The 144179-nt window shown below is 40.6% G+C and overlaps 7 protein-coding genes across 11 annotated transcripts; 3 read left to right on the plus strand and 4 right to left on the minus strand.

Moving 5' to 3' along the window:
- Positions 1-18286: 18286 nt before the first annotated feature.
- On the minus strand, positions 18287-35933 carry ST6GALNAC1 (ST6 N-acetylgalactosaminide alpha-2,6-sialyltransferase 1). Its single transcript, XM_053453941.1, has 9 exons — positions 35193-35933; positions 31048-31564; positions 29176-29344; positions 27816-27987; positions 27024-27162; positions 26658-26761; positions 22630-22719; positions 20698-20797; positions 18287-18736 (listed from the first exon to the last, which is right to left on the minus strand). The coding sequence occupies exons 1-9, from the start codon at positions 35303-35305 to the stop codon at positions 18566-18568; spliced, it is 1575 nt and encodes a 524-aa protein (XP_053309916.1). The 5' UTR covers positions 35306-35933; the 3' UTR covers positions 18287-18565.
- A 2132-nt stretch (positions 35934-38065) lies between these two features.
- Positions 38066-55164, minus strand: MXRA7 (matrix remodeling associated 7). Its single transcript, XM_053453950.1, has 4 exons — positions 54684-55164; positions 48210-48270; positions 44753-44849; positions 38066-38316 (listed from the first exon to the last, which is right to left on the minus strand). Exons 1-4 carry the CDS (start codon positions 55050-55052, stop codon positions 38202-38204), a joined length of 642 nt encoding a protein of 213 aa, XP_053309925.1. The 5' UTR covers positions 55053-55164; the 3' UTR covers positions 38066-38201.
- Positions 55165-60484: 5320 nt separating this feature from the next.
- On the minus strand, positions 60485-65492 carry JMJD6 (jumonji domain containing 6, arginine demethylase and lysine hydroxylase). The gene is made up of 6 exons (XM_053453945.1): positions 65268-65492; positions 63897-64285; positions 63295-63581; positions 62551-62686; positions 62025-62163; positions 60485-61251 (listed from the first exon to the last, which is right to left on the minus strand). Exons 1-6 carry the CDS (start codon positions 65394-65396, stop codon positions 61120-61122), a joined length of 1212 nt encoding a protein of 403 aa, XP_053309920.1. The 5' UTR covers positions 65397-65492; the 3' UTR covers positions 60485-61119.
- A 12-nt stretch (positions 65493-65504) lies between these two features.
- On the plus strand, positions 65505-69564 carry METTL23 (methyltransferase like 23). Of its 2 annotated transcripts, none has more exons than XM_053453948.1 (5): positions 65505-65605; positions 66891-66995; positions 67509-67749; positions 67838-67922; positions 69335-69564. In XM_053453948.1, exons 2-5 carry the CDS (start codon positions 66912-66914, stop codon positions 69504-69506), a joined length of 582 nt encoding a protein of 193 aa, XP_053309923.1. In that variant the 5' UTR covers positions 65505-65605; positions 66891-66911; the 3' UTR covers positions 69507-69564. The 2 variants fall into 2 exon arrangements, with proteins under 2 accessions (XP_053309923.1, XP_053309922.1); XM_053453947.1 differs by lacking the exon at positions 65505-65605 and adding an exon at positions 65831-65982.
- Positions 69565-70821: 1257 nt separating this feature from the next.
- Positions 70822-73910, minus strand: SRSF2 (serine and arginine rich splicing factor 2). 2 transcript variants are annotated; one of them, XR_008346136.1, is made up of 4 exons: positions 73415-73910; positions 72677-72984; positions 71635-71739; positions 70822-71197 (listed from the first exon to the last, which is right to left on the minus strand). XR_008346136.1 is itself a non-coding variant. In XM_053453949.1 (3 exons), exons 1-2 carry the CDS (start codon positions 73774-73776, stop codon positions 72684-72686), a joined length of 663 nt encoding a protein of 220 aa, XP_053309924.1. In that variant the 5' UTR covers positions 73777-73910; the 3' UTR covers positions 70822-71739; positions 72677-72683. The 2 variants fall into 2 exon arrangements, 1 of the variants encoding a protein (XP_053309924.1); XM_053453949.1 differs by having other exon boundaries at positions 70822-71739.
- Positions 73911-75393: 1483 nt separating this feature from the next.
- Positions 75394-88545, plus strand: MFSD11 (major facilitator superfamily domain containing 11). 3 transcript variants are annotated; one of them, XM_053453942.1, is made up of 14 exons: positions 75394-75491; positions 77305-77464; positions 77785-77840; positions 79300-79407; positions 79976-80055; positions 81571-81667; positions 81753-81811; positions 81969-82122; positions 83260-83306; positions 83398-83463; positions 84909-85034; positions 85919-86093; positions 87056-87191; positions 87742-88545. In XM_053453942.1, exons 2-14 carry the CDS (start codon positions 77369-77371, stop codon positions 87904-87906), a joined length of 1365 nt encoding a protein of 454 aa, XP_053309917.1. In that variant the 5' UTR covers positions 75394-75491; positions 77305-77368; the 3' UTR covers positions 87907-88545. The 3 variants fall into 3 exon arrangements, with proteins under 3 accessions (XP_053309917.1, XP_053309919.1, XP_053309918.1); XM_053453944.1 differs by having other exon boundaries at positions 83266-83306; XM_053453943.1 differs by lacking the exon at positions 75394-75491 and adding an exon at positions 75896-75999.
- A 37489-nt stretch (positions 88546-126034) lies between these two features.
- On the plus strand, positions 126035-143679 carry MGAT5B (alpha-1,6-mannosylglycoprotein 6-beta-N-acetylglucosaminyltransferase B). Its single transcript, XM_053453951.1, has 18 exons — positions 126035-126386; positions 128310-128422; positions 129754-129901; positions 130337-130443; positions 130555-130628; positions 131057-131224; positions 131494-131658; positions 132393-132562; positions 132716-132847; positions 133159-133292; positions 133838-133968; positions 134762-134767; positions 134885-135040; positions 136337-136483; positions 139469-139585; positions 140691-140765; positions 142276-142538; positions 142669-143679. Exons 1-18 carry the CDS (start codon positions 126319-126321, stop codon positions 142865-142867), a joined length of 2373 nt encoding a protein of 790 aa, XP_053309926.1. The 5' UTR covers positions 126035-126318; the 3' UTR covers positions 142868-143679.
- The last annotated feature ends 500 nt before the right edge of the window (positions 143680-144179 follow it).

A 144179-nucleotide genomic window follows, 5' to 3' on the forward strand; every position in this document is an offset into this window, starting at 1 on the left:
CCCGCCCACTTTTTCCCGCTGCAGTTCCACTCGGGACTGGAAAGTCAGCGGTACTGTTAGAGAGTCATGTGATGGGTGCGATTTCTGCGCCTCTCACAACCAGTAAAGTCTTAGCTGGGAAGCTTAAACCGGGGCATCTACATATTAAGCTCTTGGGGTTTTTTTTATAAAGTTCCAGGTAAAAGCAAAATACTCAAAATACTACCTTTTATTTTTTTCTTGCTACAGAGCTGCTGCAGACAAGCGAGCAACAAAGTTAAAAGGGAACAGGGTGTTGTTAGAGACATTAGTAGCAGTGAAAGGGAAGTGGTTGTGTCACTTCACAGAAGTCTCCTTCAAATTCATTCATACAGGTTGGAGGATTGTGACCAGGGCAGCCATCAAAAATGTTGGGCTCTCGCCCTTACCAAATGGTCTCCGTCTGCAGATAACTCCCTTTACACCCCCAGGATTTTCTCTTCTACTTTTATGGCAAAGATGACAGAGCCAAGCTGTTTAGGGGCAAAGATGGCACAGGCAAGATTTTGGGGGGGCACTAACAAGCTGTTTGGGACAAAGATAGTACAGGCAAGCTGTTTGGGGGCACAGATAGCACGGACAAGCTGTTTGGAGGGGGGAATTTGGCACAGGCAAGCCTAATGTTTCAGAAATACTGTTTCCTCAAATACCGGATTTTGATGTCGGATTGTAGCAAAGTGTGTGGCATTGTTCACGTTTGGCTATCAAGAGTAGAGAAATAAAATGTACTGCAGTGAAAGGGCTAAACAGATTCTTTTTTGAAAGGGTCAAACATTCAATTTTTTGTAATATAATGTTTGGGGCCTTTGAAGGCACAGACAGTCTGTTTGGGGGCACTGACAAGCTGTTCTCGGGCAAAGATGACCCAGTCAAGCTGTTTGGAGACAAATAATGGCACTAAAAAGCTGTTTACCAGGCATTTCACACAAACAGACAAACATAGTCACATACACAGATAGTCACACACATATGTCACATACAGTGGGTTTCTTATCCGGTGCTGGCTGCAGCATCTACTGAGCTCAGTGTAAAGGAGAGACTCATCCAGTCGGGAGAGGCTTCTGAACTCTCAGCCAATGTTGGAGAGGATTCTGAACTCTCAACCAATCAGGAGAGTTGAGAAGTCTTTCATGATTAGTTGAGACCTTCTTCAATTAGAGCCCTTATGGTTGGCAAGCTTTTTTGGTGGAAAAAACGGAGTGAGACTTTGTCTCCCAGAGCAGCCCCCCCCAGGACAACCTGCTGACCTATGCCATCATCACCCCCAAACAACTTGTCTGTGTCTCCTTATCCCCTAGCCCCCTCCCTTCCAACATACACTCTGGCACACATATGTAAACACATTTACACAAATCACACACACTTACTCATACTAACACACATGTACATTTATTCCCTCTCACACCTTACATGCTAACACACACACTCCATCTCACCCTATTTACACATCCATGCTCACACACACACACAATTACACATCCATGCTCACACACACACACAATTACACATCCATGCTCACACACAATTACACATCCATGGTCACACACACAGTTACACATCCATGCACACACACACACACACACACAGTTACACATCCATGTTCACACACACACACACACACAATTACACATCCATGCTCACGCACACACACAATTATACATCCATGCACACACACACACACACACAGTTACACATCCATACACACACACACACACAATTACACATCCATGCTCACGCACACACACAATTACACATCCATGGTCGCACACACACACACACACACACAGTTACACATCCTCCATACTCACACACAGACACAGTTACACATCCATGCTCACACACACACACAATTACACATCCATGCTCACACACACACACAGTTACACATCCATGCTCACGCACACACACAATTACACATCCATGCTCACGCACACACACAATTACACATCCATGCTCACACACACACACAGTTACATATCCATGCTCACACACACACACAATTACACATCCATGCTCACACACACACACAGTTACACATCCATGCTCACACACACAGTTACACATCCATGCTCACACACACGCACAATTACACATCCATGCTCACACACACACACACACAGTTACACATCCATGCTCACACACAATTACACATCCTTGCTTCGTAAAGAGCAAAAGTCATAAAAATGGCATAAACTTTAAAAGCAGTTAAAAAAAACTGTTTTGCTAAAGAAAGTTTATTGTTACATTGTTTCTTTAACTTTCCACCATGCAGTGTTTGGATCATGTTGGTACTCTACAAATACATTCTAAAAATAATAATTATAATATCACTATGTACTACAATGTAAATATTACGGGCCCCACGTTTTCTGACATGCAAAATCCCAGCCGTGCTCTTTTGTATATGCTTTTATATTGAGTGATATAACCCCTGCTCATTCTCAGATCTCATGCCCTTCAGTTATTGGGTATAAGTTTTGTTTTCTTTCAGAGGCGTTAAGGAAACTGCTGAACCTTTTTCTTTCTTTGCTGACATTGGCGCCTCGCCTATCTGACAGGTGTCTTTGCCTATAACATGGACAGGGCTCTGCTGCATGGAGTCCTGAACCTGTGCCAAGAAAAACCCTTGTTAGTGTTTTTTTTCTATCTCTGTGGGCCGAGTATGGTTTGTTGCTTAGAGCCCATCGACTAGCACTGAAACACATCAAACTCTACCTCTTCATGTTCCACCAAGTTCCTTTTAATGCGTTTGAAATGAATGTGACCAACCACCAGCTTATGGAAACCAGGACTTTCACAAGTGAATTTGTTAGCCAATGTTTTTCTATATTTTTTTCATTAGCTAATAAAATAACTAGTGGGTGCATGAAATCCCCTTCCCACAGTCATAGTGGGTACTGCCATGGAGTCAGTGCTGGACTTGCCCCGACGTATGGGTATACATGGCCGAACGTTATGTTTTCATGCTAATGTAGCATGCTGGAGCAGCAGATCGGGTGAGTACAGGGCGTTGGAGAGCGGCCCACTTGGCATTTGCCCGGTGTGCCAGATGGCCAGTCTGGACCTCCATGGAGTTGAAGAGAAATTAGAAAATTATACTATGAAGAATGCTTTTTATATTTTCATGGGAATGTGTATTTTTTTTTTGAAATATTCTATATTTAGGAAACAAGGAAAATATTAAAATAAAATATATTTAAAGAAAACATAAAAATATACAAAAAAAATTAAATAGAAAAAAAACATCAGCGTACTGGTAACAGCAACTGCCACAGTAAAGCAGCTAGCAAACAAAAAGCGTGTGCAGGTAAGAGAAGAAAGGTAAAAACGGTATCCCTGCCGGTTAAAGGTTGTGCTGGGTTAAACTTTTTCCATAGATCAACACAGAAAGTAAATATTTCCAGATGTGTTCATGAAATACCATTGTATTCAGGAACTGACTGATCAGCCAAGGCAACTAAATATTGTAAAAGGACTAAATGGACTCACGGAGATGAGGTGTGGATGCACATCAAGGGTATATTGTTAATCCTAGATTTTTGAATAGAAGTAAGAGGTGTAAGAATAAAAATCGTTACCCTCAAAGATCTTTCCGGAAGTTTCTACTGAAGCTTCTTAAATATCACCCCACATCTCCCCTTCCAGAGAGGAGCCTACTTCCTGCTTAGAAGATTTCTTCTGGGTTGTTGGGTTGGAAGATGACCATAGATTATGTTAATAGACCATTTGGTGTGAAGTCCCATAGCACAAGTTTTTTTTTTTTCCTAGTCACAGAAAACTGTACACTACTATATATCTGAATAAACCTGAACGCAGATTTCAATGTAAGCTTGATATGAGCAGAGGTTTGCAGTGTTGGCACACTATGATCTTCTTGAAACATTTCCCTAAACCTACTTATGCCCAGTTGTTCCATATGAAAATATATTGGGGTCATACACAACTGGTAGCCACTTTCAATAGAGCCAGGGGAGGGAAGAGTTACTAGCCGTTGCCCCATTCTGAAAAAAGACTCAAGGACAGCTGGACAATGAATACGTAATATGAGCCATTTCTAATTTTCAGGATTAATCCCTTTTAAGTGCCTATCCCCATGTGACCATTCAATTCATTTGTGTCCGGTGGAAAGCATTATAGTACTATGGATACCTAGGGGGGCATAGACCCCCAATGGACATTTGAAAGTACAGTATATTTCTGGATATTTCATTTACAGCATATTTCATTTTTTACCTCTTCAAATAAATTTTGAAACCAATATATAAAGGTTTTTTTTTTAATAAAAGTAGTACTTTTCAAATTAAAAATAGCTTGAAGTTAAAAGAAAGTTAGAACTCTTGATTTAAACCAGACAGATCCCGGTCATACAGTTATATTCCCCTTAATGCAAAACAGAGACAACTCTAAGTTGTCAGCCTGGTCTATGGGGCCCAAAGAAGCAGTTCCCTGATCTGTCTTGACCCCTAATTGACCCTCATGATCCGCTACCATGGACTGAGCCCCGCCATCTGCTACCCAGAAATGAGTCCTTGTGGCACACTACCCATGTCTGAGTCCTTGTGGGCTTTGGGAGCCCCAATGACCCCTTTCCAAGGATTAGGGCCCAGTTGCCCTCTTTTTCAGGCTTTAAGGCCTAGTGACTCCATTGCAAGCATAGGGCATGGCAGTGGGAAGAGAATGGGGCAGGAGGAACACGGAGAGGAACAGTGGTAGGAGCATGGGTGAGATGGGGCAGGGTTTCTACTGGGCCTCATTGAGACATCCTGTCCTGCCTTTACCTTTATATAATTACATTAAAATGTCCCTGGATTATGGTCAGTTTAGTCTGTAGGTCAACTAGGCCACGTAGAGGTTGAAATGGTGGTGGGTGCTATTGGCTTGTACAGGGGGACCGGAGATGTAATTCACCTAGAGCGCTACAATGACTAGGTCAGACCACACTAATAAACTTTGTGCTCTTGTTATTCAATTAAATAAATCTGCTGGTGTCAGACTTTGGCACACAGGTGAAGCTTTAAATCGCAAAACAAGCAATTTGTACTTTGGCCATTGTAAAAAGATTAATATGTGATTCATATTCCCAAGGAAGGTGGAACAGCACTGAAATGGACAAACAGATCCTGATGAATCTTAAACAGACAATGTTCTTGGTGGTGTACAGTAAGTTATTATACTGTTGCTCCACTCATGACCAGGCAGTAGACTCAATAATAGCATTATTTGTATAATATTAAAGATTGTTTGGTGATGTGTTGTTAAGTTGTTAAACGGATCAGCATGCAAGCAGGACTGGTCATATAATGCACATGTTCTTTCTACATGAGCTGTCATAGCTGGTAACTTCCCAAAGCAGATCCCCATATAGGAAGCAAAAGGGATCATAGTCTTGATAAAGGGTCAGGGCTAGCCCACCATAGACATGAGGCTGTCCCCAAATAGGCTTGAAAGGGGTGTGGAGAAGGTATAACATGGGTGTAGACTAGTGTGGCCCAGTGATGTATCCTGGCTTAGGCTGACTAGGAACAGCATCCATAGACTGCAGTAACTGATTTCTGCCTTTGGCAGGTATGAGAGTGAACCCTTATAGCCATACCTGGGAACTCTCCGGGTTTGACTCGGAGATTGCCGGGTGAGCGCTGCTCCTCCGGTTCTCCGTGTCAAGACCCGAATCCTCCGAGTCACGAGAGCCCATTTTTTCATTAAATGGGGGTGTTTCCTGCTGCCGTCAGCGGGTCCGAGTTAGATAATACAACATCCTTATTGTTCTTAATGTGAAGAACCCTTTCCTATGCTGATGCTGAAATCTCCTTTCCTCAAGTCTCAACTGATGACCCCGTGTCTTTTGTAGAGAACTCTTGGTGAACAGATCACATACTGACCCTGTACGTATTTGTACAATGTGATCAGATCCCCTGTAAGACTTCTCTTTTCAAGTGAACTCTTTTCAAGTTCAGTTTTTCTTGTCTTTCTTCATAACTAAAATTCTCCATTTCTCTAATCAACTTTGTAATCCAAAATCCTTGTCAATATATCAATCCTGTCAGTTTCCACCAGTGATCAGGTATAACAACCCTGTCATTTCTCACCAGTGATCAGATATATCAATCCTGTCATTTCTCACCAGTGATCAGATATATCAATCCTGTCATTTCTCACCAGTGATCAGATATATAAATCCTGTCATTTCTCACCAGCTATATCAATCCCATCAGTTCCCACCTGTAGTAACAATACTATAATGTAATATGCAGATTATATTGGAAGATGAGGGAACCGAGAAATCTTTATAGAACTCAGAGTTTTGACGATCATATACCTTTGACAACCACAATCAAATATTTCTGGATAAAAAAGATTAATAATATTATGAAAACATATCAAGTGATTACATATTCATGATATGCACAACTATTTTATATATATAACACTTTTCTTTAAAAGGTTAAGAACACTGAGTTCTGAGTTTCTTACAAAGCTGTTTTATGCCACTGAAATTTACTGAGGGATCTTCAGGCTTCAAAGGAATTTTAAAATGGCTGCACCCCTATTCAGTTCTCTCAGCTTTGTTCGGCTTCCACAGTTTCTTGGCTGCTGCACGGGGATGGAAAGTTCTCAAAAAGAGACTCAAAGGATTGAGTTGCAATTGCATTTTAATCATTCTTTTCCTCCTCACTCATGCATTCTTCCACCACTGACAACGCAGCTATTGGAGTAACCTGGGACACCATTCACACTGGGCCTGTGATGTTTGCTACCAGACTGATGAAGTACTCAGTTAGTGTCTAATGTAGTTTGATCTGCAGAATATCTAGAAAGACTCAGACAGTGTAGCTGTTTTAGCCTCATAACACAAATCATGGGGCTTCCTGCAAGATGGCGAAACATTAGACCGTATACTGTTGTCCATTTAAGTCAGTGGAATATTCTCTCCTAGGCCGACTAGGCCCAGGGAGGCAGGAGCCAGGGCAGGAGCCTCTCTGCTACATAACACCCTACTGGACGATCAGACTCCCTGGCACCCCAGCTCCTTGGGTCAGTCCAGGGGGTCAATGATCTCCCTTTTAACCGGCCCATATTCACTGTGGAGCACTGTGCCTAGCCAACACGGTCTCCATGGTGACCTTACTACATGCCACATAACAACGCACTAGGATATGACATCATATCCCGGCACTCAGCATGGAGGAAGGCGGCTGCTGAGATAAAAGGCAAGGGTGTGGCTGAGTCTGGTGATAAAAACATTTTCATGGAGTTTGAGTTAACTTTGTCCATTGGCAAAACATCCAACTCCAACAAAAAAGTTAAGTCGGCTGAATTGGAACAGAAAGCTTTACACAATGTAATCACTGACATGAATGTTGTTACTAGGAACTATACTAAATGCAAAAACAATTGGAAGATGATGGCCTTGCTCTAAATAAAAAGGTGATATTTTAACATCCAGTTACTCCCATTTACCTGAAATTCACAAGTCTCTGCTCTAGTATATGAAGGAAGGAAAAAAAGAGTGATGCAAACACAGTAAACAGTTAAATAATTAAAATATATTAAATCCATCCAACACCTGCCCAACATTAACCTCACTAATTAGTACATTTTACTCTAATTTATAATTTAATAATCTTTGTATAATTACCGGTTTACAACAGAATTTTACCAGCATCTCAACATTTTTTTTGTTATAACAAAAGGAGAATCTCTGTGTGTTGTTACAGTTTATTTAACGTAATTGAACTTAATTTGTCAATTATGTTGGCTTTATTTGGAGGCACAGAGCTTTGCTTTGATCTTATTACACCCGCAATGACAAAGACTGGAAATCAGCTCATGCTGTGCTGTTATTATGAGATACACTCCCTAAATGTGTATGTGGCTCTGAGCTATTACTGAACTTTTTTTTTGTTTTTTTATTTATCCAATTTGTTTAGTAAGTTAGTATTTTTTTAGTGAGAATATTGAATAATCAGATTATTGTTATTATTGTTCATATTATTGTTCATTCACGGTTTAAAATGACCCCATGTTTGGTAATCTCTCATTTAGCTACCTTTATATTAAGATAATCCATAAACCTGGCTTTTTACTGTTGGATATATATATATATATATATATATATATATATATTTTATATAGGTGTAACCATGTAATTCTTACATTTTACAAATTTTTAGATTTCAAGTGTTCAACTAATCAAACTATCTACCCAAGGAACACGATGCTAGCGTGAAACTTACTCACATTGAGCATCATGTAATAATGTAATAAAGTTACAAATATAGTATTGAATGTCATAAGAGTATTAATAGATAATTGTATCATACAAACATTCCGACCATTTATTTATTACATTATCAAATAACTTATTTTGTGTTGTTTTTCAACATCATCTATGTTTCTCTATTTGGGAATTATTAATATATTATGTTGTTTGGAGTCTAAGGTTTAAGTTGAGTTATTACGCATGTTGATTGGCTCAATTCTCTGCTTATGATTACGTCCCGGTTGACGGTTGACCAACAGGAGCTGTTCTACTAATGGCTGGCATTATCTACGTTGTGATAAATTGAATTTGGCGTGTCCATGTTTTTATTGAGCAAATAAATATATTTCTTCAGATAACACTTATCTCTGAATAATTTAATCGAGTACCTTTGTACTGCCAAAGTGGGTGCTGTATTATGCTACAAATGTAGCACGTTCCCTCTGGTCTACTAAATAACATTCATTCGCTTTGTAATTGTCATTCATTCGCTAAACATCCTATAGAAGGATTGGGTAATATCTTCAATCAAGTTGTTCTTTGACTCTTGTATGAAACTCAACAAAACTTCAGATCATATGCAAACTCTTTATACAGAATATGTAAAATATGGATTTTCTTTGTAATATTCAGTTTTATTCCATCATTCATTCCACCCCCTTTGCTTTGTCTGTTCCTCTATTTGATCCTTTCCATTCCCTTCTATTTGTCCCCTTTAAGACTTCCTTTTAATTTTGTATTTAACCTCACCTTTCCCACGTTAGGAAGCGGAACCATTTGTTAGCCAGGCTTTGCCAGCTTAATCCACCTATGTGTTCCATGACATCAAGCCATTAGAAGTTAATGTCTATATTGACACCTGGCATATTTGGCAAACATTGGATTTACTATTTTGGGGACTGGCACAGTTTGCATAATACTTTGGATCTTTGGAGCCGGTAAATTAAATCAATATTCATTAGATGTCATCATTAAAATAGTGGCAGTAAATGCTGGATCTCAGACAGGTATCGAGCACAAACCTGAACCAATAATTGACCCAAGGTGAAAGTGCTGTTGGGATCATAATACATACTGAGTAGTGACTACATAGATGTGATGGTGAATTGCAAATCAATTTGACCTTTTTTGTCTTTTGTTTGTTTATGATGCAGTATGATGAAGATATGGCATCGACAATATTCAAAAAAGACTAATATAAGACATAGTAAACCAATGTTTGAAAACTGTATTATGTGCCCACGAACAGAACATGTGACTCCCACAGCAATATCTACGTACCTGGGAGCTCTCAGGGTTTGGCCCATAGTCTCAGGGTCTTTGCCCTAATGTTAGGGTGAAGGGGCATATTCTCACAGTTAGAAATTACAATAACTCCTTACTATTCTACACTGCTAGGATGATATGTAAGTGTCCCAACTGGTGCTTTTTCTACCAGAATTTAATGGCTGATATCCATAGCTGGTAACTTCTGGGCTCCGGCTACCCGGAGCCTTCCCTTGCGGGACGCCAGGACTGCCCATTGACGGCAGCGGGAAGCACTCCCATTTAAAGGGAAAATGGGTGGGGAGCGGGGCGTGTCAAGACCCCGCTCCCTCGACCGGAGGATTCGGGTCTTGAGCCAGAGAACCGGAGAAGCGGTGCTTTACCCAGCAATCTCTGGGTCAAACCCAGAAAGTTCCCAGGTCTGCTGATATCCTATTTTGACAACACATTTTGGCGAGTTACTACATAGAATTTTCACATAGGGTCAGCAAATTGAGTTCCCAGGTATAGATATATGGGATTGTGCAATTACCTGCGTTCTAAAGATTTGAACATTGACATATATATGTATTTCAGTATTTGATTTTGCTATGCAAAATGATTTACTTTAGTGCTTGTGTAAAATATTTCTTATACACAAGAGACAGTGTGATAAGTTTGAGTAAATATTCACTATGCCCTGAAAGATGTCCCATGAAGAAGTGAGCATTCTCACAAAATGCGTAGGGCATGTAGATCTAACAATTTGCAATTTAGTACCGTTGGGTGGGGAGCCTACAATTTACGTTACTAATTTCTGATTCACTATATTAATTTGTTAGTTTTGTTTCATTATTCAATATTTTTCAATGTCGCTTATTGTCACTGTCACTTTACCTTTATCGTATAGTTTCAAAACAGTCCATGCCATTTCAAATGACTATGCTTGAGTTTTAGTTAGTGTGGCTAAATACGGCCAACATAATACATGGGAAGATCAGTGCAGATCTAGCAGCAGCATACCAGGGTGCCTGATCACCCAAATAGTTAACCCCTCCCGGGTTTGTGGAAAAAGGACTGTCGTCCTTTGGACCTGCTACTCTTGGCCTATGCCAGAATTTGTCACTCCTACTATTATCATATTTTCCCTCCTGATCAACCCAAGAAAAAGGGAAACTAGATATCGATTTAGCAGTAACATTAGCTCGTGGAAAAAAATACCTTTGTGTGTAGAATAAGGGTGTGGAAACAAACATTAAAGTCCACTACTAATGCTTGTTTACTTTGCTTTAAATTGTATAAGCTAGGAAACTGATGCTTAGTATGTTCCATAGAACATAAAATATTTCCAGAGCACTTCTATCAAAGATAACAAAAAACTGTATTTTGTTCTTAGTTCATAACAGTAATATAATGAAAAAAAAATCTTAATATTTAATATTAATATTAAAAAAAACAGGACTTTTTCTCACTTTTGTTTGAAAAATCTTTTAGAAAATATACTTTATATATGAATTTACAGCTCCTGGTATATGCCACTGTCAAACAACAATTTAATATATGTTCAGCAACATCTCTTGAGTACATGGATACCACCCATGCATTGATTTGTTGTGTTATCTGGGAGGTAAAGGTCCACCTTTGCGGGGTGTGCACTTTTTGGAATTTTGACAGTCTGGTCAGTCTGTGCCCATGTCCTATTTTTGGGACATCTTTGAACATGGCCAATTCGATTTTCCTCAACAAATCATACACTTTTTAAAAATAGACACCCCATGAGCATTTAAATGGACAATGCATTCGTGACAAAGCCCATACATGCATGGGCTGCTTTTAAGTACCGGCAATCTACGGAAGCATCACAAGTGGGGCTAGCCGTGAATATTGGGAGGAAAGCCATCCCTCCCAATCAACAAAGATGTGAAGGGGTTAATACATATAGCTTTTAAGGCCATTAACTGTCCCCTATATAACAAGAAGCTGAAGTAGTGGGACTGCACTGCATTTAACCCAGTGGCGGAGTAAGGAATATATGGTCATATATTGTGACGGAATCCCTAATATTCATGCATTAGATTGGTGTTTTTTAAATAGTATCTGTTGGGATTTCACTGAATCCTTGCTTTATTTTGCGTATGTATTTGTTATTATTATTATTATTATAGCAACACTAAATGATGGACTATATGTGTAAACATTGCATCACAAGAAACTCTTGTCTGTCCTTGTTACACTAGCTAGGAAACAAAAAAAAAAAAGAAGGTTAAATAACCACATGGCTTAAATAGCAAAAAAAAAAACCCTGCTATCAGAAATTATCTTAAAATGTATGTTCTTCTTTTTTTTTGGGGGGGGGTGCTTTTTTGTGGAATGTATGAATGTTTTCCTGTATCGTTCAGGACTTTATTATCCATCTGCCGCTTGCAATTTATTTATTTATTTATTACTTTCCTTCGACTTTTAGGTTACATGTTTTTATACTTGCTTTATTATATGCTTTATTTTTTAATTGTTTTCTTCTTTTTGAAATTGCTCAGAGGCTTCAGAAGCTTTATCTGTCTCAGGTTTTGAGTTGTGCTCTTATTTTAATCCCTCTCTACTCTATAATTAACCTTAAGACTTGTACGTTTGCTCTAATCTAATCTAAGTTTAAGATAATGCATCAAGTTTGGCCCCTGTTCCTACCTTACTTAAAGCTGCTGTGTCACCTACTCTGCTGAATTTAACCCCCTCCACACATTCCAAATGGTAACGAGGCATGAATTTAGTGCCCCTATGGTGAGGTCCCTTATAGTCAGATACCAATGCTCTATGGCCTCCAAGCAGTGACCGGCTTCTCTGCCTCTTCTCACAATGCAGTCCCTGGCATTATTGGTTTGGTCAGACATTCTTCAAATGATGATAAAACATGTGTGTTACCAGCAGTCTCTAGTACAAAGGAACCAGAGAATGTAATCTTTTCAGTATCTTGAAATAAAATATAATATTATTAGAAATTTTGGAAGGTATGGAAATGTATCATAAAATTGCCATTCATTAACAGAGTATGCTATCAGTACAAATAGACTACATGAACAAAATTATTGGAACATACTTCATAATTACTAGATTCAGGTGTTTCAATCAGACCGATTTTCACGGGTTTATAAACTCCTAGCCATGCAGTCTGCATTTACAAACATTGGTGGAAAAAAATGGGTCATTCTGGAGAGCTCAGTGAATTCAAGTGTGGCACTGTTATAGGATGCCACCTTTACAATAAGTCAGTTTGTGAAGAGTTCCAAACTTCCACTGGCATTAATATCAGCACAAAAATTGTGCAGTGGGAGCTTCATGAAATGGGTTTTTATGGCCGAGCAGCTGCATGCAAGCTTCACATTAGAGGACTGCATTGGGAGGCAGGATAAAGAATATATATCCTTTAAACACTTTAGACACATTAATACACTAATCCTCCGCAAGTTAAAAGGAGGCCTTGCTCTTCCCTGTCCGCGTACTACAGAGCCTTCCACCTGCTTCAAGTCCTGGAGCCGTCCCATGGCCCATTACAGAAACAGTGGATCGCTTGTGACCTCGGAGCAGTCACAGCGCGTCCTGGGGTGGGTTCAGCAACAACGTTCTTCTAAGTTTAGGCGTCCGCTTCCATATTATATATGGCGGATGTTGACACCCCAGAGAGGGGCCAGACGGGGCCCCTGCTGCAGTTTATGGTCTTGCTGAAGCTTATTTAATGCCATGATGTGCCAGGCATGTCATTGATTGTTATCTGGCCGTTTTTCTGTGACGTGCCTGCCCTGTCATTGGTCATTGAGGGTGAATATGTGTACTACAAATTCAAATACAAAAAAATGTGTGTTAAAAAAACTGGAATGAGCTTTGACACATTGACACATTTAGTCAAACTACTTACAAGTTACCTTTGTTATTTAGAGATAATTTTTGCAGATTGACTTCAAGCATGAATAAACAGAGAAAAGTAAAGAAATTAAAAAATGAGGAATAAAAAAGAAAAAGCAGGAGAGGAAAGGGGAAGAACATAAAAGCAGGGGGTGAAAGCATGGCAGGCGTGTAAAATAGGGACAGCCAGTTAATCCTTAGTCCCAGCAGGGTTTATGGAATAAGAGATTCCTTTCAAACCGAGAGAATACTGATTTTTCAAGTATCACCTAGCAACTCCTATGCCACATTGCACTAGTTAAGTGACAAAGAGAGGAGGTGGGCTACAGACAATAACAGATGCAGCTATGGGGGAACTGTAATCTTCTTAGCTTGTAGATAAATACATATATCTAAACTGGCTATAGCTTGTGCTTTTTGCTTTGCAATCCATGATATTGTTTTAGAGGTATGTATGAAACATAATTACCTTAGTGTAGCAGAGATCTTGAGCACAATGTGACAAAACTAGCATACGCTATCAAGTGAACCGAAAAAAAATTGAGGATGAATTGTAATGTGAGACACTGTCTCTTTAAGAGGATATGTTATAAAAATATATAGATTCCTACATCTTCTGCTTGCCATGTTTAAATCCAGTGATGACAATTGACGTGCGAGGCATGTGGTTAAACGAGCATAGAAATCAATCAATGATTGCTTTCCTTTTTTCAGCTGGTATTGCTGCAATGCTTCGACATTGAGACATCCAACAACACCAAAAAAAAAAAGTAGCCCCCGTTCAATCGCTCCTAGGAACGGTCGTATTCACCATAAAGAAAGGCCATATGCTTTTCAATTATGGCGGCACCTGGCGGCTAAAAAAAGGTACTTATCGTTGTTCCCCTCCTAAGCTTAGCAGTTGTTGCTGAGGTGTCTCTATATAGAGGCGTACAGTGTCACACAAAAAAGTCAGGGGCCCTGTTTAGTCTCTCCTAGGAGTGTTTCACACAAGATGGGCCTTTTAAAATAAACAAATTCCCAGAGGGTCTTTCCCCCTGCAGGTTGGCTTCAGGTACTGCAGCCAGTCATGCAGGTCAATGGAGCCCAGCTCAGTGATCAGTGAAATAAATGTAAAAAAAAAAAAAAAAAAGTGTAAACATAGTTAAAAAAATATATAAAAATGTAATAAAATGTAAACATAAAAAAAGACCTCAGTGATGTCACATGACATCAAAAGGGAAATCATCCAGTCTAAAGAAAATATCTGAGCACATGGTAAAATTTAAGGGAAAAAAAATGTGCACCTCCCAAATGTGACCTTTTAGCCACAAAACAAACCTATGCATGGGTGGTATCACTGTACTCTATAAATACTATACCTAAACTACAATGTGTGTGGAAAAAAAAACAAAATAACAAAAGATTACTGCTACAAGTTTTGGCAAAGTCTGGTGGTAAAATTAGTACAAGGAAATAGTTAAAATACTAGCATATGAAATATCCTGGGGTGTCTAGCTTTAAAATATATATGGTTTGAAGGGGTAAACGTTCAAAGATGTACCTAATAGGGCATGGGCACAGAATCGTCCAAAGTCAAAGTTCACCACTGAAAAGTGCGCACTTCCCAAATGTAGCCCTTTGACCCCCAAACATCTAGGCAAAGCTATGCATGGGTGGTATCACTGTACTCTGGAGATGTAGCTGAACACATATTGTTGTTTGACAGTGACATAAACCAGGAGCTGTAAATTCATACCTAAAGTAGAATGTGAAAAACACACACAAAATACTACTGCAATACATGCTGAAGGCTTATATAGGCCAGAGCAAGGTGGAGCTTCAAAGAACCGCCCACAGTAAAAAGGCAGGAAGCTCACAACACTAGAGAAATCTCAAGTGTGGCTGTGAAACCATGACACAGGGTCATTTGAGGAATCTGATTAAGGTAACTGTCTGAAGATCGTATCAACAGACTTTCAATATCATTATTTGGACTAACAAGACTTTAGGTCTGATCTGTTTTATTTATTTTTTACTTTTTTCATTTGTGTGTTTATTTTACTCTGTCTCATTTTTGAGCAATTCCTTTTAATCAATTCCTTTCCAATTTGCACATGTGTTAAAAGATATATGGTTTGACAATTTATATCTTTAGATTATTTATTTATTCACTATTAATTAATTCCCTCTTGTAGAGTTTCTTTTGATTTATTCTATTGAAAGCGCCAGCTCATGTGTGAAGTGGTCGTTTTATACCATTTCATTTGCGTTTTTTTGTGGTGATATAATTACTGCATTCTGTTACCCGGGACAAATATGTGGCTACCGACCCAACACATTGTTCCTTTCTGCAAAGGAGGATTACCCTGTGGTGGGCTAATAGGATGGGAGCAGTGACCTGTGCCTCATAATGGGACACTCCAGCCATCATATGCACTTTAATGGGTGAATTCTGCAGAATCTTCCCAAATCCATTTGCCCCTTTCCTCACCCTCAGATAAATGCCCTGCAGGCGATGTATTTGGCCATGATGTACTCACCTCCAGTCAGCTCCAGCTCTGGCTCTGTTGAACGCTATGCACCATGGTCTGTTTAGGCCCCATATTCAATGATTTCCTTTGATATCCATTAATTTCAGTGAGAGCACCTTCCAGCCAATGGTGGCTCCTTAAGCAGTCATTCAATGGCCTTAAATGTCTGATCATGGAGGACGATACGTGGCTGAAAATTCTGTGCCAGGTAAGTGCTTTAATTTTTTTCTTTTTACGTTTTCAAAGATACATATTAACATACCCACAGATGTTTAGGGTTACTGACAAAGTGCTTTAATGTGCATTCTTCTATGAGTGTTAGGGACACCAGCCTGTCAAAACCACCCTAAACCACATCAAAACCACTTTTTGGCCATGTTTTATGTATTTATACTGGATGTCAATACTTTATCATATTGTTTTATTTATTTATGTTAAAACAGGTTGAATAGGGCTGTATTGTGGCATAAAATGGCTGAGGTATTCCTACCATTGAACCTGGTCCAAGAATGTTATGGTTACCTTCAGCTTTATACATTGGCTCACCAACTCTTAACTGAAAAGAACAGATATTAACACTCAACTACTCCATTTACACAGAGTTCAAAACATACAGGCTATCTTCCAGAATGTTGTCTCCAATGAAGCACTGCCTTACTTAAATGAGAACGTGCCACTTGGGTATTCATGACTCTCAGCTTTCTTGACAACATAACAAAAATCTCCAACTTTGTCATTCCAACTTGGAATCAAACTGAATACAGCTGTGAAGAAACAACTAGGGTTTTCCTGGATTCGCTGATCTGGCTTTCTCGCTGGTTTTGTTTTTGCAAGTTAATTCTGTTAACTTCTGTCTGGGGCTTGGTTACTTATGAACTCGAGTTGTCGGGGGTAAAATCATTAGGTTATTAGACACGTAATGGATTTTTCTTAAAATTTTAGCTGTAACATAACAATATTGTCTCACAAAATCTAAACACATTTTTTTGAAGGATTGTGATCCTTTTGTTCTGTGCATTTATAATATGTGTGTGTATTTTAACACAAAGCCAGTTGCACTTACCACAGAACTCTCATGGTTTGCCTCTGAGTATCTAGTTTTTTACCCCAGCGTAAAAAGTTAAGTTCTCAGGGTCACGGTCCTTGTTTTTCTACATATTATTAAATGCTATCTGAACACCCCAGTTGATGCTTTACTTATTGATATATTATGATTGAAATCCATGCTTGAACACAGGTGACTTAATTCACAATAGCTTTAATTCTGGTCCACTGATGGCTCTTATATGAACTGTTGGTAGAATCATTTGCTTGGCACCATAAGTGAGTCATGGCGTGACCACATTTTTATTTTTGCACTTCAGGGACACACTATGATGCGGATGAGATTAAAGCCACAGGCGTATATTATATTATATTATATATATAAATTGTTAGGAAGCCTTGGAAACCATGTTGATTTCAGATTTAATAATATACATACAATCATTACAGACATGAGTGGATTCAGAGTGTTAACCCCTCTATTACCAGGCATGAGCAGATTCAGAGAATCAACTCCTCTATTACTAGACATTACACACACAGTCACACAAACAACCACACAAACAACCACAGTGACAAACGGATAAACACAGTCACATACACACAATCAAACACACATACCTGGTGCAGGCTGCAGCTTACACTGAGCTTGGTGTGAAGGAAGGACTCAGCCTATCAGGAGAGGCTTGTGAACTCTGAGGCAATCAGGAAAGTTGAGAAGTCTCTCCTGATAGGCTGAGGACCTCCTTCACGCAGATTTCTCATTCCGAGACAACACACTGTCACAAATTGAGGCTGCCCGGGACTTAAAGTTGCATTGCTGGACTGTCCCGGGTAATCCGCGACATGTGGTTGCCCTAGTGAGTCATTATCTTTGTGATGGGCAGGTCCTAAAATTGCATTATATCTTCACAAAAACCCCGGCATGTAATGAGTTAAAATACTTGCACTTGATTTACCCATGTGGTGTCTAGTTTTCAAAAATGTATAACTTGATAAATCGAATTGGCTGGGTTCAAAGATGTCCCAAATAGGACATGGTTACAGACTATCAAAATTCCCCAAAAATGTGTACCTCCCAAATTTGGCTCCCAAACAAACCAATACATGGGTGGTATCACTGTGCTCAGGAGGTGTTCCTGAATACGTATTGGGTGGTGTTTGGCTGTGGCATATACTAGGGGCTGTAAATTCATACCTAAATTGAAATATGTGTAAAAAAAAACACAAAGAAAAATTCTACCACAAACCATTACAAAGGATTCTGGTAAAATTAGTTAAAAGCATAGATTTATTGAGAAATACTTTGATTCTCTCATTTACATGAATTAAAATGTGAGTCATTGTCTCTTTCAGAGGAAATGTCATAGCAATATGTAGATGTCTGCACTCCAGTTGATAAAATAAGAATGATTTTCCATATCTTCTGTTTGACATGTTTTAAACATGTCTTCGGTCATCCATAGACTGTTAATATCACATCCAATGTTTCAGATCCTCCCCTTAGGAACTTCTTCAGGTTCCACCCTAATAGAATCATCTCTGGATTTGTCCCTGAGAGCGCAACGGAAGACTGGTCTTATCATATTTATGTCCTTTGGTAGAGCTTAATTATGTTTTCTCGATGCAGGTTCCTCCACAAATCTCTTTCCAGAAGAAAGTCATGATTAATATAAAAAGTTATTGGAATCTTCATCTGGTCATAGTAATGATCAGAATAGTTCATGTAATCATCTGTCATGAAACCATAAGCACTGACCTTCAAGAAAAGTTAAACAAAAAGATGTTACATAGACCTTTGTGGTGTCGAAACAGGGGACAATTATATCATACAATGGGAGGTTTATGGAAATAAATTGGAGTGATGCATAACAAGGTATTAGGTACAGGGAGGTAATATATGGGGGCAGCTTGAATTCTTAAATTATGTACATTAGCTACATTGCATGCCATAAATCAAGTGTATTATACAGCCATAAGCAGCTCAATAAACCTGCAGGGAAACATGAAGAGAAACAAACATGAAGATCATAAGTGAAAATAGTAGACTGGGAAAAAATAGAAGTGTGTTGGGAAAAGCTATGAGCAATAGAAACATGTATTATTATTATTATTGGAAAAAGGAGTTTAAAACAAAGAAAAAGGATCAAAGATGTAACACAGTGGAACATACTATTCATGATTATACACCATCCTCTTGTGCTGTTCATACATGAAGTTCTTTTAATAGGTGACAGATTTGTGGGATCAGTAATAGTCACTATAAATCCTAGATACTTCAATGTGCTTTGGGTTAGGCACACACTTAGGCTACTTTATTCAATAAGGGGCATGCAATCCTTAAAGGGGGTCTAGTCTAGAATGTACACTATATGGACAAAATTATTGGGACCCCCTCTTAATTATTGAATTTGGGTGTTTCAATCAGACCTATTGCCAGTAGATATTCCATGGTTCTGTGGAATGACGAATCACGCACCGCTGTTAGGTAATCTGATGGGCAAGTGTGTGTTTGGCGGATACCAGGAGAACGTTCCCTGACTGCATTGTGCCAACTCTAAAGTTTAGTGGATGAGGGATATTTGTATGGAGCTGTTTTTCAGTGGCCCCTTAGTACCAGTAAAGAAATTCCAAATGCTTCAGCATACCAAGACATTTTGGGCAATCCTATGCTTCCAATTTTGTGGGAACCATTTGGGGAAGACCTTTTTCTATTCCATCATGACTGTGCCTCAGTGCACAAAGCAAGGTCCATAAGGACATGGTTGGATGAGTTTGGTGTGGAAGAACTTGACCGGCCGCACAGAGCCCTGACCTCAACCTCATCAAACACCTTTGGGTTGAACTGGAACGGAGGTTTTCGAGCCAGGCCTTCTCATCCAACATCAGTTCAACTTGAAATGGTAATTGTTGTTCTTAACTATATAACATAGAAATATATTATTTTATCAGTTAAAGGGCTGCTGTTCTGACATGCTACACGCCAAAACTTTTTGGTTGTTCAAACTCCACCGGTTTCTCACAATGTCTAATATCATGGTTCTGTCCCTGAAATCCAATAATCCATTGTTGTGTATTGCTTATGTTTATGGCGGTCTGTCTACAAGGATATGTAGACTACCTGGAGTTATCCCTCTTCTGTATGTAGCAGAGAATGACCCAATATAATATAGCTAACTGCTGCAGTGCCATTATGCTAGTGATACATGGGGGTAGTGTGGAAGGCATCATCAAGGCCATGGGGGGAAAAAAAACCTCTCAGGATTCACTTAATTGTAACTCGGGCTGAATTGTCTGATGAAAAATTCTGTCTCACTTAACTATGCAATATGAAGGGCCAACTTGGACTTTTTAGGCAGAAATTGTAAGTCCTCCCCGGTGAATATAGTAACATGCATGGGAAAGGCATATGGCTATTCTAAAGCTAAGACAAGGCATAGGTTTAATTAAGACTTTAGTCATCACATCAGGAAAAATGCCAGGCTAGATTAACCGAAGGGTTCTTATCTGCCTTCAAACTCTTTGTTTCTGGTAGAGTGACTTTGTGTACAGGCAGGGCTAATTTCATACAACCTTTAGTGCGAGAGACCTATGCGGGCGCAGAGGAAGGTAGATGAGGAGCGGGTTGAATGTGGACAGGGAGTCGACAGGACTTTACCTGGAGACTCCAGGTCAAACCCTGAAAGTTTCCATGTAAAGTCATTAGATGCGTCCTCTTACCGTATCACACAGATGCATTGCCGTCAGCAAAACTAAAGCACCTGTACTTGGCCTGTAGAGATTCCAGTTTTTTCCATCCAATACATCTGACCTTAAAAACCTGAAAAAAATGAAGTAGAAAACCATTCATGGTTCTCTTGTTAAAATGAATGTGTGTATATCAACGTATATGGTATTCTTGTCTTGTGAAAATATCAATGGCTTTGTATACATGTTTCCCCCAGTATTTAAAATGTCCAGAGGCATGCTTTGGTTTTAAGGCATTGGCTTTACCAATACTTTTTATATGATTTAGTCGAGGAAGACATTTAGAGGAGATATAATTTTATAATGCACAATTGAAAAATATTTTGTAACTATAGAACACTCAAGTTTTTTCCTAGAAGAGAGGGATATCAGGGGAGCCGTTGGCCTTTGTTCTGTGTGCCAGATGGCTAGTGAGCAGTGGCGGAACTACCGGGGTCGCAGGGGTCGCGACTGCGACCGGGCCCTGGAGTCATGCCAGTCAGGGGGGCCCAAGGGGTGCCGAGCGGTTGCTGAAAACGACTGCTCGGCAACTCTTGGGCCCCCCTGACTAACAGAAATCCAGGATGCCTCTGCTCCCCGCCGCTGCTGCCGCCGCTGCCGCCATCGCCTGCCTCAGCGCTGCCCAGAGTGCAGTGTTGGGAGCGTGAGGCGTTTTGTCTCGGGTGCCGTCGCTTCACGCTGAGTAGTGAAGCGCCGGCACCCGAGACAAACGCCTCACGATCCCAACACAGGAGTTGACGGTAAGTGACCTACAAAGGGGGGGTAGGGAGGGAGAGGGTAGATCGTGAGAAGGGGGGGTAGGGAGGGAGAGGGTAGATCGTGAGAAGGGGGGGTAGGGAGGGAGAGGGTAGATCGTGAGAAGGGGGGGTAGGGAGGTAGAGGGTAGATCGTGAGAAGGGGGGTAGGGAGGGAGAGGGTAGATCGTGAGAAGGGGGGGTAGGGAGGGGGTAGATCGTGAGAAGTGGGGTTAGGGTTGGAGAGGGTAGATCGTGAGAAGTGGGGTTAGGGTTGGAGAGGGTAGATCGTGAGAAAGGGGGGGTAGGGAGGGAGAGGGTAGATCGTGAGAAAGGGGGGGTAGGGAGGGAGAGGGTAGATCGTGAGAAGTGGGGTTTGGGTTGGAGAGGGTAGATCGTGAGAAAGGGGGTTAGTAGGGAGAGGGTAGATCGTGAGAAAGGGGGGGTAGGAGGGAGAGGGTAGATCGTGAGAAAGGGGGGTAGGGAGGGAGAGGGTAGATCGTGAGAAGGGGGGGTAGGGAGGGAGAGGGGAGATAGTGAGAAAGGGATAGATGGGTTGGGGGTGGGGGGGGGCCTTAACAGATTCTCGCACCGGGGCCCTGAGGTTTCTAGTTACGCCCCTGCTAGTGAGCAATATGTAAATCATATATTTTAGGTACTAAACCAAAGTAATGTACATGCAAAACATGGTCACTGTTGAATGTCATAATTATATATGTATTACCAAAAATTATTTCATGCCCTAATGTTGACTCTGTTACAGGAATAGCTTAGCTTTAGCAATTGAGCTTGGTAGCTAATAAGGAAACTTCAGGGAAGCAAGCAAAAAACATAAATAATAAAAAATATATATATAATATAAAGGCCATAGACTTACAGTTGTAAGACTATGGCCTTTGTATTTTATTTTTTTTCTACACCTGGTTTTACATAACTCATATGGGTCACTTAAGTCAACTTTTTATGTCCCTTTTTGCATATTATTACATTCAAAAAAGTATAAGGGTGATAGCAAGTCTAACAGGTTAAGAAGAAAGCATACATTGTGAATTTCTGTAAATTTTCAATGTACCATGATAAAAACAAAAACATAAAATATACGTACTGATAATAATAGTATTTAAAAAAAAATCTGTTGGCCTAAATATTCTAGATCGCATTGGTCTCTCACCTGTTTTTCAGATATCTTACAAAGTCCGGATGAGCGACTAATAGCTTCTTTGGATCAAAAGAATTCCCAAAATCATCTTGAGGACGCAGCCTCGGAACAGAGAAAAAGATAAATATGCATGTGAAAATAGGGATGAAAACAGCGTAGATATCGCATGTCTGTGAAATTATTTTGTTTATGTTTCTCAATTTATAAAGATTTATATAAAGAGTTCAGTAAAGAATTTCAGTAAACTTAAATTTCAGTGAAGGGTGAACAAAAAAAGACTTAAAGGTCATCTATAAAATTTTTAGGAATTGGAAATGAAAACCCTTGGCTCACACAGTTGATGCAGCTAGAGTGCGTATTCTTCATCACGTCACTCTATCTATGGGGAGTTACTCTCTCATATCCTATGTATTGGAAGATTGATTTCGACCTCCATAAAGCCTGCACTACAGCAGGGGCTTGTAAGCCGGCAGTGGCTCTTATGGCTACCGCTAATAGCCTTGAGTATCAGGTGTGAGGATATTGAAAAATGAATCTGCAGACATCATATTCTGGACACAGTCAGGAATATCACACAGGTTTCAGGACGAATATAATAGGCATCCACAGATTTATTGATGATTTCCTCTAAGCCTTTGGCCCTGTCCGCTGCAGCCTTTGAGCCTTTAATCATTGGGGCTTCAAACAGATCCTATATAACATTTCTTCCAAGGAAGATATGCTCTTCATCGAGGAATTAGTTGAGGCCACAAGGAAGACTGCAGGGGCCAACAAGGCGAATTCCTGATAATGATAGAAGAGGAAGATAAAAATGGATTATTAACATTTTAGATAATGCTGAAAGGGATAATATGACCCTATGGATTATTGCAGTAGATGCAGAAAAGGCCTTCAACCAGGTCTCATGGGACCTAATGTTTCAATATGTAGAGCTTTAGGAATCGGGGCTTTCTGAGATGCAATAAAAACTTTGTGCTCAGAGCCTGTGGCAAAAACAGTAGGGCAAAGTATTAAAGCAGAGTGGGAAACCAGACAAGGCAAGGTTGCCGCTTATCCCCTTAACTATATTTTACACACATAAACCATAAAACCAGCAGCTATTCCATTGCTAGAGAGGAGTTCAAATTAGTTTGTATGCAAAGGACGTATTATTGACTATAACAGATCCTCTGAACTCCATGCACAAACTGATGGCAACAATACAGGAATACTCTCTAATGTCAAATTATTAGTTGAACAATGAAAAAATGATGACCCTTTATAAGAATATAAGTGATACTAAATTTAAGAATCTGAAAGCAAAACTTTGCTTGGAATAATCAAGAATTCAAATAATAATTATTACTATCGACATTGAATTTAAGATGAATAGAAATTTTATGGCATTACTAAATTACTATAATTGAATCTGATATACAAGATTTACATTTTTCTGTATGGAAAAACACTGGTATCTCTGAAATTAGGAATTTACTGGACTTCCCAAGAGTAAAGACTTTAGCTCAGATTTGATCTGAATACGGGATTCCATCCAATTAAGGTTTTAAACTACTAAGGGTTAAATTTTTTTTACAATAAACCATATACAGTATATTGAAGACTATAAGATAGGAGAAGGTTTGAGAGAAATTTGTAATTATAAACGTATCCCCAAGGCCATGGCAAATGTCTTAATGTGTTGAGAATAAAAGAGCAGAAAATAATGGTCAAAAGATAATTACAAGCTGAATGGCTATACTCAATTAAAGTAGCTAACAGTATTATAGATTGAATATTAATGAAAAACAATTTAAAGTAATGAATCGTTGGTATTTGGTTCCAACAAGATGGGTACCCATGTTCCCACGTTAATCAAACATTTGTTGGAAATGCAATAAGGAAGTGTGAAATTTTGTCCATGTCTAGTGGAGTCGTGAGGGTATTAGTTCTTTGTGGGCTTTGACATTTGATGCCCTAAATAAAGTGGAGAATATAAGTTTAGTAAGTAGAAATCCACTAATATAGTTTTATTATAATTCTTTTTTTTGGCAACCACGCTCCTTGTTGCCCATAATTGGAAGGAAATAAGACCTATTCCTTATCTGTCTTTAAAAAATTTAATTATTTTCCAATTATAAAGGGAAAGTGGATTAAGATGGATGAATAAGGACATGAATAAAATCTGCTGCAAAATTCGGGTTGTTCCAAACTGAAAGCATTAAGCAAATAACTTTTTGTATGTGATGGCTTGTGAGGTCTTGGGCTACTGTACAAAAGTTTTGAAATTAATAAAGATGTAATAAAAACAAGTTAAGGAGAGGAAGGATGAGGTGAACAAAAAAATATGAAAAAATGCATAACGAATAGTTGAAGGGTTTTTTTTTTTTCTTCATGGGGTCCTTCCCTTTGTTTCAGATCAATCAATTTGAATCAATGCACGAATTAGTTCAAAATGAAGCTCTTTCTAAATGGAAAATTTTCAAACTTGACCAAGGTATTAAGTGGAGTACCTCGGAGGCCTGTCTTCAATCCGCTTGTTTTTAATTTGTTTATAAATGATCTCCCATATTGCATTGAGAGACACTTTTTGGTAGAGTAATACAGTCTAACTTTCATCTTGCTTCTCTGCAGGAAGATTAAGACAGAGTGGGAGACCAGGCAAGCAAGTGGCACATTAGGTTAAACAAATGAAAAGCTATGTGTTATAAAGAAAATAATGCAACATATACTTTAAATGCTATCTCGCTGGGGAAAAAAGATTTATGAATAATTGTAGACAATAAACTTAGCCACAGTGCACAATGCCAGTCAGCAGCTGCAAAGGCCGTTAAGATATTGGCATGTATAAAAGAGGGTATTGAATCACGGGAGGAGGATATCATCTTGCCTCTTTATAAGCCAATGGCAAGACCTCACTTTGAATATGTTGTGCAGTTCAGGACATAAGGATCGGTATCCTTAATAAAGGACATTATGGAAATAGAAAAGTTGCAAAGTAGAGCTACAAAATTAATAAGGCGATTGGAAGATCTTATTTAAGAAAAATGGCATCTTAGATAAAAAGACCTCTCCAGTGACCTGTTCATTAAGAGCGGTGATTTCATACACAATAAAGGTATGGAATTCACCGATAAGGTGATTAAATAAAATGGATGCAATCAAAATGGTCTGGATATTTTTTTGAAAAGTAGAACATACTGGGCTATAAATGATAAAATAAATATAAATATTTTAGACCTTCTTGATCCAAGGAAAAATCTGATTGCCTTTTGGAGTCCAAAAGGATTTTTTCCCCTAAGTGACAAAATCCAAAATAATAATTCAGGTTTTCTTGCCTTCCTTTGGATTAAAAGCAGGAAGGGTAGATAAAAGGTTTGAACTTGATGGACTTAGGCCTTTTTCTAACTAAATTACTATGTTACTCTTACAAAGTCTAAGGGCATTTATTTTTTCATTTAGCAGTAATAATGTAAATAAATGGGGTACAATAGCATCAGTCATATAATAAGTATAATAGTCATGCTAACAGTATTATTGGGGCCCAATAGAGCTGACACTCTAGAATGTTACAGCTATTGGCTATATCGGTAACATTCTAGACTGTAAATTCTCACAGGCAGAGACCTCCTTTCCTAATGTTCCCCAATCATAATATCAGCATGACTACTATACTTTATATACATATACATATACATATATTACTATTTTAGTAATAGGTGTAACCGTTTTCAAATGGAGAACTGGCATGGAAACCCAGCACTTATGGAATTCAATATTTTGCATGAACAGTATCCTAGTTGGTTGGAAAATAAGCCAAGGTATTTATCTTCTGAGATTAAATGATATGATATAAGTGAGCAGAATCTGCCCCCTGTATTGGATAACGAATTCGATGGTATGAAGAGATCAGACCATATATTGAACAAGATCACCTTGACGGCAGTCATAGACCACACTGTGAGAGGCCTCATGGCGAGTATTGCGTCATATGGGGAGAAGGAGGAGCATTAAATGGTTGGGTAGCTCCAAAGAAAGCATTTTACAGATAACATGTGTTTTACCTGTAATTCTCCAGAATCCCTCTGCTGATCTCTTTGTTCTGTTGTAAAGCCTTTAACCACTCGTAGTCTCTGCTGCCCTCAGTGTAAAGGATGTACTTTGTCTCCTGGGAAACTCACAAAGAGAAGTATCATTACTTTACTAGCCCTAATTATCTGCATTAAATATGGATAAGTCCAGGTAGCATTTACAAGGACGCTTTTATTCAAATGTTCAGCCTGCAAGCCTATATATAACCTGTCCAAGCTATAACAACCAGAAAAATAACTTTTGAGCCACTTGATGTGGGATGGAGTACCAAAAAAATATTATTTAATGACAGCTGTGCTTATGGCATCTCGATCTCTCTGTGTATTAATTTGACCTACCTTGTCCTTTGGGATACTGGAAAACCCTTTTTCAGTAAGGAGGTAGAGGGAGGATAGCATGGTGAAAGCTGTGAACCCATAAAATGAGGTCCTTGTTCCTACATCTTTTTCAAATCCTTGGATCACCGCCCCATTGACACTAAAAGAAAGCATTAAATAACTTCGAATATGATAATAAACAATTACAGAAGTGAGAAAATGTTATTTGTGCCAGCTTCAAAGGGCTTGCTTGTGTTATAAGAAACCTTAAGTCTTTCTAAGACCCGGAGAATCCCTTGTCCTGCAGGAGTTGCAAGGGCCAACCTTACAAGGCCAGATAGTAAATATCTGTTTTATTATCACTATAATAAGACAGACTTGGGTAACTAAGTGAGTAACACAGTATGCCATCACACAGATCAGTAACGGCGTTAAGGGCTTTTTAAAGCTAAATTAATGGCAAAACACCCACTTACTTCCAAAGTAAAAATACACTGTTGAATATAATTGATTGATAGCCAGTGTTATGCCCTAGAGACATTTTTACTGTCATTTTGCCCTTATGTCCTTGGGCCAACTTTACTGGCATTATACCGTGGTTAGACCTTGAAGTTAAAAAATGTTTGGTTATACATATCCTACATTGTTGCAAGTGCTATGTAATCTAAATGATATGAACCTGTGGTCTGCCACCATGGTAGCATGGATACCATTTTGATTTGGCGCCCTCATATTTCCTTTGATTTTGAAACAAAGGCAATTTCCAGCATGTTTATTTCTTATAGACAGATTTATTAGAATTTTTAAACTTACCGAAAGACATAGTCATGTGAGTCGATCTCCTTACCAAGTCGTGACCCATTCAGAATCCCCCCATTACCCACTACTGCACAGCTAATACAGCGTGGACTCTCACTTTTCTGGGCAGAAAGAAGGATTTGCTGATCAGGCAGATGAGGGAGTACAGAGACCACCTCTTTGACCACTAGACATGGGACAAAAGCAAATAATAACAAAACTAGAGGACATAGCTCAAACCTTAGTCTAAGAAAGAAAAAAAACTTCTATACAATTAGGTCACTAATTATGCTTTTTTTGGTAGATCTGATTTCCTCTTTCACAACAGGCACTGACCCCTGCTGGTGCTAAATCAGCCTGACATCTCATGATAAAGTGTGTTTTTTAGTTTTTGACATTATTTTTTTCTTTTAAGAACTAGACCTGTGTTTTCGGATTTGTACAACCTTTTATTTAAAAACAACATTTCCATTAATTTGTAGGAATGTCCAAAAACAAGGAGGGGGCCCAATGAAACAAACCAAAATGAAGCAGATAGCTCAAAGCTTTTGTTCAGCTCCATTCATTATGCCTCCAGAGCATTTCCTCAAATGGGCAAACACATACCCTCTCCACCAATTAAAGGAACAAGAGAGGGAGGCTGTCCCAGTGACTCCGCCCATTTTTGGAAGTACTCCGAGAGGCCAGAACAATGCAGACAAACTTGTGGAGAAAGAGAGGTGCAGAAACTCTTATCTTTCTTCACTGATCCATCCTCACTATTCTGGCCTCTTGAATTACTTCCATAAAAGGGCAGCCTCTTCCCCATTCCTCCTATCAGGGAGAGGGTGTCCTTTTTGCAGAAGAACACCCGGAGGCCTGATTTAAGGAGCTGATACCTGGAAGAAGCGGACCTGTGTAAAAGGACACAGGTATACGGAAGTTGTAGTCAGAGACGGTAGGAAGACTATGAGAGAGTGAATGACAGTGTGAGTGAGGGTGAGTGAGAGTGTGAGAGAGTTTGAGTAAGATGGAGTGAAAAAGCAACAAAATGCAAATGAAAATTTGGAGCTCTCTGCTTCATTTTCGTTGAGCCCCACACTTCGTTTTCAGACATTCATATGAATTCATGGAATTGGCAGATTTTCTTAAAATAAAAATTTGCACAAATCCGAATGCACAAGTCTAGCATTGAAAAAGCCCTCCTTAATTTCATCTGACCTGAAAAGGGCAGGAAACAAAATTAATTGTCTGAAACCGAATGGACCAAAAACAATAATTTTTTTGTCCATTTGTCTTTAAAAAAGCTGTACCCATTTCTGTGGCAGATATAAGGAATAAAACGTAAACACACAGGCATAGACTGATGGGTATGTATCTGGTATAGCATTTCAACCTGTATAATTTAATTCCATCCAACCAAAAGGTGGAATGAAGTGTCCGAGTCTGTCCCATTCCTGCTTGTCGAAATGATGTTTTTCCATGAAAATCACAACTTGAGGAAGAAATAGTTCCTTCAGCCAAGATGAGTTGAGAGCCTTGATTTTCACAGATATTGGGCAGCTCTAAAATATGATTGAAAAAAAATCAATATGCATAAAAACAGGGAGGTTAAATAGAATGGCTTCTTTGAAAGAAAAAGGAATATTACCGTATTTGCCCGAATATAGGCCGCACTTTCCCCCCCAAGTTTTTAAACTTTTTCATTTAGCCCTGCTGCGGTCAAGCAGCAGGGATAGGATACAGATCCCCCGCAGTGCTGCAGGGGACCTGGATCCTACTCTCTGGCAGCTGGTGGATGTCTGCGCAATGACAACCCCCGCTGCCGGCAATTCTGCTGGGGCTTCAATGCTGGAGCTGAAGGTTATTTCAAGATGGTGCTCCACCATATAAGCCCCGGTGGAAGACTGGCATTTCTGGGGGGCAGAAAGCATATCTGGGGGGCAGAGTGGCATTTTTAGGGGGCAGAGTGGCATGTCAGGGGAGCAGAGGGGAATATCTATAAGTAAGGTGCGTTATGAATTAAGGGGAGAGGACCTTAAAATCGGTATTGTTTTTACAAATTTCTGTTTATATATAATATATGCTGACTAACAGCATATTAGCTACCAAAAATGTCAAAATACATGTATCCTGGTAATTGGATAAAATACTGTTTTACCTTTCCACTATGTATTTTTCTTTAAAAATGAATTTTTCTTTCAAATGGCACCAAACTTTTAGGGTGCGGCCTATAATCGGGTGCGGCCTATAATCGAGCCAATACAGTATATAATTTATTACATAGATTTGGTAGCTACTCTGCACAATTCGGCATACTTTACAAGTAAAACATTTAGGTTGATTTCATACAAGGGGCTTTCCATGGCCAAATCCTTTTTCTAATATTTGGAGTATCTAGTCTAGTTGATACATTTTATTGGGCCAACAGAAAAAGATGTAGAATCACATAACCTTTTCAGGACCTCAGGCGTCTTTTACTACATGTGAAAAAGAGATGGATGAGGTGCAGAATGCGTATATGACTACATCGTTTTCTATGCTGACTCAATGAAAGGTATCAGCATCAACTTAAGACTATATCTTCTCTTTGACCAGAGACAGTTTACTTACTTGACATTTCAGAAAGACACAATGTAAAACAAGTCCAATGTGCAAATATGTTTTTTGTGCAATAAAATCCAATTTGTTTCTCTTCACATTAAAATTCTATGTACATGTCTGATTATAGACATTAGTTATGTGTACCCTTCTATGGAAATAAAGGAAGTGGGAGGTGCAACAACTATGGAAGGCCTGAAATAAGAAAGGCTCCCAAAACAATGAATTTCAACAGTGAATTTGGAATTTACCCAATTTGAGATCTGAAACCTAACATCAATTTTCAAATCTCCAGTATACATTAGAGATTAGCTTTGCTACGTCTATTCGTGCTTTCAACAAATACTTAATATAGACTGAGAAATTACATGATGCCAGATTGGCTGGGACACAAGTGGGTCACATATCGTGTGTATTGACATAACAACAAGTCTATAGCAAGATACAACTGACTGATTCATTGACTGAAAAAAAGTTTCAGTGATATCATCATACAGCTTTGCTATAATCATTAATTCCCTACATCAGAATAAAACAGATCATGTGTGCATTTATTTGTGCACATATACAGTACATATGATATATATGTCCACACACATAATGGCTAGATGGCGTGCCCAGTTAGTTGCGCGTAGGGTTTGTTCTTTTACACTTTATTGATACTTACTGTTTGCATAGAAGAAGTGTCTAGAGTGTAATCATCACCAAAAATCCAGTGGGGCTCAGCAGTAAAGTACTCAATCTTCAGAGGTTTCCTTTGAGTGTGGACCATAATGGCTGATGAATTTCTAATTTTAGCTGTAAACACTTTAGATTGAACTCCAGTAGAAGATATCTTGAGCAAAATTCCACGTTCCTGGACAGTTCTAGAATATTTGACCGAGGGACCTCTTCTTGTTGTGGCATTTGTAGTACTCGTTTGGGTTCTGTGTGATTGTGAAGAAGGCCGTAGTTTTAGTTTAAAGTTTGGCTTAAGGGCAGACTTGGCTGTGGGTATTGTTTTTTTATTAGCAGATGTTTTACTGAGGATCTGTTTGAAGACCATTGGAGGATTCTGGGGTCTGAACACATCTTGTGGATTGTTCTCAACCTCAAAGTCATCTTTCTGTGTTGAGTATCTATTTGCAACATCTTGGCTCTCTATGTTCAGATCTTTTATGGTTAAGCTTGTGTCTTCTTGATGCCTGGGAAACCAATATATGCTGTTAGTATGAGCATGTAAGCCTTATTTTAATATATATATATATATATATATATATATATATATATATATATATATATATATAATCTGTTGTCAGTGTTTAGCCCTGCCACAAAAAAAAAAAAAAAAAAAAGGCCTAGTCAGTCAGGGCTGGACTGGCCCACCAGGAAACCGGCAAATTTCCTGGTGGGCCCGCCGGTCCGAAGCTGTGTGACACCACCACCTCCGACAGCCACCTAATCTTAAAGCGGCTGGCTTGTGGACGCTATGCGGCCTAATGCTTCAGTGAGGCTCCTTGTCCCTCTCCCTTGAAGATGCGCCATGACACTCTAGGGGACGGGCTCACACAGTCACCGGGTTCCTCGTGTGGCAGTCAGTCTCGTGGAGGAGTAATCGGAGGAGATCAGTTATTTATTGAAATGGTTGTTGCATTATTATGTTATTAAGGACATAACAGGAGGGCTTTGGGGTTTTAGAGCACTAGGCTTATTATGATTTGGGGTACAATCTCTATTGCCATGATGGATTGCATCTGAATGGAAGAGGGTCCGATGTGTTGGGCAGAGGATGGCTAGACAGCTGGAGGGGATTTTAAAATAGGAAGGGGGGGCAATAAATATTGGGCTAGACGGTATAGAAATAGAAATTGGGGGCTTGGTTATTACAGATAATAGGGAAATATATCATGGTGGGAATTAGGGATTTAGGGGGAGGAGTTGGGTGGTGTAGGTTATTTAAGGTGTTGGTTTCCCGGGCCAACTTAGTATACTTAGGTTGCGTGTCCCTCTCTCCTCTTTAAGATTCTGGGAAGCTGTGTGTGGAGTTTGTCACAGTCTAAGGGGAAGCAGCTTGTCAGCTAACCAGGGGGTTAATGCGGTGGTAAGATAAGTGTTGGTAACAACTGGTGGGAGGTTCTTGGCTGGTGGTGCTTGGAACCTCAGGTCCGGGTGGGGACATCGGGGTATGTCAGTTCCCTAATTGGTATTTGGCTTTGGTGCCTGAATTACTTGGCAAGCTTAGTGGGTCTTCTTTATTGCCCCAAGGGGGTCGCTTAGTTTATCCCCCTTGTAAATATTATAGTACCATTAGTTACTGTGTTTGGGCAGCAGCTACTCCAAAAGTCTAAATATATTTGCACATGTGCAATTATTCCATTACATGTTTTGCTCTGAAGTATAATTCGCTATGAACCATATCATGTTAATACCTCTGTAATGCTTTAAAGCCTTGTGTACATATTATTTTTCCAGTTTTGGGTTCAAATTGTACCTCTTTGTTTCAGAAAGGAAATATCATTCTTATTCCATATCTTGCTGAGTGTTTTGGAAATATATCAAATTCTTTGCAGAGAAATGATTTATTATGTGTTGTTGTATTACTGTAGCTGTAATTTCACAGCGCTGGGACATTTATTGCACCTCCATTTTTTTTTTGCATTTTTTGGAACTTGAAGGTTCCCCTGATTGTAACATCAGTGGGAAATTATTTTTACATGTTACTATTTTTTTCACATTTATTTTACTAATCACATTGTGATTAGAAAGCTGGGTTCCATTGACTTGCAAGGTTGAATGCAGTACCTGTATTCAACCTGCAAGTGGAGCCAGAGTTCTCAAGAGGGTCTGGAAAGAACGCACCACCATCTTGCGAGTGGCAAAATCACTTGCAGTGGCGGTTGTGACCGTTTTGCGGAGGCATTTCAGCGACACTATTGAAGTAAACGCTTTTAAACTGGTGTCTCCCCCCGGGAGGAGCCAGGCATGGCCCCTAATGCCGATCCTGGTGTTGCTGAATGCCTCAACATCAAGACATTACAGCCTCGACAACACTGTTTGGGTACAAAAAGCGAAAGCAGATCACTTCCTGCACCTGTTTAAAGCCATGACGGTCCTGGCATGTCAATTGTCACTAACTGTATGTGCCTGGACCATCAATTGTCATTAAGGGCTTAATGGTTTCGGCAATTCTTAGAAGTTCAGACATACTTTTCCATCATGCAATACCATAAGGGAGGCATCTGAGAGAAGCAACTGAGGCTGCCGTAATCCACACAAGAACTGTGGTTAGTTCTCCAAAATCTTTGGAACAACCTACCTGCCGATTTCCTTAAAAAAAAACTCTGTGCAAGTGTATCTAGAAGAATTGATGCTGTTTTGAAGGCAAAGGGTGGTCACATCAAATGTTGATTTGATTTAGATTTTTCTTCTGTTAACTCAAAAGGTAGGTATAGAGATTGTTGGCCATGTGCCTCTTATCTGTCATCTTATTCTGCATCTGACCTGCGCCAAGGGTGTATAAATGTTTTATTTGGGAAGGGCTGGTCCTTTCCTTTTCTTTGTCTTGGCAGAAGCAAAAAGAAACCTAGTAAAGATAATCCTGGGGGTTTTATTTTGTTCAGAATGGCAATATCTCCACTCACAAACTATGAATTACAGACTTAAGATAAAGAAACTGACAGTAATAGCTCAACTTTAAAAAAGCATTGTGAGCAGTAGCGCGACTACAGGGGTCGCAGAGGTTGCAACTGCGACGGGGCCTATGCCTCTAGGGGGTCCGGACGACACCTGCGACCGCTTCTTCCTGTAATTGTGTGTGTGAGCAGGGATGTGGCACTGTTGGACATGTTGCTTGGTGAAGTTGGGGGGCAATTTACGCCCCTGATTATGAGCCAATGCATTTTATTTTTAGATGTTGATCCACAAAAAGAAGTAATGGGTTGCAGACACGGATTAAGTCAAACCTCTCCATCTTGGAGCAAAAAAGGGAAACTGGTATAAAGCGGCATGAAATATAATTTTTTACCCATCAATTGTTTGCAGTCATATTTTATCTGATATTGAAATATTATTTTTTTTCTTTTATAAACATTATTTTGCTGTTTGGGGGGGGGTTGTGCTGGATTTTTTTTGTTACTGTTTAATTTTTTTATTAGTGGTTATCGAATGTTGCCACATATGAATAGATTTACCCAACAATACATACATGAAATACATAGTCACATAGATTGAAAACATTTCCAAATACCCATATCTATCGATCCAGAAGAAAGGAAATAACAAATCATAGTGCCACTTTTATTCAATATTGTCCCTAGCGGTAAAATCTTTATTGACTACAGAGATAATGGGATTAGCATTACCTATGCTAATGCTAGCTTGTTATAACCCTGAGTGCCTTTTTTAAGTATTGACTGAATAAGCCAAAACCACAACAGTTGGTAGTGTATTCCACATCTTAACTGCTCTGACTGTGAAAAGAAACCCTTCGTTTGTTCAATAATCTTAGAGCATACCCGTGTGCTGTAAGGTTCTATGAGCGAAAACTAGCCCCAGACAGGGCTTTGCTTTGTCCTTGAATATTAATTTTAGTATTCATAACTAAGAACATCTTTGCAAATTCAACGCAGGGTTTATGGAATAGTCACTTTAAAATAAAAAAAAGGCAAATTTATATACTTTACATTTTTTAAACAATCTTAAAATATTCTTAAACCCTACATTCACAACCCAACCACAGAGAGGAGGAGAAATGTTTTGGTATCTAAACCTTATTTAGAGAACCACCATCTGCAAGACCAACAAAGACTCCCTGTTTCAATGTCAGAGACTTACCTTCTGGGGTACACCTGTTCTTGTCTGGGGTTCCGAAACAGGAGGATCAAGAACAGAATTATCACAACCTGAGCAGAGAGGCAAAGGTATGTTTTAAGACGACAGAACTTCATTGTTTCATGAGACAACGGGTCATCTTATGTTAAAGGGTGAGGTTTCAGTCTCTTTCTAGCTCTTTGTTGAATCCAACCCACCAGCCTTCTTTACAAACCTGCACACAGTTTGCCTGCGGTTCTATCTGACAGGAGATTACACATGGATAACGTCTGTGTAATTCCCACCAAGTGAACCGGTGTTTGCACTGCTAATACACCCACAAATTAAACAAAACGTGGTTCTTTTCTTTAGGAGAAACTTTGATTTGAGAAAGCATAGCCAATTAGCAGCCAGAGCAAAAAGACAAATTGGTTCTTTTATTTAACCAATGGAAGAGTTATGTAGATCTATTTTATATTACAATACAGTTACTTATAAGATACTAACTTATCCGGAAACTTGCTCTGTGGGCTGAACTAAGGACTCCTAAGCTAAGTATGATGTAAAGCCAACATCTAGTGTCGTATATAGGTATGTATGTTGACATTGACAAATAGCTGGGTTTATCTAGTTTTCTTCCCATGAACATCCTTTATCTGCGGAGCTGGAGGCTGCCGTTGTTATCAGTCATGTGATATTTTGAGGGACTTTCCCTGCACAGTCGCCACACCAAGCTGATCATTTATGGCAATGCCATGAAGTCCCTTTATTTCATAGATTTCCATTAGTCTGAATGTCTGGCTGGGTGATTAACAATGAGCCATTCTGTTTTTTACCACATGCGGCATGATAAGGAGTCAGTGTGTTTGTCTAGTAGATTGGGCTGGAGCTAGAACACAAATGGCAAATATGAAGCTGCCTAAAAACATTATTATCTATAACCAGCATCATTCCATCCTCTTCATGCCCCCTATTCACTTCATGTCTCGCGACCAGTACCGGTATTTCCCATAGACCAAGCGTCCTCTGGATGTGGATCTTTTTATAAAACCATGCAAATATTGCAAGTGTGTGACTGGGTGTTTTAGTGTGTCTGTGTTGGTATGTTAGTGTTTTTGGGTATGGCATCCATGTGAGCATGTATAAGTGTGTGAGTACGGATTGTGTATGTGTGCGAATCGATCTGTATGTGTGTGTGAGAGCATATATGTGTTTGTGTAAGTCTGTGTGAGCATTGATGTCTATATGTTAGTGTGTGCATGTGTGTTGGTGTGGGTGTGTAAGTCTGTGCAAATGTGAGAGTGTGTGTAAAAGTGTAACTTTTATTTGCCTGTGCAACACTACATAGACTTCAATGATTTTCTTTTTAGGCCACTCAAATGTGTATTCCGGCTTCACGACTAGTTGTGTCGCTTATCAAGGATTGGCCAAAGACACCCCTTTGTGAATCCGCTTTTCCATAAATAAGGCCATAATTTGCAGCCTTTTTAGAAATCTGCCACCCCTATATTTATGCAATGCCGTTGCACACTACATTGTATGCAACACTACCACTGCATTGCTCCAAGTTCCAGAAGGCTTCAGGCCTCAAGGTAAGACGCAAAAAGTGCCAGAGGATCATGGGTAGGTGAATATATCTGTTAAAGCTCCAAGTAACAAAATAAAAGATTTCATCAGAAACTTAAAATAAAACATTAAATACGTATAACTTACATAAGGTTTGCAAAATATTTTTTATTAGAAATTATATGAAATGTTAAAACAAAAGTCAAATGTTATCTGCAAAAGGCCTGAACATCTAGAACACCCAGCATAAGGGATTATACATCATCTTCTATGTGTTCTTGTTTAGCAAAATGAGAAACAGCATATATAAGGCAGAACTAGCCACGGCAAGCCAGGACATATGTACAAGTAATGTCCTACTCTGTGACATCTGAGTCTAACCGAACTAAACAATTAGTCAACGAGTTCCACATTTGGGAAGAATGAACCCATGTTGTGGAGTTAGACCAAGACCCATAGGTAAGATCGTGAGGATCATTGGCTTCTGGTTTGCCTTAAAGCATTGTAGCGTGTAAGCACACAAGCAATGTTGCCCACCTTATTACAAAGCTTGGTGCCATCTTAAAGTCAACACCTCGGTTTTCTTTAACAATGCATTTTTTTTTAGAATCTTTACATTTGTACAAAAGGATCATGCAGTTCTTTTTTGAAGATATCTTGTACCATTTTTGAAGGGGCTGAACACCAAAGGCTTTTATTGACCTCGGACATGCGTAATAAGCAGTGCTTGCAAATTCCATTCAAATTAATTAGGCAAACATTCCTATTTAGCATCAGGTTATATCCAAAATCAAACTCTTATCAATAATATAAAACACATCTAGAAAAGATATTGCCATTTTAATCAGTTTGACTCCTTGAGGACCCACATGGGATTAGCATAGTCCCTGAAGAGATGGGCCAAAGCTTCCATTTTGATGCAGGTTGCTACTTTAAGGCATTGTATGACAGCACAGGTTGATTTTATAAAATTGCCATTTCCACAGTTTTACCAGAACCAGACTTTTTTTGCTGGAGGAACCTCAGGAGGTGTGTGATGTGGCAAAGTGCTCTGATCAACAACGTTTTGTCAAAACTACATATTGTTTTAGACAGGCTCCTGTCTGTCCTACCCATGCCATGCCCAAAAGGTATTTTTCTCAATATTATTTAGAAAGTAGAGGGCTTCTGTAGTATTTCTTCCAAGGGATGATTCGGGTGTAAATTAAGCCCTGTTAGTGGATTTTCATCTCTTTTAACTTCCTATATGAGAAAATGAGGAGGAAGCATTATAAACTTGGGTCACCGGGAGATAAGGAGATTGGCAAACCAGCAATAGACATAGAATAATGTTTTGTAACCTGAAATTCCCAGTAATAATAATCTTGCTAAAAATAGAGCATTATTATATTTCCTGCAACATCAAATCATGCCAGCAACATTGCAATTTACCAGTAGAGCCTGCCCTGCTTTGTAACTTTTTTCCGGCTACATATTGTAGAGCTTCAGCTGGTCCTTGACATCATGGTCAGACATCTTCCCAAAAGTCTCCTGGTTTTGCTCCATCATTTGGAAAATGGCACCCAGCTGTTCTCTCTGTACCCTGGCAAGGAGAGCATACATTGTATCGGACTTTTGCCTGGTCCTGTCATTGTAAAATAAATCCCCATTGTACCTTGCAGAGCTTGCAATCTACTTTTGGTGGTTTGGAACGAAGTCAAAACAAATGCTGGTCTTTCCTACTTTGAGGACTATTATGTGACTCTTCACCTTTAACATTTATAATAAATAGAGAAAGATTTTGGATTGAAACATGCTTTGGTCCAATAATATTATGAAAATATATGTGTATAAAACCTACACAATTACATGCAAGTTACTTGAAAACATATGGTTTGTTATATGGAGCAGTCTAGGAAGCAGTTACAGACAGGAGTTAAATTTGGTGTTATATGCAAAAGTAATGATTTGTTGGGGGGGCTATAAGGAATTTATGACAGGAAGGTAGTGTTAAAAAAAGAAAGGGGATACCTGGGAACTACGGGCTAAAAAGCCAGCCGGTGGGGATGCACAATCCAAGCACGGCTGATCCAGAACCCAGGCTTGGTTTATTGAGCAGGCCGAGCCAGACTTGCGGCAACAAGTTCAAGGACCTAAACGCTTAGGTAGTTGAGGCATTTTTAGCCAGCTTTTCACGTGTCAGACCTATACCAGTTTCCCATAAATGTCGCCCAAAAGGTCTCCTCCTCACTCTGCATAAGGCGAGTGTGAGGGGGCGAAGCATGCCATGGCAAGGGGAGCACACCAAATTCACATCATGGCTACCTGCAGGCCAGTGGTAGAACACAACAGGAAGTGGAGCCTTACACCTTCTCCCCACACTCAGAAATCAGAATGACTCCACCATAGCTTATGGCGCGCATTCTTTAATTTCCAGAGGATGGTATTAGCATCTTCGTTCACACAAAATGATTACAGAGGGTCTCGAAAAACCACGATCAAGGCCCTCCAATCTAAAGAAAATTTGTTAGGAGGGAAGTCCTACAGAGCACTGAAAATGGAAGACATAGGAAGCATGGAGGCTCTGACGTGAACCTGATTATTATGTAGCTCAGTATCTATTTGTATAAAACATATCCATATGTATTCCCCACATGCGTCATATCATCACACCTCCTCTTTGTATGTGATCAATCAACTCACAGGCATTAGAGCTGCTAACAACAAATGAAAACCATGCTAGCATCAAAAATAGTTATTTAACTATGCCATGCAGATTTCTTGATTTACGCTTCTACTATATATCTTAACCTCGGAATAAAGCCAGTGTTATTTTTGTAACCATATAAGGCATCATTGCACAGGCAAGGACTAAATATTGCATATATATATAATATATAATATATATATATATATATATTCAGACTGACAGGTCAAGGGCGCAGTGTCTCCAAGAGCCTTCCAATACATGGATGTCATTACCCATTTTTAATACACTTTGTGTACACGCAATGCTGGTGGGGGGGCCCCTGTCAAGTTGTCAAGTTCTCTCCAATGTTAGCAAACATGTGCAGGCTGGGGGGGGGGGGGTGCCAGAGACATTGTCCACCTTGGGGGCTCTAGTGTAGCCCGGTATAGGTGGGTTACAGTCCTTGCCTCCCTATCTGTGTCAATCTTCCAATGCCATTGGAAATAATACTACCTGCATCACATGCTATGCTTTCTACATACTTTCAGTGACTATATTTTTGACACTTTTTTTTTAAGTTTTCCTTTTTTAAATTATTTATAAAATGTTGGTGAATACGTTTGATTTTTTTGTTTTTGGGTGAAGAAAGATATTTTGGTGTTTTCAGCAATTCTCTTTAGCTGGATTATGAGGATAACTTCTCAACATCTTCAGTTCTGTAAAGAAAGAAAAACAAAATGGAATAACTAACTTCACATGAGTATTAAGACTCAGTGCGATCATTACTTTGTGATGTAAGTAGTTTTACTTTCTTCTGGAAAAGCTGGGCATAGTGATAGAATACAAAATTTCAAGCTGCTTTGAACTAAATGTTACAGCAGACATGTCACATGATACAGAACTAGAACGAATGTGTTAAAGGGAAAAACCCCATGGAAACATTAATATTTTTCTTTAAACAGGGCGTTGTTTCTATGGTGTGTTGTAACGTATCATCACAGTAAAGAAAAGCAAATTTTGTTTCATATTGTTCCAATAAAGTTATGTTATATTCATCCGCTAGTCAAAAAAATAGCTCAAGGTAGAGAAGGATGAGTCGGCTGTAACACTCGAAAAGCTGAATTGTGGGCGACCCAAACCCCAAGCCAAAAACAAAGCTGGTCAGCCCCATAGACATGCCCAGGGATGGAGGTTGTGGGAGCACTTAAATCAGATTGAACTCCAACTTGGCAATGGCTGGCTGGATTATACCGTTCTTGCCAAGCAGCGCTGAGCCAGGCATTGGGTTCAAGCCCAACTTGAAGCTACCCCAGCCTCTCAGTGCAAATGAATGCTATGTTGTACGTGCTATGTTAGAATGTATTGGGGGCATGTGAAGATATCAGGGTCCCTGCCAGAGACCCCAACGGAGCCTTATTGAGCTCCTTGACTGCTTGAAGTTTGTGTTCTGATTTATTTATTGCTGACCCCAGCTATCCTTCTTTGACCTTGCTGATCTCCGTGAACCTGACCCCGGGTATCCTTCTTTGACCTCGCTGTCTAGTGTTTCCTGCATTCCGGACCCCTCCTCATTATAATCTCACAGAAGGTGAGGCTATAAGAAAATAAATATACTGCGCAGGTAGTTTTAGTAAACTAATTCAGTGATGCTATTTCTTATAAAGTAATTTACTTCTATAGACAGCCATTGGCGATCCAGGTCCTGTGTACCACATGGTAAAATGTAAGGCCCAGCACAGAGCAGCAGACAGAGAATCTTTATAATAGAGAATATTGCCTCGATGCCCACCGATACCTAAGAGATAGGGATACCATATTGGAATTTTTCTTGATTAACAAATTGATTTCATTGTGAGCTTGAATCCCACAAACTGCAGGTTAACATTCACAATAACTACAAATGTTGTTTGTTGGGAAAGCAGGGAACAATGGACGTTTAGGTTGATGATATGTATCTGATAGTTGCCACCAGTGTTGATTGACCAGGACAGTTCTAACTTGATTCTAACTTGATTCAAGGACACATCAGCCAAAAATAGAGCAATTCAACTCTTAAGGCACAAACCCAAAAAACAACTAATGCGAACTTTTAAAATGCACCTACACATTTAGAGAGTGCATCTCATAATAACAACCTAGGGTGGGCTGATTACAAGCCTAAATTACTTTGGGTCTGACAAGATCGTCAAAAAACCTTTAAATTGATGTTATAAAAAGTATCTGCCACGGCAGAAGCCCATTACAAACCAATGTGCTCTTACCAATAGCATAAGTACTTTTATATTTACTGATGTTTCTTTTGATGTACCTCTCTATTAAATGAGTATATTTGCTTTGCTTTCCAGTTAATATGTATCAACCAATCCAGCCAAAATAAATAAAAAACATAATCACACGTATGTGCCAAGTGTGAGAATCGTAGTAGACAAGGTTTTTTAATAAACAAAAACTGTCTGAGCTTCTCACCCTAATAAAGTTTTAATAATCTCAAAGGCACAAGTAGAAATGTGTCCGTTTACGTTGCTTCAATAGTCTGCAGACTGAAGTGAATTGCTTTAGTAGTTTGATTTTTATTGATATTACTGCTGCAGTCTGGAACCCACAGGTGCAATTAGGAGTTGCGGCAGGGAGCTGAATCACACACCATGCATTTTCTACCACCATCAATACCAATTACGGTGTAGAGGGGTCATTAAATCAAGCCCAGGAAAAATACTTTAAACATCAAATGGGCCGAAACTTAAGGGAAAGACTGTCATTAGTTTGGGAAATAAAAAAGTCTGATCTACAGATAAACACAATAATGGTTGCTATTTCCTCCATGGTAACAGGAACTGCAATAAAATGCTATGAGAATGCATCGTTATCTACCAGAAAAATATTATTTATGGAGTATTTATGGCACAGTCCCACCGACTGAATAAAGGGGTCCGACAGCAGGATTTTGCTTCCCTAACTCTTAAAGAATGCTCCAGGCAGCGGCCATCTTTTTTCTCGCATGGACAGCTTCACGCCAAAACATTTCGACATGAAAATATACAATATACCGCACTTCTATAATAAAGAGTGCATAATTATCCACATATACAGTAAAAACACTAAACTAAACCAAAAATTAGTTCATGCAAGGTCGATTAAAATAGTATTAATAATATCTCTCTTGAGAGTCACCATGCTTTATGGGTAATGGTCTAAACGTGGATGAGGCATTAGGGTGTTCTAAAAACGGTGATATAACATTAATTTAAAATGTCACATAATTGTTACTGCGAATGAATGATTGCAATCATTGTAAGTCATAGAAGTGTGTCCCTGAATAGGTTGCGTTACAGGGAGGTTTCTGGCAGCGAATGGGTAAAGGTCAAATGGTATGTCCAACAATGAAAATCCAAGTGTCACCGTTACATGGTGTCCCTTAAAGTTACCAGGAGAGGGAGGCAGAGCTCCACTTGAAATAAAGTCCTTTCTGCGCATGTAATGGAATGGAATGTCTCTTCCTGTGACATGCATTGAACAGTAAAGACGGAAGGAAAGTTATGGTAATCTCTAGTACCAGGGCAAAAGGTCCTAGTACTCTGTATACGGTTCCTTATCATTTTTACAAATATACTACTGATCACTGGAAAAAAAATATCCCCCATATGCGGATCAATTAAAGAGCATGCATGAATAATTCTTTACATATAATCAGAGCTGAACCTTTAACCCTTTCAGTGCTAGAGTTACCATAGTGATGGAATTCACACATGGGTGGGATTCGGGATTCTCTAAAGGGTGTTAAAAAGGATTACTGATGTAGTCTAATTACTAACGGTGGGTAGAATGCCTTACCACATAGTAACAGTGTATGTTACAAGGATGTGAGATCAGAAGTCAACTCAATCCTGCAAGGCAAATGTACGTTTCTTATCACAGAGTTGAGCGTCACGCGGGAAATTTAAGTAACATGTATGATGATATAGAATAGTACATATGGAATGAAAGCTATGCTTACCTGAAGTTCACTTCTTCTGCCGGTGAGTGGGCTACATGTGCATCCTCACGCACCTATAATGCACTCACTGGCAGATAAGGCAAACTGTATTTATATCTGTAGGCTGATACATACAGATATAAAAGTTTCACCCAAACCTAGTCATTATATAGTTTGGTGTCACGTGTAGTATATAGGAAATTCCCCCTCTATAAAGTGCAACCAATACATGTTTTTGGGTCCTATTGGTGATTTTTATTAAATTACTTCCAGTATCTCAAAGGAGGACCTTTACCCGTAAATCTTACAAGTGTGAGAGGTGAACAAGCCCAGAATAAGTCTCCTTTGTACACACTTTCTTTTATTCTTTTAATAAATTCCCTTCCACCACCAAAAGCCGATTGCAAGCTCTTTGATATAAGGGCCCAGCGTCTGTGTAGTGCTTCTGCTTATTATCAGGAACGTTCGAAGCTGTGCTATAGTAAGGGTGCTGTGTTTATTTTATGCTTTTCTTTTGCGTAACTGAATGGAATGAAGATTTTTCCGTGACTTTTATTCACACATTAAGCTGTATTGCTCCAGAGATATTGCAGGGATTATTCTGCAACTCTTTTATGGTGCAGAGTTCATAGAGCTGGGTGGAAGTTGAGAAAAAGTGTTGAAGATCCTGAGGACAAGACACTTATTCCCATCTAAAACCTACGGGGGGCATCGATGAGCATGGAAGATGGCAGAGACCACCGGTTTCCTACTGATGACATCTCACGGAGATGAAACCTCCAGTGCTTCATGATGTCATAGGCGCTCACATGATGTATACGCCATGATGCATATAGGAAAGAAATATCAGGAAAAACCAAAGGATCTTAATATATTCCTTTGAGAATGAACTGTGTGACAACTGGAGGCCCAAATGCTTAGATATAAAGTGACAAAATATTACTTTGAAAGAGTGATGGATGCATGAAATAACCTTCCACCAGAAGGAGCATAGGTTGGCGAAAAGTCAATCCGAGGGAATAGGAACCAAGTTATGAAATGTGTGGCTTAGATAAATGAAGCCGGAAGGCAGAGTTGGACAGCATCGAAAACTAAACACATCATTAAAAAGAAGAGGTACAAAAAATCTGTAATATCTGTGGAGCAATGAAGCCATAAATTGTAAGTCCCATCTTAAAGGCTTAATGTAACATTTCCAACATTAAAATTATTGCAGCGACTATTAAGATATATTATAAGATATGTGAGTTGTAGGAAAGGAGAATGGTGCCCAACTTCAATCTATGTTAAGATGTATCTTTGAATGCAGTTCTAAATTAGTCTGGCCCTACTCCCTAGGAGCTACTACTACATGAAACTACAGCAGGTATATATTACCTCTGTTCTTCCTCCAACTCGTCCTTGGTCAGCATTTTCTCATACTCACTCCCACGCAGTTTTCCTGGGCAGTATTTAAAGGAGAAATCTTCATCATCTGGAAAAAAAAAAGTGTACGAAAATGCACCTGAATTGTTGGATAGAATACAACGGAGAAACAGAAGGCTTTGGCTAAGTCAGCCCATGAATCATTCATTACAACTTGGCAGATCTCTCTGGAGAACCTAGAGAGATGAATAAAGCCTGAACTTGTAGTGATTGTCCCACTGACTTGGAAACCATCTTCACCTTTGCAGCACCGATATATTCAAGAGACATGAGGGCCCCAAGCATACAATTGTTGCAGACAAATTATGATAGCCGTTGGACGGTTTTTACCTAGAAAATGTGTCAGGTAGACATGGTCTGCATAACATTAAGAACGTTAAGGCTGTTTCCCAAGATATAAAGCAATTTAAACCGACAGTGAAAATCTTGAGACCACAAAATGCTACATGTACGTAAAAAATGGATAATAAGCAGACAATACACTAACTATAACATGCATGCTTATAAAAGGTAGAGTATGTTGATGCTAAGAAATCAGGTGGACAATATAGAGCGAGAAGGGGTTTCCAACTTTCCATACATCATGACAGTATGAAGCCCATACAGCTGAAGGATCTATTATAAGAGTAATTTATAAATTAATGACGTAAGGCAGTAGGATACAGGGAAAGATTTCCATAATACTACTTTTTTCATGCAGGTACTCGCGCTTCTTATCTGTCATGTGAAAAATTGCGGGTTGGTGCTGCAAAAGTGGTAAGGCCACGGTGGACACCAGGTCTCCAGACTTCCTCTGCTGGGGCCCACGGGGGATATGTAGCCCCTTAATTCCCTTCCCACACCAGAGCCAGCGTTGTGAGTTTTCAATCATTTATTGTGGATTCACACTATTGTACCATCTTTTTTTTCTTCCCGTTTCGTGGAGCCATTAACCCTAGGAGGGAAACATCAAGTGAATCCCCCTTTGAACTTTCGTTAATTTATTTGGATGATTTTCATGAACTGAGTATTATTAGATTGGATTTTGCTGAACGGGTTACCTATTTATTAATTATTTATGGCTAGAGCATCTACAAAACTGCAGCTCTTGTGAGGTGTTCAGTACCTCGTAAAAGCAGTCCATGAAAGAAAAAGCTGTGAAGGGGCGACAGGGTCTTGGGCGGCCATTTTTTTTATCTATCTATCTATATATATATATGTATATATATATATATATATGTATATATATATTGATATATTAGCACAGATTCCTTTGCACATATTTATAACGCATTTATTTGCACATACTTATTGTTTATTTATTGCATACTGCACTTTAAAGATAGCACAGAACTTATCCCTTTTTATTGCTAACACATATCTTTAGGAGTTAAAGTTACGTAGGATCTTTTTTTCCCTAAGGAGGGCTGGATCTCTAAGGTTTCCTGGAAGATAAGACCCAATGAAGTCTTACAGGGGGTGGCAGCCAAATGGCTACCAGTGTGTGTCCATTGCTAAGCCATGAAAGAGAGAGAGAAGCAAATTAAAAGGCTTTTCTTTGGCGGCGGGTATTTAGATTGCAACATCAGACAATCAAGGGTTTAATTGGCAGTAAAGAACTCAGGTCAGGAGATGCACATTTCATCTCTGGGTCTTCCTCTTTGTTAGATAATATGTAAAAAGCATTCCATTCTAAATAGGGAGATTCACAAATGCCTTATTGTTTCGGGAAAAATGATTCTGTTTATAGGGTCAATGATTCAGCACAAACACCTACAGATAAAATTATCCGACCAACAAAGCGTCCTTTGAGTTTGGTCTCATTAGAGTAGCTCGTTAGAAGACAGACTTGGAAGCTCACTAGCAAGCTGATATTTTGCAGGAGTCTCTGATATCCTCACTGGTTGAGGTTTAGAACTGTACCGTATTAGCAAAAGGAGCAAATTTGGTAAAGATGATGCCTTTATTGCCGAATTTCATTAGATTGAAAACCTTCAAGATTACTTATGTCTCTTTTTCAGGCTTATCATACATTTAAAGATGGAATTACTCATATATTACTCCAGTAGGCTGCCCCAAGGCAGATGGGAGATTGTGATCTCCCCAACCGGCCCTGCTAATGTATGCAGTGCATACCCAGGCACCTTGAGTGCTGGTCTGGGTAGCAGGTGGCCATGGGGGCGCCTGCTGACCAAGGCCGGTTGTGGAGTTCGCAATCTCCCTCTGACCAACACAACTACAATTAAGGGAGCATGAGTTCTATTACTTAGGACTTGAGGATATCAGGGATATGATGTCGCTCTGCATCAGTTGCCTGACCATAGTGCTTAGGAAGCATCAAAGCAGAGGTCTGGAGTGACAGACCTTGCACTCCCACCACAGACAGAAGATGGAAGAAAGAAGATGGAAGAGGAGAAAGATAAGAGATAAGGAGAAAGGGGCTGAGAAATGGAGAGAAAGAGGTGCTGTAAGGACAAGCGTGAGCCAGTATGTTGGTGTGTATGGGTAATCATCCATGTGTATGTACACATGTATGTGTATGGACAGACCTGTGTAAGGGCAGTGTATGTGTATATGTGTTAATATAAGCGGGCATGCGTAAGGGCAGTCTATGCCTCTCCAACCAACTATAGGGTGGGGTTTCTTTAGCGAGGGCTATTTTGGGACTCAGTAGCTGTTCACTCCTTGCCGGCTAAAGACTTGTTTAGCTGTTCTCTGGGCCTATTGTGATTAGTCTGTGTGTCTCTGTGTATAGAACCCTGGCTTGTCTTTGACCTTTCTGCTTGCTCCTGACCTTGACCTCAGCTTCAAAATTGACCTCAGTTTTGTCTATTGTGTTTGTCCTGGCGTGTCTACCAGGCTTTGCTACCTGACCCTTCAGTAATGCTTACCTGGGTTCTGCCCTGTGGATTCGTTTCTCCTGTTCTACTATCAGTTACATATGTGTGTAAGGGCAGTGTATGTGTAAATGTGTGTGTATGGGCAGGCATGTGTATGTGCGTGTCTGCTTTGCCCAGGTCCTACAACGTTGTTAAGACAACCCTGGTCTGCGAAGTTAGGGAGATTCAGCTGGCGCAGACATCACCCCTCGCCCTGCACTCCCTGTCTAATGCATCCCTGCTATTTAGAGCGAATTCAAGGCTGAATGGTGCCAGACTTAGGTCATGAGGTGACATGTTTCACGTCACATTGACTTATACACAATTCTTAGTTTAGAGACAAACACATAAACCCCTATATCTTTGAAATATACAATATAAAAAAGGTCTTAAAAACAGATAACATAACTGGGATAACGTAAACAGCAATTCCAGTGCAAACCTGTAAAGCTTGAGAAATCAGCAGGAAGATCACATCTGTACTTAAGATGATTGGACAGGTTTTATCAAAATTACCGTACACTTTATATTTCAATTAAGTTTCAACTCACCTGCATCATCAGCCTCACTGATCTTCAATATTTTATCACTTTCTACTTCAAAGTCCTCGTCCTGTAAAAGTCACATGAAGGTCCATAATTTAAGGGTGCACATTTGCCCTTTTAAACCATAGCTATTAATTAGTTAATAATTTACCTTTTGATTACTTTTCCCGATTTTACAGCATGTAATACAATACATGTTCAGTAACAAAATAATATTTTGTACAATTAACACATCTCATGGGCTGACAGCTTGGTTATGTGCAGAGAGTCTTAACGATTATTTTAATCATTACCTCTATTTATATACAAATAAAAAGAAGCCCATTCTCTAGATTTACCCCGAATAAACAAAATATTAACACTGGCACACAAATTAAGAGTATGGATGGTCTGTTCTTCTCTCCGTCATCTTGTTCTTTGCCAGGTCGCGTTAGAATACTCATGGATACCAGTTGGTTAACTGTGCTAAATAAAACCTTCCTTTCCCAGAATGGCCCTGTAGATGTTACTCGTGATTGTTCTCTGTATGTACTGGAATATGTGACCTTGTCCTTCCCAATACCAGAACTTATTCTCTGCCGCAACCTATAAATGGCCTCACTTAACAAAATGCACTCTGTATTTAAGGTAAAGGTTTGTCAAGGAAAAATGAACTCAACACGGCATGGTAAGGAGACTTAAATCCAGCAACTGGCAGGTGTAGTCCCGAAATACTACATTCTAAGCACCGAATGTGTATTTATGTTAAATATTGCTCAACCATTTATAAATTTTGACAAAAACACAAAGCAACGTAAATGTAGTGATGCGACCACCTAAACACAAGTTGTCTCTGGACTGAGATATATGCTAAGGACATTAGTGAATGGAATGAAAATGGGCCAGAGAGCATCTAATTCTAAACTATCTTTATACCGTGATAGACATTTACAAATTTCGTTGAGCCAGCGCATGGCAGGAGATGTTTTCAGCCGGCACGGAAAAAAGCAGGGGGTTAGGTAAAGGGGCAAATGGGGGATTCTGCAGGGACTGCCATGATAATTTAAAGAGACCTCTCAGCTATGATTGCATTAAAGTGCACTTGATGGCTGGAGGGAAAATAATTACGTAAATTATATTTATATTAAAAGTAAGGTTTATATAGTTCTTCTCCAAAAACAAAGAAGAGTAGTTTATCTTCTCTACTCTGTTTGGCTTTGTTAAATCTCTTTTTCATAATGACTGTGAAAATTTTTTTTTATAGAAGTAAAAAAACTTTGTTTCATTAAGAAGAAATAAAGTCTCATCAATAAATGGAACTGATCTTTTAAAGAATAAAGAGCAATGTTTTCAGGTTGGAGAAGTCTTAGTGTATTGAGTTCAGAAGAGGAGGTACATTATATGGACAAAAGTATTGGGACACCCCTCTTAATTATTGAATTCAGGTGTTTCAATCAGACCCATTGCCACAGGTGTATAAAATCAACCTCCTCGCCATGCAGTCTGCATTCACAAACATTTGTGAAAAATGGGTTGTACAGTGCTGCGGAAGATTTCTGGCACCTAATAAAACAATTAGATAATGTTAGCTTGTTGGTTCGTATTTTGAGCAAAATGAGAATGGGAGAGGACCCTCAACACATTTTGCAGAGAGGGGGCAGGATTTTGTGTTTCACCACTGATCCTATGCATTAAGGTAAGATATTTCGTACTTTAATCCCTGGTGGCTGATTTGTCAAGTTATTCCAAGGTGCATCCCCATTTCAATTGAAAATGGGGCTTAAAGTATGCATTAAGTACTCTGTGAGTAACCTGTGAGTAACCTGTGAGTAGATGAAAGATGAAGAGAGAGAGAGAAAAAGAGGGATGAATACAGATAGGAAACAGAGACCTCTTTATAGGAAACAGTGAGAATAGTCTTATGACATTGTTTTCTGTACTCATTTACATGTAAAATCATTTCATAAATAAACCCAAAATGAAAATGCAGATTCCCTGAAGGCGTAGCGTCTGATACCCAGCAGCAGAGCCACTCATGGTGATGAAATTCTATGGTGGACCTCGTAGCTGAAAGGTTAATTATATAAATGGTATAAATGTTTAATAAACTATGGCGTACTGTTCTACTTGTAACATCCTGGTTCTCACTGAAACAAATGAAACAATTATATAATTGTATAACCAGAATGGCATCCTTATAAAGAGGGAACACTAACCAAACGTATCAGATAAAATATGTCTTTGAAAATAGTATGCTGTACAGAAAAACTGTTCTGGTATTTGCATAATAGAATGTTTTCAGTGAGCTGAATTAAAATTAGTCATTTAGCTCTATTATCTTAGCCCAGGGTCATTAACAAGCATTGCCGTAAATAATCAGTTCAGTGTGATGATTGTGCACCCTTAATATCACATGACTGACAACAATGGCAGTCTCCAGGCCTACAGATAAAGGAAGTTTATTGGAACAATAGGAGATAAAGATTATGCAGTGTACTAGATGATACCAGAGGAGTACGCCATGGCTTTGGTCCATAAGTTACATTGCTGGCTCCCTGCCGACTGATTGTGTGTAACCGTGCTCGCCATGAGCGCCAGTACACTGTCATTAAAGGAATGCCTGATCACACGATCACACACCTGGTAGGTGTCAGTTTAATTTGAGGACAGAAGAACCTCAGCAATGTCTATCTAGACCCTGCTTGACTGTCCCATTACTCCCTCTGTTGGCTGATTGCAATTAGTGCAATCTGCAATGCAGGGATATGGGGCCCTGCTTGCTGATCACATCGAGACGGAGGAAAATAGTATCTTCCCTCCCAAAAAAATTAAAAAATAAATATAAAAAAGGGGAAACAATATAAATGAAATAAATAATAAAATAAAAAATATTTGGAGCCAAGTGATGTCACCATGACATCATTGGCATAAAAATGTATGAGAGATCCCCAAAGGGATCTCAAGCCATACTGCACTGGAACCATGGAAAGTGAAAACAAAATCATAACATAAATAAATAATCAGGGTCACGTTGAACCCGAGGCTGCTCACACAGTGTAAGGAGGTGGCGGGGGGGGGGTGCGGGAGGGGATATGTATCTTTGAATGCATGTATGTTAAAATGCATGTGAGCATTAATGTGTTTGTAAGCATGAATGTCTCTGTGTAAGTGTGTGTGAGCATGAATGTCTCTGTATAAGTGCATGTGAGCATGAATGTCGGAGGAAGAGGAGGCTGGAGGAGAGGAGACAGAGAGACTGGAATGGTAATGAAACATTGTGAGAGTGTTAGAAAGCATGAAGCATGTGTATAACAAACAATAACTTCCATCAGTGGTGTACAGTGCACCTTAACTCTTATCACTATATACTAAGCCAGGCACTGATTGTGGAATCTCTGGCAAAGTATATAGTGATGGCAGTTATGCTGTACCACCGTTAATGTCTGGGTCAGTATATAATGATGGCAGTTATGCTGTACCACCGTCAATGTCTAGGTCAGTATATAGTGATGGCAGTTATGCCGTACCACCGTCAATGTCTAGGTCAGTATATAGTGATGGCAGTTATGCTGTATCACTGTCAATGTCTGGGTCAGTATATAGTGATGGCAGTTATGCTGTACCATCGTCAACATCTGGCGCAGTATACAGTAATGGCAGTTATGTCATAGTAAATATATTTATGATTAGAATTACTTGTATTTTTGCTGCCTATATTATTTAATATTAATTATATTTATATTGGAATTGGTTTACACCATTTAAAAGTACCAATCTTTTTTTTTTATTTCTACAAAAATCAAAAAAATAGATCTGAGGGGGTGTAACCACAAGGGAGGGCTTAACCAAGAAGAGGTGTGGTCATGATTGGGTGTGGGTAAGGGAGGGGCATCACCACAGGGGGGGCCATGACTTTTTGTTTCTCGGGGCCTTGGATGGTCCCCCGTTTCTTGCCTTGTAGACATTTTAACGCGGGTTGGCTTTGTTGTGAGTCAAACAATGTTTATTCTATCAATAAAAGGGGCTGGGCCAATTATTGTAGAATTAGGAGCCGTCCTGCTGTAACTAGTAGTCAAAAAGTGAAAAGAGGTGATTACGTATGGGGGAACCAAACAGACCACTCAACTATCATATAGGTTAAAGTGTGTGTGATGGCTGAGTGGCAATGTTAACATCAGAGTGTCAGCCAATAGTTATTCTATTCTTACAGAAAGTATTAGATGATCTTGTCTAAGATTAGATGGTTTAATCTTTTACAGACTATAATCTTCTTATTTCCTCTGACAGGTCCCAATTACCCTCGCCACTGCACACTATACAGATAAACCCACTGCATACCTGACAACCAACGCTAATTAAAGAATTATAGTCCTGGCAACACAAATCTAGAATTTGCACAATCGGTGTCATTAGTGATCAGAAACACAAGACTAGAAATGACACGAATGGCGAGAGGGGGCAGATTCTGGGACAATGAAATGATGGAAAAGATGAAGTGTGGCAAAGAGAAGAGGGAAAAAAAGAGGAACTGGGAAAGAGGAACATAGCAATATGATGGGGAAATAGTCTCGGCTTTGGGTGCAACATCAAAAAAAGTTCTATAATCCCGGAGAAGGCAGACAGAGTGAGTCAGGATCTGAACGTGAAGAACCTTTGCCTTGTAAGGCTGGATCTCAGGATTTCAGCTGGAGTGACTCACTGTGGAATGAGATGCATTAACCCCTCATCTCCAATAATTCACAAGGCAAAATCTTGTATTAACCCCTCTATGAACTGTTTGGAAATGGGTTATGCCTAGTACAATAATATATAATATTTTGCCTCACTTGTCGTATTTGTTGGGAACACTTAATGGTCATATGACACAAAAACAGGCCCTAATAGGTTGTTTTTGAAAAAAGTTTTTTTATGTGATTAAACCTTTAAGAGTAAAGAATAGAACGAGAGATCTGCCAAGGTATATTTGTTTGGCATACTAGAACGTGCAACTAATATTTTAAGTAGATCAGAACTTTTAAAATATTAATACTATTCCACAAAAAAATGCAATTATAATACATATATGGAGCATATTTAATCTGTAAAGACCCTTATGTAGGTATATAACCTCTAAAATGTATACATCTGGAAAAGTGAGCAACATTAAGCCATCCCAATGAAATGTCCCATTAAACCTATGATAAATGCAGGTTACTCCAACTCTTGGTCTGCTTTGGGCCACTCTGGTACTTGGCCATTTGGTGACCTAAATGTTCCCAGCCCCCCCTTGGTTAGAAGTAACTTGATAGTACTGTGAAAAGTTTGAGCTGAGGTCTACAACGTTAATTTGACATGGTAGCTATTGGTTATCAGCAGCATAATGCTAATTACAGATCAGTCGGAAGGGACGTGCTTTTGGTGGCCACTCCACATTGAGCACATTTCTCTTTTATAAGTCTGAGCTGGCAGGGAAGAGTTACGAGCCTGGAATGTGGGGAGGAAATTAGGCAGCTTCTGGATATTCCATTCAAATTCCAGAGCCAGAGGGCAGAAACCAAAACAAACAAGGACGGACAGATTGACACAAGGCTCACAGCACACAGACGGACTCGCAGGCCAACAAACTAAAACGTTGAGCAGTAGCATATACACTCTCACGATACAATTAAACAGGTTTCTGTATACAAAGTGATCTGTATACACACCGACATATGCACAGACACCTATACGGGAGACATACAGATATACAGAGACTGCCGAAATGTGGCACAATCCTAACAGTGGTATACATGCCTTCAGAGGGGAGACAGATACACATAGGGGTAAGAACTAGAGACAGAAATACAGACATTTCCCTAGGCAGACATACAACTAAAACAGCTTATATTAGCGATAAAACAGTATTTAAAGGTAAAGTGAAAATGATATATTCTGCGTTGTACCCAATGGTTAATCACTGTAGAGTAGAATAAGATGGCGTATTAATTATATTATTATTATAATTATTATAGTAGTTAATATAGTGTTAATACATCCGCTCATCCTCTTTCAAGTGAACATCACCCGCATACTTAAAACATATTGAGAGTATAGTGTAGTAGTGTCGGCTCGGAGTGCTATGAACTCACTGGCGTGACATCATTCTTCCTTTGAACAATGCACACTAAATATTCACAGTCTGGATGCCAGTTACACGCTGGCACCAGGATCTCGCCTGCAGCCATTTTACTTAACAAAACTTTTGAAGGTGTTCTGCTACGCAACATACAAAGTAAATAAAGTATTCATATTTATTATAGGACGTCATATAAGCCACACTCCAAAAGCATTTACATTTACTTCTTACGATGCTGAGATAAATGTCGAGGTAAGGTGACCCTTGACGTTGGAGGTCCGTGTGAAGTGTAAGCTCTTGGGTCAAGGTGATTAAGTTGCAATGTAAGGAATATGAAAATACTGTAGCTTCATTTAGAGACACCCTGGAGGAGACATCACCTCCATGCCTTGTATAAACCGCCTTACCTTACTGTCCTCTTCTTCTTGGCTGGAATGGTTGGATGCCCTCCTCTCCTGGACAATACATTGTTCGTCTTCTGTCTCGTTATCTTTTATGCTTTCTTGAGGAAGCTCCTCACTTGCCCCAACTTCTTCCACTGGGACTCCCTCTGTTTGTGGTCTCACACCCCCTTCACGATCATCTCCCTTTTCCTCCTTTTGTATCTCCTCTTCTTCTATGTGCTCAGTCACTTTGGACTTCTCCTCTTCTTGGGGCGCCTCCGCTTGCTGCTTTTCCCCTCCAGATCGTAGTTTGATGAGGACTGCGGCTACTATGACAGCTAACACAGTAAAAATCAGCGGTACTGCCAAGGAGTAGTCATCTTCGTATTCCATACTGACTTGCGATGAGAAGGCTTTTGTTCTCAGTCCTGGCAGGAGCTGAGCAGATGGGAGAATGATGGAGCTGCTAAGGGAAATGATCCTTTTCCTCCTCCCAGCTACCCTTCCATAACACAGCTGTCATAGACCTAGCCCTGCCTCTCGCTCCAGATTCCCTCTCCCCGGCACAGCTCTCCACCCTGCTCAGGATAACTCACACAGTGTCAGCGACCACAATAACTGGTGGGCTCACCCACTGCGTCCTTTAAACCTCATTTAAAACCGTTTCCTCTCATCCCAGCTGATACGTATTTAGTTAGCCACTTTCTGTATTAACCCTAATCACATTTTACAAGATAGTCACACAAAAAGTCCATGAAACCCGATTAACACCCGCATTGCCAAACCATGATCCTGGGTACTAGAAGTGTAAGCTTGCGAGCAGGGCCCTCTTTATCTCATGTATCGGTTCGTCTTAAGCCTGTCTGTTTTGAACGTATGTATCGTAAGAAGCGCTGCGTAAATTGTTGGCGCTATATAATAAAAGATAATAGTAGAACTGGGGGTCCTGAAGAATTTCACGATTCCCAAGTTAACTAAACCATTAACGCTGTGTATTACTGAACGCTTTAGCATGAAAACAAGGTGTGTCTGTAGTCATCGTACGCAGGAGTTTGTTGTCCTGGATTTCGATCACAAGGACCCAGAACTGTGTTATTACTGCGCTATTATAATTATTGTGCCTCGTGCAAGGATTGCGTAATAACACGCATGCAACTCCCGGCAACATAGAAATAGAAACCAAATATAGTACTTAAAAAGCCCGAATACCCCTGTAAAATGTTATCGTGCAATATTACATAAAGAGACATATAGTATATATAATATAAAGTCTGCTGCTGGTGATTTTTATTATGATACAGTCTATCAATCGATGTTTTTTTAACTTTGAGGTACTTTGGAAGTACGTTCAGGGGTGGGCAAAGCCCTACAAGGGTACTGGTGTCTACGATAAGGCGTTTTAAAGGGATTAGTGCCTAGGGGCATGAGTTATTGGTAGGCCTGCCACAAAGCATGTTGCTGCCTGCCCCTGATTCTTCAAAACTAATGCTTATCATCCAGTAGCAATACTAGGGATGAAGGGTCTAGGCCCCCGACTGGCCATCTGACACATTGGGGAAATGCCCCGTGTGGGCCAATGGCCAACAGAGCCGCACACTCCCCCAATACGCTCCAGATCCGGTGCTGCAGCCAGTGGCTGGATGTGCCCGGCTACATGCTACATGCTACACACTACACGGGCATAAAAGTGGAGCACGCAACTGCACATATACAGACGTCAGCTGCACTTATGTCATCAGACCTTAAAGCGCCAGGGCCGACAGTCTAACACTGCAAGGGTTGCACATTTATAATCACAAAAAGCAACCGGAAGAACACATTTGGTAAAAATGACACTTTTATAGGCTAAGGCTAACGCGGTACAACTCTAAATGTATAACCTTTGGAAAGCGAGCAGAGAGTTAATGTGTTTTTTTTTTTTTTTTAATCGGCTGTCACATTGTGTTTATGTTCATTTCAGCGTTGCGTTCTAGCGGGAGTAGACAGGGCGTCACCGGGCGCCGGCCCATAACCGGGGAGGGTGCGAAATTCACATTTTGTTTGTTTGGAGGAAAACAGCATCGTTCCAGCTCCAGCACCTACGGGCTACTTCGAGGAGGAGCCCAGGATTTAATCTTACGGCCCAGCTGTTTTATTTAGAAATGAGCAGCTATTTGCAGTTAGAGCTCCATCCACTTCTCTTAATCATCCGCAGCACGTGGGACAATAGATTAACGGGGGGGGTTTGATGAGAAGCCGGTGGCTTTGTGGAATGTCCCAGGCTTTTAATCATCGAATATATCGCAGATTTATTCTGGGAGAATATCGTTCATGTGGTTCCTTTGTTATATTGCCACAATTTTATTTGCATAAATGTGTTTTTTAGTTGCAATGCTTTCTTATACAATTCACAACTAAGCACATCATCCAATCTATCCGTCAGCGATCTTACAGCACATCCCTTCTGTAATAACCATCTCCCAGAATTTCTGGTCACCCCAGGGGAGGCGAGTCTGATGCAGTGACGAATCGTGCACATTGCCAGTTAATTGTATTATTTTGTGGCCCCCCCCGTAAAGTGACGCTGTACCCATTCCTTGGAATTCCCTAACCCCTTCTTATCAGACCAGTGATAGATCCGGAGCCTGGTCTCGGGAGGGGCACTCACACTAACATAACCCGACACAGACACCAAGACATTCACACATACTCACGCACAACCAGACACACACACTAACAAATCCAGACACTCACACCAACACACACAGACACCGAGACACTCACACATACTCAAACACAGCCACTCACTGTAACAACCATACACTAACAAATCCAAACACTTACAGACACCGAGACACACACACATACTCAAACACCGCCACTCACACTTACTGCAACACAACCATACACTGAAAAATCCAAACACTTACAGACACCCACACATACTGAAGCACAACCAGACACACACACACTAACAAATCCAGAAACTCACACCAACACACAGACACCAAGACACACATACTCAAACACAGCCACTCACACTCACTGTAACACAACCAGATATACACATTAACAAATCCACTTACACCAACAGCAAGACATTCACACATACTCAAACACAACCACTCACTGTAACAATCCGACACACTAATAAATCCAGACACAATGTGACTTCATTGATGCCTGCCTCCTCCTGGAAATTAGGGACATAGGAGGTAAGTTAAGTACCCAGGACTTATCCCTTTATTCTGATATCGTCCTGAATTTCGGAGGGGACAATTGCCCCATTGCCCCATTGCCCCTCCCCTGCATCAGACTTCCTACAACTTTCAAAATTCAAAAACACCCAAGAAACATGTAATATGTCCCCCTTAACAACCATCCCCTGCATTCTAGAAGAAGCCATACATTCTTCCATGCTTGAGGCCGCTAGGTTACTTACATCATCAGCAGTCCCTCGGCTTCTGCCTCATTCCTCTTTAACCTCCTATTAGATTTAAAGTGAGCTTCCATTTACATTATCCTGTTTAAAGGCCACCACCCTTAAAAGAAATAACCAAGTCTTGATATACTTGCCATGTTTCAGATTTGTTAATTATCTTTGAAGAACAGAGCTAGAAATCTTGTGTTAAATTCCATAAAAACTAACACTTTATTACAAAAGTACCGTTGATTGCTATCCATTCTCTTGGCTAACACTGTACTAATTGGCTTTTAGGATTCATCATAGAGGGAGCTAAATAGGTTCAGGGTAGAGGAGACTAGGCATGTAAGGCTGAGGGCCAAGACAGAGTAGCAGCTCATGGACCTGGTACATAAGCCAAGACACGTGTCACTATACATATACTGAGGGCCCATGGGGACCAACAACAAGTGGAGCTTGTTTATGGCGATTTAAACTCTTGGCCCTGCCTATGGGATAGGGGCCCATACATCGCATCTGGCTCAGCCTTTCCAACTGAGCTCAATGCACAATCCAGTTCTGTCAGCGCTTGGCTGCATAAACAGGGATACAGAAAGCAGCCATTGTTGGAAGAAATTCAACCTAAATACCAGACCGCATGTTATTCTCGTAGCCATTTATGGAACTGAAAATGGTGGCAGCCTTGGGACAAAATCCCCCTATCAACATGGCAGCACATGCTATCAACGGTCTTCCTTCGGCCGAACTACAGAAAGAAAATATAGAGCACCAAAAACTATAGAGTTTTGTCTTGCCTGTGAATTCCCATGATAGCATACAAATTGTGCCTGCTGGCAGGGACGGCAAGGAATACACTGGTCCCTTAAGCGGTGCTCCTATTTTAGTTTTTATACATATCAGTTTTGTATTATACAGTTCTATGCTTCTTGGCAAGCATCCTTGTGCTTAAATGGATACACATACAGCCTACAAAGTTGCTTCACGATAATAAAACATTCAACTCTGGATCAATTAATCAATTTATTTTTTGTTAGAAAAAATATATTAAGAAATACAATTAAAACAAATGGCGGAAAGCACATTTTAAATAAACACTTTATCACAAAAGCATTATTTTTGCTAATTTGGTAAAGGAACGTAGTAATCTGTAAACGTGGTTCATGGAAAGATAGCGTCTGAACAGTTCAGATTCTCAATGACATCACAAAAATGCATTTATAGAGCATGAGCACCTACGCTAAATTATTAACGGTCTGACGTAGAGCTCCTAACTATATATTTATTATTCATTAATTGTGGGGCAGTGGGTATCGGCGAGCCGTCACATTATATAATTATAAGTGCAAGAGTCGGACTGCATTTAGTTTCTTAGGATTAAAAAACACAACTCTACTAGTGTCAATAGGCAAAGATCATTAGGATGCCGTTATGTAGATGCTGGTAAAACAATTTGGGGGAAAACACACTGTATTACGACATTACGTAGCAGTTTAGCTGTTACATTGTACTCATTGTTTTTGTGTATTTATAAACATAGCATAAAAAAATGTGAATTATGTCAACCATCTGGATTTAAGCAAAACAGTCGACCCAATGATGTTTCCTTCACGTATTAAAAAAAAAACAAACAAAACAACAAATACTTAAAAGACCTGTAAGAAATAAGCTAACCGGCAAAGATCTGCTATGTAATGTAAATTAGCGCTACATGGATAATACATAGCACACAGCTAATGGGCACAGTAATGCATCACCGCCAGTCCAGGAGCACAGAGCTGGGGGAGACGTAGATGCATGTTGTGCGAGTAACACGCGGGTGTTGCACATACGGCTTTGCTGGTACCCATGCTACAGTAATTCCTGGACTGGCAATAATAAAGCGTTTGACCGCTAGAATATTGCATGATTCAGTGTCTGGAAAGCAAACTGTTTCATTCAAGGAAGGAATCAAGCAGAGTGCATGGCCTCTGGAATATGTCTGTGCAAGCCAGTGATGGCCACTGGCCTAGTGACACCCGGGCGAGCATAATTTACATCACGTCCTCCCTCAGGACCTGCAATCATGCAATAATGAAGCATGGTTTATTACGCATCATAAGGGTTGCCGACGTATGCCGGTTATCCATTGAAATGTTTAGGTTTATGGAGCCTGATGGGTTGTTAAAGCTTTCACCCCATTATGTCGGGGTATATCAATGCAACATCTGCCCTCCCAAGATTTACAAAAGGTGATATGTTGGTCAGGCACATGGGCACCATTACTGGGGCATGGACCATGCATTTTATTTTAATGCAGGATTGGTTGCTTGCTTATACAGGTTGTATTAGTTATATGGTAAACAGCCCCCACTGCAAGAGACGTTACTATAAAATACACTAAATGATTTGATAGAATAACGGTTCTGGTGATAAAGAATAAAAAGCTAAAGGACGCCTCTGTATGGCTAATACAGTTTGTACTTAATGCCAATGGTCGCAGAACCGGTGTCCTATGTCACAATGCACAGTTTTTACCGACATACAAGAATCTGCCAGGAGATCGTCAAACTGAGGTTTATACCAAGAAAAAAAATGTAACGCATAAAGACACTGGGCGTGAAGGTCATCAATCATCTGAAATCTGTTCTACAAAAGTTAGGTAATCACGATGTCATTTACAAATTTGCAGGGATTTTCCAGTTCTATTCTTATCAGAGGGTAAGGATCAAGGACCCCAAGTGACTACCTGCACATAGCATCCGATATTTGCCTTCATTTTTAGGTGGCTGTCGAGTTTCTAATTTTGACCAACGTTCATAAGCATTCAAATCAATCTGAAGCCAGAGGAGCTTCCACAGGTGAAAGAGACAGGATAAAAACAAACCACATGCCGAACTAAAAATATATACCTTTTTAAGTCTCTGCATGTGCAAATTATTGTACAATACATTGGCATTGAAATTGTTCTGCAGGTACGCGGCAGCAGAGGGCTGGAGGGGTTATCAAGACTCGGCCCCCTTTTGCATTTGGGGGAATAGGCGTTGTGACAATTCTATCCCCGGCTCTGGTGGGGCCGTGTCACCTGGAGGAGCTACGTTCTTTGCTGACGCAGTCATCCTGGGTGGACGTGTCCCCGTTCCCCATCCCACCACACGTTCTCCTCTTCTTTTTGCGGTGCGATATTGCTTCTGTTCCAGAGCTTGAGTCATCCTGTACAGAGAATCGAGAGTCGATATTGTAATAATAAAAAAAACAAACAAAAAAAACCAGTCACATACAAATTAAAATACCCACAATGTCCCTTTTCTGTTTCTCTCTAATGGCTCTTGGAGTAGGACAGGGGAAAGGAAACCTTTGAAGGTTATTGCTGAACTATACTATTATACTAGGAGGTGAAGTATGATGTCAGACAGTTACTACTCACCTGTGGGACACTTTTAGATGACAAAATATCACCATTTTTATATATTAAAACTAAAGATTGTAAGGACAGCTGCAGACTTCAAGTCCTCGCAGGGCTGTAACTCTCTTTGTTTTATGGTTACACTCACTATATTCTTTTTGCATCTGCAGCTTGTTTTCTGCCTGGCATTTTTTTGACCTCTACAGAGGTTATGGTCCGTTGAAAGATCGCACTTTGCAGCATTGTATTAAATTCTGGTCGAGTCCTACTTGCATATTTGTACAAAAACAGCTGTTAAGAAGCTTATTGAGGAGTTTTGAGAGATGTTTTGGAAGCGGTTAATCAGGTGACTTCTGCTTGGTGTCACCGAGCCAGCAATAGGATTTGGACGCACCACTGATCCGTCAGACTAAATCAGACTCCCAGCTGAAATGGGCATCGCCTTACAGTGATGGCATCACCTATTATCTCTGCGTGTCAGGCGGGATTACCACTCAACTCCACAATCTGCTGCAGGGAGAGAAGTACGTTTTTCACCCATGTCTCCTTTTCGTTCTGGTTTTAGTTTTTCAGACCTTACCTCAGAACCAGACTCTGAAGAACTGGAGGATGAGGAGCTGGAAGAATCACTGGACGAGTCTGAGGCGATGCCAGTGGATTCCTGTAGATCCACAGAATCCGCCAGCGCTGCGAGATCCGGGAGCTCCTGCTTCAGGATTCTAAGAGAGCGAGCAGGCACAAGAAAGAACATTACGTCATTTCCCCCAACCCACGGCAGGTTCTGACACTTCTTTATAAATGGTAAAGTATGGGTTCAATGACAACTCCAAATATTTAAATAATTAATTGGGAACAAAAAGTGATCGATATTTGAGGATGCTGTGTAAGCGACATCTTCATGATGTGGATGTTATTTGAAAGAACAAGCACCTTATTGCCATTTAAAAATGAAAAAGCATCTGACTGCTTACATCTCAACTTTGTACTGTCCTAATGGATTCAAATAAAAATACTATTTTGGGGAAAAGACCATTAATTTACTTCTGCTGCATGGAACGGGGGTGTATTTGATACATGCAACCGTCTCGTTAAAACTCCCATCTCACCTGTACCATTTTCTTGAAAGTTTTGGTCTGCCTCTAACAGTCTTGTGCCAAACCACAGGAAAGTTGGTACAGCTGGCAAAATTTTGGGTAACGGCAATAGCAGTGTCCAGGTTCAGAACAACATGCCACCAGCCACCTGAAGACAGAGAGTCTTAGTCACTTTAAGAGCAATGAATCAATCCCGGACTCGCGCGTTCCTTGGATCATCCTATCCAGAGATTGGAGGAACCATCGCAAACAACACAAATGTACATATTGCAAACAAAGTGGACAAAGTCTGGAAGCAAAAATGTCAGAAATCCAAGTGAGTGATGGGTTTAAGCTTGTGAGTTTTAACATGCATGTGTGTGTGATTTTGCTGCTCTCACTGCATGACTTTCACATACTTTGAGTCTGTTTTCTGTGTGGTGTTTGTTCACCAAACAGATGGAATATTTCTTCTCACCATAAAATATGCACTTGGAGTATCTGGCTGGCCACTGACAACGCAGGGTTAAAGATCAGAAATATTTGAATGACATCCCAGGGAATCCACCCAACCACTCACCTTTCTTTCTCTGAACCAACAGCGGGCTGGGGAAATGGGGGCACATGTGCCGCACCTCCCCTTGGAACCTATATCATTAAAAAGAAGAGGTTCATGCTGCTGCCCCCAGGATAGCTGGGCAATTAAACATGGGGTTCAATGTAAAGCAAAAAAAAACAAAAACAAAAACACAGATTCTAGCGGAGATGCCCATTTACCTGGCACAAACACGGTCTCTCCCGGCTTCTGTAAAATCTCCAGTGGTTTGAATTCAGCCGGCCAGGTTGGAAGCAGCGTGCGTGGATAGATGACATTAAACCAGGTGATGGCCTCATCCTGTTGGTTGCCCCCCTCCTCCCGTGTCACTTTGATCAATTCACGGGGTGTGCTGGTAGGAAAGAGGCACCAACGCTTGTGCCCATGAACTAAGGAGTTCCAGGCGCTGGTGCCTAGCGGGTCAATGTGAATTCCAGTTCCAGAGCGCTGAGGACCCATCACAAACCACCTAAAGAAAAGAAACATACATGAAGTTTAGCTATTGCATTTTGTTAATCCAGTACAATATGCATAAATAAAAATACTACTATACAGCATGGTATATAGGAATAATTATTTTCCGAAGGCTGCAGCAAGAGCCATTTATACTGGAATAAACAAAGGGAGGCAAAAGTGTAATTCCAAGGGACCACAGCAAATTCTACTTTTGACAACTTTTAGGTAAACCGTCACAACCACAGCTTTTAGCTTGGTAACTATTTGTGTTACTTTGTAACAAGCTGATATATATATATATATATATATAATGAAAACAGAACTGTACCTGTATGGAGGACGTCGTTTCTCACCCGCATACTGGAAGAGATCATCCCGAAAATACTTTGGCACCACATAATCGTCCAGCAGCTTTTTCCTCTTTGGATGCTCTCCATAGCTGCTGTCAAATATGTACAAAGGACTGTCATCTCGCGTTCCCTCCATGTAGTCTATGTAATATTTCATCTTCATTTTAACAGAGTAACCATCATTGTCCTCCCCGCACTTAAACTTCTGGTTGCGGTACTTGCGTTTAAGCCTTTCCAGCGTCCATTTTTCATGGGCTGGCCAGCCAGCTTGGGCATTTAGGATCACTACCGGTTTATATGGCTTCTCGTATCGCTCGATGAATTCCTCCAGCGTGAGCTGGGCGGCATCCGCACGCTCAACATTATCCTGTACAGAGAAGAAACGTACGGACCATGTATTCATAAGTTCAACGGTCAACAACTAAGGCCGATACGTAGCCAAAAGCAAACCCTTAAAAGTTTAATTTAGGATCAATACTTCCTACGGAAACAATAAACATGGGTAGGATCTTTTTTGTAGAGAGTGTTGAGTGCCTTCTGTCATCCGTTACTCTCTTCTACAAGGATCCCAAGCATCTTTAAATGGTGTCGCACCACTGCTTGGGTCACTTTTCATCTTTAAGGCTCTATATCCTCATCGAGGTGTTAACTTACTATTGTAAGAGTCCCCCATAAACCAAAATTAAGCTTTCAGGCAAAGCGTATACATTTTCCTATTATTACCATTAAATGGACTTACTATAATGATTTGGGGGGGGGAATGCTTATTTGATGCACTTATATACATGCATTAACAGTGTTTCTGGATTTATTTGGGGGAAAACTGATGTTTCCAACAGGTGGTACTTTATTTCCTGACATTCTCACCAGTCTAATATTCACGCTATCAAAACTTTACTTTCGTTCCACGTATACTGTAATCTTGAAACCATTTCCTAGCCATCTTTCTGCCCATGGCCAGCAAAGCCCCCAGCGCCAGGTGGCCCCGATCCCGCCAGCTCCCCACGCACTCAAATTAAATGATTTAGTTCAGGATATAAACTATAGGCCTCTAACAAAGAACAAAAAAAAAGCTGGCTTCCAAAACCCTCTGCATGGCTAGTAAATCCTGATGGGACATGCCGTCCCTGTCTTGTCAATGGGGACTTATTACAGCCTCCCTCACATACATGTATGTATGTATGTATGTGTGTATATATATATATATATACTGTGGGATTTCGCCTCCTCTGGTGTCAGCCTGCACTCCATCCCAAACTGTGGTACCCGGACAGGAAGCCAGCATCCATCTTCTTTTATCTCCCTCCTCCCCCTCCATGTAGCCCCCCGCACACAGGCATGCGTCTCACCCGTACGCTGCTTGGGCTCAGGCGGTAAACCTCTGCGTAGTTGTGCCGGCACCAGTCTTGGGAGTCCTTGAGCTCAGGCCTAGCAGAGCGCTTCGCCTCCTTGATTCTTTTCTTACTCTTGTGGTTCATCCCTGAATTTCTCCGTTCCGGTCACTTCTTAGTTCCGGTAACCGAGCACACCGCTCTTCTCCAGAAGCTTCACGGTAACTCCTCCCCGCCGCTCTCTATTGGTGGAATGAACCCAGGAAGCTCAAAGATGTCCGCTGTGGAGCGACCGGGCGTCCATCTTAGAAAGGGCAGACTATTATACGCGCTGAAGGACTGACATACTAAACAAGGTCAAGTGTTTTTTTATATTTATACTAGAAGGCATTTTCACTGCTGTATTTATGAGCCAGAAGTTGTATTCTCCGTCTAATATCGCACCCAATATTGAGTTTGCAATTTTTTCCCAATTATTTACTACTGATGCGTAACAAGTTAGTGTGCCTCTAGCAACATGGCGTCGGTCATTCCACCCTCCCCTTTTACGTAATTAGAATGCGACTTCACGGTATCCCACGTGTTTAGATAACGGGATACAATGTCTTTCTCCCCGTTAATAATGAGTCAAAACGATAACCAACGGGTTGTGGTCCGAGAATATATATTCCGAGAGGAAGAGGAGGAGGGTCTGGAAGAAGAGAAAGGAGAACTTCGAGTGTCCATCCCTGAGGTGCCTCATCACATCGGCCGTGCCATGGTCTACGTGCAGATCGGCAGGCGCAGCTTTAACCATGACATTGCCGTTAAGGAGTTGTACCAGTAGGGATAGAATAGCAAATTAACCAGCAACCCGAACAAAATAAGGGTGGATTTCATTTTAAAGATAAGCGCAGATACTATCAAGGCCTGACCCAAGTCCGTGCTGCCCCTCCTGGCACTGCCATCCTTACTAAAGGAGCGCCAGGAAATGACGTCATAACCCAGCGTTCTGTGTCTTATGGGGCTTCAGGTTAATCGGTGCCCCTACATTCCTGCCTTTTAATATATATATATATATATATATATATATATATATATATATATATAGTGATTTATAGGTACAATGAAATTCACATAAAAAAAATAACCTTGCATATTGTTTTTGAGAGTTGCAATTAGTGCATCATTTAATGCTGCCTTCAAAAAGAAATCATTAGATGGCTGACCCTTAAAATAATTGCCAGTGATGCGTTACTATACCATTCTATGCGGATCTGTGATAAATAAGACAGTATTGAATAAGTTAGGATTTCTGTCAGTCAGCACATACATTTGGATGGCTTCCTTTGAGATTGATCCATGTTGGCAGGAGAGTCTTTTATTTCAACTCGCTTGGTTTGCAGTTCATTGCAAGAAGAGCTGAGATTGCCCTGCATACTGTATAGTTCAATAGGTTAGGAGAATTGTGAAGACATTTCACTCGTTTAACGCTACATGATAGAGGGCAAACAGATTCTTGGTGCCAAAGGATAACCCTCGTAATGTATAGTGAAGTCAGGGAATTGAAACCACAGCTCTCCAATCTTGGATCTTGTGACCTAAATTTGTCCTTTATATTGGTTATGCTCCGTAATAAATATTCTGTTTTTGTTTTTTCAGGTACTGGATTCCCAGCATGGGATGCATGTTTGGCCTTGTGCTTTGGTGCTTGCGCAGTACGCGTGGTTTCACCGCCAAATTCTTAGAGGCAAGATGATTTTGGAGGTAATCCAGGCGTATATGTCCAAATATTCTCCTCTGGCCATTTCAAGATTTATTTCTTTTTTTGGCCTGAAAGCAGGTTAAAAAGTAAAAAGTTGGGGGGGGGTCAGGATTTACTTACTTGTCTTGAACCCTTCCTTATTCTAAGGTTTTCACCAAGAGAGTCGGCAGCTAAAATAGGTGTTTGGCTTCAGCGGCCTCATGGATTTGGTGGCAATTTCTGCTGCCTTACCTCACACATACACTCATGATTAGCTGCCATATCATCCAAAAACAAATTTGTTTAAATTTGGCTCCAAATTGGGTGGATGTTTTTAATGTGTATTAAGTACTATTCATTAAAAGTAATGGATGTATTTGGGGGGGGGGGGCAGGCAAACCTTTGAAGACATGTTGAAGACCTGTTTAGGTAAATGATTATTTTCTGTATCAAACGCTGTCGCGCACGTCCGTTGCGATAGCCTAAATTCCCATATTATTATTTTGATTGTTTGCGTTTGTACCATTTTGTCCCAGATCGGAGCTGGCGTTAGTCTTCCTGGTGTTCTGGCAGCAAAGTGTGGGGCTGCGAAGGTGGTTTTATCAGATTCAGCCGAGATGCCCCGGTGTTTGGAGAACTGTCGCCGGAGCTGCGAACAAAATGATATTGTTGGAGTCCCGGTTATTGGACTGACATGGGGAGAAATATCGCCCGATCTGCTCGATCTACCGCCTGTTGATGTTATTCTGGGATCTGACGTCTTTTATGAACCAAAAGGTAACAGATAGAGCGTGTACGTTTTGAAGAAGCCTGTAGCAATCAAGCAATGTCTTTATGGTGTGTTTTAATCCCAATGCTTCATTAGATTTTGAAGATATCTTGATGACTGTGCGTTTTCTAATGGAAAGAAATCCACTCGCCCAATTTTGGACAACCTATCAAGTCAGAAGGTACTTTTGTTATTTTTCTTTGTTTCTTTTTTGGAGGGGGTTATAAGATACATGCTCCAAGAAATGCAAAAGGTGGGTAAACTGAACCTGGCCTGGTTTGTAGAGCTGATGAATGAGCCAAGTTGGCTCAACCTAAGCAAACACGGGTTATTGTCCATGTTCAGGACACCGTGACGACCCATTGCCGGATAGGAAGGGAATGGGTTGGCCAGACTGAACCCAGCCATTATCTTTATAGAAAAGTAATCATATAAATGATATTAGCTAAAGAATATTAATGTAATCGACATGTTAATCAACAATTTAAAATATAATTAACCATATTAAGAACACTTGTCAAGAAACATCCACAGGAAGCAGTAAAATACACTTCTAGTCCTGTACAATTCTAGCATTATATCATAATAAAATAGAAAACAAACACGTATATATCAGTTTTTGAAAACTCTGATGGTTACTTATTGTGTTTATGTTTAAGAGTTTACGAGTATTGATGCTGCCCTGCAGGATGGAGTCTGCACATCACTTACAGCCTCCCTGTGCCATGCGCCAGCCCCCCACTTACACATCACTGCTATCACACACACACACATTCATTCATTCTCATATACTGATTCACAGATGCTCATTCATCCCCTCATTCACAGATGCTCATTCATCCCCTCATTCACAGATGCTCATTCATCCCCTCATTCACAGATGCTCATTCATCCCCTCATTCACAGATGCTCATTCATCCCCTCATTCACAGATACTAATCATTCACACTCATTCATTCCCTCAATCATGCATAGTCATTCATACATCCTCCCTCACCCCCTTACCTGAACTGCAGATTTCCCTGTGCCGCTCACAGACATCCGCAGGGGCCGCTGTTTCCCTTTGCGTTGCTTGCACTCTGTGAGAACAACTTCTCTTGTCCCTCCCGGGGAGTCATGTGATGTGAATTCACGTCACTCCGCTGGCTTCCTGCTTCCCCCGGGCGGCACAAGAGACGGCAGAGGTAAGCAGCAGCAATTGCCACCCCGCCCAGGATTTTTGGCCATTTTCTGTTTTTGGGAAATTTGCCCATCACGCCATTTTTGGCCGATATGTGCAGAGCCTTTGTGCACACCATAGGAACAATCTCATGCTCCAGTATAATGCATAGTTACGTCGGTGAGATTTCTTTAGTCTTCCCATCCTTTAAATTATGTTATAGAGGGCCAGCTGCCCTTCATAATTTATAGTAAAGTAACGGGGAAAGCACAACTCTACTGCCAACTCTCCCTTTAGTGAATAATGTATTTTAGTGGTAGTCAGTGGAGTGGAAATGACCAAAAACCTTTTAGGAATTTTTTTTGGCAGCACGTGATATTGCGTACCATTAACTTGTAACGTGTTCATATGATTTTGGGAATATTTTTCCCCAGTGCCGACTGGTCTATCGAGTCTCTGCTCTACAAATGGAACCTAAAGTGTACCCATGTTCCTCTCAACACGTTTAATGCCGATAAACAAGGTCTTGCTGGATCTGATCTTCCTGGAAGGCACACCGTGCAAATGTTAATTATCATGTTAGATGAAGAGGCTGCCAGAGGATAAATTTGTTTTGCTGCATGTTTATACCTCGTTATTTACCCTCATAAATACTTGCATCTGTATTTTAAATGCCTATGAAATCTGGTTATCACCTTTAATATTTCACTAGAATCCGCTTTGTGTTTACACAGAGCCTATCCCTTTCACCCCCCACTGCATTGCAAGACACATTAGATTTATTCCCCCTCATTAAAGGCAGCAGCGGAGTATTTTCATAAACATTTTCAGGACGTTAACCTGTTTAAAGATATAGAGGTGAAAGGTGTTCACCTTATTTCCCTGGGCCTACCCAGAATCCCTTGCGGTTATGGCAGCACCACAAGCCTTCTTGTGTGTCTATTTGCTTTACGTGGAAGGGTTTTCCATCACCATAATTCTTATTGGTATTTAAAGAATAGCTGTATGGATTATGCAGGGAGCTTATATTTGCACCCATATCCTTTTTGCCAGTACCTTCCTAAACGCCATTTTCAAGGTTATATTTTTAAGTTATTGTATATAGGATATTTTACATTTTGGAGTATTTTGTATATAAAACAGTTTTTGTGCATATTTGGTCATTCTCTTGAATAAAATTTTTGGCATACAGCTAGCCTGTGAGGTCCAAGGTTACATTCACATCCCTGGGCAAATATTGGATGTTTCATTTTGTATATCATATAGATGTGTGGACACAAGAGAAGTTGTTTGCACAGTACGAGCAACACAGGGAAGCAGTAGGGCCCCTGCAGAATTCTGCGAGGTAGGGGATGGCAGAGGTTGTACTAGTGAGAATGCAGGATTAAGGGAATGAATATGAATAGCAGAGCATAGGGAGGCTCCAATGTTAACAATTATATATATATTTTGTCCAATTTTGGCATGTTACTTTCATTAAGTGTTTCTTTTGTAAAGGTGGTGTGTGTGGGGGTCATTTTCAGCCAAGCAAATGGTGAATTTTTGGTTCAGGTCCAGAATTTTAGTGCATCCCTAGCTTATTCACTAAATAGAGTTGGCAAACATGAATTCCCTATACATTAAGGGCCACCTCCAAGTGTCTTTGCAAGAACAGCTGAGCCAATTTAGACATACTTTACACAGCACCATGTAACCAGGGCAGACACTTTATAGTAAAATCAACAAAACTACTGTTAACTCCCACCTTTACTGAATAAACTCCCATGTGCTAATCAGCAGTTTAATAGAGCACTTGCTCTTAGAGTAGAATAGTTAGCGAACAGGTCATCTTTAGTTGGCTTGTATGCGACCCCAGTACAGTGTAAAGGGCTGTATGAATAAGCGATAGATCAGACTGTGCTTGCAGACCGGAGACCACAGATTTTGTAAAGAAAATTTTATTAACTACAGAAACAGTGGTTATAGTACAGAATGTTAGAGCCAGAAGATCAGTACATACATAGGAATGACACCTGCTTTTAACATTATAAATGCTTACATTTACCATGTTTAAGAGGTTGTTTCTCATCAGCTAGATGTGCTCACTGTATGCTCCATTATTTATATGCAAGGCCCGGGCGACTGGAAGTGCAGTTGTCAGGCATTCTAACAAACTGGACAGCCATTTGTTTTTCTGCACGACAAGGCAGCGTTACACAGGAGCAATCAGGAGAAAACAGGAAACAGCCAAGCACTCTGCACTGCAACACGCCACCTTAACAGCTAACCAGCATAACTCAACTGCTACACAACTGCGCCTAGTGCACAAAAATACACAAGAGAAGAGATTAGAGTTGTAGTCAAATAAAAACACTCCCTTGCAACATTGTCACATTAACATCCCATACAAGACTTGGGTGATCTGATAGCAGTTAAAATATTACATAGAAGAAAATTGACATTTTAAGAACAGATCAATGGTTGACCAATCCTTGGTAAGGCTATCAGTCCAGGTACAGTTCAGCGAAGCCTCTAATATACCTTTTCCCCACCCGCTTTATAAACACTTTATGAACTGAAAAGAATTACCTCAAAATATCCAAGCCAATAATGAAATCTGTAGTCGCTCACATCACTAAATTACAAGAAATTTTTAACAGCAACATAATGGCACAGAGAATGTAAAGTCTGCCACAGGGTTCAAATTATACAATAAAAAAATTTATTCAACAAAAGAAATCATACAAATAACCACCTTTTCGGTAGCTGTTGCTTGCTCCATTTTTTTCCGTGGGCCGAAGGATTACTGAACGATTATCACCACAGTGATGTCCAGTGTGTTGGTTTCTTTATGAGGAATCTGGTGATGTGAGAAGAAAAAGACAATGAGAACGGGAAAACGTTGTAACGAGTGGCTGCTGCCTTCAGGTTAAAGACAGCGAGGCAAGTTCTGAGTGTTTTAAGCGGCACAGATGGTAAATTACCGTCCATTACACTTGAAACATACTGGAGATTTTTTGCTACAACATGTTTCAGAGTCAAGGTAGAGAATGACCTTCAAATACATGTATTGGGGCAGAACTAGATGTGGTGCTTTGATTGTGTGAAGGAATTGAACCATTGCTGAAAGAAACAGTTAAATTAAAGACACACTATCCTTTATAAAAGTGAATTTCCATAGAGACTGGTGAACGTTATTTGCTGCTCACACAATTCGCAAGTCTTTAGTTTTAATGTACACAGGACGCTATAGACATGAATTATGTAGACCCGCCAAATAGTGTCTGCAGTTGTGATAAGCTACACATTCCAGGACTGTGTCATCTATACAATAGTAAACTTAGTCCAGAAGATCCAGGATAGTGCATCTTTAACATCAGACACAAACCTGCTCCAATACACACCCACAGAAACTGGTCCCTGGAGGATCAGGAAAAACCACTTAATATCTGCAATACAGCCCAATACTCCTTAAGCAACTGGAGCCCGCAGCTTTGAGGGGAAAATGCAGATATTGGTTTAAACAGTCATTGAAAGGACACCCCAATATACAGCACAGCATCAGAACCCATCATTTAAAAACTAGATAGCTTTGCATTAACCAGAAGTCCACTTAACATGTTTCCCCCAGTAACTCTGCTTTAAAAAGGCCATGTTTGAAGAACCCCACAAGTAACATCCTTTACGTGGTTTAGAACTTCAAATATGGCCTCTCCGCAGATTAGCCAATTTGGTCACATCACTTTCAGCTAAAAACAAACAAACCCCCAACAAATACCACTAGGAAAAGATTTTACCTCTATCCTATGAAGACACTGCTCCTTCCTCTTCTGGAGACTTTGGGGGACTCGGGGACCTTGATTTGGATTTTGAGTGTTTTGGTGGGGGCGGAGTGGTCCTGGATCTGGACCTGGACCGGGACCGAGATCGTGATCTAGACACAGACGACGACTTGGACTTCGACCTCCGAGCAGAACGAGACTTTGAGCTGGAACGGGTCCTGGACCTGGTGCGAGAGCGTGATTTGGACCGGCTGTAACGTGACCGACTGCGAGATCTTGATCGGCTCTTGCTTCTGGACCGGCTGCGACGTCTTCTCCTTGGGCTAAAACAGAGTAACGTTAGTCCATGCTGCACATTATCTCACAGCGCAGTAGTTTTCCAGCATGTAACATATCCATAAAGGAAGTATGATTACCTAGTTACACAAGCTACTATAAATAAACCCGTATTCACACACAACATGCTGCTCAGAAGCCGTTTAAAATACCCCCAAGGGTTTCTCTTCAAGCAAAGTGTAAATGAACAGCATAATGAAGGCGGCCATTTTGGAAGGCCCACGTGGTCAGAAAAAAACCGAACTGAGACTCTCGCCACCAGTTTACACAGGGCCACGGCGAAAATTCCTTCGAAACGATCTGATCTCGCCCCCACACCGAATTACAACGTTATCGTTCAGCAAACTGTTAACAGACAATTAGCACTAACCCATCAGGTAAATCTCCCGCGACAACCGACTCATACACTTAAATTACCTTCGACTCCGACGACCGTAATCTCCGTATCTCCGTGGAGGTGGACCGCGTCGCCCATGGTGGGAGTCTGGGGGCCGCCCGTACCGGGCCATCTGCACACGCAGCTCTCTACCGTCTAACACGGCACCGTCCATGGCGTCCATCGCATCTTCAGCGTCCCGCTTGTCGTGGAAGCGAACGAAAGCGAAGCCTCGGCTTTCTTTTGTGTAGCGGTCCCGGGGAATGTAGACATCGCCGACCCGCCCGTATTTCTCGAACACTCGGCGCAGGGTCTCCGGAGAAGTTCGGTAAGTGAGATTATCCACTTTCAAAGACGTCATACCTTCGACGTCTGGAGGTGGACGGAAGTAGCTCATACTCATGAAACCGCTAAAAATTGCGATCACACGACATCAACACCAGTTAACGGAGAAAGGCCTTTACGTGGAGATGTTGGCGCAGCACACGTACACTGCTCGCCCGTTCCTCTCTTAAAGCCGTTTCACAATGCTACAAAATGGCGCCTGCGAGAAGATGGGCTTCCCGCTCTCCCCGCCCACTCTTATTTGGACCAGTTATAGTCCCGGAATAGTTAACGCACCTTGATTCGATTGGTCAAAGTCTTCCTAGTCCCCTCCTTGCCTCACCCTTTCTTCTTTGCAACATGGCGGATTACCTATCACGTATTATGATGTTGAATGTTACAAAATTGTATATATTATAAATATTATATATATATATTTATATATAATGTCAAAAAATCTCTGAAGCAATAGACCTGATGAAGAGAGTTTAACTCTTGAAAGCTTGTCTTTTAAATATTGTTAGTTAAATAAAAAAGGTATCACCGCATACTCTGCAATACTCTGATTTTTTAACATCGTGTCTACTGGACTAATAATATATATTTACATATATGTATAGATATATTTTATACACGGTAACCTACATACATACAATGCACATGTATGTATATAGGAACTCTTAAAAGCTCTGTGCCATTATCGTGTCACGGTCTGTTCAGAAGGGTCATATCTCCCAAGTGTCTGGTTAGGAGGGACAGTCCCTCTTTGGAAGGGTGACCAGATGTCCCCATGGAAGACATTTTCCCTGAACCCCTCAAAATCAGAGTTTTATGAGAAAGGCCTGGATAAGACGCTTTGGGCCCTGAAGGTATCGCACAGGAAGGGTCCCTTCTCTGGATTTCCTGCTTTAGTAACCCCTTTTTTTCTCTGTTCGCTGCCTCTTTTGTTTCTGTTCTTTTAATCTCTCTCTCTCTGTTTGCCAATTTCTTTTGGCCTATCTCTTTATTGCCCCTCACTTGCTGACATCTTTACCTCACTTTTGTTTCTTCCTTTTTTATCTTGCTTGTCTGCCATTTGTAATCCTTCTATTCTGCACATACACATATACACATATGTTCATATACATGCATGCACATCTATTCACAGTACTGTTCTTACCGCAACCTCCACTTCCCTCCCAAACTTGTGAAAAGAAGCCTGTGGCGCAGAAATCCCGCTGTCAGGACTGTCGTCTCAGATCAGAACTTCAGACGCTTTCAGCTACGCTACGGTGACACATTCTTATAACCAGGAATACTCCGCTGTCATTAAGTTCAACATACATAAAAATATTAGGTTCCTTAGTTTGATTATTGTTTCGATTTATATAGCGCCATTCTATTCCGCAGCAATGTACAATAGGCATAACACATAGTTCATAAACATGGCAATTTGGATTTAAAGTAACAAAAGGTAAGGAAGGCCTGCCCAAAGATAAACAGGCTTTAGAAAACATGCAAGGCCTGCAGTCAGGAAGCTCTTGAGTGTAGTTATAGGCTACAGTTTTAATCTAATTATTAATACACTGAAATCGATCAGTGGTAATATAATTTAATATATGTCTGGAAGTTTTTGGAAACAGGAAGTGCCCGCACGCAGGGTGCCCTTACAGCAGTAAGGGAGTTAATCGCTGTTGGCCAGCCTATGATGATGTGGCATACACCCGAAGGCTTCTGGGATATGTAGTTTACAAGGTTAACTTGCTATACACATGTGACCGAGGGGAAAGAGAGAGACTGTGGCTACCGGTAAAGGTACGTTAAAATGTTTATTGTTTAGGACTCTAAGCGGATATTTCTTAATTAGCTGAGGTGGTAGAAGCAACTTTTAATTGTTCGAATCCATATAAAACGTAAGTCTGACAATACACTCTTATTCGTTCCACAACAGAATCATTCCCGGGGTGAATGCATTTATTTCCTGTTACTCATTTGCTCGGTAAATGAACAATTTCCTTTACCGGCCGTAACAACGAGTTAAAGGGGGAAAGCGTTTGCTAAACTACGTATAAATATCACAGTAAACAGCCTCTTGGTAGCTCCCTTAGTCTGGCAATGTGTGACAATAAGAATCCACTTCCCATAATGCACCGGGGGCCTCCTTCTGGGTCACCTGACTCCTGGAAGAGGTCTGCAAATGTTCTGTCCCAGTAGATCAGCTGACTGCAGATCACCAGCTCTCCCTAGACCGGCAAACTTAGTAATTTAAGAAGGGGTAGCAGCCAGACATTTGATGACAGAGTCAGATCTAACTAAAAACGGGGTAAGTTAAGATCAGGGTGATATCATTTATATCGGTTATTCTAGATTTTGGGAGCTCGGTAGAGAAAGGTTTAATTGTAAGTCATGCCTTGGGGGTTATTAATAAATTATGGTTTTGGTGCCCAGTGGTCTTATCACCATGGCAACCAGTACACTGTTAGGAATGGGATTATGTGTAAGAAGTTTCATTGTTCTTTAATTTTTCATTACCATTCCCATGTGACTGTTCATAAATCAGGGTAAATGTTCAAGGCGTATAATACAGGATCCATGGTCATTTGCGCATATCCCGATCCTAAATTCAGCCATAAGAAATGACATTTTAATGGTAGAGGTCCAGCGGGTTCCATAGCCCTATGACAATAACATTAACTGTACACAAAACCGACAATAACATGCAAACACATTTAGCTTACAGTCCAGTAGAAATGATCTCGGTTACAGGATGGCATCACATCATTAGCGAGGGCTTAATTAGTAAAATAAGTCTCTGAAAGAAGCTCTGGTTTTCTTTCTTTATCACATAGCCTTTTCTAAAAAAAAAAACCTAGAGCTTCTCAAGGTCACTTCTCAATTACCCCAAAAGCTAACATAGTAAATTGTGGTAATGTGAGGGGATCCCAACGAAACTGCCCTGTTTATAGTGTCGCCACCTTTTCTGACAGGTAGAAACAAGTTTTACCTCTTACATGTGCGACGTGACAATAATGGAGTGTGGTAGCAGCTGATTAAATTATCATAACACAAACCTTTTCCCGAATGTATACTAGTAGGGATTGATTTCCATCCAAGCCAAAGTTAAAATGGTTCCAAAATCCCCCAAGAACGTTAAGTGCAATGGTTTTAGACTTGAGGACCTGCTTGACTCATTGTCAGCCTACTTATACTAATACAGAAATACAAGAATAATGAAGCTTCATCCAAACATTAAAGTTGTAACATAAAGGGGATAAACATCTCTTGTGCATTGCTTAATGTAGGTCGGCAAACTTCCTTTATCCGCAGACCCGGAGGCCGCCATTGTTGTCAGTCATGTGATATTTTGGGTGACGTTCCCTGTTCAGACACCACACTGAGCTAATATTTTTGCAATGTTAATGAAGTCCGTTCCTCCATAGACTTTCCTAAATCCGAATGTCTGGCCGGGTGATTGCCTTTGTATGGTTCCCCACAGTCCGTGCGACGAGGAGTCGGGGTGTTTGTCTTGTATTTGTTGAGAGCGACAGTAACATTTCGTGCTTAGATCATTGAAAGAAAAAAACGACGTTCAAAGTACTAAACCAACATCTTTTGTTTGTTCTTCTAGGATCGTGTGTAAAGGATCAGCTTGTCCATATCTTCCGGCTCAAAACAACCACCGACGAACAATCATGTCTCCCGAAAAAAAGAAACTATTAAACATTTTTATTCTGGGCTTTTCTTTCATGTTCTTATTTACTGCCTTCCAGACCTGCGGGAATGTAGCGGTACGTGTCAAAAGCTCCTATCTATTCCCTACTAAAGTCTTTTTAAAGGGGTGAATGTATTCATTATGCAGGCATTATTCCCTTCTAATTCATAATATCACAAATAGATATTGCGCTTTCAATTTTTGGTAAATTCCCGTTAATCGGGTTTTTAGTACTTTCCCTTGTTAATGTTTCACCTGCCCGAAAATCTGTGTTCGCCGTTGCTGATAAGTATAGGTTGTAGTGCAGTTGAAGCTGTTATATCTTATAAAAAAATATATATATTTCCACGGATACCATTAAGCTGCTGATTAACAATTTTGTTTCTCTCTCTTCAGCAAACGGTTATCTCAAACCTAAACAACACTGACTTTCATGGAAGTGGCTATACAAGGTAACTTTAGGTTTATAACTGTTGTTATTATATGATTCTACCGGGGCGTCCCTGGCCATCGTTGCTGCCTTCTTTGTATAAAGCCTACTACAAGTAAAGGTGCTCCTCTGGGGGGGGGTGTCCCAAAGAACCCATACCCCCCACACCACACACCAGTCGAGATGAAAGAGAACGCTATTTTAGGACTTAGACAGGAAAAAAGGACTGACATAATTAACACATAACATACTAGCGAGACAACACAGACGCCAGACTAATCTCCCGATGCATACAACAATGGCAAATACACAACAGAGGCGAAGGGACTGGGGAAGTAACGCTTAAACGTAGGCGAGACAGGGAGTCAATCTGAATACACATAGAAATGGGGGGAAAAAGAGGCTGAATGTATGAAAAAGCCTAAACAATCCGAAAGCATGGGTCCAAGATTAAAACTATTACCAAGTAAAAAAAACACAGTATCTTATACATTAAAACCATATGAATATACGAAATAAAACAGAGAAAATATAATAGATGGGATATAACCCAGATAATCGCGCATAAACAGGACCGTGTCCTGTTACATTGATTAATAAAGCGCCTTAGCGCTGTACACGACATAAATAGCGCATCACGTAACGAACTGGACTTACGGAAAAAGAATAGTTTGAGGGGCCTAAACTTTTACTATTCTATGTATGTATTTTTATTGGAGCTCTAATTTACTTTACAGTATAACAAAGAGGACGTACAATAAGTGGGTCGAGTAATAAGTAATGTAGTCTCCAGTCCTTTTATTGTGGTATCGTAGGTATAAATAAATTAGGAAAGGAGGTCCATGGCCTGTGGAGCTTACAGTCTAAGTAGTATTGGGTAGACGTACAAAAACCATCTCGGTGTGGAAGTAAGTGCAATAAAAGGTATGCTGGGGGGGGGCACATGATTATGCTACAAAAATATATTAGGCTGCCATTCTTAACTCCCTTCCTGACATTGATAGGGTGAGAGGATTTAAACGTGCAGAGCAGAGGAATAAAGTTATCCGGAATCTAAGACGAGACCGAGGACTGATAAAAGGTCTCAAGTTTCTACTGCAGGAGAAAATGGGCAGACCGGCCACGTTAGATATTGAAAGCCAGGCAGGTTAAACGGGTGACCGGTCAGCTAAACGGGGCGTAATAAGTCAATGGCCTTTCTGCGCCCTTTCGTTACTTTTGTTTTCTTCTCACCGAAAATGTCACAGTGTCTCCGAGTCACAGGTTGTGTGCGTATATATTTGTGTGTATATATATGTGTGTGTTTCTGCGATCTCCTATTTATCAGCCTGTTTTATAAACAATGTTGAAAAGTGAGAATGTTTTTGTATACAAATCCTTTCTTTCTCATAGAAGCAGTATTTATTTTTTATTCTTTATTAATTATTATATATTTTTTTTTTTAGTATTTATCATTATTGATCTCTCTTTCTTCGTTTCAGCCTGGCCATTATATATAGTGTGTTTTCTGCCTCAAACCTTATCGCTCCTTCTGTTGTGGCTATTATCGGCAGTCAGTTTTCCATGTTCCTGAGCGGCTTATTTTACAGGTAAGCGACATCTATCGTTTTCTTACTTTCTTTCAGAACTCTGCATGGCTGGACTGGGGATGGCTAAGCGGCCCAGGCACTTCCAGTAGCCGTCACATCCTATACATCCGCCGGCTGGATATGCGTAGCCGCGCATTAGGATTTCTGTACCCGATCTGCTGCCAGACTATATATATATATATATATATATATGCGGCCCTATTAGCCGCTGGGCATTTGCCCGTGTGCCAGATGGTTCTGGCCGTCACTGTATGTTTTTGGAATTCCGTTTGAAAGAATGTATCTCCAAATGTAAACATGCAGCGCGGCTGAATAATATAAGCAGTTGCTCAATGTATTGTGGTGCTTTTATATGCGCATTTTGTAAATGTCCCCTGCTTTGTCATTTCCCACTAATCTGAAATCGTGTATTCTTAACAAACATGTAAGGAACTTAATCATAACCATGGTGTGAATAATGCTGTCCTGCAGAATAAATGTTTGATTGGTAATAAAGTACGCTGGCGTAATATGAACATTTGCTTTAATCGTTCACTCGTCTTCCCCCTTTGTTTTTTCTTTCTTCTAGTGCCTATATCGCCATGTTTATCCAGCCCTTCACGTGGTCCTTTTACACCTTGTCGGTTTTTATTGGGATTGCCGCTGCAGGTGACTATTTTGTTTTCCGGCCCCCGATGTGCTGTTTTCTTGTTTCTATTCAGAAACGCGCTATCCCAGTGCCAGCCATCACTGAAAATATGCAAACAAAGGGCATACGTCGTCGTTATAGATTTATAGCGATTATTATAGATGGTTCTTTTCCTGCTGCTAAATGCACATTTACAGATCAGAGACATAATCAAAGATTATTTCTAACACAACAGGTTGTATTGCCTCTTTGTATTGAGATAAGCTACAAAACGTGCACCTCTGGCATGTATTCACTAAACTGGCCCTCTGTAGGACAGGTGGACATTAAAGGGACGGTCTGATGCCCCAAGCAGCTTTGTTAATGATGAATGCATGTTAAAAGTACTTAGTAAGCAGTAAAACAGCAGCATAACCCCCTCTTCGCTCGTTAAAAACAGTGGCGGTGCCAAATACGCAGGCTGGAGGACGTCATTAGACCCCTTGGAAATCTTTTGCGAGCTAGAACTTCGGAATCAAGTTGTTGACCTGAAATGTTTTTTTTTCAAAGTTTGAGTTTACTGAATAAATGACTTTATATATCCAGCTGCCCAACCTCCATCTTTTATACATTAAGCTGTATTCACCGGAGAGCTGTAGCTCCATCTCCCTGGATTAACTTCATGTTACCAAGGGCCGACCGCAGCATAAAACATATTAAAGCCGGTGAGGTTTCTTCAGTCACCCCCACTGATTAAACTGTATATATTATACAGGCTTATATATTATACAGGACCAGCTCAGATCAGCTATTCTTGCGAAGATGTTTGCCACGTATGACTCTTTATAATGCGAATTTATAATAGTGAATAAAGGGAGATAAAACCACAACTCTCCCGCCATCTCTTTATTTAGTACGTTGTTTGTTTCTGAATACCGAAGATAAATAAATAAACGGGCCGAGCCATTTCTTGTGATTAAGCTGAACCGGTGACTCCATCGCCCGTTATTTAATACCCGTTCGGCGTGTCTAGCAGTTCATTCACAAAGCCTTAAAGCGCCATCGCGATCCCGCGGTGCACAGGCGCAGTCCACTTTTGTTGCTTTTTTTGTAATGCGACACGTCTTTTGGTTTACTAATTTCAATTTAAATGGGCAAATCACAACAAGCACACGTTTTTGTGTTGAAAACAAATGCTTTGTGTTCTGCCGGGGCTTTGTCCATCATCGGTCTGTGTGATGCTAATTATCACGTTAGATGGTGAATATCCAGCAAACGAAATGCTGAGCAGGAAAGACCAAGGAGCCATGGAATAACAGAAGACCGATTCACGCGTTACGTTGTACCGCATAAGGCCTTTTAATATTCTAAATAGATATACAATACAAATCTTTCACAACCTAACTGGCAATTTTAGAGAAAGAAACATTTCATTGTTATTCTGCAGACAAAGCTCCCTTTTTTTTATTTTTATTTTTTTTTTACAATATGTCTTTCAATGGCAATTTGGTAATTAGGTAAGGTGTTAAAAATGACCCAAAAACAATCTCTTTCAGTGCTCTGGACTGCTCAAGGAGCCTGCTTGACCGTTAATTCTGACGAAGACACTATTGGGAGAAATAGCGGCATATTCTGGGCGCTTCTGCAGTTCAGGTTCGTTTTAACGCTTTTGGCAGGTTTGATTACTCTCAAAGTAAATTTAGTAAGTTAACTTTGTTTGCTTTGGTTTCTTCTTCAGCATGCTGTTTGGAAACCTCTACATCTATGTGGCATGGAAAGGAGAAGTTAACATATCGGGTAGGTTTCATTGCGGTAGGAGTATTTATCCCTGGTAACACACATCTTCCCCCTAAAAACATCTTTAAGGAGGGTCGCTTCTGATCTCCCACGAGATATCTTGGCGTCTGTATGCTGAGTACACGGCTAAAGAAAGTTCTCTTTCTCTCCGTATCAGAAAGGGATCGCCGGACGGTATTCATAGCTCTGACCGTCATCAGCTTGGTAGGCACCGTCCTTTTCTTTCTCATCAGGACGCCAAATGCTTCCGGGTCAGAATCGCTGGAGGATGACGGAGGATCAGACAGTAGCCTCAGTGGAGAGGGAAACATGTGAGTGACTCCTACCAAAGCACACAAATGCACTACTGCGCCACTAAAGCCATGTCAGAAATAAGCAACATGATAAACCCATTGAGATGCAGATAAGAACCATTCGCTGTAAAGCCCTTAAAGGAGAATGCCCACCATTTTTTTATTAGTAGATTAAAATAATGTTTTAAAAGCATTGTGCCGTCTTTCCTGGGATGGCAGGCAGTCAGTTCTCACAGGCTTTTATCCTTGTAATGTTTCAACCAAACACTTGGGGGCGCCATAAGCAACGTGTTAGCTTTTTATTTCTCTTTTTTTCTTCTTTCTTTGTGGCAGTGAATATCATTACAATGCTTTGGTGAACAAATTTAAAATTGCTCACATAATATTTTATTAAGTGTTTTTGCCTTTTTCACAGTCTATGTGGTTTTATTTGCCAGTCATCTATCATCCATTCTGGAGTCAAACAAAGGCTATTATACTCGGTGCTCATTCCCTTTGCATCTGGATCAACCGGTGCTCTAACATTAAAGTCAAGTAACTGTAATTGCCTTGTGATACAAACAGGCCAGGTTTTAAAGCTACATAATGAATAAACACAGAGCATACATCAGTCTTGATGGCCGATACATTGAACAACCGTTACCGAAAAATACATTCTTACAATGCCATATGATCGAGCTCCAAAACTAGCACTGGACATGTAAAATGCAGTCTAGGCTTGTGCCTGCGAAGCCTTATTCCTTCTTTCAGTTAATTCAGGTCCCTGATGAATCTTTAAATTATTTGTGATCATTCAAACTCTGCAAGCTAATACTAGCACAATTTCTGAGGACCTGCAGCAGGACCGATATATTGTTCTAAAAGCGCTCCCTTCAAACCACATCAATACACCTCTGTCTTTCCCCTTCTTTAACCCCTTAAGGACAATGGGCGGTCCCTAAACCCATTGAAAACAATGCATTTTGAGCCTGTACCTGTATGGGCTTTGTCATTAAGGGGTTAATTTAGTTTGTTGGTCTCGTCTGCCTGCACTGGGGGGGGGTGTTATGTGCTTTAGATCCACTAACCTTACAAAGCATTGATATAAACATATTCCATGTGTTTGCTCTGAAAGCATCTCCTGTACCCCATAACTTATGTGTTGATTCTTTTCAGCCACAGGTCTTCGCAAAGCAACATGTCAAAGGCCGTGAATGCTTTCAGTAAGTGTCCGCTTAAGGTGATTGTGTTTGAAAGGTAGACTTCTCCCCCAGGAAACCTTCTAACCGTCTCTATTCACACGATGTTTTGCAGCCAGATCTATGAAGCTGTGTGTCACAAAAGAAATGCTACTGCTAAGCATATCGATGGCGTACACAGGTACGTGTGTTATTATATCGGATTATCGGAGTGTCGATGCAGCGCCGCACCTATACCGGTTTGTCAGTCAAGTATAAATATTTTGGAGATTACTTGAAACGTTAACCTGATGGAAACTGAGATCTGTGGCTCACGGCGGCACAGCCGGTATATCGTTATTTTAACTTTGCTTTGCATTAGCACCCTCCCAAAGTATATCTGATCCAATCAAGAGCAGAGAGATAAGTTATTGATACCTGGGGGTGACAAGACTGCCCTGGCACTAGCGGCCAAATAAATTAACCCCGGCTGATGGCTGGATATGAGAGGCCACACGTTATGCTTTTATGATCATGCAGCCAGGCATTTCCAGCCGGTTTATGGAATGGTGTTGGCCAGTGGCCCACCGGGCATTTGCATTGTTTTTCAGATGGCCGGTCTAGGCCTGGTTGCCATTTTTTTGCAGCCCCTGTCTGGGAATTCTTTCAAAGCTGAATCTTTGAATGCTAAGAAAATGATCCCATGATAGACGCAATAGTATTATTAATAAATAAAAAAAAAGGCAATTACGGCAAATTTTAATATCTGAACACCGTTTTAATGAGAAACGCTACTTGGCCAGGGATGCCTCTTGGCGTTGCATGCTTCGTGAAGGAGCCTACATTCATGGCACGAGTGCATTAGGCCACGGCACACAGGCAATACAAATGTTGTTTTTTTTCTTTGTGGCTGGGTTACCACTGGACCCAGTGACTCCCTCTTTGTCATCGGCACAGAAGCTCAAAGTGCTACTCATAGAAGCCGGCTTAAAGATTAGTCATCCGGGGAAACGACGGCAGATGCGGATACCAGATGAGACTGAAATGCCCCCTTTCTCGAAGCCAAAATCTATAATGCGTTTCTACATTGTGTGTCACCGGACTGCCCTTTATTTATGTGTTAGCAAGACGTTTAGTTTGACACCGAAATAGGCCAATAGGCTAATAGAACCACATTTGTCATCCAATGGGATAGGGGGCCGCATCACATGTATCAAATGGCCCTCTTCAGAATCCATTATCCAGAAGGTGACAGATTGCCGGACGTTTCTAGCCCTGGAATAGAAAAACGTTATTAATTTATATGCTCGTTTTTTATTCTCTCAGCTGCCTTTTGCCAATATTGTTGTCTATAGAAGACGTTTGTGAGATGATATGATATGGTTTGTGAGACGATATGATATGGTTTGTGAGATGATATGGTTGTGCATTTGTGTTACTGATGTGAAATCCTGATGAATTGGCTTCTGTTCTTCACATCAGGATTGAACATAACGCATTAAAGATGACTGCGGACTGGCAATGACTGCTGTATTAGTGATTGTATACCATAACAAAAGGTTTTGGCACCTATGTGTTCATATGCTATATATTCATGTTAAACCCTGATGTCTAAATGCCCAATTTATTTTTATTTTTCCCCCTAAGGGTTGGAACTCACATTTTATTCTGGCGTGTATGGAACCTGCATCGGTTCTATTAACTGGTTTGGAGCTGAAGCCAAGAGCCTTATCGGGCTGTCTGGAATATTTGTCGGCCTTGGAGAAATTTTAGGTTGGTATCTATGGGTTTTTTCTAAACATGTTTATGTTTAAGTATGCATTGGACTGGCGCATGGTCTGTGGTCATCTTGTATAAGACGGTCTGTAGTCTTTCCCTTTTCTGTTAAGACCAAACGGGTGACCTCACTTTCTGTGTGTGTATATACACACACACACACACACACACACACACACACACACACACACACACACACACACACACTGTAGACACTGTAGACAAATGTATTGGGACACCTGACCATTACACCAACAAGGACTTTTATGACATTGCATTCTAAATACATAGACATTAATATGAAGTTGGTCCCCATTTGCAGCTAAAATGGCTTCCACTCTTCTGGGAAGACTTTACATAAGATCTTGGAGAGTTTCTATAGGATTTTTTTGCCCATTAATCCAGTAGAGCGTTTGTGAGGTCAGGTACTGATGTTGGACGAGAAGGCCCGGCTCGCAATCTCTGTTCCAGTTCATCTCAAAAGCATTCGATGGGTTGAGGTCAGGGCTCTGTGCAGACGGTCAAGTTCTTTCACTCCAAACTCATCCACACACCGAACTTATGGAGCCTGCTTTGTGCGCCGGGACGCAGTCATGCCGGAATAGAACAGGGCCTTCCCCAAACTGTTCCCACAAAGTAGGTGGCACAGCATTGCGTTAAGATTTTCCTTCACTGGGCCTAGCCCAAAAGCCTGATTTCAATAATTTTGATTAGTGTCCCAATAATTTTGTCCATATAGTGGTGCACAAAGCAAGGTCCGTAAAGACATAGGCGGATGAGCACTACGTTTCCCCTGAGCTTGTGATACTCTTGAATAGGACGTTGTCTTTTTCTCATCTTGTCTGATTCACGGCTCTGTAATATCCGTGTCTATTTTGCAGGTGGTGGTGTTTTTGGGTTGCTCAGCAAGAACAGCCGTTTTGGTCGGAACCCTGTGTTCCTACTCGGTTTGGTGGTTCACTTCCTGGCATTCTACTTAATCTTCCTCAACGTGCCCAACGATGCCCCCATCGCCTCTCGTGATGGAACGTTCAGCCGTGCGTTTGTAGATCCAAGGTACCAAACTCTTACTTTAATCTATTCCATCAAGGCTCCTCAAGCTTCCCAGTAATTTCTCCCTGTTCAAGTCAGGTAGCCATTGCTCCAAACTATTTTCTGCTGGCACCCCCATTCTGTTGTTGCTCTATATTGGTGTCGATGTATGCGCTCTTTCCTGGATCATTTGGTTCTGTGTTTGCTTTCTTTATAATCACGTCAGTGTTTTATAGCTCATCAGCTAATGTGTGTTTTCTGAAAGAGGCTTTTACGGCCTCAGTTCCTATATAGTCACAATGTAAATAATACAGTAATGTATCCGATACATTAGAAAACAAGGTACATCTTTGCTATTGGTGTAAAATGTTAGGAGAAGTGCCTGGAACGATACAGATAAACACAGAAAAGAGATAAGCGCAATACAATTAATAATAATAATTCACCTATGGATCCGCTAAACGATCCCCCAACACTCCATGTCTGTGTGTTGCTATGGTGACACATGCTAATGCACTAACTGCAATCATGAAGCAGGGGTTATGCCATCTACATCACTGTTTACTTTGAACTTGTATGTTTTATATATATATATATATATATATATATATATATATATATATATATATAAGGTTTTGTAGCAAAAATTGGGCTGAATTGTTTATTCCATAAAAGTCACTTCAGCCATGTTTATTGGGTCATCTGGAATCATGGGTTAACATGGTGTGTGTGTGTGTGTGTGTGTGTGTGTATATGTGTATAGATATAGATATATATATATATCCTAGTGTTATGATTAATTTATCCTCTTTGGTATCATCATCTACCCGGGCTCCATGGGAGTAATCATGTAGTAACTGCAAGCCATCAATTTTCATTTTGAGACTTTTCAGGATGTTCATGTGTCCGCACCACAGCGTATCACAATACAAGATCTGTAGAATGCTTGTGATAAATTAACACTCACATTCTGTTGTCTTTTGCAGCAAGTTCCTGGCCCTGTTCAGCAGCTTTTTGCTGGGACTGGGAGACAGTTGCTTTAACACTCAGCTTCTCAGTATTCTGGGGTCTTTGTATGCGGAGGACAGCGCTCCTGCGTTCGCCATTTTCAAGTTTGTTCAGGTATACAACAAAAATCTTCAGACTGTGTTTTCCATGACTATACCACGTGTCTTTGTGGGCTTGGACACATAATCAGAAATGCAGACAAAATCTCATACTGTTCGTGGCTTGTTAAATGTAAATGGAACGTTACGGGGAACGTGGGAAGCATGAATTGTTACAGAAAACATTTTTGCTTGCATTGATGGAAATGCAAGCAAATGTATAGGTCAAGAGGAAGCAGTATTTCATTTTGCTGTGCGCAAAAAATGCAAATTAATCTTTTGTGTTGTTAATTTGCAAGTTGTGAACTTTATTAACGTTCAAACCTTTCTATTATAAAATGTGATTGCCTTAATGCTGTGTGTGGTAACAAAACATGTTTCGTTCCGGTGGGAAGGTGATATAGCTGTGAAATGAAGGATACAGTTGTATTCCGTGCGCTGTATAGGAAACTCATAGTGAAGATTCCACTTTTCTGCGAATGACTTCTAAGTGCACTTATTTACTTGCTGTCTTACTCGAGGCATACAGTCAGCAGTCACTAATCCGCACTTTCCTTCTCTTTCAGTCCATAAGCACGGCTGTGGCTTTCTTCTATAGTAACTACCTCCTCCTGCAGTGGCAGCTGCTTATCATGGTGATATTTGGCTTCTTTGGAACCATTGCGTTTTTCTTTGTGGAGCTGGGGGCCGTCCATCAGGGTCCTCAGGACACTCGCTACGGAAGTATATGAGCGGACACGCTGTTACCCACACACCGACTATGAATCGTCTGCTTGCCAATATACTGGGCTAGGAATGGATAACCAAATCTTACCTTTGAGTTTAGAGAGACTGAGAACCAACTGGCTGTGATAAACCCCGTGTCCCAACATCCTATAGTTTTGCTTCTTACCATCATATGCCTATAAAAGAAATTGGCTGGTATCTACTGTAAAGAAAGCGGCATACAATCTACTCAGGCTTGCAAACTTGGAACTGTATTAACTACTACACAATTGGCGCAGAGATATTCTGGATCCTGTTTTCAGGAGTTTCTAGACCTGTTCTCAAGTAACACTTTCCAAAGCATCCTTGCTTGACCACAATTGGAAGAATTCACTCCGCAGTCCTGCTGGCAGACTGTTTTGTGCTTGCGGAGTGGTTTGTGGCACTACCTTCACACTGGTATGGGAATTCTGTGCACCGTGTAATGGAATCTGGCATCACTATTTTATACTATATTTTACAGACTATGCTCGGGTTTGTTTTATTATTATTAGTGTTTTTTAAGTTTGTGTAAAAGGGATAAACCAGGGTTGTGTTTGCACCATCCTTGAGGATTTGATGACTGATATCCGTTATTGGATGATATACTTGAGATCTAAAGTTAATTATTATATTGTGGAGACGGGGAAAAAAAGCCAGAGGTTTGTGTGATTTAATTTAACCAATTTCTTACAGGCAATGTGTGAATATAAGGCTGTTTATTGCCCAGATGAGCTTTTGAATTCACCGCTACTATCTACTACAAAGGATCAACTCGGCCCTTTTTACAGAAGTCAGATGTTAGGGTTGGTCCTACGTAAAACAAAGTAAATTTGTCTTTTGAGTTTGCCGAAACCCTGTTTTATTTGAGATTTTTGTCTGCTTTGCCTAGGCATTTTATACGGTGTCTTAACATGCTTAGGCAAGCTAGGATTTAAAAAAGACAAATGTTCTTAAAAAAAAAAAAAAAAAAAAAAAAAAAAAAAAAAAGAAACTTGATTAAATCTACCAGTATATTAATTTAAAGGAAAAAAGGGTTATTTTAAGCGGTGCTTATAGATTACATTTTGATTGGCGACTTATTTAGTATTGCAATATGAGGGCACTGTTGGAAGAAAAAGATCTTGATTTAAAGGGGAAGGCTCAACTTTTTTTTTTTTTTTTTTTTAATCAATATCAGAAATTAAAAATGTTTTAAAAAATATTATGCTGCTTTTTTGTTTTAAACATTCTACTTCTTTGATTTTATAATGTGTTTAGGACAGCTACATATTAGCCATTTATAACATATGCACTGGGTGATATGTTAGCACTAGACAATTGTCCGGGCCCCTTATCATACTGCCTATGGCAAACAATAGTGCGGCTCATTGTTAATCACCCAGTCAGAGACTCAGCCTGACGATGAAGGAACGTACTTTATTAGAATAACCATAAATAATCGGCTCATTGTGTTGTTTTGAGCAGGGAAAGTCACCAAAGTATCTCTTGACAAATATGACAGCCTCCGGGTCTGCGGATAAAGCACGTTCATAACATCAAACCAAGGTTGTGTCCATGCTTAACCTACATTATTGTATACAGTACTGTATTCTATGAAGAAGGGGCAAAGTATTTTTTTATTGGATTTCCCCTTTAAATACTGGTTTCCCTGTGTAGTAATAAGTGTTGTACACCTTACATGCGCATACATAAAGCTGGATGCACAGGGTGAACACTAAGCCATCAGAGTTCCCTAGCTATTTAACCCCTTAAGGACAATGGGCGGTCCCTAAACCCATTGAAAACAATGCATTTTTGTCATTAAGGGGTTAAAGTCTTTGCCAAAATGTAATTCTTACATTGATCACGCTCAGGACTATGACTGCAAATTTTTTTTTCTTTTTTCCCCTTGTTTAATGAAGAGAGAAATAAACAACTAAACTGTACAGTCTCTGTATCCCACATGACCATTTACATCCTTTTTTGTGGTTATTTCCTATCAATATTAGTAATGACAATGTTTGCTGTTCAAATGCCACATTCCAGTGAAAATATGCAATTTGATCTCGTTGGTGTCATAGATACTCGTTTTTGATTAAAAAGCATGCACTTTTTTTTATTTTGCATTAAAGGCATCAGATTGTCAGTAATTACACTTTTTTCAGTGGTGCTTAAAACCAGAGTGAAATATTTTAGAACAATAAACTGTTCAGTATATACACAAGTGTTCGGTATTTATTTATGAAGTGTCAAATGGCTACAAATCTGTGTGCAGTATGTAAAATATAGGCATGTGTAACAGATTAGGGAAAAGATGTCCGTTGTCCTCCTTCCCTTGGTTAATAGGGGGTCCTGCAGTCCCCTGTTAATTTTTGTAATGTATTGAGGGGCATTATTTGTGTGAGTTTTAGGTGAGAACATGCAAGTTTAAATTGGCTTGCCCTCGCCTGTAATTCACAAAATTTTAAATCTTATGTCCTCACAAGGCCTTGACTTAACCCCTAACTCAACCGTCCATAAAACTTCTCAGCAAATAGCCCCAAGAGTATAATATCTTAATATCGGGTTAATATGTGTATAAGCAGTCTGTATAAAAGTTTATTTACAAGGTATCCTTGGGCAATCTCTGTCTCGTAATAGGATAGAAAAATAAAAAACAAATGGTGTAACAGAGTAATACGCCAAACTCTGAACTCTCTGTGCGGGTGAAGTGGTGCAAGAAGTACTGGCAAGGACCCTCGATAATCATTAATTTTAAAACATTTTACATAACATGCATCTGCTATAGTATCCAACAGGGCCGTAGGAAGGGTGAGACGAGAGGGGTACTCGCCTCGGTGTGAGGGGGGGGGGGCGCACAGCCACCCCGATCAGCAGCTGCAGTCTCCAGGACTGGTTGAGGAGATCACGGATCTCTCTAACCAGCTCAACAGGACCCCATGGTGTTTTTTTAGGGGATTCATGTTAAATCACATTGTGTGTGTTTGTAAACTGGTGTGTGCAAGGGCAGTGTGTTTGTAAGCTTGTGTGTATAAGAGCAGTGTAGGCATTTGTGTGTTTGTAAGCAGATGTGTGTATGTGTGTAAAGGAAGGGTTGTGAGGGCAGTGTATGTGTATACATGTGTGTATGTACATGCTTGTGTAAGGGCAGTATATGTGTTTATGGGCACGTGTGTGTAAGGGCAAAAATTGAGCAGTGCCGACTCAGCTTACACAAATTATTCAGCAGGCAGGCTCTACTGGCAAGCGGAGCTGGATTTTTAAGCAATGTTACAGAAAAAACTGTCTGCAGTTCTGAAGATTTTCATACATTAGTTTACACCAAACAACGGTTATCTTGCTTAATCCCTTTTTTAAGAGGGCAGTCCATGGCAGTGATTTCAGGCTGCTAGAAGTGTTTTGCAGTTTAAATGCACTTCCACGTATAGCCACCAGGGGCTCTAGAAACCGTATTTAATGGTAGATCGGCAGCATTCATCCCATCTAGTCTGCCCATGCCTATAGCAGACAGGCAGCATTTCCATGATGACTGGATCCATTCTATGGATCCCCTCACTCTAAATGGGTTGCAGACAGGACAGAGGAGCGCACCATAAGGCAAATGTGTTTGTTTTTTTTATTACTGGACCTAATCTATTCCTTACTGGATGGATAAGCCCTAAATCTGAATGTTGCCAAAATCCCCCTGTATGCCTTTCACCTTTGACAAACCCTTTCATTTGTAAAACGTATCATCTATGAATAAATCACTTTAATCACTAAAGCTAAATGCGTAGTTTTGAGCAGAGAAAAATAATAGGGACAGATCATATATATATGTTTTTCCCTGCTTCTAGGGAGCTTGAGTTTTCGATTTTCCTTTGAGATTAGAGAGTGCAATCTTGTTGATTTATGAGTCTGAAATGCTTCACGATTATAAACCTGAAAAGAAAAAAAAAAGAAACCTCTTGTGGGTTAGAGATGAAATAGAAGGAATCTGAATGCTAGAATAAGAGCTGAGGATTCCTTATCTGTATCAGCGCTCCAGGGATAGACAATAAGAAGCGCATATCTGTGCAAAGACCATTTTTAGTAGTAGTAATGCATTCAAAGATACCTTTAATGCCATGGTGGTCCACGTTCCTACACTTCAAGTAGGTGAGATTACCTGAATTTCATCCTGTTGATGCGGCACATTTTCCTTGTGAGAGGCCATGGCAATTACCATAGTTGTTCTATAGTTAGATCTGTAAGAACCCATCGGCAGGGATAGGCAAAGCGTCCGTACGAGGACACCAGTGTCCGTGGCAAGATTTGTGAAGCTCCGTAGAACATCATTAGATTGTCCACCATAAGCAATGTTGGTGCCTAGCTCTGTCATTGGTCCATCCAGTCTGTAAACACTCAGACCTTAATTAGTCCTCGGTCTCATCTTAGATTCAGGATATCATTATGCCCGTCACATGCATATTTAACTTCTGCTGGGATGTGGTAAGACCTATCTACACCCCCCACAGCTTCCTTACATCTAAGACTCTGACCATCTAGTGTTAGATTATGAACTCTTGATATAACATTTCACCTCCTTTGAAATACAATTCTCTCCTGTGTCTATACCACCCCCCCCAGTCATTTGTATTTAGTCTTTCCTGATATATTTTTATTCTGCAAACTGTTTACCATTGGCACCTTTATAAGATAGTTAACATGGCTTGATAAAACGTCCTGTGACATTGTCCCAAATCATTAGTATTTATAGCAAGCGCACAGATCTATTGTATTATACATTTATGTTGCAATTACATTATTTTCCTGTATCTTGATGTTTGAAAACAACTTAATCTTATTTATGGGGAACTAGACTTCAGAATACGCATGGTAACGGAGGAACGGAATGCATGGTCGAAGGCCCCGGTGGGAAAATACATTGTAGAGTCATTGTTTATTGCACGTCAATGATTGTGCTTACAAGACAGCAAAAGCTTGTAAAATACTTAATGAAATGAGCTCTGGATGTAGATCACCTCCTTTTGAGACAATAACGGCTGGTATTAGATATAAATTCCAATTATTTTTTTTCACAGAAACAAAAGAAGTCACAAAAGAGGGCATTTTGTGAACACACTCCCGCTAACACCAATATAATAACTACTTAAAACAAGATATGAAAGATCCAACTCATGATCTAGTGCCACCAGATGACCAATAGACATTATCACTAATTCATTCACTTGTCATATCCCAGTGGATAATTGAAACTCTCTACTAACTGCCCACCTTCCATGCTTTCACTGCTCTAATCCATTCTGGGCTAGCGTACCTAGCGGGGGGGGGCGGTCCGCACCGGGTGCCGCTCATCAGGGGGTGCCAACTTGCCGGCACCCGGCACCCCTCCAGAGACGGACAGTAATGTCCGCCGCTGGAGGAGCAGGCTCGCAAGAGAGCGGTATCGGCGGTCTTTAACAGACCTCCGGCTCCCTTGAGTGATTTTAAGCCGGTTCCCTTGAACCGGCTTAAAATCACTCAAGGGAGCCGGAGGTCTGTTAAAGACCTCCGATTCTGCTCCCTTGCGATCCGCGTGGCAACTGCTGCTGTGCAGAGGGCACTGTGGGCGCGGCTTCAGTGCCGGCGGGATCTGACAACAAACCCCGGCGGCACTGAAGCCGCGCCCACAGTGCCCTCTGACCCGGAAGAAGACAGAAGAAGAGGAGCGAAGAGGAAGACTGCTGTAAAAAGAAAAGACTGCTGTAAGAAGAAAAGAAGTAGAAAAGTAGGTAGGAAATCATTCATTAAGACTGAGTGACAGTGGATTGGTATGTGTGGAATCTGTGGATTGGTATATGTGTGGATTAGTATGTGTGGAATCTGTGGATTGGTATATGTGTGGATTGGTGTGTGTGTGGAATCTGTGGATTGGTATATGTGTGGATTGGTATGTGTGGAATCTGTGGATTGGTATGTGTGGAATCTGGATTGGTATATGTGTGGATTGGTATATGTGTGGAATCTGTGGATTGGTATGTGTGGAATCTGTGGATTGGTATGTGTGGATTGGTATGTGTGGAATCTGTGGATTGGTATGTGTGGTATGTGTGGAATCTGGATTGGTATGTGTGGTATGTGTGGAATCTGTGGATTGGTATGTGTGGAATCTGTGGATTGGTAAATGTTGATTGGTAAATGTGTGAGAGTGATGGGTGTTATGCTGTACCATTTCCAATGTCTTTTTCATTATAATTATGCTCTAAAGTACATCATAACTCCCATCACTCTATACTGTTCCGTACAGTGGCAGAGCTGGGAGACAGAGTCCTTGCACCCCCACCGCAGGGTGCTGGTCAGGTTCTATGTGGGCAATGTGGACGCTGGCTTTGGGGTGTGCAATCTGTGATCTATGCCTGTAATTTAGGGTGTTTTATCTATAACTTTAATGCTGAGTTTTTATGTGAATTCCAATTGATCAATACCTGAAAAGCTGGGTTTGTGTGTTAATGTGTTGGTCTATATATGCTATGCTATGTTTCTATACATTATTTATGTTTACCAGCAAATACAGGATATGTATGTCTTATTCAGTTGATCAATACCTGGGGTGCTGTTTCCATGTGTTGTTTATTTGATCTATACCTTCAGTGCTGAGTGATTTCCAGTTGATCTATACCTGCAATGCTGGGTTTGTGTGTTCTGTTGATTTATACCTGCAATGCTATGTTTCCATACATTATTTATGTATACCTGTAAATACAAGATATTTATGTCTTATTCAGTTGCACGTGCTGTTTCCATGTGTTGTTTATTTGATCTATACCTGAACTACAGGGAGTAATTAAAAGAGAGTTGTGGTTTAGTGGCGTAGGGGACAAATGGACTTTGGGGATGATTACGGGGAGAGGACCTCCCAATGTCACGGTGCAGTCAGAAGAAGGGAAGGCTGTACTGACTCTCACAGTCTTCCCCTGATCTGCAGTTGAGGGCAGTACAACATAATCCCTATCACTATACATCGATCTAGACATTTACAATAATGCAGCATAACCCCTACCACTATATACTAAGCCAGACACTGAAGTGGTAGGCCTACACCACATCAATGGCTTTGTATATAGTGATATGGGTTATGCTGCATTATTGTAAATGTCAGGCTCAATGTATAGTGATATGGATTACGCTGCCCCACCGTCAATGTGTGCTCAGAATAAAGTGATAGGTGTTATCCTGTATCACCGGCAATGTGGGCCTCAGTATTTATTAACAGTTATGTTGTACCACCGTCAGCGTGTGCCTCAGTATATAATGGAAACAGTTATGTTGTACTACTGTCAGCGCGTGTCTCAGTATATAATGATAGCAGTTGTGCTGCACAACTGTCAATGTCTGCCTCAGTGTATAATGATAGTTATGTTGTACTACTATAAGTGTCTAGCTCAGTATATAAAGATAGCGGTTATGCTGTACCACCATCAATATCTGGCTCAGTTATAGTGATAGGTGTTATGCTGTTCCACTGTAGTATCTGGCTCAGTGTATAGTGATAGGAGTTATGCTGTTTCACTGTAATGTTTGCCTCAATATATAATGAAATTACTTAAGCTGCACCACCGTCAATGTCTGTCTCAGTATAGAGTGATAGGTGTCATGCTATACCACAGTCAGTGTCTGGTTCATATGGTATATATAATCATGAGTCGACATGGCAACACCACTATATATGCAAATGCTTAAATGAAAAGAGAACAATGTTATGGTGACTCCTGATTATAATATCAGAATTTTTTTTAGTTTATAGTGTCTTTAGCTGCTTAGCCAGTACTTAATTTGTAATATTTGTCACTCATTTGTTAGGTCTTCTTAGAAACTTGTTGTGTTTGTTGTTTTTTTTGGGGGGGTATTAAAGAAAGCACTATTATATGTTCAGTAAATGTTATTTAAACATTTATTTTACTTATAAGTTATTAATTTATTTTTTCAGATTTCTTGTTGTTTACAGTTGACATACAGTTTACAAATTGGTGCAATAAATATTCTTGCCAACATAATTTTGTAGATGTCTTTACATTTGGGAGGGGGTGCCACTTACAGGATCCGCCCCGGGTGCCAAATACTCTAGGTACGCCCCTGATTCTGGCAAAACCATTTTCTTATCTCATCACTATACCCTACCAAGCCTTAACCAACACTCTATCCCCTATATCTTTCCTCTTATCAAATAACTATCCTAGGCATATTTGATGATGGCCACCGGTTTTAAAGTGCCAGGGCCACCTCGCCACCCCCAGTCTGACCCTGGTCCCAAAATAACAACATTCCCCCCCCCAAAAAAAAAATTATTGCTATTAGCAACTGTAAAAAACACAGTGTGAAATAGATCATAACCAAATGTCTAAACATAGTTGTAAACCTTCCCAGTTATATTTTTCATGGACATGGAGGCTGTAGCAGAGCCCCAGCTTTCCCAGCAAATAGGTTTTATGGTTTTAGCTGCAGTGGATGCATCTCGTTTCAGTTCCCCCATGTCTGGTTGTGCCTCACACCTGGCTATATATACTGTTTCTGCTAGAATTCTCATTACTGATGCATCCCTGCTGCTTTCATATACTTTTTTTTTCTAGCTCCTCCATATATTCTCTCTTGCATGATACCTGCAGAGATCTGTAATGTGTTTTTCCCAACGCAGCAACAGCTTTCAATTTACCCTACTGTACGTTTGCCCTTTTCTACTGGCATTATGTTTAGATTGCTTATTTGCCTCCAGCAGGGTGCACTGTGATATAATGCATCATTGGCAGAAGCCTTAAGGCTTTCTATACACTTGCCTAGTTCACCTTAATCTCTCCTGTGCTCCAGGAGGCTCACAAATCATTGACTTTCATCCGAAAGAGTTAATGATTTTTGGATTGGGAATGAGATAAATTGTGTGAGCTCCAGAATGAGCAGGGGTTTTAAAAGGTGATGTTGTTATGGACCAATCCAAATGGAGCTGTGTCAATTCTCTGTTAATCCTGAATGACGCTAGTGAAATGTGTTCATGATCTATCATTTTTATGTGTTTTTAAGTACTGCCACGTGTCACTTTATTATTATCAGCACCCGAGTGGTAGCATTACTCACCCAGATTTAATGCTCAGTAGAAACATGTTTTGTATTGTAATAGTTCCAGATTTCAGTATTCCACATCTCAAATACCAACCACATCCAGGGCTTCTCTCACTGGGGTGTGTTCTGCAGCACTGTATGGGGCACAGTTTCTCCAAAAATACACACAGGTTTTAACTTCAAAGTAGGGGCATGTAATTTGTTATAGGAGACAAACTGTACATCATTTATGTTGGGTCCTTGGGGGGAGAGGAACAATCTGCAGAGGCAAGATGGAGATATAATCCAAAGGTATCCGAGAATCAAGCAGTAACTAACAGAGTAAAGGATACAAAGTAGCTGTGGCAGGCTAGGAGTTACCTGGTCTCCTTGGGTGATTGGGTTTGGAGTACGACTGCACCCAAGCCTTACCACAAGCACTTTTCCTTGTTCTTTTTAAGTAAAACAGGGCAACCAACCCCCATATTTCCTTCAAGAAGAGGACAGGCAGTGGCACAGAGGCTGGGCCCCATACAACTGTTGATGACTAGAATCCAGGAGAGATGGTCAATAGCTGAGTCATTCACAGATAGAAATTACCCTTTGTAAGTTCTCCAGCTCAGAACAAGATCAATGCATTTCCGGAATAATTATTTCAGCCTGTGTGCTAGCTTCTGATACTTCTTGGCTCCATCTTCTCATTTCTCTGATGCACATACAGAGTGATGACAGTTGTTCCTGTGCGTTACTTAATTATAGTTGGCTTTCCCTTGCACTCTTGGTCAATCCTTGCATGTGAATGGATGCCACCAATATTCTAATCAGATGTTGTGTTAGCCACGACTTTTAGGATATGTAGCCAAGCCTTTTCGCATCTTCCACAGGTGTTCGGTCGGCCGTCCCAGTTACACCACCAAAATTCCTGCTGATCTCTTTAATCCCATAATGACAAGTGGTTTTCCGTTGAGGACCTAGTAGTGATAGCCTGGTGACCACGTCCAGCAAAGGCTTTCAGCAGATGGAGTGAAGCCTGTTCACACCTCTCGCGGACGTTCTCCTCACTGGACCTAGGCCATCCTGACATCCTCCCCAATGACTTCAGATCTCCTGGTTGCTGCCTCTTGCTGCTCAATGCTTCAGGATGGCAGCCATTGGCACCATAGCGACTGTACGGGCTGTTTGTTGTACTTTCATATTATTAAAAGATCTTTGTTATAGAACAACATCAATCCAAGGAAATTAATAAATGGATAGAAAATGATAGCATTGAACTTACTGTCAGCAAGTCTAATTATATACAAGGTCAATAATACCACGACTACAAAAAGGATCAACAAACTAAGAGTAAATAATGCTAAGATAAATACTAATTCAGTTTGTTTCTGTCTGATTTGCTCACGTGTCTACAATCGTACCAAGTCATCTCAGAAATATACCCTCTTCCCAGCACTTACAAAGATGAGGAGCACCCAGCTACACCAAATCGTGCCAATAATATCTTTACTGGTATGATAAAAGACATCATACACAGTATATACATTACTCTAGATAAACATACCAATGACTGGTCTCAACATTAGAAAGTCCTCAGATCCGACAAATCGGAGTAAGCACAGGAAAGATCGCCATTTGGGGTACAGCCAGTACAACTGTAAGGGCCCCCCACAGGCCCACATTTTTCTACCCTGAATAGCACCCCAAATCTCTATTGAGGCATTGTTTTTAAGGTAGGGACTGAAGGCCATGTGGGGACTGTACTTTTTTAATCTTTTGGGACACGAAAGACCCTAGGAACAGGAAGGCATATGTTTTTTTTTGTTTTTTTTTTTGTTTTTTTTTTTAAAGGAGTTATGGGAAAAGAGACAGCCCACACAACAAAGAAAAATCTAAAGAAGGGGTGTGGGAGCATGAGGGACCTTGGCGGGGTAGGGGCCCAGGCTCTAATTATAACGGCCTGAGCATTTCTGATGATTGCCCTGATCACATCTGGAATTCGGTAATCATTTAAATTATAGCCAAACAGGTGCGTGTATGATTATGATTAACACTATAATCCCGCCGTCTCAAATTTACTTTCAATAGTTTACAAGAACCATTCTGTACCTGTCATACACGATTAGACAAAAAAAAAACAAAAAAACAATTTCCATATCTTGCCAGGGGGGTTTATATTTTACTGAAAGCCTTTTAAATTCTCAAGGCTTGAACTTCTCCAAGTTAACAGATCCGTGTCAATGCATCGCTGGGTTAACAGATCCGTGTCAATGCATCGCTGGGTTAACAGATCCGTGTCAATGCATCGCTGGGTTAACAGATCCGTGTCAATGCATCGCTGGGTTAACAGATCCGCGTCAATGCATCGCTGGAATGTCCATATACATTGTTTACGGGCCGACAGACTTCATAGCTGGCAGGGCCTTTGCACACATGCCCAGACCTATTAACGTTCCCTCTCCATTCTGCACGCAAAACCATAATCGTGATCGTCTGAAATTAAAGAGAGCCTGCAGGGTACTTAGGAACTGCTACAGTCGCAAGATATAACACTTGCTGAAGTGACTGCAGTGTGCCAGTTTAAAATGTTCTAGAACTCTGTCTCTTCAAATATCGGTCTCCATTTTTAACCCTTAAAATATTTTCCTTTTGTAGGAACCAACACTTTCTAACATCTCTATGAAGCATTTTTTGTATCAATGAAAATAAGTAATAAAAAAAACTCTATCCTTTATCTCACGGCATAAAACGCCGTCCAGAGAAATGCATGAAGCATTGTGCAACCCATTAAATGGATTACTGAATTCGCTTCAGTCTGAGAGATTTGATTCTCGGTAAATGATACACAGACAGCTCTGTGCTCAGAATACATATTATTTGGTAGAAGCATTTTGCAGTATTGTCATCAGGCATTCGCCACTTTCAATGCCGCGTGTGGATAAAAAAAAAAAGCTTTCTCTGGATGGAATTGTGAAAAAAAAAAAAAACCCTCTTTCATATACGAAAAAACAGAAAAGTATCATCAATAGATCAGTCAATATAGGAATGAGAAAAAAGAACAAGAGAGGGAGCTCTCATTCTAACACCTCCTCCCTTTTTCTTTTCATGCAAGACTGAGACCAAAGCATTGGGTGATGTCTTGGGTATTAAACGGCGAGCCATCAATAAAACTAGCGCTAACGCGTTCACACAGCAAGGATTCACTAATAAGCTCTGCACCAAAATATGTCTGCTGAGCAGTTGGCCTCGTACATTGCTATCGACGCAGACGTAATCTATGCTCAGTGGTCCTTGTGCATTATCATGCTGGGACACACTGCACCACTTCCAGCTGGAGCCTCAGCAAGCTTAACCCTTTGGTTATCACAAGTATTGAGCGCCGGTGATCCGCCTTTCATGCAGTAAGAGGTTTAACCCTTTCAGTACACAAAGCAAAATAAATAGGTTACATTCTGCTAATAAAAAGAAACACAGCTGGATAAAGTTCTGAATGCTGTGTTATTTAAAAATAGAAAATAAAATAATAATTTGGCAGAATGATATGTTATAAAATGGGTAACCTCTCACCTGTATTTAAAAAAAAATATATTTAAATACAGTAAACATAAAGAATTGAAACTGATCAGAACTGACCGGCATTGTTTAGACGTGACATGCAATATTACAACCAAGGTTATATTTACATTTGGGGCCGCCTAGACCCGACCTAGGGCATCGCCCCAGTCGCCTCCACATCTGTGGTCAGATCTCCAGTACACTAACGCGCCCTTAAGAAACAGAGCGCCAGGATATGATGTCACATCTCAGCATGCCGTATCTTAAAGGCGTTGCATAAAAGTTATAGAGGCTCCACTGAGCCAGCTTAAGTAGGTTGGTTGGGGAGAGCAAAGATCTCTTGTAAACTGCCTTATTGTTCGGTGGGAACTCTGGGGCTTCATTGTCCGAGAAGAGGCCGATAGGCTACATTTTGTATGGGACTTCATTCATTCGCGGCCTCCATATTTACATGGTGGCATCCAATGTTATCGCTACAGTGTTCCAAGCTTCAGGAGGCTTCCAGCTCATAAGGGTAGAGGCCGGAGAGTGGCAGACAATGAAAACGTATAAAGGTAAGTCAAGGTGACATTTCATGCAGAACACTTCTTTCCTGTCAATGAACATGGCTTTCATTGCGTTAGGAAGCTTTGGTATCAGTTATGCTTTCATATGTAAAAAAATTATCTCTGTTGACAGGTGTTACCGGCAGCCTGACAAGTACATAGTTTTCAAAAGACTGCGTCGAATTTGCTCCATCACAGTTATGTCCTCCACACGCTCAGAGTGATCAGAAATAATATCTATAAGTGATAAACGGTGGCCCGTTCACAGCTGAGATTCCCACCTCAGCCATATACACAGAAAGACCAAGGAGTATCTTTATAGGCAGATAAATGTGTAATTGTGCAATATATGTAATAGTAGATTACAGAATGATATTAGCTAATGACAGCTGTCATGTGTCTCCTCAATGATATTGGAAAATATTGAAAATTTACATAGTTAAAGAATACAATAAGTTTGTTTACTCACCTTCATGAACGAAAGGTCTATTTGCTGAACATTACGTTAAATCGTTGACTTGCTTGTTTGTTTATGAAATATAGTGAGTTACCATCATGGACACTTTGAAGGGCAGCTTACTGATCTTCGAAGATGGCTCAAGCCATTGAGAACTGATTCTTTACAAGTTAGAGTTGAGTTTGAAGAGAACATATAATACAATAATAATGTATGGAAACATAGCATAGCAGGTATAGATCAACAGAACACACAAGCCCAGCTGTGCAGGTATAGATCAACTGGAAATCACATGTAAACTTAGCACTGATGGTATAGATCAAAAACACATGGAAACAGCACTGCAGAACTCAGCGATAAAAGTATAGATAAAACCCCCTAAATTACAGGCATAGATCACAGGTTGTAGACCCCCAAAACCAGCCCTGGCGTCCACACTGCCCACATAAAACCTGACCAGCACCCAGATAACACACATAAACCAGAAATGAACAGCGCTCCCTGCGTCTAGTTGGTGGGAAAAAAAAATACAACACAAGGATTACAAAATCCCATGAATGGGAGCCCTTATTTGTAACAACCACTTTCCACAGCGTGGACTTAAAACAAATGCAATTGCTTTCATATAAAAAGCTTAAGAGTACGCATACAAAATATAAAACATATTTTCACATAAAAGCAAGCAGTCCATACATATCAAAAAGTCTCTGAATTCTTTATATATTCTGAGGCCTTCTTTTCATCTTCCATCTTTATGATTGGGTTAAAATATTAAAACATGTTTCACCCATAAAGAGAGGCTTTCTCAGATGTAAGTGAATTAAAATGAAGTCCTTATTAGGAGTGTTAAAAAGGTTTTTATGTATCCACACAGTGGAGACGCTCCACAAAGGAGACACCCTGCTTCGCCGAAGGGCATCTCACTCATTAAAAAAGGTAAATTTTGCTGGTAAAAAAATCTTTCCTTTTGTTGTTATTGTATGCGTTTCTAAATTATTATTCTTCTGACTGTAACAGCGCTGCGGAATCTGCCGGCGCTTTATAAATAAATGTAATGTATTAAGCAGGATGCCTTCCTTATTTAAGACTCCTCACAGATGCACTCAGCACAAGGAAAAAGATTCCTATACATATAAGCAGTGCTATACTCCGGTTCTCAGCTTAGAGGAGGCTGGAAACCTCTCTTTATGGACGGGAGGGCAGGTACAAGCAGGGGGAAGAGGACAAGGGCACAGATAGGGCAAGAAGGCTGTGTTGGGAGCAGGTAAAGAGAGGACTTGGAGGATAAGGGCAAGGGGCACAGAGAGAAGTCTAAAGAGAGAGAGCAGGTGGCACAGACATGACTGGGGCAAAGAGAGAGAGGGACTTATTTTTGGCCAAAATAAATTTAAAAAAAACCAAAACAAAACAAAAAAAAAAAAAAGAATTTCATCTGTAACTGAACCGAAAGAGCAGGAAATTAAATTTGTTGTCCAAAAAGAATAAGCCACACACAAAACAAAACAAAAAAATGTTCGAAATGATTTTGAGCCTTGTGCAAGTCTACTTGAGAGTTCACTCACGGTCAAGTTCTTCATAAGGCAGCCTTGACATGGGCCTGAAGTGCTATATTTTGGGGGGTTCATCTAGTCAATGTAGCATCTATGTCAATCTGTAGCATGTCTTGTTTTCAGGCCAACGTGGCACTTGGTTTGTTTGTAAATATTTTTTTTCAGAAGACCAGTGACGTACAATGAACCATTGAAAAACTTGCAAGGTCTAAACTTTGCAAGAAAAATGTAAGAACACAGGAAGGTGGTTACAATAACAAACAATAAGAAAATAGAGGTAGGAAGACAAATATCATGGCACCCATATATTAACACAAAGTGGTCTATTCACTAAAGCAGGAGTTTGCTGGAGAGGTAAAAATCTTATCTCCCTGATATTATTTTGTGTTGTGAAGGTCTAACCCCAGTGAGCTTCGCCTAAAATATAAAATCAGTGAGGGGGATTTTAATAAACCTTCCACGTTACCTATACATTATCCGGGACAAAAACTTAGACCTTTCTAGAGAAGCTCCCTGGGGTTTGCCCTTCATTATAAACTGTATTCTGACTCCTTTTGTAAACAGATCACAATGCTTCAGAAGGTGCAAATAAAAGGTTAAAAAAACACAACAACAACATAAAAACCAAATGAGAAAAACCCCCCAAAAACAATCAACCCAGAAGTGTGTCACTTCCCGTGACTCTGCCTTGTTCCTGGGCGGAGCAAGAGAAGAGGCGCTGTGAGGGAGCAACTCAAGGGCAGCCTTGCCGGAAATCTGCAGTTCGGGTAAGGAATTGGGGAGTGGGATTAAAAAAGCCGGGACGGCTCTAGACCGAAGTACCAAAAGGTACTCCTTGAACCACTACTCAATACACTGACATACCCACAGAAATCAAGTCCCTGCAATGAATATGCCACAATCAAATATTACAGATAATTACGGTACAATAATTGCAATCCTCAGAGTGTGTTATTGTACAATAAATATATTGACGAAAAAAAGCTACTGAGTTATTGTGAATAATAACAAAACTGAAAAAAACAACCCATGCAATGAATTTCTGTAGAATAATTGCTTATGAAGACAAAATACCATGCAATAAACAAACTCAGAAATGTATGTCTAAAGGCTACTGAACAGACCCGCAGAGAGCAACTGTACCTTAATTACTCAGGTCAAAGGAACAACAGTTACAGATGGGAATATTCCGTAGCATATAATAAATAATAATAAATAGAAAATGGTAATTCATTTTTACAGAATAACAGAAGAAAAAACCCAAGATAATTACTGTGCTGTGAAAAATGTAGAGGACTTCGGGGTAGATAGTAATTGAGACAAGCATGCAGAGGTGAATATACAATATATATAAATATATCTATATAACCAATCAGCCGCAGACCAGTCAGGGTGCCCATGCTGACCACTGTCGAAAGTGCCTACAATGGGCACATGAGCATAAGAAATGGACCACGGAGCAATGTAACGTGGATGGGCGGGTGCGGGTGCAGCTTAAGGACCATAGCTTTTTTATACTTTTCTGTTTTTGCTATGTATTTTCTTCAACAATTATTGCCCTTTTCCCATTTAATGAACCCACACATATTAACTGATGTATTTGTCCGGGACAAGTAGGGCTTTTCCATTTATTTACAGTTGTGCATGTATACAAATTAACCACAGCTAATAATAATATTTTTTATGTTATGTTTTCATTTCTTTTAATATTTTTGAATTTATTTTTGACTAACTGCCAACTAACCAAACCTCACCACATTGACTACTCAATATAAAATAAAAAAAAATTAATATTAAAAAAAATGAACCCCCTATGGCCAGGTTAAAAAAATAATAAAAAAAAAACTGAGGACTTAGAAACTGCTGCATCTTATCACCCTTTAAGTAAAAACAATAATACCTGTTTTAAAAAGGAAAGCGTGTAGAATAGCATAAACTATATGAAACAGTCATCATCACAGGTTTCAGGCTCCTGATATTTTGTCAGTGTGGGATTTAGTCATAGGCTGAATCATCTGCTTTAAATAGACTTTAAATCTACTGCCCTCCTTATTCATTTTAATAACTCTAATCCAGGTTTAATGAATGGCTAATCCAAACAACAACAACCGAATACAAAAGATAGCCTCTTCCTCCAGACATCCTTATGAGGCTGAAGGAAGTTCATACCTGGGAACTTGCCAGGGTTGGCCACCTGGAACTCTACCTTCATTAGAGGCAAGACCAGGGTTTGGCACATTGGGAGTGGGAAGCAATTGGATGTAAAGTAAGCAGGGAGTAGACCAATTTGCCAAATGGCACTCCCCTGCCTTGGAAAAAGAAGACCCGGGAAAGCAGGAACCTGGCGAGTATGATAGACATGCTCTGGTGGTCAGCACAGAAGACAAATGGCTCAAGGAAAAGAACCTTCTCAAAGAAGGTCCTCTGGGCTGCCCTGGATGATGCCTAGGTCAAAAGCCTCCACATTCAATACCCACCAAGTATTGAGGAGTTTTGGGAAACATCCCAGGCACCAGGTCACCATGGCGACTGAGAATTTTGTCCTGGCGCCTAGGTGTTTGTCAGCATGTTAAATCCCCCCCAAAAATGCCCCCACAATAGTAGTGATCGCAGGGGCGCAGCTGCTGTCTGCCCAGGTGTCTGGGCAGACCAGCACAGCCACCCTGAGCCTGTGATCACTCCCACGGCAATTGCGTTTTCAGCTGCCGCAGACAGATTCAGGGAAGGGGGTTGTGTGTTGGGGACCTGACATCCATGCTCACACATACAATTACACATCCATGCATTTTTTAAGCCTATTTTCAGAGGAATGGTGTGCAGAAAACTGGCCTTTGCCATGGCCGTCGATCGGGCTCACTAGAAATCTGGCCTTTTTGGGACTCTTTCCCATTGTGGTGGCTGTGGAATTACAAGGTCAGGTTTCAGTGTGAACAATGTCTGTGATTTAGGCCATTAACAATACCTCAGCTCCTATGATCATTTGTCTATTGAGGCACTTGGTGTTAAGGTGAATGCAGCTTAATATGTGGGTTATGGCCCAGGAATTCATAATGATACTGCTGACTCGACAACAGTGGGTCCGCTTCCGACAATTGGCTACGGGTAAAGGGTGTCAGGCCAGGTTGGATTTGGAAGTTGGGCACTGGGATACAGGAGGGGTTTTTGGGAAGTTGATAAACTTTGCCCAATCACTTTTCCTATTTTGTTATCCCTTTATTTATTTATTATTTTATATTTATTTATCCGGGATATGAAGGTCACCCTGGATGATTTATGGGCATCAGTCATGGGCATCTTCATCGTTTAGTCTGAGATTTACCCCATTTAGTGTAGAGGGCGGCTACATCAGTTAAGAGGATTGAAATGGTTAGGCGGAAGGCTAATAAAGCCATTGCACATTTTTCGCCTTCCGGGGGGGAAGTAGAATGACATAGGTCAGGATCTATGGTGTTTAAACATCTGCACAGGCCTGGAAAAAGTGGCGGCTAGGTGTAGGGGCCGCTAATGTTTTAGGTTATCCTTTGTGAATGCATTATTAAGTCAGTGTTCAAATATTTCACAGTACAAATATTTAACCTCTCAGAACTGATGGTTTTGTGAATACTTTTTCTAACTCTTCATTAGTGGAAGACAAACCTGGCACCAGTTAATGCACGACTAAGTATAATACTTATGGATTAAGCAAACAGCATAGAACTACTTTTGGAATTTGTTCATTTACAGTGCCTTGAATACAATGCTACATAGGAGATTATTGTATACAATAAATAAACTCGCGCACTGACACAGAAACCAGAGGAAGGCCTTGCTTTAAGCCGTTTCTTATATTTGGGGTGTAGTTTAATACCTTGAGGTTCTTCCATTGGCTTCACTTGGTTTAATTGCAATAAATAAAGCAAGAAATTGTATAAATAAATGTCAGGGAATTTCCTAAATTGGACCTTTGTCACCTCTTTTATATTTTGCCCAATCTGCACTGATATCAGTCTTTGTCCTTATATTTTGTGTTTATATTTTAGAAGAAGTATCATAAATTAGACAGTTTTGACCAACCCATTCAAATGACCCAACTCTGTGAGGTCTATTGGGAAAGATTTTTTATATCGTACGGGCTTTAAAAAATGGAAAAATAATATACTACATACATCGGATATCTCCAAGACATCGTTATGTATTTTACTAGTTCAAAAGACCATACTATATCGGAAATCTAACTAAATACAATGTACATACACACAATTGAATTGGTTAAAATGATAATGCGGAATAACACACAATTACCATGTTCCTATAGAAATAATTACACTGGAGTATGGAACCGCAGAGAGGTACTCTACATTAATTATACCGTGGACTCTACATTAATTACACCATAGTGAAAAACTTGGAGGTCGTTTGCAGAGAGGGGCCCAAAGCTAATCTCTGAAATGCAATGATTACGACGAAGCTTAAATATATACTCTTACGCTATTCACATGAGGCTGCACAGACATGCTGATCTGTCGTTCCAGGAAAAATGCAGAGCACTTGTGAGGATACTTAAATTGTAGGACAAAGCCATTAGATGTAGTTTTTTAAACAAAGTTATATAACAAAAAATGGCGAGGATTATATATGAAAATTGGTTCTGATGCAGGTTGAATATTGGTATTCAAACTTTGCTCTCGGTTTTTTTAAATATATAATCCCTAAACTGTGAACCTGTCCAAGGTTGCAGCTTCACTCTGTGCCAGATTCTATTACTAGAGATATGTTTATACCCATTCTCCTATAGACTGCAATGAGAAAATCTCATATGACGAACTGGTAAATTTTAGTCAGGTAAAATAATCTATTGTTTACCTATTTCCTATCATGTACTAGTAAACAGGAATATGGTCTACATATTGGAGTCTATTCACTAAAGGAGGAGTTGCCACGGGAGTTTGTGGAGAGGTATGCCAAACTCTTCCTGTAGCAGAGGCTTATTGGGAATGGGTGTTCATAACGTATAGTGAAGTCAAGAAGTTAAACTCTTCTAACAACTCGCTCTTTAGTGAATAAAGCTCATTGTGCAGTTAATCCTTGGGGGCACTGACAAGCTGTTTGATGGCAAAGATGTTTGGGGTACAAATATGGCACATTCAAGCTGTTTGGGTGCCCTGACAAGCTGTTTAGGGGCAAAGATGTCCTTAAAATGCTGTTTGGGGGAGCTGTTTGGGAGCAAAAGATGGCACGGACAAGCTGTTTGGAGAGCAAATGTGGAAATAACAACTGTTTGGGGGACAAATGTTGCTCAGGTAGGCTATGTAGGTGGACTGACAAGCTGCTTAGCAAAGAGAACAGGCAGGCTGTTTGGGGGCACTGACAAGCTGTTTGGGGCAAATGTATCACAGGCAGACTGGGGTCACTGACAAGCTGTTTGGGGGCAAAGATGGCACATATATACTTGGGGCTGTGATGACACAGGCAGGCTGTTTGGTTGCAAAGATGGCCCAGACAATCTGTCTGGGAGCAAACAATAGTACAGGCAAACTGTTTGGGGTACAAATGGTACAGAGAAGCTGTTTTTAGGGCAAATGTGGCTCAACTGTTTGAGGGACAAAGGTGGCACTGTGGCACATGTTGCTTCTGAAGTGAATTTTCACAACAAGGCCCTTTGGTTTTCATTACCCCACTGTTTTAAACTGTACGAATTAATGAAAAGTATTGTTGAATATTGTATTAATATGAAGGGGGCATGCTAAGGCAAGGGGAAAAAGGGATGGCTATGAAGATGATTATAAGTTATAAGGATGGAGATGAATGTGGTGCAATAGGGCGTGATAATTATAGGGGATAAAAATGATGGAGAGGAATATGATGATGGGGGTATGAATATGACGGTTGGTAGATGATTGTGGTTGGGTTTTGGAATTAATTAGGATGTTGGGGGTATGATGATGGTCAGGGGCACCGCTACACTAACACTACTCTAACACCAAAACATACATACACACACACCCAGTAACACTTTACACATAGATGCATACACACCATGTACTTACATGTACATACACACTAACAGACACTCCAACATCAAACACTTATGCATACATACACATAACCCCTCCAACTTAATACATATACATAACCACTCTAAGACCATGCACTTACACATATAAACATACATGGACACAAAATCTAAAACCACACACTTACATACACACACAGCCACTCTAACAATATTCACTCTCTCTGATCATCCATGCAGCTCGTACATGCAGCCCCCCTCCTTCAGCCTCCCTCTTACATTTTTAGCTCCAATTTATTTTAGGAGAGCTACAAATTTATTTTGAATGTTTATTACCTACTGTGAAAGTAATTTCTCTATTTGAAATAACTCTATTTTTAGTAATTTATTTAAATACATTTGAAAACGATTCATTTCACATTTAGATGGATTTTTTATGCATTATATAAACTATACTGGTGCTCCCTCAGTTGGTCCCAGCCATGATGTCATGGGCCACAGTGATATTAGGATGTATGTGTTTTCGTATGTTGTCTTAAGACTTATATGTTTTGAATATACTTTAAAATGCAGAGTTTGTCCCTATTGTGAACAACAAATGGCACCATGAAATATGGGGCTAGTAGTCCATTATTTCCAGGGCTTGTTTTTATTCCCATTCTTAGTGTTATGAGCGTAATTGTTTATTAATAACATTAAATTTGACAGTGTACAATATTAACAATGATGTGAACACCTGTTAACACACACTGGTATAGAGGGAGATGCTCTTATGCTGTGATCAATACCGTCATTGGGCTTAGTAAGCTTGCTACTTAAAAGCTTCAAAGGGAATAAGAAGCTTCACGTCTTCACCACATGGCATCTTTGTAGCGCCCGGCAAAGCGGGTCATAGCTTGTCATAGGTCACAGCAATTACTCTTGTTTGGTATAAGTTCAACAATGTCTTGTGAGGTCATAATATGGCCGAAACAAATTTTTATTTGACTGTGTTTGCAATTCCTATTAATTTAACCTACTAATTCTTCCAGAGCAGGGTTACCATTCGAATCCTACTTTAAATTACAAAATGTACCATTGTTATCTTTATAATAAACAAAAACCTGTACTGTCCACTTAAACTACCACTGTGACCAGGTGTATGATTCCCTGTTAAAAATATGTATTTTTAGATTATGATAAACAATAAAAGGTGTATAAAAGGGCTATTTCTAACTGAAAACATGACCATCGTCGTCTAATTTGAACCTGTGTGTCCTATGTGGAAAGCTCTCTGTCGGAAACAAAAATAGGCCCGAGGCTTTTGTATAATTTCAGCAGATGTTCAAACTGGTGCTTTTTCTGCCTATAATCATTTTTAGGACAATCCCTATAAAAATGTATTTTTTTTCACTATGTTGCTACTCTTGTCAAGGTTATACTTTTATATTTTATACTTTTATATTCCACCAGCTGAAAAATTCGGAGTGCAATGTTCAGCCCAGGGACAGATAGAAAGCCAAACATATTTCTGTCATGCCTGACGTTCACTGAATAAAAAAAGAGTGTGAAAAAAAGGCAATTACTGTGAAAAGACACAGCGCTGCTAACCTCTACATAATGTTAGTGGCTCAAAACGTAAAGCGCAGTCCATGGAACGTTTGCCGCCAGCTCCTTTGTTAGCGCTCCTTTGCTAAGGGCATCGCAAACAAAACAACGGCAACGTCGCCATCCTTACTTACAGACATGGGATGGATGATTTTGTATTCCGTGACCGTCTTAGCCCTACAATGTATGATAATAGAGCTAAAATCTAGGCAATAATCAGACAAACAAGAGCAAAGTCCCAAGAGCGTTTCCTTCACGGATAAAATGTGTTCACAAACTGAATTCCTATCTAATGCTTTACCGGGGAGTTCTTAATTATCAAATGCATGTGACGGAAAATGTTAGCCATATATCTTTATCTCAAGACACCGTGCAGGAAGAAAGATGCTCGTTAGCAATAAACGTTAATAAGCACTGGCTTGATTCATTTCCTTGCAGATGATTATGCTAATTGTTATAAGGCTCTAGAGGGGCAGAACGTAAAAAGAAATTGTCCCCCTATCACTGCTCATCTAAGCCTCGGTTGGGCACGGCCAATAAATTTACGAGCTGGTCTAAACAGTTGATGTATTCTTGTAGAACGAGAAAATGATAGCCATGAAAGAGTTTATTTTTTGTGTGTCATGTTGCGCTTGAAGGAATAGACTTGATGGCCACTGGTCCAGTCTCCCTTTGTCAGGTTGTCACCAAGAATTTGTAGAGATGTACTTGATTGATTTTGTGTCCCCTCTTTATTGTAGGCACAGACATATGGTAACATGTGTCCTGCCTTTCTTTTATCGGCAGACGGATTCGGTAGAGCAAACATCCCTTAACGTCTGGCCGTGTCAACTTGACAAGGAAAGGAGAGACTCAAAGGACCACAGGTCACTGCTTGAATGTGTCTGTGTCTTGGAAGGGCAGGATCAAAGGACTGTAGGGTATTTTCCGTTCCTTTCATAAATATATTATTCTGACAAAACATACGTGAGGTGTCTTGGTAGTTGTGTTTGAAAACACAATTTTAATAATGTAATGATGATCATATCTACATAGCCATGAGGTCTCTCTGCGTCTTCTGAGCAGATCAGCCCTGAGGCTGTATACAGACAAGCACCAGACTTTGCTTCTCCCCGTGAACAGAATATTCACTAGAAAGTAGCAGGGATGTTTTATGATGGTAGAAAAATAGGCGATGCAGTTTTTTTGACTGTTACTGTGGAAACGAGGATCATCGTTTTTGCTACCCACAGCAGGTATATAAAAAAGAAGAAACTCAATGCAGAAAACACAGATCTCAGCACGAAGGAGGTCACAGGAAAATCCTCTCGCCGTTTCTAGAATCCCCTGTTTGGAGTTGAACATCAGATAGGCTTTAAGTAATAGTGTTCCATCCATACTTCTGGTATAAGAAGTAGTAGCCTTATACCCCCCCCCTATTTACCACTCTGCCCCCAGATATGGCCTTATTCCCCCCTATATGCCCCCCAACTTACCAATGCATCCCTAGACTTGCCCCCGTGCTCCAGACTGCCTGGTGTCAAGTGGGGGCAGCTGGTGGACGTCTGCGCGATGCAAGCAGAAAACCTCCACTGCTACCTGGGACTTCCGCTGGGGCTTCTGCGACGGAGCACCAGCGTGACATGACCTTCTGGTGCTCAGTCATAGAAGCCCTGGCAGAAGTCGCATCGCGCAGACCTTCACCGGCTGCCAGAGGGGAGGATGCAGGTCCCCTGAAAAAACATTGTATAGCTCATTATAAAAATCCAGTATATCTGCTGGTTTGTAGGTTAACAGGATATTAGATCATAAGAGCCACTGCGGCTACTGTTTGTAGCTTGCAATATTGTGTTGTTTAGAAGAAGTCAAGAAAGGGCTGAGGGTTTGGTCAATGTGTATATGATCAACGCGTTAATACAGAATGAGAGGAATGGGAGGAGAACTTAAGGTGTAGCCACATACTGATAAGAAGGGAGGTTAGAATATAAAGTAATAGTTGAGGAACTTGTAGAGAGAAGGATTTGTAGAACCCCTTTCTTGACTCTTATTTCCGAATTCTGATATATGAGCAGTAATAATTATTGAAATATTATTCTATACAGAATTAATGATGTGTACTGCCTTTATAACATATACAGTAGATACAAACCTTCCTCTTATCAAAGGTGATGGTGGTATATTTAAAATGATGCAATCACTTTTTTAGAGGAAATATATATATATGACATCACATGCTAGTGCCACAAGGCAACTCATTATATACATGTGATATGTGGCTTTATATAAAACAAAGATGCCTCCCCCACTTAGTGCCTGCCTGCCCTCCCCGCTTAGTGATGATACAGGTATTAGCATATTTATCCCTTTGTGGGTCTTCTCAGGTGGTGCCCGGAACCTCCCCAGATGTTCTTATATGTGATAGCCCTCAATCCATACCCCTTCTGATTAAGACCAAAACACCTAATAGGCTTCCCTATCCCTATGTATCCTTATTATTGTCTGCCTGTCCATGTACTAATCATTTTCTTCTAGTTTTATGAAGTATTACTAATATACTCATCATGCTCAGGAAATCAGATCTTATTCTTTACTGAAGGCATATGGACAGACACAAACACAGCTATAAATATTCGGCTGTACAGACAGGCCTCTAAATACACCCACACGGCCTCGCAAAATCTGCGTGTTCTGACACATTGAGATGCACAGTACTTATTGTGCCGTCTGATTTATTGCGTGCCTTTAAATGTCCCATTCACATCTTTATCCTTCATTCAGTATCCACATCTTTAATTGCTTTTCTCAAGTTGGCCAGGCTTTTGTTTTGCAAAATGTAATAAGAGGAGCCATATTCCACGAAATAGCCTCTCATTTAGACTTTTTCAATGTGTCTTGTAATATCTCTCAATAACAAAAACACTCCAGCTGAAGTAGCTTCTCAGATAGAACATCAATCTCATTTAATCTTGGTTTGACTTCCTTTAAACCTTTTCTTATCTCCTGTCCTTCTCCATATCTACCTTCACAATAGATTATGTTTTACTTTATTGTATTTTTGTGTAAGCATTGGGTGCCATTATTCTTTCCTGTAAATGGGTGTCTACTTGCTGATATATTTCAGTGTTCTTTGTAGCTGGGAACATATAAGGGCCAGATTGGCTGATCTTAGTCTATTGACTGAACATTTCACCTGATGTGAAATCATAGCCCATTATTGCCAGGTTAATGAATTATTTGGATATTTTAACGATTGGCCGCATTGCATGAAAACTGCAGCACACAGAAGACGATGAGGCCAAATAAGTCCTATGATGGTAGCCGAAATCAGCAGAATTGGCACACATTTATAATAGACTACAATAGCTTGCCAAAACCTACAGGTGTTTATACAGGCCTGCCAATCCCATGGATGATCGCAATCACAGAGTCAGGTATCATCATCAAGTCTCTTTCCTGCATATCAGCAGGCTACACTCTATCTCTGGCATGTAGTAAATTAGTTGAATTAAAGCCAGGATGAGGATACCAACACAGCAGAGCAGGCAAATCAGGAGTGATTAGAGGATAAGCCTATTACTCGACTTGGGATCTTGTTTTTTCCTGTTACATTTTCTCTCTTTCTGCACCCCCTCCCATTAGATGTGCAAGAATTACACCATAGATTGGATTATTATTATAATTATTATGATGCACAGACCGACACGTATCACATAACACTTGGAAAACCGAAAAGGACTTAGAGGTCTATGCATTGGCTATAGCACATGCTAAACTAAGGGACCACCGGAGGGATTCTCAGAGGACAAAACGCGTTCCTTTCAGTCATTCGCCTCACGCTAGCTTCTCAAATGAGTTACATTTCCAAATACGTCATTGCATATGCACAGGAGAACTAATGAGAACACTATGCATGCACAGATATGCAAATCTATGCAAATATACACCCACCTTGTAATATGTTTAAAGCTGTCAGGGGCTAATCGTGTCAACCATTTCAACAATGGCTGAGGTTGGTTGTGGAGTGTAACCAGAAAATGGTCCGATTTAAATTCAACGTGTGTCTTTTAACCCTTTCATTTGTTCATTTGCATGCGGCTAGTAGCTGGTCTATTTATGTATTTAGTGCTTACTAGAGAGGAGTAAGGAGGCGAAGCCTGGCACCAGGAGTCAAGGTAATCGCATAGTGTAGGTAGATGGCAGAGCGTTCTGTTTGGAAGAGATAAATAATGTGATGGGTGAGCAGCAGTGAAGATGAGTAAGTGATAGATATTAGGGTGAGTAATAGAGATTGAATGGTGGAGGCAGATTGTAGGAAGACTAAGGCTCCCGAGTGTTAGTGAGAAGTAGGTGTTGAGGAACACTGAGGTTGTAGAAGGTTTATATTTGGCCCAATGAATATGTTAATTTTTTCAAAGCACCCCCTACAATTTGCTGCCAATTGCATTCATAAATTCTACCTGGGCCCACATACTTCCCCTTAAATCTAAAGTTAAAGTCCAGACAGATCTACGATATAAGCTGAACCCAAAATCCTAACTCACTTTTTTAGATATGGAATTTATCTATATGACCAAAATGAAGAAGACGAGAAGGTCTTCATTAGTTCGTGATCTAACCCACACGGCCTTGAAGAAGAGAACTTATTTGGGTTTATAAACGGCTAATAGCTTCAGACCTTGATACATGACTGGCCTCAAAGATAAGGACAGGGTTAATCGTCGGTCTGTTCTTCACCCTTGCTCTCGTTTAAAATGGTTCCGAGTAAACATAAAGCTGGGCGGACTGATAAACGCCGCTCTGAGAATTCAGCACCACATATCGAGGACAGCTCCACACGGCTCTGTCCAAGACGCCAACAAAATCCAAGCAAAATGTAGCTATTAGCACCGGAATAAGTGACACAGAGATGGGGGGAACGGTTTGCTTATCTCTAAGCTGGAATGTTCTCTAGGATTTCCCTGGCTGCTGAGAATGCTCAGTATAAAATTTATTTCTCTATCGGACCTCATACTGATGCTGAATGGCTATTCTCTGGTCTTGTTGGCGCTGAAATGATTTTCCATTAAAATGGTCTGCTTCAAAGCATATCACTGAACTCCCTAGTTAACCCCTGTAGTTCCAGAAGACCTAACAGTAACATTCACATTTGTTTTCATAATGTAATTCTCAACACTTGCCTTTTGTAATACCCCCCCAAATGAAAATTAAGTTAAATACAATGTATTAGTATGCGTGCATGAAACCATGTCTTCTTAATTATCACAATGGTGTCATAATGATCTTTATTATCTTTCTTTGTCATTTACTAAATCATATTTAATCAATGTATTCGTATTCATTGAAGAACACTCTTCATTAGTGTTTCTCCCGATCTGTTCTTCCTCTCCCTGCAATCCGCTTCTCTCCAATATCTTCAGCATATTTCTTGTACCTATTCTCGTCAGCAGTTGCTCCCTCCTAGCTGCTCCTATGAATGAAGGGTTGATAAGGTGCTGATTGTAGGAAATAGATCACCCCAGTTTAGTGACAGAAACCCCCATAAGTCTTATTCAACATTGACCATTTACAATACTGAAGTACTTTTAGATACTCTGGTTACTCTACAAGGTCCCTGCAGACTCTGGCCTTCAGCTCTCACTGGCCTCCAAGAGCTTCTTTGTGCACATGGTGGCCTTGCTACTAGTGACCTGGTCTATTTACATATATTTACATATTCAGATTCAAAATATGCTACATGTATGACAGCGGGGAACCTCAAAAGGGTTAGGGGGCCTAGGTTCCATAGATTGAACACAGGGGCTAAAAACATTACAAGCAGATTTGGGCTTCACAGGGCCCTCAAAAGAATACAACCCCCCCACACACACACACACCTCCCCAGAGAAAACGTGATTGGCATGAAGCGAGTTATTCACGTCAATGTCAAGGTCCCTAGGAAGTAGCATAGATAATCTGGTGGTTGAATACCCTCTGGGGGAGATTTCTGTCGCTGTCAGTTACTGAAGCAGATGATTATATATATGATGGTGACTATAGATGTAGTTCTAGAACTATGTATGGGCAGGACAGAAAATAAGAGGCGTATGGGAATTACTCAGAGGGTGACCCCTGGCTAAGACCCCAGTGTACGCAGCACCTTGCAGTGGACCATAGCAATTCATACGACTGCACATAATCAGCTCAGCCCACCTCTGCTGGGAAATGGGTATTAGCCGGTTTGGTGTTCTGCCTAAACCTCTATGGAGTTAAATTCTCTCTCTGATGAGAGATGTGTTAAAACACAGACACGCTGACGGTGTGAACACGGGGCTAAGAACCGTACAGGAATGCAAAAGACAACTGGGAGGTAAGCTGGAGCTACAGTGTTGTGTGTGCGTGCGCGTGTGTGGATTTAGGCAGGGCCATTACAAGAATAAACTAGACAAAGGCACTGGACTCTGGACTCGGGACCATTCCCAGGGCCATGAGATAATGCATAGTAGAGAAAAGCAGAGATGGTTGGAGGGTAGAAGACTATTGTGTTTAGGGCAGTATTAAAGAGCAATGGCACCGCTTAGTCTTTGTAGGGCTCTGTCAGGTATAGTGATGATCCGGCGCATGGTGTGATGGCGAATTTTATGCGAGGAAGGAGATATCCGTACAGTAATAGCACAAGCATCCGCAGGATCGTACGGTGCATTCAGAGTGCCAGAGGGAGCAGAAATCCAGTGCGGTACTAGTCTCGGGGGCTTATTTTGTTACTATGGAGACAGAGCTGTTTACTCCCCACATCATAACCAAATGCATATGAAGTGTGTGACAAGGTGCCCTCCACAGGAGATAGAAGTACCCGATCCCCCCTGTCTCTGTATATGCTGTACATACCTGGTCCTGGGGCCAGCAAGAATAATCACGTTTGCCATTAGAGAGCAAAGGTGAACTCTTTCATATGAAATCATGTTATAATCCATACATGTGCGGGATGCTTGTTTGGTGATATTCATGGTAGCAGGAAAGGCTCTGATTTATGTTTTGGCATACTAATTAGTATGTGCTATATACAAACACATGTACACAACCAACACACAACTAACACACGGCCATGCAACCGACTGGTCAATGTATACATACCTGCCGGTAAAAAACTTGGAGTTGTTTCCTTTGTTGAGGATTCTATTTTTCCTCTGTGCTTCTTTCCTACGATTCTACTTAGCAACCCTGAGATTGTGATACGTAAGTGGTTATAAAAATGCATTTGCAGGAATTACTGAAAGAAGGAGGATGTCATAAGTGGCCACGTGATGCATCACAACACGCATAGCGTATATGTTGGCTGAGATTCCGACGCGGAAACAAGGTTCTTCATAATTCTTTTAGTAATAACTGGCTTATTGGGTTCCACGCAAGCCAAATGGCTCTAACACTGGTCCTTAACTGAGTCACCTGCATTCAAGTAGTGATATCAGCCATGACATACTGGTAGCAAAAGCACCAACTGGGAGTCTTTTATACGATCCCAGCAGTGTAGAATAGGATGGCGTCAGCTCCGGACTGAGTGTCCCGGAGAATCTGCCCCTTTACCCAGAGGGCAAAAACCCTGAGAGTTCCCAGGTGTGTATTGAATGGAGACTGGCTGCTCTACTCCTGTATTCATGGACAGGCATCATTTCTGGTTACGTTAAGTAATGCTCACTATATGTCAGATCACTTCAGTCTCCCTTATAATAAGCCGCATGTTGGCATTATATATCGTAAATCAATCACAGTCCCTGGACTCCATATGAGCATTTTGCTCGCACAATTATAACAATGGAAATATTTAGGGTCTCTTTTCACTGAACTGTGAAATGTAATGAGGTTTCATTAACTACACATTATAAAGGGCTAAAAATTGTGACTTTCTCCTGCAAGAACGGCTAAATTGTTCCCCTCACGATGAATAATCACTGCGGTAAGATGAAGTGTTTGATCTCACCGTTAGTGAATAAACCTGCACAACAGAAACTCTATAGTTTGCATCGATATTAGCCTCCACAGACCAAAGACTAAGAGAATTCAAATCAATAATCTCATTCCCTGAATTAAGGATGAGCCTACAGAACTATTTTTCCTGTCTCTTTCTGTTGGATTGTTGAAATAAAGGCTATTCATTGAGTTCTCCCCCTCTCGCACGTGATGAAATATAGTCTTTTTTAGACATTAGTTGTCTATATTTATCTCTCCCTTCCCACATTGCACCCGGAAATATTCACAGTGCTGACATCAGCGGGGACCTGAGGGATGATACTTTCACAGGGCTGGCATTTCTTACCACTTCTAGAGTTATAAATGTGGATGTCACCTTTCCTCCACACCTTCTGCTTCACAGCGGTGAACCGCAAGCTCTGCTATTAATAGGCACAATGGCCCAACTTCATTCCACGCAATGGGTTTATATAGAAGACAGGGAGTAGGAAGACGACGAGTTCTTCACTCAATCAGATTTCTTATGAGCAAATCTTTTTAATGTGGAAATAGTGCTGGTGGAAGCTGTGCCTTCCCTAGGCTTCCGGTTCGATGTCACTGATGTTCGAAATACTAAATTAATAGTGAAACATATGGGCCCGGAACTTTGTGGGGCATCACTCATAATACCAAGTCAACCAAGGAGTCACTTGGCAAAGGTTCTCAGCTTTTTTTTATTCATCTGTTTGGGGTAGATGTGTGCCTGGATGTCTAGTTAAGTTCATCTATGGCCCTTCTGCACAAATTACTCTTCTGTTTTCTACATGACTGAGAGGAGAGCACTAGGTTCTAGGTCATGTCATGGCAGAGCCATCTTTTTCTGCCTCCATAACACATGGGTTGCTGGTAGTTGGAACCACTCAAGACTTTGTCTCCATGCAACAATGTGTTAGATTGTGTAGGGGGTCTATTCAGGGCCGGCCGTATAATGGGGCAGACTGGGGCAATTGCCCCAGGCGGCACTTTAGAAGGGGCGGCACTTTGCCGCCCCAAGCGCTTTTTTTTGTTTTTTTTTGAAGCGGAGGAGAGAGAGAGGGGCACCGAGTGGTTTTCGCTTACCGGCTCGGCGCCCCTCTCTCTCCTCTGCGGCGAGTCTCCCTGTTCGGTCCCGGTGCTGGCTTGTAATGCAGAGCGCCGGAAGTGACGTCAGCATTACAAGCCGGCACCGTGGCAGAGCAGGGAGACTCGCCACAGGACTGTTTAAAGGTAAATACCGGGGGGGGGGTAATCGTAGATTATGGCGTCGGCGAAGTTTAAAATGCCCTCCCCGACGTCGGCGGGGGGGGCGGCGTTTTAAACTTCGCCCGCCCCCCCGGCGTCGGCGGGGCGGCGTTTTAAACTTCGCCCCAGGCGGCGTTAAGTCTTCGGCCGGCCATGGGTCTATTACATTGCAGCAGATATGCCTAATCAACCCAAAACACACAACTGAACTGTCCTTTGGTAATATTTTTTATGTTTTTACTACCCACTGTAGAACATAAGCTTAGGTCCTGACCCCTGACCATGTGGGGGGGCCTGCAATAGCCCTAGGAAAGACATTTAGAGATACAATCTGCATATTCATTAAAATACAGTTGAAGAACATATATTTTACACCGTGCCCCAGCTCTGTGTCTGAAATCACCATCTGCTGGCGTGTAATTGCCCTCGTGATTAGGAGAAAGCTGGGTAAAAAAGCGATCACTGTGAATAAGTAAGGCAGAGAAATAGTCAACGCACTACAAGCAGTTCAGGGTCCGGGCAGTAAGCAGTAACTGTGTAGTACCCCAACACCGACAGCAGATGGCGACATATGTGTTGTTGGTGTGAGACACTCGCACTCCATCGGAGACGGTGCATCCCCCTACTCGGTGCTGGCGAAGCGCAGTGCACAGCCCGGAGGGAGGCAGAGGCAAGGTTCTTACGGAGAGTATGGGGTATTTACTATTACCCACCAAATGGGCTGATCCGTGATCCCAGACTGAGGAGCTGGATGAGACATTGAGGTATGGATACAAAGAGAGGGAGCTTGCATTTTGTGTAAGAGGCATGTGTCCTGGTAATGTGTAACATTACATTACTTTTACATGTAGGCAGAATGTGATGTATATAGGGTACAGCTCGTCTGTGGTGTGTATACCGATAGACACGGGTAGAAAGGTGTGTATCTCATCAGTGGTCATATACTCATATACTCTACACACAGGTATGATTGCTGTGGATGTATTTGACAAATATATATAGATATATATATACATATACATAACTAAAATATATTACATATAAAATACATATAATATACATACTTTACAAATACATCTAATGTACCAGGTTGCATGTGTTGGCCATATGTGCAGCTAAACGGGTTTACACCTATTTAGGGTACATTTTATATATGCAACCTCTGATAAAGGAGTCTTCACGTATGCATTCATTATAAATAGATACATTAAAATGCTGTAGATAATACTATTTGAAGAACAGATAACAGATGTTACATGTAACACGCAGAATTGTATAAATATTTGTGAATGTGTGAGTGATTATTGGTCATTTACTGTGCATGGTATATATCTATATGTATACGCGGTACGTGAGAGGGGTTTCCTGACCTACCATACATATGTGCTAAAAATATACCCCATTCTTTCCTAAACGCTTGTTTAAACGGTTGTTGTGCTTTGAGAATATAATCTACAGGATTAGGAACCATGGCTCTATTATTGCGATTACAGGCTACGAGGAGCGAGGCTATCATTTAGAGCTCGTTAACCTGTGGTTCTCTGAGCCTTGTTGAAATACAACTCTCATAATGCTGAGGTGGCTTTTCATATAGTCTTGGTTGAGTTTGACATGAGATATCGGCGGTTGAAGGCTGTCACAGTGCTTTCAGATAACAAAAAAGACTTGGACGCTCATCACTTAGGTATGCTTACAGGTATATTTTATTTAAATACACATGTAATTGTGACACGATATAATGGAAATCAGTTATGAGTGGTTTATAATGTAGAAATTGCACAATGCTTTGGAAATAGAGCTGTAGGAATTCAACTAGAATGGTGGGGTAGGGCTTTGTGAGGACACCAAGCATTTCTCATTCTATTGTCAAGAGGCTGTATATGTAGTCAGATCAAGTCTATTAAATGTTCATGTAGAGACTCAGTCAGTGCTTTTGGTTTTAATGGGAATTACGCTGAGTCTTTGATTTCAGGTGAGTGTGGTACATATGATATTAGTGTGTGTCTACAGCCTAAAGTATACAAGTGGTCTTCACCGGGGTCAACTTGATTAGTCCAAAGTCAAATGAAATTAGTAATCAATAATAAACATGAGCCAAATCAGAACGCTCAGCAATCAGCACCAAGGAGAACCTTAATATCCGAGACACATGATTTCTGGACTGGTTGCATTTAATAGCTGCATAGTTTAGAAATTGGACTCATCTGAAGTTTTAAACCAGTCCAGGAACCTGGGGTACACAAAGCTAAGCTGGAGAATAGCGGAATACATGAAGTCATCATTCAGTGATTAAAAGTACTAGGCACATGAGAGTCAGACGCATGAGCCACGCAAACAATAGAGAGAATGCTATTTGTCACATTGCATCTCACATGCTCACCCGAAGAGGTGTTTCAAGATATGTGTAATGGTCTGGTGGAGAAAGCACTTCACTCCAGTCTGGAGACGCCTATAAAGAAAAAGGGAATGGACAGTATTTTTTTACATTTTTTTTAAATTGATATAAAGATACCAAGGTAGACAATGAGTATAGGTAGTTTGAGTTGGTCTGTAAGGGAAGGTGACTAATTTAATGATCTATCTATCTATCTATCTATCTATCTTTTATCTATGCATCTTTGGTGATGGGAAAAAAGGAGATTATTATTATTTTTTCAAGCAATCCCAAAATGTGTTACCACTAACATAATAAATGTAGCCTGTGTGGTGTCCTTGACAGACTAGACATTGACTGGGATGAGATGTAGGATGAGAATCACTAGAGGGGCAACACTGCTCCTAAATACTAAGCAGTAATAAGAGTCTTTGGCATATCTAGAATTAAATTGTTTAATGTATTTGTAAGGTATTCAAAAGTCTGAATTATGAAAAACGTAATGTTCAAAGCAAGCCCACCATGCTTTATTTCCGCCTGGTACCACATGTCCGTATGAGTGCTAGGCAGTATGGACTTCAGTAAGTATAAAAGTTATTGTAATAAACGCCTATGCTCTCTTAGAGTCTGACTTACTTTTGGCACGTAGCTAACATGGTAGGAAACTAAGTCACATATCACCTCAAAATGAAAATTACTGCCATTGGCAGCTCAACTTTACTTTGCCTTCAGCCTTCCTTCCTTCTCTCTTCAGGACAGGAATTTGACATACAGGGCAGTCTCTACCCTGGAGCAGCTGCACAGGGCTGCTTGATGGACCTCATCAAAAGCCTGGCCCAGATCAAAAACACATCCATAGCAGTCCAGTTTTTTTCTCTAATGGCAGCGCAGTACCCGGGGGACTCACAACACACCCTATAACAAGGGAATTTGATTAAGAAGATAAGCAAGGTGGATAAATGTGTGGACAGTAGACTTAAGCTGAGTGAAGCACCATAAAACTATATGCTTATTACTCAGAATCTGCTTCAGATCCCTTTAATTTTGTTGCATATCACACAGATGGAGGACATGGATGTGACTGGATATTTATTTACGTATAACATCCCATGTACTTTCACCTACAATACATTTGCGGTATCATGATGTCACGTTATGTTCCACCGATGATTCAAGGGCATGACCATTGTTTCATGGTGCATGTCACCCACAGAGAATACCCTGTCTAATTCACTTTTCCAAAAAGCCCTGTGTCTGATCAGCTGCAGACAGCCTCACTAAACAGGGCATTAGTTGAGATGTGTCAGCCTAGTTAGGAGTGTCCTGGCAAATCCGGGACTCTTGGCAATTATACTGGTGTATCTTCTTCCAAAGATAAATGTAGTACAACTCCACAATCATTAAGCAAATCTCTTCAAAATTAATGCACATCATGTCTAATGCCAGTACCAAAGGCTGTTTTTAGAATCACCCCCATATGGGCTGTTTGGCAGATTATAATATAGAGAATTTTACATAGCATTATCGACACTACTTGTCTCCTGGGTAATGATTTAGTCTCAGGATTCGCTGATGTAGAAAACACTGCAAATGTGTAACAAACCTTCCAAGGAGCTACACGATTACAGCCTCCAGGCTAATCAATGCACATTTAATAACATTTAGCTAATTTTCTTTGCATTCTGAAAAAGGGAAATATATACTAAATGCACCTTCTTATAAGGGTTAACCTAGGCCCTGGCAGGCCACAGGCATCTTGGGGACGAGTAGGACCACTGCACACTTCCCAAGTCTGTGTATTTTTTATTCACTTAGATGGGTACTTTGTATTTATTTGCATCACAGTATAACCGCAAGTGAGCTCCAATATACATGCCCCTCTGCCTCCCAGTCATGCCACCCTGCCCCCCCTGATATGCCTTATCCCACCTATTTGGCACTCTGCATCCCTGATATGCCTTATACCCCTACGGTCGTAGAGGCCCAGGCGGAAGTGTTGGGTAGCAGCGGAGGTTGTCTGCGCAGACGTTCACTGGCTGCCAGAGACTAGGATCCAGGTCCCCTGCAGCTCTGCGGGGGATTCTCCTCTGTGGTAGCCGGTGAACGTCTGTGCGATGCACGTAGAGAACCTCCTCTGCTGCTGGCCGGTACTTCCGCTGGGTTTTCTATGGTGGAGCACCAGAAGGTCATGCCGGCGCTCCGTCATAGAAGCCCCGGCAGAGGTGCCGGCAGCAGCGGAGGTTGTCTGCGCGCATCGTGCAGACGTCCACCCGATGGCAGAGAGGAGGATACAGGTCCCCTGCAGTGCTGCGGGGAATCTGGATCTTAGTCTTATAGTCAGACCCCTATTTGAGGTCTGATTATAAGACGACCTTGTCTTATAATCGAGCAAATACAGTAATATAATAATATCCACAATCGACCCATTGAACAGTGGTGTACCCAATACACTGCTATGTAGTTTTGAAAGGTGTGCATCTTTATTGAATACACCCCACTGTGTACATATAAGCATGCTTAAGTCTGCTCCATGATTTACATAACATAACATTATATCATGTCCTTAAAAAAAATGGGTGAACAACAAGAGGAAGGGGGAGGCTTATGGGGCAGCATAACGGAGACATTTTCTATTACTATTACATATCTACCTAATACTCACGGACAGGGTATTACTGTATTACACCTGATGTGTTTGAATGTATCAATGTATATTTGTTATGAACGTGTTTACTGCCCCTCTTAAATTGTACAGCGTTGCGAAATTTGTTGGCACTTCATAATAATACACAGCATGTGTGTGAAAATGATTCACGGCTTGCATGCGGTCGTTCTAAAAGGTATTCGTAATATCAAATCATTAAGGTTCAAAGGACAGCTTCAGTGAGAACATTTTCGGTAATGATTTGATATTACGTATTGAAAAAGGTTGACTATAACAAATCGCATGCTCAAGACCTTAAATGAGAGTAAAAATGCACTTTTAAGTCACAGCATTAATTGGTTGTAGGGTTCACATCTAAAAATCATAGGTGAATTAAAGCAGCAATGGAATACAGTAAAGGGGCATTGAGCCCGTAACACCATTTGTATCCCTCTACTGTGTGTGTATTTCCACTAATGTGACTTTTAGAAGTGTTCTTACTACCATAGCAACCAATAGAATTGTCAGGCCAGCAGGAACGAATAATTGGCTGCTATGGTAATAACATTATTTATAAAACTTTGCACCAAAAGTGCCCTTTACGAATCATAAAAATTGGACTTATTATATCTTGAGAGTACTACAGCAAATGGATGTGGTAGATCCAGTGTGTTAGTGGAACTTGGGAAAAGGTGGCTGAGGGCCTACGAAACCTTCGGTGGACTGCATATTTATTGATCAATCCACTCCCGCCAAAAACACTTTAGTGAGTCTATGTTTTTATCATTAATTATATATTTGCCTTGAAAATAGCTGCAAAGCAATTTACAAATTCACCTCTGTAAATTTGATTTTGATTACCCTCGGGTATAGCGAAGTCGTCTTAATGATACCAGATTTGTTATTGCTATGGTAACACATCAAAATCACTGTATATACACATTATATAAAGGGAGCCATGGACCTTTGGTACATTTACTTGTCACTAATTTATGCATGCTATAAATGTTAATGGATAGTCATAACATAGATTATGTGTCAAAAGCAGCCCAGGTTCCAAAGCCTCATCAGTTTTATTTTTGATTCGGTCTTTGTATAGAGAGCTTCCAGAATATGTTTAATGCACAAGAACAGAAAATATTTCAAATTGGGACTTTTTTCTTCTCACAATGTGACTTTTAATCACAGTACGGATATTTCCGGAAAAATAAAATGATCTAAAAGAGATTTGTGACTTCGCTTTGATGTTATGTATTCCGGAAATACACACTCCCAACGGTTTAGGTGTCCAAATTGGGACACTTGTGTTGGGTGTATGTCAGTAAGAGGGCCAGATGTGGACAGGAACAGCCCTGGCTGGGACGCTCGTATGATAAAGTTCCACCTTCAGATAAAACGATTACTGTTCCTTTGCAGAGCTGTTTATAGCGGACCTTATCGTATTCATCTCACATCTTCACAATATCCTGACATCCACGGGAGAAGATGCTGTCTGTGAACTCGGACGGGAAGGTCCTGGTCAGAAGATGTTTCCTTACCCTCAGGCCCTTCCGGTAAGGCTTTTTTTTTTAAAGAGAGTAATATTAAATTTAGCGTTTAGCCATTTTAATGCTCATAACTACAATTGGAATATTTGAAAATCAAGTATTTCATTTTCTCAGGAAAAAAGGAAAATAGAAAAATAAAGCAGAGAGGGTGTAGAAAAAAAGAGAAGCCCGGTACAGAAGGATGGGGGGACAAACTGCACACGTAGAAAATTCCTCATTCCATTACATCTTTTGAGAAGATTGCATAACATCCGCCCATATAATAGCCATCTTGCAACAATACAATGTACTTGCTATAAATCAATGCAATTTCAAGCAGTAATTATAGATACAATTACCAGATCTTCCTACAATTTGTATAATTCAGAAATCTGATGGAAAGAATCTGATTATAGAGGGGCTGAGAAACTTAAGGCTCAAGTAAGGTGACAAAAGCACATTGGGGCAAGAAGTCCAGCCAACAGAACCAAGTGGCCGAGTATCTCTCCCTATCCTCTGTGGAGTTAGCAGATAAATCCTCCAGCTGCCGGATTTCCTCCACGGTGGAGACCCAATCCTTAGTAGTAGGAATCGAAGTTCTCCTCCAGTGCAGTGGGATGAGACCTATGGCTGCGTTAAGCAGGTGTCTGAGTAGAGACCCTTTGGTAGAAGGATATAGAGTGTGTGGTGTGATGTAGGAGTATATATATCGCTAGGATTGGGGTCTGTCGAGATGACTCGATACTTAGACACCTCTCCAAAAGCCTTGTAAAAGTGGGCAATCCATATGTTGCCTGGCATCTCCAACACCTCCCGTCTGCCTCCAGAAATCCTCTGTACCAATGCAACAGGAGTTTGTAATTGAATTCCTGAGTTTTAGTGGTCAAAGTGCTTTCAATTGGAATACTTGATGGGTATATTGGATAGTTGTCATTAATCAACAGTCTCAATCAAAACACGATGGCTTAATTCCCCAAAAATAGCTTTCCATCACCCCCAGTAGCATGCTTTGTTCAGATATAAGGTTCAGATTAATAGGAATCATATTAGGGACCCTTCATACTTGTGCCGTTGGTAGCCAAGGTACACATCTTGATCAGGCCACCCACCAAGCTAAATGTACGTGCAAGAAGGAACCCGATCAGGGAGAATAACAAAAACAAGTCAAAATAAGCAATAAGTTCAATATGTAAAGGAACGGGATTTTTCCAGTGAAGAAGAGTGGGTGAGATGTAATATAGCAGATAGGAGATATTTATAAAGAGCAATGGCAATCGATCATCAGAAGCAATGTTTCCTTTGTGATGATTCAACCTTTAGAAAATTGCCCAATATGGCCAAATGCACAGAATGTTTGTGGCATATGGGATATTTACGTAGGAGTATATAGACTGATTATAAGAAGACCCCCCAAAGTTTGAATATTAATTTAGGAAAAAAAGAAAATTCCTGAATATAAGACTACCCTGTAGGAAAAGGTTTTACTAGGAAATATTAATTAATGTAAACTATATTTCCATATTTAATGAAAAACTATGAGAAAAATGATTTTTTTGTTTTTATTTTCTTTGCCATCCTGCCCCCAAGTTATGCACATCTGTCCTCAGGCTTGCCACTCTGCCCCCCAGGTATGCCTTATACCCCCTTATATGCCACTCTGCCCCCCAGAAATGCCTTATATCCCACTATATGCCACTCTGCCTCCCTGATATGTCACTCTGACCCCCAGAAATGCCTTATATCCCCGGCTGCCAGGCAGGAGGATCCAGGTCTCCTGCAGCGCTGTGGGGGATCTGGATCATAGTCTTGTAGTCAGACCTTTATTCTGAAAAAAACTTGTCAAGCAAATACGGTACATTTTATATGGTGCTTGTAACATATCTTTTTGGCTAATATACAAAATGTGTCATACTAGATGAAGTAACTTATTGTTTTCTTTCCAATTCCTAGAATATTTGTCCTGGGGATTGGATTTTTTACCCTTTGCTTTCTAATGACCTCGCTGGGTGGACAATTTTCAGCAAGACGCTTGGCAGATTCTCCCTTCACCATACGTACAGAGGGTAGGTGTTGCACGTCAAACAATATAGTTGAGGCATTATATAAATGAACATCAAGAATATTGGTTTGGGACTTCAATGGAGAAAGTGTACTCATTGGAGGTATTAAACATATGAAACATAATAAAGTAGAATTTGATGGCAGATAAGAACAATTCTGCCCATCTAGTCTGTCTATTTATCTGATGTAAAGGATTCAAACCCCTATCAGTTCTTGGTCTGGTCCCATGACAATGAGTTCACTGAACTCCAATGGCCTCCACAGTCACCAGATCTCAATCCAATAGAGCACCTTTGGGATGTGATGCCATCATGTCCATAGGGACCAAAATATCTGAGGAATGTTTCCAGCACCTTGTAGAAAGTATGCCACGAAGAATAAAGTCTCCATTTGTAAATCCATCAAAGCCTCTTTCCATGTTGGCTCCTCAAGAAACTGCCTAAGACACAGCCCTGTAAGGAATGTAAGATGTCTCAACATATATCAAGCAAGGAACCGTTCATCTATATGTATATAATGAGTATGGAAGTTATATACATATATTTATATACAGTATATATAGTTCACATAGATACACGGGTATCATAGGTTAAGCACTTAATATGGAAAAGAATGTCACATACATGTGGAAGAGCACACAAAGAGAAAACAAGTACAGATATACTGCAACCCTCCTCACATACCGCGATTGCTCCACTGAGATAATGAAATCTTCAGCATTGCAGGAAGGGGTGGGGGATATTGTCACAGCAGCTTAAGGTCTTCTGGGAGCTGTAGAGAAACAGAACCATAGATAACTTCATAAACCCCTCCAGTAATTTCTCCCTCCTTGCTTGGAGAGGAGGATAGTGCAGCAAAACCTGCCGTGCAGCTCATGCCAAGAGACATATTTATATACGCAGATGCATGTTTAATGTATGACTGCTGCCTGTGTCACTGTGTCACCCTGGGGAGGAAGATCAGGCTCAATGTCCCCAACCTTCCTCCTGTTTCCACCGCTCCGTCACTCTGCAGCTGTGCAGCCATGGCTATGCCCATTAGCTGCTCCCGAGTCATTTATTGTAGATCATTGAGATGCCATAAAAAGTGTTTTGCTACAGACAGACTCAACATTAGCGGTAAAGTCTTCGAGTCACTGAATCACCATTTATCCTGAGAAGGAAGGGTTCCAAAGATTGTATCGCCATTCTTTTTATAGCTATATAGCCAAGCAGGGACAAAAAGGTAGCTTGGGTGTGCTTGTGTCATCAGGAAGGCAAGGGAATCGACATTCTCCATTGGCATAATGTGCCAATGAGACTTAAAAAAAGCTGTTGCATTTCTCTGATTTCAGTGCTAGGCACAGGAGAGTCCCGGAGTGCTTTACGCAGGATGAATGACATTCTGGAGACGCTAGTGCGAAGGATGGACATCTTGGCACGTCTGGAGAATGTCAGTGAGTCTCGCAGAGCAGAAGAAGGAGGACACTTCGCCTTGGATAGGTCAGTGCCTTGTATACAAACCACCTGACACATGTACTGGAAAGTGACATAACTAGGACAAAGGGGCCCCAGCGACCCCCCAGCAACTAGGACAAAACACTCAGCAACTCTGCACTCCATGGTACCCTTCTTAAACTCAAGTGGCTTACAACATGGGGATGTGACATTTAATACGAGCACCCTTCTTACAGTATTGTATACAAAGTATTGCTTCCCGCATACAAAGGCAAAACCCTACCTTAAGGACAAGTATGGAAACAGTGAGACCAGCTATGGCATTGGTAGGGTAACCCCAACATTATTTTGATGTAAAGCTGTCCTTTAGTCAGGTAATCCTCCTGTGCCAATAAAAGAATAGACATTTGAAAAATGGAGAATTGAACATAAGACTTGATTACAAAAATGCTCAATAATAATTGAACTGGATTTGTGTAGTTTGCAGTCAGTGGTACTGATGGAGAAGATCCAGGCAATCGCGCAGAATGTGTCTGACATTGCGGTGAAGGTGGATCAGATTTTTAGGAACAGCCTGAGAGGGAAGGGTAAGCAGCACAACCAGGTCTTATACAGCTATTGGAAGAATGGTAAAAAAAACACACTTCTTTTGTTCCTCTGTGCAATGTTCCTTATGTCATATATTTCCATCTCTGTAGTATTGGAAGGCCAAAGGGACATGTGTGAGGTTCCACGGGATCCAAGGTTTCCAGACTGCTCTGCCAAAGTTGAGGTATGTACTACTAATATTGCCTGGAGGAAAGAGAATGAGGATCTTGCACACCATTGTCTCTTTTCTTGACTCATTGCATACTGCTCTTATGTTTAATAATGTGTTGGCGGAGAAAGCTATGTAAAAATGAATGTTCTTGATGTATACTCTAAGGGACTGTAAGGTCTCACTACCATTGTTCCAAATAGTTGATTGACTGGCTGCTGTAAAGATTACTAATATAAAGGCAGGGTATAATACATACCGTATATAACTAAAACACAAATACCCTGAAAATCAGCTATTTGATTTAGCTGTCTCCCAGAAATGCATGGAAACAGAATTTGACCCATACATTTTCTGCTGCTTGTCATGAATAATTTAATTGATTCATATATCAAAGTTCATATCATCTGTTCATTTAACTTGCCTGCTCTGTCCTGTTTCAGTGGATGAGATCTCGCTGGACATCAGATCCATGTTACGCTTTCTATGGAGTTGATGGCACAGAGTGCTCCTTTTTGGTGTATCTGAGTGAAGTAGAATGGTTCTGCCCAGTATTGCCGTGGAGGAATCAATCTTTTAATCTGCTGTCCAAACCTATCCCCAAAAAACAGGTACCTGATGATATTAATCACGCCATCACCATCTCCCTTTCTAGGGACCCTGCAGGAACCCAAAGAGCACAGTTTAGCCATAGCTTTGCCCTTTTCCATTTATATTTTGCTCATCTTAAGAATGTTTTTCTAATTTTCTTGCACTTCACCCAACTCCTGACTACAAAACAAGTATATGTGTATGTGCTTGTAACTTCTGTGCCTATGGGTTCCTCAGATGTAAGTTCAGGCATTACTGATAACATTACGTACCATTTGATTACACCCAGGCTGCCTTTCGAACAGAACTCTCCTCTCTGTTAGACCTGATGGGAACTGGTAAGGAGTCTCTGATCTTCATGAAGAAGAGGCTGCGCAGGCTGGAGGCTCAGTGGCTGCTTGGTGCCCGGAGATTAGAGATCAAACTGGGTAACAGTCCAATGGAGCAGAAGCAGGTAGAGCAACCTCTGTCACCTAACTTCATATGTTATTATCTCACTCGATCACTCTTCATTAATTCATTGTGGAACTGTAAGTCTGTCCAAAATACATTTAAATTAACTTAACAAAAACTGTATATTTTGTGTTTAAGTGGTCCTGTCATCATAAATATATTCAACATGAATCTGTAGATCATAAAGATGTCTATGCTGTGTTAATACCATACAGCAGAACTTGACATATTTACTGTATTTTTTAGTAATATGTCAATTTCTTTTTTTTTGATGTTGAGTAGACAATGTTTTTCCTCATGCAACTGATTTCTCCATGCTAGGTGGATGCCCAATTTAACTTGTAAATATTAATAACATGTAACACCTTTTTACATCTGAGCTTAGCATTCAGTACCTGAGTCATAAATCATAAATGTCCGAGAGTCCTTCTTTGGGACCCTATTTCTTCTTTCCTTTCCTGGAGACCCTGGTTTCTAGGCGCTCAGAATGTTTGCTGGGTATCACAGTGTTCTACAGCCCTAAAAGTTACAACGATATCTGTACAAATAGGTAAAAGTGTATTAACCAATTAAATTGCGTAAACAAAAGAAATCTTCCAAATTATTTATATAAAAAGCTATCGATACATTGCGAAGTCTGGTACGGCCATGCCCTGGCCCTTTGGCCACTTCAGATGTTTTTTGGAGGTATGTTTTTTTGCTGTTGTTCTCATCGCCTGTTCCATTCCTCGCCAGATCCTAGTTCACATTGGCTTTCTGACAGAGGAATCTGGTGACGTGTTTAGCCCGCGGGTGCTGAAGGGTGGGCCCCTGGGAGAGATGGTGCAGTGGGCAGATATCCTTGCGGCTCTTTACGTACTAGGCCACAGCCTAAAAATAACAGTGTCTGTCAAGGATCTTCAAAGGTGAGAAGAGAAAGTGTGAAGTTCTTCTGAATAGCCGTGTTGAGAAATAATTAGCATTTACAACATGGCAACTTGCAGCACCGTGCAAAGATCCAACGAGAGCATGACATTTCAATTATGCGTTCCTAAAACCGTTCCTCTGATGTATGTTAGTTATCTGGGAGTCCCCCCTGGAAGAGGAAATTGTCCGCTGACAGAGCCTCTGCCTTTCGACCTCATTTATACGGACTATCATGGCATGCAGCAAATGAAGCAGCACATGGGACTCTCTTTCAGGAAATACAGGTGAGATGTTAACTTCATTCATAAGCTGCTCACTCAGACCACCAACCCTTATCTAAGACCCATGGCCTTTGAAACCCCTAAGTTGATTACTAACTGAAACCCCGCATTTTGCAACTGAGACCAGTCTTTATTTTCTAAAAAAAACCCATAATCTTTGAGTCCTCCTGTTAATAATATAGAAGCCCCCAGCATCATACTGGTCTTTAATTAATCCCACCACCCTTTAATAGGGACAGGTCCATGCCTTCCAGTCCACACAGACCCTTGGCCCCTTACAGAGGGTTCCCTCCATGAACACCCCCCTCCTGCAGGTGCCGTCTACGCGTGGTGGACACATTTGGGACAGAACCGCCGTATAACCATGAAGAATATGCCACCCTCCATGGCTACCGTACCAACTGGGGCTATTGGAACCTGCACCCCAAACAGTTCATGACCATGTTCCGTGAGTTTGAGGGGTTTTGTTATTGTAGGGTCTAAATGGTTGTGTATAGTGGACTGCTATGGCATGTATGCGAAAACAAGTACACATCACACGTCACCCTGCCATTGCATCTCCATGTGCCTAATTGCCTTTGAAAGAGTTATGCAGTGGCCTCACATGTACTTACAGAACTGCATCTCCATTTTTGCTTGTAACCCCTATCCCTGCACTTGCTACTTGAAGTGTTCACACATGAATTTGTGACATTGCATTTCTTGACTGATCTGTTTTTCATCATTTAGAAGTACCCACATAAAATCATACAAAAAAATTTATTTTGATACCGCAATCCTGGGCACCAGCCTGATTAGTTATTAGTATATGGCTTTAGCATACAAGTGCCATGTTACTGCCATTAAGTTACTATTGGATATCCACCATTTACAATATAATCTTAGTGCACATCATATACATACAATGTTTATGGAGGCTGAGCTAGTCACACACATGTCATGGTTACTGTTCTTTGGTCTGTGTTTGCCATGTTATTTGTCCTTCCTCTACAGCTCACACACCAGATAATTCCTTCATGGGCTTTGCGACGGATGAACTCAATGAAACAGAGCGGCAGCAGGTAGCTCTGAACAAAGTCCGGAATATGGCAGTAGTATATGGAAAGGAGGCTTCCATGTGGAAGGTAAAACACAAGTCTCATAATCCAGTTCTTCTATACTCTATTCAAATATTACACCTGGTTAGGATCATCAATGTCTGGATCATCGACATTGCTTCCCGAATCTTCTATACTATTCTCTGCATCACAAGTATACAATCTGTTTATCAGTTTATGTCCCTGTATAGTTCACATTTGATATACAGACTGGAAACATACAATGTGGTGGCAAATAAGAACCATCCTGCCCATCTAGTTTCTCCTTGTATTTTCTGCTGTTAAAATGTGAACTTTATTCAGTCCTTGAACTTAATTTTCAGTCAAGGTAGTTTTATGCCAATCCAATTCATGTTTAAATTCCCTATTAACCACAACCAATTCTGTTAGAAGGCTGTTTTACTTTTCTACTCCCCTCTCATTAAAGACTACTGTAGCATATAATAAACTTGCCTGCACATTGCATGGGCAAGCACTTCTCTCTTTTCTTACTGGATCTGTTTATCTTTTAGTCTTCCCCCATGTCTGTTTCTTCACATAACATTCTCAGCAAGTTGTTTTCAGTTTTAGCCATATCTGTCTACACTAGTGGCTGTATATTGTTAGATGTAGGGTAGGAGTATATCATCTAGTTGTAGCTGTGACATTGTCGAATTACATGTTTCTGTTTTGTAGTTCAGTTGTATAAAGCTTATGATGTCCAACACTCACATAGCTCCACTCAATTCTGCCCTTTATGCTGGAGATATCAGCAACTATATTCTAGTAACACCTCTCTCCTTTCTCTTGTTTCTGGATCCCCCTGGATGTCCATCTACAGCTACAGGTATGAACGTATTTGTGCAGCATCTCAGCGTAAATTAATGAGGTTTGCAAGACCTGCAAAACACATGAAACTCATGGATGACTACTACTCATTAATTGTTGTTGCCTTTTACTCCAGGGTAAGGAGAAGTTCCTTGCTGTGTTACATAAGCATATGGAAATCCATGGAACCGTCTACTTTGAGACTCAGAGGCCCCCTGAAGTGCCAGCTTTCGTGAAGAACCATGGTTTGCTACCTCAACAAGACTTACAGCAACTTCTGAAAAAAGCCAAGGTGCTCAGGGGTGATGTTTGGTCTGATCTATGAAAATCTGTGGTCAATTTGTAACTCCTCAAGGGACATTAGACAGTATAGTTAAACTATTTAGAAAACAGATTTAGCGAGTACAGAAGGAAAGTATATTCCCAACCTGGACTTAAATTAGACTGTCAGGGGCTCCTTCATAGCAGAAACACATGTATAGCTCAAGCATTGTGGTTGGTATAACATGTTGGCTTAATGAATTTTTTTGGGTTATAAAGAGCCAGGAACAATGATTATCTCTCTCCTAGTTTATAATCCACTTTAATGAATCACTGCACTTTGCTGAGATCTGGATTCATCTTTGGTGCAAAGTTCTCAAGACCCCTCTTAGCTTTATTGGTCCAGATGGTCCACTTGAGCAGTATAGTTGGGTTTTGTAAACTGGTCCTGATTACCTACCCCCTTTTTAGCAGTTAACACAATAACCATGTTTCTACTGTTCAGTTCAAATCTCCATGGTTCGTCTGTGATAGTGTATAGTCAAGCTAGCCATGATATATATAACAATGTCATGTTATTTTGTACTTGTGTATAATATGCATTTCCTTTCTAACTATCCCAAAAGGGGTAATAATCTGTTATACGGTGCATGAATGGTTGCAGTTTTTGGACCAGACCGGGTGGGAGATGATTAAAAATGTCACTCTGCTGCTGTTGTCAAATACCCTTGACAAAGTCCATGTTTATACATCATTTCCCAATGAGCTTTTTTTTTTGGTGTTAAAGAGTCGGCAGCAATGATTGTTTCTCTCTTCCAGTGTATAATCCACTGAAATCACTGATGACCTGTTCACTTGAATTCTGTGCCTGGGGTGAAAACACAGAGAACGTTCACGCTTGCTCTTTCCAACATTGCTAAACTCACTGAGACAAACGCTTTCCGACAGCTCACGCCAGTTACTGTACTTATGCAGTGTACACAATTTTGAAGCTTTCCTTGCCCGGCTCAAACCGTTGTGCCACGTACATTGCATTTTAGAGCAGGCGGGGGTATTAGCCACCGCACATAGGAGCAGTAGAAAAAGTACAAGGGGTTGCATAGGATCTAAATCACTGGCAATCCAATGCTTGTCTATTGCAGGAAGAACCGTTAAATCTTGAGCAAATAATTAATGCGGACATGAAGGGTTTAATAATTATAAAAAGGAAATAAAGCACCCTTTGAGGAAATTCTTAATTTGATTCTTTAATCAGTCCTTCTATTATTTTAATCTATCAATTTAGGGTATCACCCTTAACAACAACATGTGCCTGGTTTACTTGCAGCTTTTCATCGGCTTCGGGTTCCCGTATGAAGGTCCTGCTCCTTTGGAAGCAGTTGCCAATGGCTGTGTGTTCCTGCAGCCACGCTTCAACCCTCCACACAGCTCTCTCAACCACGAATTCTTCAGGGGAAAGCCAACCTCCAGAGAGGTATGAACAGGTTCTATCTGCTTAACACAATTAATTCTTTCAAAGGCAATTAATGTTTTGAGGAACACTGATCTGCAACATAGATCGTAATGAGAAAACATACATTAAAAAACTATATATATATATATCCGTATATCAGCCCAGATTCGATAAATAAAATGTGCTAGGATTACAATTTAATATTTAATTACTTGTGATGTATCCTATGGAATCCAGCCTATTATGTATAGATCAAAAGAAAGTGAAATGTTTTATTAATAATAACTTTTCTGCCATAGTCACATCACCCTGCGCCTTGTATGCAAATTCATGATATTATTCCAGGGACGTTCATTTCTTTTACCAAACCATGAAGTGATGTCACAAAGCGCTACTTAATTCATTTTTCTATTGATCTATGCATTGACTGAAATTCTACTAGCATGGCGAGATGTAGGGATATATTTTATGAACGAAACACAACCCATTAAGGTGAAAGTGTCCTTTTATAGGCAATATACTATACAAATGATATTTCTGTTAAATGTATAACAGGGTCGTTTGGTTCAATGTTAATAAAAAATTCTACGCCTATTCTTAGCGGGAGTTTTATTGATCTGAACGCTCTGCTTAAAAGCGTAAAGCTAATTAGTGTCATCGCTGCCATTTATCATTTAACAACATAGAACAGTAAAGTACCGAGGAGAGCCGAGGGCATAATGTCACTCACAGAGAGCCCATGTTCAAGAACGCAGCCAGAAAGTGAATTTTATGCGCATTTCAATTTGTTTGAAAGGGGAAACCACCTTGTTTAGAGAGAAAACATGTCACTCAGATGGTATATTGATGTGTGTGGTCCTCAAGAGTTTTTGGATTCTCCGGTTATCAACAGTGACGCAGAGCAATGCATTTAGTATTATACTGGGTGTGATGTGCGCCTAAACTGTCCTGATGGCTAGTTAATCTTGCCTATACCTTCTGAAGAAATACATTCATCATGAAAAAAACATATTGTTGCCTATTCAGGAAGTGAGCTGCTTTACCATACAAAAAAAATTGTAATAATTAAAAAAAAAAAAATATATATATATATATATATATATATATATACATACTTACATATAAAGGATTCAGAGACTGATATTGGGAAATAGCGTGAGTCTATACACACATACTATATAGGAATCTATCCCAGTGTTTATTAAACACTGTTTAGATAATGTGTATGTGACATTAAATATTAAAACATTAATGTGACAATACATTCCCTTTAATTCAGTACAGTTTGCCCTGTGGGGTTATTGAAGGAAGGGTCTGAGATGACAGAATGCGAGGGGGGAAATGTAGGATGACAGAAAAGCAAGCTGTAGAAAACATATTTAACAGCCATTAGTATAATATGTAACAAGGAAAAAATGTATTATTTGAGCAGATACCAAATACGCCACCGAGCATTTTCCCTCACCAACCGAAGCAGCAGATTGAGCTGCAAAATGTACCGTTAAATGTAATGTGCCTGCAAAATATTCTACAATGCAGCAGAGAAAGCAATCTTATGTATATTTTATGTTTATGCCACCTGGGATAAAAGCAAATTAAATCATACTGCGAGTAAAGGATGAAAGAGAATGAAATCATAAACGATAGAAGGACGTGAGTAGCAGAATTTTATTATGTAGCATAAGGCTCTATGATGGAATCATTTCTGGGGCGCCTACCCCTTCCCCCCAACTCTGGAGCGGAAAGATCTGTGCCTCCGGCCAGACTGATATCTCATCTCGTGTGCCACAACCGTGCCTGAATAGTAAATAAGAGAGCTTTTCTAGAGAAACATAGCCCTGAATATATATTTTCCACAGATGTGACAATGTAGTCATGTATTTTTTCATTTATACTATGTGAGGGCAAGTACCTTCTAGCCTGGAGGGGCCGTAACAACCGAGTGGCCACCCGGGCCCTTGCTGCCCGTAGCTAAAGTCTGCACTAGCACACACATTTACACACTCACTCTAACACATACTTACACATACACACACACAAAAACATATGCACACTTTAATACACACTAGCACACATTGCATACTCACACACACGCATACATACTAACTGTAACACACATGCTTACGCATTCACACTTACTCTCACACACTTAGTCATAAACAGTCTCTCTCACACAGACACATACACTAAAATGTAATTCCTCCATCATACATCACTTATGACACCTTACCTTGCCCCAAGCCTCCCTTTATCACTTTTGGAGTTGCATAATGTCACATTACATGACCCCACTCCTGGTGGAGTCTGGTACATGTAAAATTAGGCCATAGCATATCCTGGAAGTTTGTCGTGGCCATCTTGGTGTAGTGCTCTAGCCTCTACTCAGGCTCAAATGTATTCTTTGAGCATCTTGGTGTAGCGCTCTAGCCTCTATTCAGGCTCAAATGTATTCTTATAGAAATGGGGTTATGGGGCCAAATACCGTTTCTTAATTTGAAGGGCCGTTCCATTTAAACTCTCAGACCTCAGACACCATGTAGGTGACTTGGCTTCCTCTGTCTTTCGTTCTTGTTTTGTAATTTCTGTGTATAGCCTCTGCTATTCGTTAGCACACCAGAAAGCTGCCGGTCTTAAATTACCATATATAAATGTGCCACAGTGATACGCCACCTCTTGGATCTAGGGGCCAACTCGTTGGTCATGGGAGGCACCATGGGACAATGGGTTGGACGAAGAGCAGGAATAAATAACTTTTAAAAAATATTTGTGAATGGTGATTAAAAAAAAGTGGATTTGTATTTTTTTTTTCAAAATCAACGTTTTAGTTCTGTATACTTCATAAACCTATGCAACAGTAACAACATTTTTGAATTATTGGGTCTTCTGAAGGAATCAGTGAGCATGCAGAAAGATATGTAAGACAGTTCAATACCATTCAATAGTTGTTTATTAAGTGTGTTCTATAACTATATGAATAGAATGAAATATCTTGCTATCCCACACCAGGTTTCCTCTCAGCATCCTTACATGGAGATGGCCATCGGGAGACCATATGTTATAACTGTGGACTACAACAATACACTGGAGTTTGAGGCAGCTATCAAGGCTATTATGAGGAGCAAGGTATTAACAGACCAATCATAAGTTTTAAAACACCCTAAAACATTAAGGGAGTGAATAAAGGTGAAGATAAAGGTGGAATAATCAGAGGTATGAGGGTACACCTCAGAGTTAGTCCATCAAGCCGATGAAGTGTCAGATATGGGTGGTTTAGCAGGCAATGTTCCTGAGCATCTGGGAAAAAGGTCTCATTATCCATAATGTTCTGCACAGAAGAATAATGGATGATCTTAGAGCTCAGGGATGAAGCCCAGGGGAGCTCATTAGACAGAGTGAGAGAATAACTATGGTTACGGAAGCGGAACCCTAACACTCATTGTTTATTATCTCTAGTGGACATTATTCCTGGTTAAGGTTATTGTCATGACATAGCCACCAATTTTAATCTGCTTGCCCCCTTGTAGCCTACCTTTATTGTTGTATCTGTTATCTTCAACCAGTCTGCAAGTGTGTGATGGTTTGTGCTACAGCTATACAGAAAATCAATATTGAGCTGATTTTTAAATCACCATATCAATATAATCAAATCCAATATAAGTTCCATGGCAATGAGTGGTCGGAGGCTTACAAAGTGTCCAAGCTTGATAAAGATAGCAGATCACTACTAAAAAGTTGGGCGATCTAACTTGGTGCCTGCCTTTTGTTCCTTTTCTGTTGTACAGAGTGTATTCACTGCCTTTGTGTTTTCCCCACCAAGAAGTGTCTACTATCTCAAAATGTTAATACAGTGGAATACATAGCGTGTCATTTCTGAAATGGCACAGAATTTAAAAATGTTAAATCGAATTCTTCTTGTGGAACAAAATGTATAGTTAATACAACCTATGGCCAGCGACCTTGAGACATTTGTTAGAGCAGGTCACATATCCTACTAGCCTATAAAGGAGATAGGCAAACAGTTGGCAACTCTGATCATTAAGCAATATTTCAAGGAAAGGCTTATATGAATGCCCCAAAACATCCCACAACATCCCACCAAATGTATTGAAATGGCCAGTGAAGGACCTATTGCTAGTTAGAAAAGTTAATTAAACCACTGATACAACTCTAAAATGTGTAAGGTTGCGACCCCTAATTATTCCACTGGACAACTGCTATTTCTTTCCAGGTGGAGCCGTTCTTGCCCTATGAATATACCAGTGAGGGGATGCTGCAGAGACTGCATGCCTACATTCAGCACCAGGTAAAAAAAAAATATTCACTTTTAATGTGACAATTTTAGCCCAATTATCCAGTAGTGACTAGAGACCATTTGTGAGATTAGGCACTGATGTTGGACGATAAGGACTGTCTCGCAATCTCCGTTCCAGTTCATCCCAAAGGTGTTCGATGGGCCAGTCGAGTTCTTCCACACCAAACTCATCCAACTATGTCTTTATGGACCTTGCTTTGTACAGTGGGGAACAGTCATGCTGGAATTGAAAAGGAACTGTTCCCACTAAGGTGAAAGCAAAGCACTATTCAAAATGTCTTGGCGTGTCTTCAGCTGTCACATGGCCCGGGGCCAGGACCAGCTCTTACCTCCACTCTTACGGGACAGTCCCTGGCGGTCTCTCCGCCTCGCCAGGGTCACGATCCATCCGGGTACCTCTTGCGGGCGTTCACACGCGTGCCATGATCAGCACTATTAACAGTACATGATCCAGGAAACCAGGTCCACACACCACGCCCCCTAAAGCATTCATTAACTGGAGGCTAGGGAGACACTCCAACAGCCCCAGGATCTTCAATAATGAATAGGTAAGCCCTGCCTTTGTTTCCCCAGAAACAGGGACAGTCACAAGCAGCTGGGGCTATAAATTCCAAGAATGCTGGCAGCTCAGTGCCAGACTATTCTGAAGCCAAGCTTTAAGTAGTCCAGCATTTCTTCTGGTTCCTGTGATCCTGCACCCCTTGTTGATTCCTGACTTATTAACTTTTGGCTTACTCTCTGGACCACTGGTATTGTGTTGCCTGCCCTGACCTCAGATCGTCTGACCATGGCTTTGTCTCTTGCCTTATTGGACTTTTTGCATTTTCGTTTGCTGCTCCTTGCCATTGGGTTCCAGATCAACCTAGTGGGACGTGTCCTGTTACAAATGTGTCCCGTGACATCAGCATTCCAGTGTGATTGCAATATACTCTAATCAGTATTAGAACTATCTGTAACTGCTAGAGCTGTCTTTGTCTTTCCCTTGTCTGTTACAACGTGTGATTCCTGTGGATATGCTGCACCTTCTATCTTTGAATGTCTTTGTGATTACTCTGTGAATTTTTTCTTCCTCTTGCCTCTTAATTTGGTACCTTCATTTTTCCCAATGGCCTTTGTTTACTGAACCTCCAATATTTATAGCAACAAGTGTGCACTCATCTTCTACAACACCCCTCAGGAAGTTTTCTATTGGGATTTGTTTGACAAATTTGATGAGAAAGTGACTAAAGCCAGAGCACAACTTGGGTTAAGGTGGGAAGACTTCCCCAGGTCTAGCTGCCAGTCTTCATAATTGTCAGCCTCCTGTCCCCAGGTGACTTAATTAAGTTCAGTACCTGACACATTTCAAGACGTAACATTAAGTGACTTCCTTCTAATCTTCTCCATCTGTCTCTGTAATTTGTGTGTTTTGTTAATATTTCCTTTCTGTTACCTGATCTATGTCTCTTTTTGTCACTTTCCTCAAATCTCCATATCATTATCTCCATTTCTCTCACCTTAGGAGTTTTGCTCACCACCTTTGCCCACATCTTTCCCAAATAATACATCCCAAGTCACTCTCCCTTCTTCCTTGCTCCTCATCAATCATACGCACTTAGTGTGGCCTCCCAGTGAACCGCTGCCCCCAGTCTGGCCACCAGTCACTTCCATGCAGGTTTGGCTTTCTGCAGAAGGAGAGTCTTGCAGCAGTGTATGCTGGGAACATGACTTGATATGTGAGCCTAGCTTCTTCAGCCTCATCAACCGACAGCAAGTACTTGAACAGTAAGTATATAAATGCAAACAGGGTATAAGACAATAGTAGCGTAGGGATATACAGCTGATGAGCAGAAACACAGGTAGAACTGGAGTGATTACATTGTCACATATTGGTGTGTCTTCCTCTTACCTGCAGACTGGGAGCAAAGTGTGAGAGCACAGAGTCAGTGATGAGCCACCTCTATCCGGCTGTGTCACCATCAGTCCGTGAGTGCTATCTGCAGAGAGAACAACTACTATTCAGCTGCTCAGGACAAAGTACCAAGTTCCGTCGCCTATGCCCCTGCAGAGACTATATCCGTGGACAGATGGCCTTATGCAAGGAGTGCTTGTGAAACAAAAGGAGGCCACCAACAATCGGTGCCATTTTTCATTGTCAGATTTCCAGCAACCAATCAGAACGACTGCAGCACGGAGAGATTATGCACCTAGATTTTTACATCCCACCAAACGTTCCTGGCTCTCAGCCATGGGTTTTATGCTGCAGCATAAAGCAATATTACGCATAAATTACACACCCACAAAACAACCTAAACTATTTTTCTGAGCTGCCAAGACCTCCACATCTTCTAATGACCTTTGACTCTTCCAGTGATAAGAGGGGTCTACAGCAGCTCATTTTCAAAAAGCACAAGGGCAGATATTGTGGGACGATGTCATGCTGATTGCTGCTAGACATGCCTGTTCATTTTTTTTAATGTGGCGGAAGTAATATATTTATGTATTTTTTAAGACTGCAATGTGTTCGCAACGGAGGCACTTGCGACAGGAGACATTGTCACGGGACACAATGGTAATTAAGAAATGTTTATCAGACTGTCTGTGGATAAAACACTTATGTTAGAAGAGATAAAAAGAATCCTTTATACTGCAAATTAACAGACTTGGAAAATAACCCTATTACAGAAAAGATGAAAGTTTGATACCAATATTAAATAAGATTGTTAAAAACTGGACCAAGCTCTATAAAATCGGGCCACTCATGTAACCTCCTCACATGTAGGAGAAGTGATTAAGGGGTGGATACTTCCTCACCTTCTCGTCTGAAAAATAGAATAGACTTTGTGTAGACAAGCAATATAAGAAATAATGCATTTTTTCTCAAAAATAATGTCTCTGGTAATAAAGATTTTACGGGAAGTGGAAACTGAAGCTCACATTTATTGCAAAAAAAATGAAATATAATAAATGCAGAAATATGGAGCAGGCAGGGGGAGCAGTGCCCTATAACATTTTGTCTTAGCCCTCATTGGCATATCTAGGAGACATTGCACACGTCTCCTTGTTCGCCACTAGACCACCAAGAACAGCGGTTGCAGTAGACGTAGAGTTCGCTTTTGGACTCCTATAGGTACACCACTGAGTATTCTATTTTACGTGGCCAGAATATCCATTAAAAGTAATAGGCAATTATTTCCAATGAGTGGCACTGAAAGGAAGAATAGTTGAATTAATAGTAGCCACACTTTCTCAAGGTCCTGAGGTGCCAAATCACTTTGGGCCAAATGACATCCATGATATGTATCTGGCTGTGGTTTTCAGCCAGTGTGTTTCTCTAAACACACTGAAGCTGGGCATGGAAACACTAGCCTAGCATAAGCCAAGTACCCATAGAGGTTAGACTGCTGTAGATATATCGGGTAGATG

This window comes from Spea bombifrons, chromosome 13 (assembly GCF_027358695.1).
Source record: "Spea bombifrons isolate aSpeBom1 chromosome 13, aSpeBom1.2.pri, whole genome shotgun sequence".
Taxonomy (NCBI): Eukaryota; Metazoa; Chordata; class Amphibia; order Anura; family Pelobatidae; genus Spea; species Spea bombifrons.

Bases quoted from the DNA above. Each gene is read 5' to 3' on its own strand.
- ST6GALNAC1 (XM_053453941.1), bottom strand. From the start codon at position 35,305: ATGAAGTTCTGTCGTCTTAAAACATACCTTTGCCTCTCTGCTCAGGTT. The intron at 27,988-29,175 runs GTTGAAATGCTA...TCCCATGTCTAG, and splicing joins GATGGAATTAAATTATACAG to TGGTCAAAGAGGTGGTCTCT. The intron at 22,720-26,657 runs GTAAAACACATG...CTCTGTTCCGAG, and splicing joins GGGATTCTGGAGAATTACAG to GCTGCGTCCTCAAGATGATT.
- MXRA7 (XM_053453950.1), bottom strand. From the start codon at position 55,052: ATGGAATACGAAGATGACTACTCCTTGGCAGTACCGCTGATTTTTACT. The intron at 48,271-54,683 runs GTAAGGCGGTTT...TGACTTTTACAG, and splicing joins AAGAAGAAGAGGACAGTAAG to GACGAGGACTTTGAAGTAGA. The intron at 44,850-48,209 runs GTGAGTTGAAAC...TTTTTTTTCCAG, and splicing joins CAGTGAGGCTGATGATGCAG to ATGATGAAGATTTCTCCTTT.
- JMJD6 (XM_053453945.1), bottom strand. From the start codon at position 65,396: ATGAACCACAAGAGTAAGAAAAGAATCAAGGAGGCGAAGCGCTCTGCT. The intron at 64,286-65,267 runs GTGAGACGCATG...TTCTCTGTACAG, and splicing joins TGAGCCCAAGCAGCGTACGG to GATAATGTTGAGCGTGCGGA. The intron at 62,164-62,550 runs GTGAGATGGGAG...TCGCTCTCTTAG, and splicing joins CTTTCAAGAAAATGGTACAG to AATCCTGAAGCAGGAGCTCC.
- METTL23 (XM_053453947.1), top strand. From the start codon at position 65,851: ATGTCTTTCTCCCCGTTAATAATGAGTCAAAACGATAACCAACGGGTT. The intron at 66,996-67,508 runs GTAATCCAGGCG...ATTTTGTCCCAG, and splicing joins GAGGCAAGATGATTTTGGAG to ATCGGAGCTGGCGTTAGTCT. The intron at 67,750-67,837 runs GTAACAGATAGA...ATGCTTCATTAG, and splicing joins CGTCTTTTATGAACCAAAAG to ATTTTGAAGATATCTTGATG.
- SRSF2 (XM_053453949.1), bottom strand. From the start codon at position 73,776: ATGAGTATGAGCTACTTCCGTCCACCTCCAGACGTCGAAGGTATGACG. The intron at 72,985-73,414 runs GTAATTTAAGTG...ACTCTGTTTTAG, and splicing joins TACGGTCGTCGGAGTCGAAG to CCCAAGGAGAAGACGTCGCA.
- MFSD11 (XM_053453942.1), top strand. From the start codon at position 77,369: ATGTCTCCCGAAAAAAAGAAACTATTAAACATTTTTATTCTGGGCTTT. The intron at 82,123-83,259 runs GTGAGTGACTCC...GATTCTTTTCAG, and splicing joins CTCAGTGGAGAGGGAAACAT to CCACAGGTCTTCGCAAAGCA. The intron at 83,464-84,908 runs GTACGTGTGTTA...TTTCCCCCTAAG, and splicing joins CATATCGATGGCGTACACAG to GGTTGGAACTCACATTTTAT.
- MGAT5B (XM_053453951.1), top strand. From the start codon at position 126,319: ATGCTGTCTGTGAACTCGGACGGGAAGGTCCTGGTCAGAAGATGTTTC. The intron at 126,387-128,309 runs GTAAGGCTTTTT...TCCAATTCCTAG, and splicing joins CTTACCCTCAGGCCCTTCCG to AATATTTGTCCTGGGGATTG. The intron at 130,444-130,554 runs GTAAGCAGCACA...CCATCTCTGTAG, and splicing joins GAACAGCCTGAGAGGGAAGG to TATTGGAAGGCCAAAGGGAC.